Below are 144,179 nucleotides of genomic sequence, written 5' to 3' on the forward strand. Positions count from 1 at the left end.
AGTTAAAGCTTTGCCAAACTGGATGTTTTCTGCAGTGCAGATGCAGCCAATGTCTCCATACTACGTAACATTTTCTTTCAGTAGCTACACAGAACTTATTTTATAATATTGGCATTCTGTATTACGATCCCTCTTTAACTGCCCTGGCAACCACCTAAGGAATCCTGGGATTGACTTTTGATCCCTAGGAGCTCCTTGGCTGAGGGTTTCAAAGTCCTGATGCCAGGAGTCCTAAGAGTGTTGCCATGGCAGTTAAAGTGGAATCATAGCACTACAATAGTGCAAAAGGATTCCTTGTGGAAATGGGTGAAACAATAAGTTTAGGTTTCTGGCAAATGCTCACCTACTGCTTTATCACACTGGGGGGCAAACAGGATTTAAACAGGAGTTAAACAAGAGTTAAACAGGAAATGTTGTGTGATAAACATCAGGCATTACCTGTTTAACTCTTGTTTAACTCTCATTTAAATCCTGTTTGCCTCCTAGTGTTACTTTCAAGGGCTGTCAATGGAGCTTATCACATGGATATTTAAATCATCTTACCTCAATCCAGTTTAACCCCTAATTCGGGTAGCATCCTGATATTACTTCAAGGTATTTGGCACCAATTTTGCTGGCTGAATACATCCTGGGCCCATCCTCACTTCCAGGAAGGCTCCGGTGGCCATTTTTTCAAGCCGGAAAACTCCCGGATCCAAAAAGAGCCATCAGGGGCGGCTCTGGAAGCAGGGATGGACCTGGGATGTATTTGAGTGGCAAAATTGGAGTTTAAAACCTTGCGATAATTTTAAAATGCCACCCGAATTAAGGGTAAAACTGGACTGAGATAAAATGATTTAAATATCCATGCGATAAACTCCAATCAGTCAGGGGTTTGGAAAATAGAAATAGCCATTTCTAGGACTCACCAGCATAAACCAACATGACGGAAGAATAAGTGTACTGAAAAATATTTATCTTGGCCATTCAGAAAATGCTATTAAAAATAATACTACTGTGAAGAATGTTCAAGATGTATAATTTATTCTGACTAAATAGATTGAATTGATGTTCCTAGCCTATCGGGATCTGCAAACAGTCAGGGACCACAAAAGGAACATTTGGGGACATGTTTTTTTAAAGTGACTTGTCTTTTGGCTTTCATTCTGTTGCTGGTTCCACTTGTCCCACTTAGTACATTTTTGTAGGAGGACATAATGTAATAAATTTCTGCAGCCTTTTCCACAATGATCTCTGAAAGATTAACCAAAAAGATTCCCATAAACTGTTTCTGCAGCATGCTTCTCCTTTCTGAGTCCTACAAGAAGCGGCCTTCTACTTGGCTCTGAATTTTCAGCTTGGGCAAAATGCTGTTTGCCTTTTGAAAGGGGTCAGATGGAGGTGGTGGTGGGGAGACCTATCCAACCTATTCTACAGCAATTCTGCCATTATTGGCTAGCTTCTCGGACCAATTCAAGGTGCTCAAAAGTATTTCAACTTATGCAGCTTAGCACCATGTCTTGGGTCTCACTACCGCAGGGACTGAGTACATAGGGGCTTGAAGTCATATATTCAAGATATATTTAGGCCTGTCTGGTGACAGGACTAAAGACTTGAGGTAGAGGAAGAAATTATTTCTCTGCACAGTATTTGCTGGCATGTGTTGGCATAGCATTACTTAGGCCTTGGCTAACAACGGCTTTGTATTTTGGCAATAGGATCTCTTCCTGCAGGCAAAATACGCAAAAAAGGAAGACTTTGCATTGAAAGCAAAAGGTAAGCTGAGGAAGAAGTATCTCATTTAAAATGAATCATCTCTTCTTTCCTTATCTACCTGAGAAATATCCCATAGAAAGTTGCTGCTGCTACAATTTCAATTTTTGAGACATTGTCTTATCTTAGGGATTTTTCTTCAAAGCAAATTGTAATTCTTTAATTGCATCCAGTAGTTCACTAGTTTTCACTTGTTTCTTCTTCTTCTTCCACTCCTTCTTTTTTGGGGGGTGGTGTTAGGGCACTCCTTATGACATCCTTTGCAGTATCCCAAACCACCCCATCAGAAACATTATTATTAATATTGATCTGAAAGAACTGTTCTGATTCTTTCTTACATGTTGAGACTGTTTATTCTTGGTGTGATAGGGTTTGCTCAATCTCCATCTTATTTGCATAGGTTTCAATCTAAGCAAGATGGTTACTGGGTTGTGATTTATGAAAGATCTAGGTAGTATATTGGCCTTATCTAGCCTTGTAGTTAAGTCCTTAGAAACCCAAATCATGTTGATCCTGAATGGGAAATGATATCTATTGGAGAAGAATATAAATTCTTTAGTATTAGGTTCTTTCTCCTTCCAGGCATCGATTAATTGCAATTCTTCCATAAGTTGGAAAAATTCTTTACCGAGTTTGCTTTGATACACACTGTCTTAAAGATACCACTATATTTCCCCACCAGCCTTTACTTTTCACATTAAAACAGGCCAACACTGCTGTGTCTTTGAAAAATTTGAAAGTGTGACCACTCAGCAATCTGCTTCTGAGTTACTAAGTTAAGCTATTTTACAAATGCGGAAAGGGAGTAACAAACCAACTCGTATTTGGGATTATTTGAACCATGAAACTAATATCCCATTCCCACTTGCAGTTTAACCCAGTTTATAATTCGGCTTCGCTCCATGCTGTCAATCGATTCCAAAAGGTCTCTCATTCCCAGTATGAAAACGGATCTTTTCAATATGTCAGTGTAACCACTTTTTCTTGGCATGATTGTCGTCCCCATTAGTTTGTGCTGCTTGGAAATAAATGTCATTCATCACAACAGCCTGGGCTCTCTGGGTGGAGAGGAAGGAAGGGACCCAGGAGGAGGAAGGAAGGAAGGAAGGAAGGAAGGAAGGAAGGAAGGAAGGAAGGAACCCAGGAGGAGAAGGAAGGAAGGGACCCAGTCAGAGGAGGAAGGAAATAAGGGACCCGGCAAAAGGTGGAAGGAAGGAACCCAGGAGGAGGAAGAAGGGAGGGACCCGGGAGGAGGATGGGGAACACAGCATGTTTTTTTTAGTTCCAGTAATTTTTATTAATTTTACAAAAAGAAAATACATAAAAGAGAACACCTTGTAACTATTATTACCATGTAATAAAGTAGTTCAATATTTCAATATTACAAAGTATTAAACTCTCTCTTAAACATTAACTGATTCCCTAATAACTTCCTGTCTTTGTGTACCTTCTTTATACTTCATCATGACGCTAACAGCATTCTTGCTTAATCCCATGTACAACTTCTATAGAGGTGGAAAAAAACACACATACCTTAATATTCTATGTTGTAACATGTTTCAAAAATTCTCCCAACAATTATACCAATTTGCAACCTTGTTAAATAAAAAAAGGGGTACAAAGTAACTTTGTCACATCTGGTCATAAATGTATCTTTTCTGGCTATACTTATACACTTACATATATATATAAACACAGCATGTTTTTTTAAAAATAAAATTAATCGATTAATTGATAGATTGGTTTAACAGCTACTTGCCTTTGCAAGTAGTTGCAAAATCAATCTATCGATTAATTTTATTTTTTAACCCTCCCAAATGCACCCATAGGTCACACTAACAAATAAAAAGGCAGCATTGAGGTGTGTGTGAAATCTCCCAAAAACCCCTCTGCCATTTTCCCCTCCCCTCCAGAATGATGCGATTCTGATCTGTCTTTCCCACTTGTTGAACACCCTTCAGAATTGATTCTTTTCAAAAGAACTGCTTGAAAACCAGTGTCAAGAAAAATCATTGGTTGTTTTTTTTTTGCCTTGCTTTGTCACAAAAGGAATCAATCACATTGTGGCAGGAACCGGTTTCAAATGGGAACGAGGGTCATTTAAACCGATCAGCAATTTGATTCATTTTGTAGGAGGAACGCAGCCTAAGCTGCATCAATGCTTGCTAACAATTTAGCTCCTGCCAACTCCAAGTCTCTCAGTCTGTTTGGTTCTATCTGTCTCCTACTAATTCTGAAGAGGAAAATCTCTCTTATTTCATGCACTAATATCTGCAGGTGCGTCAATTGTAAAATGGAGCAGAAGCTTTAAAAGTGGCGCCAAATTGTGCATGTTCTGGGCCTGCTGGGATTATGAACGGTCTCCAGATATAGTTCTAGAGGTAGGAATTCTTATCTATTTAAAATTTATGCAGTCCATTTTTCCTGCCCATGACCAAGTTCCTTATTCTTCTTTCTCATCTCCTTTAAATTCCTTGCTGAGAAATTCAGTCCCATTGACTTCAGTTAGCAACGGAATGAATCAGGGAGCTGACTGGAGTTGCCAGTGACTGAATTTCAAAATCTGATCTAGAGAATTATGAGTTGCCCAGGTGAACATTTGATAGAGCAGTGCCAATGGTTGGCCCCATGCACTATGATGAGCCCAGACACAACTTGGGCGGGTGCTTATCTTGGCAGAGAGGTACAAGGAGAGGGCAGAGGTCCCACCTCCTCAATCAAAGAATCTGGGTTCACAACCATGTTCTCTGTGTGTGATGCAAAGAAGGAATATGAGTGTATATATGCAAAATTTACAATGTTTGCCCCAAAATGTGTGCTTTTAGAAACCCCCTTTTGTGCACATTTATTGGATTTCTATCCCGCCTTTCTCCCCAAATGGGATTACCACTAGTGCAACATGGTTTAAGTTGTTCAGACATAGCAACTGAGTCCAACACCATGGATAATGTAGTGATAACTTCCACTCTGAAATTAAGAAGAATAACTTAATAACTTAGTATTTTAGGGTGTATCCACACTGCAGAAATAAAAGTTTAACACCACTTTTATTTCCATGATTATCCTACATAATCCTGGAATTTGTAGTTCAGTGAGGCAGCACAGGTCTCTGACAGACCAGGCTGACCACCTCACCAAACTATAAATCCCAGGATGTCACAGGATGGAGCCATGATAGTTAAAGTGGTATGAAACTGCTTTATTTCTGCACTGTGGATTCGATCTCAGTCTGTATTCAGCATTTTGATTTTTAGTTTGTACTTAGCTAACTGCCAAAGTATTCACAACCTTCCCCCCCCCCCCCCCCATCTTCCTTACCAACCTGGGTCTTAAAGAATTATTGGGTTTTGCCATATCAAAGTAAGGGTTTCTGAACTCTTCAAGCAGGCTTTCTTTCTAAGTCATAGAGTATTTTGGTTTTCAGGCAGACAACCGGCCAGGCAACTGCTGGGCCATGCAAGGCTCGAAAGGGCATATAATCGTCAAGCTGGCGAGATCCATCAGGCCATCCTCTGTGGCGCTATACCACATTTCAAAGACGATGACTCCGACCAATGACATCCGGAGTGCACCACAGAACTTCTCCATCTATGTGAGTAACTCCATTATCTTTATCAGACTCCCGTTTCCTCCTCCTTTTTTATTTTTATTTTTTTGCACTGAGAAGTGATTTTATAGGTGGGTAAAATTTTAAAAAAGGTTTTAAAAGACTCCAAGCAAAATATACACATTGATGTTTGTCTAACAGCATCAGTTCTTTTTTCCTTTTAAAATAAGGCTTACAATCTATACCACCCTCCATCACTGTCTATTTTCAGGGAATCAAAAAAGATTTGGAGAAGGAGGAAGGACAATTTTTAGGGTCATTTGTCTACCGAATTAATCGTTACCAAATGCAGTTTTTCCAGTTGGAGGTAAGCTGTTTGATACAGAAAAAAGATCACATAAAATATAATAAGAGTGACAGGCATGCAGCCAATACACAGTGAAGTCTCCTGGGAGAGAGCTAGATAGTCTCTGAGTTACTGTTTGGATCCACTTTCTCATGTAGTATGGCATTATCAAAACTCTCAAAAATATAACAATTAGAATGAGTTTACATTTAACTGTCCAGACACAGTCAGATTTCCCCCCACTATGTCACAATCTTGTTTTAGAATTCATCCTTGATAGTTCTGGGGCAGGACTTCTGCCTTTCTGGAGACAGCTGAAAGCCAAGATGGCTGGGAAGAGGAGGAACAGATGTGTGCCCATTCCTCCTCTTCCCCACCCTCTGCATGCCATCTCTGGCACATGGGCCATAGGTTCGCCACCACGGCTCTAAAGTCTTCAGAAAGTCTTTTGAGGGGTAGGTTAGGGGGTGAGATATCTGTCTCTGATATAGATTGATGTGTTAGCTCAGCTGTCTGTTGGAGTGTTATGCTGTAACTGTGACCAATCTTTTTATACATGTATATAAACTCAAATATCACAAAAGCCCATAAGTCTCAGGTGTCCCAATGGGATCCAGATTTGGGTAACTTGCCCTGGAACATGCATGCTGCTTGAAGAGGTAGATTTATTAACTATATTAGTAGAACACTATTTTTAGTGTATGACATATACTGGGGTTGTAGACCTGTCCTTCCTAAAGCTATAAGATTCTCTAGGACTTTGCAGTCCAGACAAGTCACTTCCCAGCTTAGCCTCTGCTCTAGAGGGTCTCCTTGCAATTTAGAGCAGATATTTGAGGGTGCATGGGATCTGTGTGAAGGAAGGAAATCAGCTCATCTGAGATTTGGGTTTTATTTGTCAGTGCAAAAGGACCCTGGCCATGTTTGGCGGGGGGGGGGGGGGGAGACCTGCAAGAGAGAGCTAAGTCCTGCAGAAAGAGAGATGGAGACAGAGCATAATTACACTTTGGTGGAACTTTATGCTCTGCCTTCTTTTGCAGGATCTTGGCCCTGACTAATCTTTTCATCTTGCTGATTTGACTGGGGTTACAGTATGCCTGGGGAGAGAACAAACAGTAACTTACCCTTTATGTGCTCTTCTTTTTTATTTTAAGGGAGAAAATTTGGATACTTTTCAATACCTGCTCCTGAAGATATCGTCAAACTGGAGCCATGAAAAGTACACCTGCATATATCAATTTCATGTATATAATTAATGTCTTCTGATGAACAGAAACATTCACTATACAGTCATCCCTCCTAATTCGTGGTGGATCCGTTCCAGGGAAATTTCACAGATAGTCACATTCCTTCCTTCATCCATCTTCCTACTCCTTTCCATCCCGTCTCTACCTTTCCTCCTTTCCTCCTTCTTTTACACTCCCTGCCTAGATTTGCCTTGGGGACTAGCAACAAGAGGCCTTCCTTCAGATGGGTGCAGGGGCTCTCAGGGCCCGTAATTCTCTCCCTGCCGGCAAGCCGCCATGGCGATCTCCCTTCCTCCCGGGCGCACAGCCCACCCCCTCCGCCATAGCCAATGGCTGCCCACTTGCTTCCCCTCTCTCCCCCTTGTCGTAGAGCTGGATCAGATGAGCCTGCTCCAAGGCAATGGGGCTGAGATAAAAAGCAGACCCCCCCGTTCCCTCTTTCTGCCCCATCACCATGGGGCAGGATTATCTGAACCTGCTCCAAGGCAGTGGGGCTGAGAGAGAAAGCAGAGCCCCACCCTTGGTCTCTCTCTCAGTCCCATCGCCATGGGCCTGGATCAGTTGAGCCTGCTTCAAGGCAATGGGGCTGAGAGAGAAAGCAGAGCCCTGCACTTGCTTGCTCTCTCTCTCTGCCCCATCGCCATGGGGAAGGATCAACTGAGTCCGGTCTAAGGCAATGGGGCAGAGGGAGAAAGCTGTGCCCCACCCTTGCTCTCTCTCTCTCTCTCAGTGCCCCATCACCATAGGGCTGGATCAGCTGTGCCTGGTCCAAGGCAATGGGGCTGAGAGAGAAAGCTGAGCCCCACCCTTGGTCTCTCTTTCTCTCTCAGTCCCATCGCCTGCAAATGGATCCCAAGCAGCCAGGGCCTGAAAGTTTCTATCAGTTATAGACGTTTGCTGACATCTGAATTGTAAAGATAAGAAATATTGAACTTCTTGTTATCCGGAGATGGACATTCCAGGGCCATGCTAAATGCCAAAGTAATAATAATAATAATAATAATAATAATAATAATAATATGTTTTATTTATAGACCGCTATTCCGCGATGATCATAGCGGTGTACAGTAAAATCGTAATACAATACAAAATACAGTTAAAGGAGGGAGAAGTCTCGTCCTTCAGGCAGTCCAAGATGTTGCTGGGTCTGCCTGATCGCTCCCTCTGAGGCCGAGATGACAGTTAAAGAGGGAGGGGCCTCTTCCTTCAGGCAGTCCCTGAGGTTTTTGGGTCTGCCTAATCGCTCCCTCTGAGGCCGAGATGACAGTTAAAGAGGGAGGAGCCTCTTCCTTCAGGCAGTCCCCGATGTTGCTGGGTCTGCCTGATCGCTCCCTCTGAGGCCGAGATGACAGTTAAAGAGGGAGGGGCCTCTTCCTTCAGGCTGTCCCTGATGTTGCTGGGTCTGCCTGATCGCTCCCTCTGAGGCTGAGATGACAGTTGAGGAGGGAGGGGCCTCTTCCTTCAGGCAGTCCAAGATGTTGCTGGTCTGCCTGATGGCTCCCTCTGATGCCGAGATGACAGTTGAGGAGGGAGGGGCCTCTTCCTTCAGGCTGTCCCTGATGTTGCTGGGTCTGCCTGATGGCTCCCTCTGAGAGTCATTTTTATTGCTGCCTTTTGCTGGTTGGGCTGTGGATGGGGTCAATGTTAGCTGGTGGCTCCCATTTTGATGGATTGGTGAATCCATTCCAGCTTTTAGGTTGACCTTTGACTAAACTGCCTGCTTTTGGACAGCTCCTTTAAAGTATGGACTGAAAATGGAGATGGAGCCACCAGCCAACTCTGGAGAGAAGGAACATTCACATGTCCAGTCATCTATAGTAAAAACTCAGCCTTCAGAAACATCCTTACTACTCAGGTAATGGGACTTGCTCCCCCTCCCTGCCCTTTGCATCCTTTGCATGGATTGAAGATCTGATCTCTTGACCTTCTGGAGCAGAATTAGGGGATCTGCAGTTTGAACACATAGGTGTGCGTGTGTGGATTTGTTCCACCAATTGTGCCTTTTTGTTCCTGGGCAGGCACACCTCATCACTAGCCATTCATGGATTTGATTCTGTGGAATTCACCTTCTTACTCACAGAGGTCATGAAATTTTATTCCTACCATCAACCAAATAAGGGCAGTCTGACTAGAACTGAAACAAAATATATCATAACAGTAGAAGAGTTTTGGTGTTTAACATTGCTCAGGGATGAGAGAGCTATAGAAAACCTCAATTCACCAACAGGGTATCTTAGTGCCTCTGCTGGGTAGTTAATTTTGCATAAAGTTACATAACATACACCACGACAGAAACTCCTGGCTATCATGTCTAACTGGGGTCCCCTACAGACAGGCCAAAATAAAGCTGCTTCGGGTCACTTAGGAGGTATGCTGTTTAAATGATGCATGCATCCTAAGAGGCCAGAAGCCACGCCAAAGCCATACCAAAGCCACGCTCCAGTCCTAAGGACTGGACCACAGCTTTGGCACATCTTCTGGCCTCTTAGGACGCATGCATCATTTAAACAACATACCTCCAAAGTGACCTGAAGCAGCTTTATTTTGGCCTGTCTGTACGGGCCCAAAAGCTGTTATTAGGTTCATTGCCAAGAATGAGAAGATGCTTTCTGAGTTTGTTCTTGGTCCAAAGAATTCAGAAAGGTTTCTGTGGGGGTTGATGGAGTGAAGAAGGAAGGTGGTACGCAGCTGTGGCTGCAAATTAGCCAGGTATCAATAGGAAGAAGAGCTGTTTAGCCCATTGGTTGGCAGCAATAGCTCCCCAGGACATCTAGCATGATTCTTCCGTAGCCCTACCTGGAAGTCCCCCGTCTTCCCTTTTGGTTGTAAGCCAAGGCAAAAAGGGGAACATGAGGGAGAGGAATGAGAAACTGGGGCATTTGAAAAACAACAGAAAAAGTAAAACAGAGCATTAATTGGGATTCCTTGCCAAATCAGGATGGGGGAGGGTATGTGTATGTGTTTTGTTACTACATAAAGGCATTCCTTGATGGAGTGTAGGCATCATCACTATAGTACAGCTTGGAGAAAGAGTGGACTGTAGACTTCACTCAGGTCCCAAGGCTTTTTTTCTTTGGAGACCCCAGGGCTCCCAGCCCCTAAGGATGATTCTATTCAGTCCGCTTGTTCAGGTATTGATGGGCAGCTTCAAGCCCCCTGCATCCCTTCCTTTGCAATTGATTTTCCTTACATTGGACTTGACAAGCCTCCACAAAAGACTGGCCTGACCTCAGTAATTTAGAAGTCATGGCCAGCCACCATACTAAAACCCAGGTCCAGCTCTAGGTTTCTGGAGAACCTGAAAAAACAGCCATTTGGTTTGATGATCTTGGTTGGATAACATCACTGCCTGCTGCAGAGCACCAGTGGATAGCTGTAGTGGCCAGCAGGTGCAGCCATTTAAATCTGCCTTAATGTGGTGGAGTGATGTCAAGGGCATTGTGGGAAACCAGAATAACAATAGCAAGCACATTTCTATACTGCTCACTGATGTACTAAGCAGTTTACAAAGTGTGAGCTTATTGCCCCCAACAAGCTGGGTACTCATTTTAGTGACCTAAAGAAGGATGCCAGGCTGTCGACCCAGAGCCCCTGGCTGGTACTGAACTCACAACCTTGTGGTTTGTGAGTGAGTGACTGCAGGCATTTACCCACTTTTGTTTCCAATGGCAGTGCGCATGCATGCGCGCCACCATTGGGGCCAACTTCCGGGTTTGTCATGAGCATAGGCTAAAATCTACACATGGCAAATCCGTGTATAAGGAGGGCCAACTGTATATGGGGCAATATGGTCATACTGTTTATAAAGCTCCTAAAAGAAGTGCCCACACCTCTTCGTAGCCAGTGATTTTTAAACAGGTACTGAGACAAGGGCAGAGAGGGTGCGAGAGAGAGTGAATGCTTGCCTCCGTCCTGTGCATGCTTTCTCTTCTCTCATAGCCAGAGATCCTTAAACAGCTACTGAGGCAGGGACAGAGAGTACCCTCGACTTATCTACAGGTCATATCAAAATCCGAAAGGTTGGTCCCAAAACTTGCCCTCAACTCATACATGAGGTCGACTTATAGTCGAGTAAATATGGTATATCTTTTACACAACAATCAGTTTACAGCACTTTATGTATCTGTTGATATTACACAGACATATATTTGCTGAATTTCACCATTGATTATTACACTTTTTCTCTCTTGTATGACTCCTATTCCTATATCCAGTATACAGCTGTTCAAGTTCACAGGTTAGCATCAATATAACCTTAATACATACTAAGAGATGTATGTTTCATTAGAAGGTAGGTGCACACTGAGCATTCTGAATTGTTTTCATATTACAGTCGCCCCTCCGTTTTCATGGATTTAAAATCGGCACTCCTAGCATATCCATGGGGGGCAAATGGAGGGGGACTAAATGGGGTGCATGTCCATCAACATTCAAGACAAGGGTTTGAATATTGGCAAGTTTCCATTTTTGCGGGGTCTGTGTGTCTGGAAAGGATCCCCTGTGAAAATGGAGGACCAACTGTTCTTTCAGATCACAAAGATAGGGATCTCTTGCATTTATAGCCAGACTCTTCTTTCTCATCTAGATCTACTCTATCCAAGTCCTTTTTCAATGATCTTCTCTCTCTTTGCATTTAGAGAGAGGCAATGCCAAGAAGAACAAAAAAGAGAGTACATGCACAGTTCATGCCTACCACCTGCAGGAGAGGACTGACGAACGACAGTGGTTCCCAAACTCTGGCCATCCAGGGGTTTCAGACTTCAGCTCCCAGAATCTCTGGCCATTAGCTAAGAGGGCTGAGGCTTCTGTGAGTTGAAGTCCAAAAACCTGGAGGAGCGAAGTTTGGGAACCACTGGTCTACATGTAAGTGTACTATATGAATTGGTGCACATTTTTGCACATTTGCTTTGATGACTAATTGTCTTCACACATGTTCAGTCTCCCTCTTCTGTACATGTGCAGCCATCCGGATGCATGCAAAGCAGACAAATGGCCACACGTACAATAATGCAAATTGCTGCGGATTTCAGTGGATACTGTGGTAAACACTGCAAAGCATTTTTTCCACTGAGTTTAAGGAGGTTTTTTGGGGGGGAGGGGGGCTACAAAAGGTCTGAACTTCTGTGAATCATGTGTGGCTGAATCGCTTTCTATTTCTATGAACATAGTCATAGAACATAATTAGAAATTATATATGTAGCATTTGTTATGGTACCTTTGACTTAGGTCCAAAACACACTGTAGAAATAATCCAGTTTGAGACTGCTCTAACTGCCCTTGTTCAGTGCTAGGGAATTCTGGGAATTGTAGTTTATTGCGTCACCAGAGTTTTCTGGCAGACAAGGCTAAATGTCTCACAAAACCAGTTCCCAGAATTCCCTAGAATTGAGCCAGGGCCATTAAAGTGGTATCAAACTGGATTATTTATGCAGTGTGTTTTGAACCTTATTCTCTTTTTCACCAACTGTTCACCAACTGTTTTAAGAAAATAATGAAATATAATTTATTTATTTTTTAAAAATGGATTTAATTTTTAAAATATCTGATATTTTGATAATTAATTTTTATTAGCCACACAGAGTTCTGTATGTGATTAGACTATGATGATGATGATGATGATGATGATGATGATGATGATTACAGGATGAGTCTCCCTTATTCAAAATGCTTGGGACCAGAACTGTTGCGGATTTTGGATTTTTTCTGGATTTTGGAGTATTTGCATATACATAATGAGATACCTTGGAGATAAGACCAAAGTCTAAACATGAAATTCATTTATGTTTCATATACACCTTGTACAATATACCCTGAAGGTAATTTTATACACAGTATTTTAAATAATTTTGTGCATGAAACAAAGTACTGAACCATCAGAAAGCCAAAGTTTCATGATCTCAGTCACCTATGTGGACAATTTTGGATCTTGGAATATTTCAGATTTTGGAATTCTGGATCAGGGAGACTCAGCCTGTATTTGGAACCACAGATCAACAGCTTAGTAAGGATGCAATCCTATATGCAGCTGTTTGGCAGTAAGCCATGGGAGTAGCCAGCAGCTTTATGAGAGAGAAAAGGAGAACATTAGTTCACATGGATAGCCCATGGTTTGTAGGTCCCAGGGATGTCCCTTGGAATCTAAAGAGGGAAGAAAGAGAGAAATTGTTTTAAACTGTGAATAAGGCATAAATATATCTGAAGCTAAACATTCAACACTGTTATGTCACGTGTACTTGTAGCATACATCTGTGGTTGTTAGGAGGCATCAGAAAGCATGCACATGGAATGTGGAAGAAATAGCCTGGGCAGGGTGTTTGCAATTTAATTTGGAATATTTCTAAGAGCAACTCTTGAACTTGTTTTTTGATTGTGTCTCGGTTGTTGTTAATCTCTCCTCTCCATCTCCAAAGCCCTGGAATGTTTACATATGCACATAGTTTCACATGGTTGAAGTGAAAATTTGGTAAAATGTGATGTTTTAAAGAATTTGTGTGTTGTTTTTTTTAATTAAAATTTTAATTAAAAATAAATATTGAAATTTGAAAATTATTTTTTTTAAAAAAACTGGGACCTCTCTTTTCTCATCCCACTGAGAAATCCCCACATACGCCATCTCTTCAGCATTTTAAAGTGATACAGACAAATGCCACAATGCAGATGTTAGAGGAGCAGTGGTGTCAGCCCCTCTTAGGGTGTCACCTGGTGCAGTCCACACCTCCTGCACCTCCTAGTGATGCCACTGCTGTACATATGTTTCAAACACTGCTTCTGCTCCAGCCATGGCGAGGTCTTAGCAACTGAAATAGTAAAATCTTGGGAAGCTGGATCTGACTCCCGAGCAAAGCTATGGACTGTAGAAGAATGTGAGAAGGATGAAGGCAATTCTTGCAATTTAGTTCAGAAAAGATTTTTGTAAATTAGACATATAAGGATATATAAAAGTACATGGTGTGGAAAAAGTTCATAGAGAGACATTTCTCTCAATCTCTCATAGTACAAAAATCCTCTGGAATCATCCAGTGAAACTGAATAGTGAGAGATGCAGTTTGTTAAACAGAAAGCACTTCTTCACACAGTGGGCAATGAAACAATGGAATTTACTTCTACAAGACGTGATGATGACCACCAACTTTGATGTCTATAAAAGGGAATCAGGCAATGTCAGGAAGAACAAGACTTGCAATGGCTACTAGTCATAATGGTTATAAACCATCTGAAGTATCAGAGGTAGTTATAGACAGTTGCTAGTATTGAGAGGACCTCCCCTAGCTATTTTGCTGGTCATAGTGGAAAACAGGAGGAGAAACTAGATGGGCTTTTGTTCTCATCCAGACAAGCTTTTCTTATATCCATGGTCACTAATAATGCTAACTGGGGGATTTGGGGAGTTATTGTTCAAGTGATAACTTTCCCAGGCCCTGTATTGTCTCAGCAGTCCTTACAAATTTCCACATTGTGCAGACATGATTCTGAGGCTTGGAGAGAGAATACATTTGAGCTAGGGACTTTCTCTTTTACAGCTAACACCCTGAACCAGTGGTTTTCAAACTCTAATTCTCCTGGTATTTTGGGCTACAACCCCCATAAGTCCCACACAGCTTGGTTAATGGCAGGGATTCTGGGGGTGGAAGTCCAAAACTAAAGCTTAAAGATTGAAACCACTCCAGTATACAACCTCACACATTCAATAACCCGTAATGCCTCACAAGCAAGTAAGGTTTTCACCTGTTATTGACTGCTTTAAGCAAGAAGTAGGACTGGAAAATTGACAAAGCTCTCTGGAACAATATAATTCTCTGCTTTCTTTGATACAGGTCAGTGCTTATTGAACTGCCACTCACTTTGGAGGAAGGGAACGGGGAAAATAATCTTTGTGATTTATTCCTCTTGCACTCTCCAAGCTGCTCTTGAGGGCCTGGAGACCCCCTCTTACTCCAGCAAGGAACATTTGGTGGATCCTGGCATCATCCATTAACAGAAGGAGTTTTTCCTTTCATGAAATGACTGGTCTGGATCCAAATGTATGCCTCCTGCCATATTTACCATCTCTGTAAAGTGATCAGCACAGGCCATGCGAATCCTCTCTATGTTCAGCGGGCTGTCCAAGGTGAAACTGGCACTTAGCCCTCGCTCCTTCCGGGCAGCAGCCACAGCATCCCTTATAGCAAAAAATACAGAGGATGCTAGGAACACCCCAGCTTCCCCCACACCCTGTAGGAAGAGATGAGACACTTAGGGGAAAAAGAGAAAGATGTACAGCTGTACTGTTCTGGCTGAGTGGTTACCTATATATGTACAACCACTTGAGTTTAGGCCCTCAGAGATTCTGAGCAGGGATTTGAAACCGGGCTTCCCCAAGTCCAACTCTCAGACCAGTGCACCAAACTGGCTCTGAGAGTAAACTCAATTAAAATCAGGGGAGCTTACTTCTAATCTGAGCATGAAAAGAAATATTTTTGGACCACAGCTCCTCCCACTAGCATGCCTAGTGGCTATACTAGCTGGGGAATGTTGGGAGTTGTTGATAAAAAGTAAATTTTCCAATGCCTCTTCTGAGTAGACACATATGATTGCATTGTTAGTTTTCCGAGCGTCTTAAGTTATGTGCTTTTCCCACCACATTATTTTCATTTGCAGCATACCAATCAAAGAAGTGGGATTTTACTTTGTGCAGCAATTTATCTCCAGTATGAAAGCATTCTTACTGAGCTTTTTGTATGAAATGCAGGTCAAAAGGAATTTTATAGACTCTATAATTGAAATTCAGAGGCATTTTTAGATAAAAACAGGTGGGGTAAATGGAGGGACCTTGAAGTTGCCAAATTCAGTTTAAAATCTATTTGGCCCTTAAGGCAGAATTTTCTCTATCACTTCAGCCTTCACCAATATGCTTCCCTCAAGGCAGTTTTGCTACAACTTCCACCAGTTCCATCCTGCGATTGATGATCAGTCATGCTGAGAGTTGTAGTCTAAAACATCTGGAGGGCCAGGTTTTGAAAAACTGCATTAGACATTTGCAAGGGAATCAATAGTCACTTTGTGTTAACTGGGTGTGTATACTCCTGTTTCAGAAACAGGTCTGACAGAGGATCTAATCCCAGGCCAACTTCTCTTTATAAGTTCTTAAATAAATAAATGAAACAAAGCATTCTATGCAATCCTATTAAATATGAATAATGCTTGTGCAATAATAGAGTTTGCTAGATTGCAGACAGCATGTCCAGGCAAGGAAAACATCCACTTGAGATCTTTAGAAATTAATGGAACATGGAAAATGAAAAGAGGAACTACAGTTTATCCATTGCTGTCTTTATAGAGTGGCCTTAAGGAGTTTCCACTATTTGTTTCAAGACACAGTTCTGATTTTATTAGAATTTCAAACTTTAATTTAAATGAGAAATGTTTCTAACTTCAAAACTCTGCTTCATCACAAGTGCTTTAGAAGTGCCCTGTGTAAATTCTCTGTAACGGTAATATATTGAATGGAAGGAATATTCAAGAATGTTGCATTATCCATAGAATCCATTTCTTTACCTTGGAGGAGTAGATTGCAATTGGGTTTCTGGAGTTTGGCAGCAAGTAGACTCTAAACTGTTCTGGAACGTCGCAGACAGCGGGAATTTTATATGTGTCTGGACCCAATGTGTACTGTTGTCCTTCGGGAGAAAACTTTATTTCTTCCATTGTATAAAGTCCAAGTCCCTGAATAAAGCCACCTTCAATCTGAGGGAATAAAATATATCTAAGTCCTCTGTCTCATATATTTCTGCTAGCAACTAAAGCCTTTATAGTTACAACTTAGGCTGCTGCCCCATATATATTTGAGAGTATGTTTCATTGATCATGTCTAACTTGTGGTAAGCCAGGGCTCTAGAAGAATCATGGCTTAGCATGGATGAGCCAGTGCACTGGCTCCTATTTTCTGGTTTCTCCCATTTGCACTTAAGTGGTTAAAAACTGGATTTTGATCTATGGCTTGCAGCTTCTGATATCAAAATGCAACAGTGGCTGATGGCTGACTCTTAGTTCTTTATCTATCTTGTCTGAAGAGAAAAATGCCAGAGAAACAACTTCTGCAGTGTTTGCATGTAACAGGAAACAAACCATGGAGTAAAGGTATTTGACTTGTTTGGTCATTCCAACTGCAAGCAGGAATGATTGGGCAACAGATTTGCTCAGTCAGATGAATCCCATGTTGCCAGTATGTGCAAACCTGGCCACTGAGTTAATTGGCAGCATAAACATACATAGGTAGGCTTACCATACTTTCTTGAGACAAAAATGGGAAATTGGGATGGCAAAAACAGGACGGGGTTAAGTTGTATTCCATATTCATGAAAAAGTAAGATAACAAAAGTTTGATTACATAAACAAATTGAGCTAACAATTTTTCTTCAGTAACAGAACTCATACAAAAACTTAGCTAGATGCAGAGGGATATTGTATTTCACTACAATTGTCCCATGAATATTTCTCTATGAAGTAATCTTATGCAGAAAATTTTGATCTTTGAACTCCTTATCATACAACTTCTCACACTCCACGACACAATATATATTTTTGACAACAACAATTTCAAACATTTTCAAACCATTTTTGCAACTTAACATGGCATTTTTCTTGAAAACAGGACAAAGTAGACATCTATATCAAAATGACAGGATGTTCTGGAAATATAAAAAAAAGACACAGTCCCATTTAAAATGGTATGTATGGCGGGTTACAGACCGCCCATTTGGGGCGGTCTGCACCTGCCCCTTCCCCGCAGCCTGAAAAGGGGTGTCCCTGGGGCTTCGAGCTCCAAGGACACCCCGCGGCAGCGGGAAGGAGGAGAAACTTTGGTCCGCTGGGCGCAGCCGTCTGAAGGCTGCGCCCAGGGGACCAAACCAGGAAGGAGCTCCGTTTCGGAGCTCCTTCCTGCTCCGTGCTCAGGGCGCACTATGCGCCCTGGCGCGGAGTGAGGACGTCACGTCCGCGCCGCCCCCTATAGAGGCGGCGCGGCCATGACGTCCTCATGGCGGCCCCCATGTAGATGGGCCGCCGCCATTTTGTACGGACTCAGTCCGTACTAGGGTTAGGAGGGTGCGGAAGCACCGCACCTTCCTAACCCTAGTATGGACTGACTCCGTACTTTAGTGCCCGTCTGTAATGGGCCTATGTCAGCCTATACACAGAGTTGTATTATGAAACTTATCCTATTTCTGCCACTGTATAGTGTTAAGCTTGGTTTTGTAATGAAATACTGTCTTTTAATTTGCATTTTATACTTTACTTTATAAACCTGGCTTTGAAATTACTGCCTCTTTAGCTGTTATTCATAGTCTACTTTTAACTTGTGAGAATCCATTGCCACTGAAGGCAGGGCAGATGTGATAAAATATTGACATTAGAAGACCCCCCTCACATCATCCCTGCTTTGAATCCCCTTCTTAGCCATTCTAACAAGGCCTAGGATATGTTAAACAAATAATATTTCACTGCAGTTTACTGTTTAATTGTCCAAATCCTGTTACTAAATCTACTTGCTTCTGAAACACTATTTGTTCCTGAAAAGTCCAAAAGCCAGCCAAACATCCTACCTCATACATAAAATGGAGTTAAGAAATTCCACTTTGGGACCAGATTAAGCCATTTGGGAGTAAGTAGTGAATAAGATGCAAGTGGGGCTTACCTCTTTGATCTTTCAAGTAGACTCTGAGCCATGTGCTTGAATGAGTACAATGCGTATGTCCAAAACTCATGGTACATACCTGGCCTATATCAATAGCTGGATTGATGCTGAAACTGGCATCCATGACAATGTCTGTGCGGATGTTCTGTTGCAGAAATAGACTGTCATCAGCACATTTATATTATCATCAGTTAAGTAAAACAATACTGTTGTTTATTTATTTGTTGCATTTGTATCTTGCCTTTTCTTCACTGAACCAGATCCCTCCGCGTAAGGCGATTTTCGCCTATGCTCAAGCCCCATTGGAAACAATTGAATGGGACGCGCTGCCCCTTCCGCCCCGCGTGCGCCCCGCGGCTTGAGTGCATATGCTCAAGCCGCGTAAAGCGCGCCCGCGTATGACGCGGGTGCGCTGAACTCTGAATAAAAGAGTAATTCACACACAGAGAGCAAGATCAAGTAGCCTATGAATGGAGAGATGGAAGGGTTCCCATTTTACCTTATGGTCACCTGTCAGACAGTCAATCTCAACCTCAGAACAAGCAGCACCAAAAACAAAGTATGGATATGGATGGCCTTCTCCTTTCTCCCAGTCCATGTTGGTGGGATAGCCTCTGCAGAGAGAAAAAAAAGGAAGAGCAATCAGATATTGGAGTTCCACTTTGCCATAATGTTCCCAGAAATAATCTAAACAGTCTACATTACTTCTCAAAGGATAATGGGGACCATCTAGTGACTCAACACATGGTTTCCTGTCCCATACCATTACATGGTTCATTACAGATGTGAATTTTGACTTATTCCATCTGCCCATGGAAGAACAGATACTTTTTCCACCTGGTGGGTGAGATTCTGCATATTATGCTCATTTTTTTTACTTCTGTTTGTATTTTAGGACCTTTTGCTGAAAATATTTTGTGCAAATAAGTTTTTGTCCACAGTCAAAATTTTTGCAAACTCCCAAAATACATGCTTGCAAGCATGCATACCTAAAAAATCAATTTACTGTTTTTCTGGTCAAGAACAAGAATATTTGGGAGTATTATTTACAACCTTACTAATATAATAATAATGTGGCATCAAAAGTGCAGCATCCAAGACTTGCCATTTCTTTTAAATCACAAAATCCCAGTCCACCATTTGTGATACCCCCAAAGCCAACAGTGTGGCAAATAAGAATAAATTCCTTACTTGAAGTAGCCAGTAGCTGTGAGACTGATGCTTTCTTCATAAGCTTCCTTAATCTACAAGAGGTACATTGTTTCAATGACATTTCTAGCATGTTTAAAACTGTAGCCATAAATTTTTACATAAACTAAAAAAAATAAAAATGGGTAGCTTTAAAGTTAAGCCTTCTATCTCTGCATGACCTAAATAGGTTATCATTCATCTCCAGACACACATTGATGAACAGTAGCTTCTTTTCCTCTCTATTTGGACCAATAAATGAAAGCACCTCCCAGATAAAGGTGAGCATCTCTTCTCACTATGCTGACAGCTAGAAAGCATTTAGGTGGCCCATGTGGTCCTACAGCCTGTCTCCATTTAAAATCTATTGGTGTTTCCAAATGAGCCTTTTACTTTGTAATTCTCTTGTCCCATGGAACAGTTCAGGAGCATTGTTTTGTATTTGTAAACTCCCTGTACTTTCTGGCAGCTTCTTCTGTCTTTTTTCTTGCATCAATAATCCATTAAGGAGGAAAATATGGAATAGCTACACAATGCCTTTTTGAAAATCTGGCTCTAAGAGTCCTTTATTCTAGAAACATTATGTCAGGTGCCTCAGAAACGAGACTTACAAAAGAAGCCTGTGTTTATCTTACAATGGCCAACCATTAAAAGAAAGATATACAAACCTATCATGACAAGTACAGCTATTTTTCACCACTTGGGGAGCATCTCTTCCAAAAATGTGCTGAGAGCATTCTCAAGAAGGGCCAGCTCCTAATGATGATAGTGAGTTAAGCCCATCAGGAGCAGGTTTTTGATAGCATGAAAAGGCAGGACAGTTGGCTCTTTGCACTTGCAGCTGTGACTTTTGCAGCTTTGATTATTCACAGATTTGATCAATATGTTCTCTCTAGGAATCTCTAAGTCCTCCAGCACAACTCTATTGTCATCTTTGCCTAAAATGCATGCTAGAGGACCTAGAGATTTCTATAGAGACCACTTGTCTAGGCATTTGTAGATCCTCCAGAGCTTTTGGAACATCTTGATCACAGGAGTGCCCTGGAGGACTTAGAGCTTCCTAGAGAGGTGTTTTCTCAGGTTAAAAAAAAGTGTTTTTCCACTTTCAAAGAGGTCCTATGCCGCTAACCCTAGTGAATGTGGAGGTCTACTCTCCATTCTTAATTGTTAATTTATTACCATTGTGTTTTTACTGCCAGGCAGGCAATACATGCAACATGGCAATATTTGTTGCTGCTAATTCTCACCCACCCCTTTCTAAAAAAATCCAAATTATATTTTTCCAGTCATACATACAATGTTTCAAGTTATTTCTCTTCCTTTACTTCAGCATTTTAAAGTATTTTATTTCTACCTAATTGAGTCAGTTAGAGGGTACACAATATAGGATAGTACATGTGAGGCAACTATATGAAGTCCACCCAAAGTCTTGTGGGAGGAGGGCCAATCATGAGAGTTCCAGGCTCCCACAAGATTACAGACCTTGTAAGAGCTCCCTCAGGAATTGAGGTGGCTTTTCTATAAGTCTGGTTCATCTGCTTCTGTTGCCTTGGCCTGTACAGCTGAGAGCATGGCATGGCTGCCCTCCCAACAGCATACCTTCCAACTGTCCCAAGAATTTTCAAAGTGCAAACTAGTTTGTACTCAATTAACTCAGCAGGAGAGGAGAGGAGAAGGAATTTTGCCCTTCCCAGTGGGCTCAGGCAAAAGCAAACTGTTGCAGCATCTCCTGGCTTGTCTATTCATCCTCATAATTGCATTTGCCATCTTGACCATGCTCTGATGTTGCTTGGCTACATGTGTCCCAGTTTCATCTATGATATGCTGTAGGATATGCAACAGACAGATCCTCATCAGCATATGGTATGTACATTTTGCTGTGTACAAAATGCTTGGGGGTTGTTCTGTTGTGAGTGCAGCTGGTGTGAGATCTTCCTGCTCTCAGTGGATTAAAAAAAATATGTGATTTTGGGCTGCTCTGCCCAAAAGACAAGAATATATGCAACATAGTTGGGTTCAGGCCTAGTAATTTGTATTGATCTCCCATTATTCTTGTTGGCTCTGATTACTGAAGCCTGCTGTTTTAGCCCTAGAGCATTAGAGGGATTTAAAAATAAAACACTTAAATTTGTCAGAAGTAGGGGCTGGATCTTGGAACAAGATGGTAGAAGAAGGAGGAATTATATGCTGCCAACATCGGTTTATTTTTCTCCTATTCAACCGCTCACCCCATCCCACTTCTGCAGTCCCTTTAATTCTGTCTCTCTCTCTCTCTTTATTAAAAAAAGCATATCCAGAAGGGGAAGTTGGAAGGAGTAACAAGTAGGGACATAAAACAGTGGGACAAACTGGCAGTTTGCTCACTACTAAAATTTATGTTATAAACCTAAAGTTAAATAGCACCAGACAGTGCCACACAGAGGGATAGGGAATTCCTGTTTATGTAAATTTAAGAGCTACTATCACTCTTTTGTTGCAAAGTTAGCTTTGCTGCCTGTGCTGATCTTGATACCCTGCGTAGACTAGAAGCAATGAGACAAGGATTTGGTTTTGAATAGATGACATCAATAGAATCATAATAGAGCTTTTAAAATACAGTATAGTGCTTACCCAGTTCTCCCATTTTCCATCTGGATTTTTTTTTATTATTGGCTCTAGGCGCTTCCGGAGTATTTGGCAAGCATTCTGTGGAAATAGGTGGCAAAGAAAAGAAGGTCCTATTACTAATCAATAAACAGTGGTGGAGCAATGCAAACCAGCTAGTGGGACCCCCTATTTAAAAAAAAAATGAAACAAAAGCATATGTTTTCAGCAGGAGCACATAAAGCTGCCCTATACCAATTCAGCCTATTTCTCCATCTGTTGAAACACTGTGTGTTCTCATTGGACTTGGCTTTCAAGGGTTTCTATCAAAAGGTCCCTCCTGTAAGTTTCTACCTGCTCCTTTCAACTGGAGATTTAAAGGACTGACATCTAAATTCTTCTGCATACAAAATATGACTTATTTCAATAAATGATGATCCTGAATCTTATATCTGGGAAGGTCTTAAATGAAAATAGGATTATCATCCATCCACCTGTCTGCCTTCATGGATAGATGGATGCATACACATGCTTACTTTTCCCTTAGTAGATAAGATCATGAGCATTTTTGCACATTTTTCAGTGCCAGGTTTTGTTTTCCTTTTTGCATTTTCAGGAAAGAGTTTTTGTGTGTATGAAATATTTGTGTAAAAACCCAAAGCAAACAAACACTGTTTTTTGCACAAAAAGATTTTGTGCAGAAGACAATGTATTTTGCCCCCAAGACATCTATGAACAAAGCTCTTCTGCAATTTTTCCACAAAAAGTCCTGTAATGCAAATAATTTTGCAGGATTTGAACGTGTTTTTCAACAGGGTGTTTCAAAGTGTTGAGCTATCCTTTTTAATCAAGGATGAGAAAATATGCAAGTATTTTTTACATATCCATTACCCCCTCACCAACCTGTTCAATGGATAGGGACAGAGTTCCTGACCTTAAAAGGTGTAATCACTCAGATCAATGTGATAAGCTAACCCACTTAAATCTCATCACATTTTAGTGGAAGCTGAAACAATAATCAAATAAACATTCAAACCTGGACTGCTTTCCCATTGAGTTCTGTGCTGACTGATGCTGCGGTGAAGACTGCATTGGGTATTGTAACTGTAGTTCTTTCATAATTGTGTATATACGACAAGGGGATCTTTAATTCGTGGCTGACAACCTTTTTTGTTTGGAAAACACAAATATCATTAATTCAACCAGGAGTTACAATAGAGCCACAAATAGAGGGAAAAGTTGTTATTACAGTTAAGAGACAAAGCCTAAAACACTAGACATAATCCATATCTTGTTGTGCAGGTGCAAATAGACACTTGTACTGATTAAACTGTACTTATTCTATAACTAAGCAAGTATGACCTTTTTGAGGGGGACTTAGGTTACCTGTAACATCTTGGTGTTAATTCCTTGTCCCAGTTCACAGCCACCATGAGACACCAGCACTGATCCATCTAGATAGATATTAACCAGAGCAAAGGCCTATAGAAAAACAGGAATTGTGAAAGCTTAGTCTTCATCAATTAAATTATATCTTAGTAGAATGTGATACAGAAATTCCTATGTGATGGTATCTATCCGCTTTTTAAAAATAATAAATGTAGGAAGAGGGGAAATATTTTGGATGGGGATCATGCAGTTAGAGGAGAGGAAGGAGTAACTTTTTCTGTCTGTACCATTTCTATGGGTGAAATCAACCCTCCCTCACATAGCAAATTGCTTTTTGCCTCCATCTGTTGCTCCTATTTTCAAGACTATTTTGCTTTACATTTTAGAAGTGCAGGTTTCAAAGGCTTGCCTGGTGGTAATATGTGGCATACACTCCAACAGAAAACAACATGGGAATGATTGCGATCCCTTTCTTCTTCCAATAGTTCTGTTTATTAAATTCTTCTGCTGCTTGTCGCCTGTTGTAATAATCCGATTTCTCCAGGCATTCTTCCCAACATGCAACCAGATTTTGGGGATCAACCTCTTCTTTGTAGGGAGTTTTAGTCACTTTTTTGTACATATTCATCTCTCTGACCTTCAGTGGAAACACATAACAGCCAGAAAAATCAGCAGTAGGGAACATGTTATAAACCATCCTGGGCATAAAATGCTGTTTGAAAACACTGAAATTCTGGACCATGCCAACAACTATCAGGTCAGAATGCACAGGGAAGCCATTGAAATCCATAAACACATGGACACTTTCAAAAGGAAAGAAGAAACTCTTAAAGTGAACAAAGGCCGCTTCGCCGTGGCCTGGAAAGGGGTGTCCTTGGGGCTTCAAGCCCCAAGGACACCCCGACAGCAGTGGAGAACTAGAGAAAGGGACCACTCGGCCCCTTTCTCCTTGTGTCTCTGGCGTGGCCGTGTAAAGGCTGCGCCAGTGACACAAAACCCAGAAGGAGCTCCAAAATGGAGCTCCTTCTGGTGCCACAGAAAGGGCGTCACAGGTGCCCTTCCGCAGCACCAGGATGTCATGTCTGTGCCGCTTCGTTTGGAGGCGGCACAGCTATGACTTCTTAATGGTGGCACCCATGTAGAATGGGCACCACCATTTTGTACGTACCCTGAAAGAGACGCCCCTGGGCAACCCTAGTACGTACGGAGTACGTACTAGGGTGCCCATCTGTAAAGGGCCAAAATTTGGTTACCAGTTCTGAAAAACAACAAAATCAAGACTCATCAAATGCAAATTAAAGCCACCCAGGGTGAGGGGGATTCCCAGCAGACAATGGGTCATTAGGTAAATGGACACTCTGTAGGCCTTGCCATTCAACAACAGAACAATACATAGATGAATATGCAAATCACCTCCTCTTAACCAACAGTATATATACCCCATTTTCTTCCATGCCAGCATTCTCTGAAGATGCCAGCCACAGATGCTGGCGAAACGTCAGGAATAAACTCTTCTAGAACACAGTTTATAGCCCGAAAAACCCACAAAAAATATAACATATTGTTTGTTGTTCCAAGCAGTTAATAAGCTATCTAAATCTTGATGTACATTGCTATATTACACACTAACTACCAGTATCTTTCCCTTTTTTGCCTGTTTATTATATGTTTGCTGTTGTTGTGTGCCTTCATGTTGCTTCCAGCTTACGGCAACCCTAAAATGAACTTATCACAGGCAAAATTCAAAGATACAGCCATGTTAGATTGTAGAATCAGTATGTAGAGAGGTCTTGTAGCACCTTTGAGACTAAGGAGTTTAGCGCACAGCAAAAAAAAGACCTGGCTCACCTTTGCCAGTTTGAATCCTAATTGAAGCTGCATCTGGATATTATCATTCTCAAAATGCAGCCTGGCTAACCCCTGGCTAGAAGCTGCACTCAGCCAGACTCTTTTCAAAACCGGGAAGCTCCCAGCCTTGCAAATTGAGTGGCTGAGCATGACTTTTAGCCAGAAGTTACCTGGGCTGCACCCGGCCAGTGGCATCAGCAGCATTTTTTTTAAATTTTTTTGAAAAACTTTATTAAATTCATTTGAAATACACCATTCATCAAACATCCACCACTATAAACCATACTATAACCCCTACCCACCCCTACCCACCCCAACCACCCAGCACCCCCCCCGAACAACTACCCATCCAAACCAAACAAACAACAATAGAATAAAAAATCAAAATAATAATAATAATAATAATAATAAAAATAAAAAACCACAACAACCATAATAACGACCAATCAAACCTGATACAATAGCTTCTAAGTTAGATTAGATACTCTATTACTTATCCCACTCATTACCTTCATTCTTCCCTAACTTCATTCACCCTGTTGACTTCCTTCCTCTATGTTTAGTGAGTTCCTTATGCATCTCTATTTCCCATCACATGCCATTTATAATAACACATGTTATATTGTATCTATATTAAGTTCTTCATTACGAAAACAACGCTTATTCAGCGTATGACTACCTCTCCTTATCAACAAATCAGTTCTTACGTTTCATACATACTTAATTCTCAATTAGATCATCTCCCCATTGCTTCCTCATATAGTCCAACACCAATTTCCATTCTTCATTGACTTTCGTTGTTACGTTCCCCATCTTTTCATCTCTTAATAACTGCATCATTTTATCCATTTCTATTATTTCCATTAATTTCATTAACCATGGTTCTATCTTCGGGGCCTCCTTCGATTTCCAAGCCTGTGCTATTACTATTCTTGCCATTGATGTCATATAAAATAATATTTTCCCATATTTTATTTCCATATCTTTCTCAAATATACTCAATAGAAAGCTCTCTGGTCTTAAATCCAATTTAATATATAAAATTTCTTCAATCAAACCTCTGATTTGTTTCCAAAATTTCTTTATGATTTTGCAATTCCACCAACAGTGTATAAAAGTGCCTACAGTCTCCCCACATTTCCAGCATTTATTGTTTTTATTTTTATAAATTGTAGCCAATCGCTCTGGCGTCAAATACCATCTGTAAAACATTTTGTACCAATTTTCCTTTACATTTTGTGAAGCTGTATATTTTAATCCCCTTGTCCAAATAAATTCCCACTGGTCAAATTGTATATTATGTCCAATGTATTTAGCCCATTTAACCATAGTATCCTTCACCCTTTCACTCTCCATTTCTAATTCTAGGAGTTTTCCATAAATTTTCCCAATTAATTTCTCCTGGTCCTCAGTTAACAATTTTTCCAAATCCGTCCTATTTTCTTCCTCTCCGAATTCTTTTAAATCATCCTTTGTCCTTTCATATATACGCCTGTACGCAAACCAGCCTGGGTCGAATCCTATTTGTTCTAACTCATCTTGTGACTTTATTTTTATTCTACCCTGTTCTATTTTTGTTAATTCCCTATACTTAAACCAATCTTCTCTTCTTATCATTTCTTTTCTGTATATAGCCTCATGTGGGGACAACCACATAGGGAATTTATTTATTATATTTCTTTTGTATTTATTCCATACTTTCAGTAGATTCCTTCTTATACAATGATTATTTATTACCTGGTTAACTTTTTCTTTGTTATAGACCAAGAAGGCATGAATCCCATAACTTAAGCCTTCTCCCTCCAATTCCAATAATCTTTTCTCACTCAAGTTTATCCAGTCCCTTATCCAAATAAGACTACAAGCATCCGCATAGAGATGTAGATTTGGTAATGCCAGACCTCCTCTTTCTCTTGCATCTTGTAATAGTTTTAATCTTATTCTCGGTCTTTTGTTTTGCCAAATAAACCTCGAAATATCTTTTTCCCAAGTTTTAAAAGGTTTAGTTGAATTTACTATAGGGATCATTTGAAACAGAAAAAGGAGTCTCGGAAACACTGACATCTTTATCGCCGCAATTCTTCCCAAAAAAGATAATTGTAGTTTTTCCCAATTCACCAAATCTTTCTTCACCTCCGCCCAAAGTTTTACATAATTATTTTCAAACAATTCATTTGTTTTTTTTTAAATCCAAATACCCAAATATTTTACTTTTTTATTTATTTTAATCTCTGATTTTTCTTGTACCTCCTTCTCCTCTTCCTTAGTCAAATTTTTTGTTATCAATGCCGATTTATTTTTATTAATTTTACATCCCGTATAATCACCAAATTCTTCAATTATTTTCATTACCTTTGTTATGTTGTTTAGTGGGTCTTCCAGATTTATTACCACATCGTCTGCAAATGCTCGTATCTTATAATGATATTGTTTTATTTTCACTCCTTGTATTGTTTCCGAATTTTTAATTTTATTTATTAGAGTGTCCATTATCAATATGAATAGAAGAGGGGATAAAGGGCAACCTTGCCTAGTCCCTCTTTCAATATAAACTGGTTCCGTTAATTCTCCATTTACATTAATTTTTGCTTTCTGATTCATATAAATTTGTGATATCCATTTTCTATATTTTAGTCCAATATTTATATTCTCCATAATTTCCAACAATGCTATCCAATCCACTGTATCAAAGGCCTTTTCCATATCTACAAATAACAATCCCAATTTTTTTATCATTATGTCTTTCATAATATTCCAATATATTTAATACATATCTCATATTGTTTTTCATATATCTTTTTGGAAGAAAGCCACATTGATCCTGATCTATTAATTGCTCCAAACATTTCTTAAGTCTTTGGGCCATAATAGTTGCAAAAATTTTGTAATCCAAATTTAATAGTGATATCGGTCTATAATTAGAAGCCTCTAATATGTCTTTGCCCTCTTTAGGTATTAATATTATCTCTGATTCCCTCCATGTCTCCGGCATTTTCCCATTAACAATTTCATTCATTACCAGTCTTAAAGGTTCTTTTAGTTCCTCCTTAAATAATTTGTAAAATTCAATCGGGAAACCATCCGGTCCCGGGGCTTTACCGTTTTTGTTTCTTCCTATCGCCCACTCCACTTCTTCTTTTGTTACTTCGGCATCTAATTCAGCTTTCTGTATTTCACTGATTTGAAACAATTTCCTTTCCCCCATAAAATCTTTAAAAGTATAATCATGATCTTGTTTCTTTGTGTACAGTTTATTATAAAATTCTCTAAAATGTTCCCTTATTTCCTCTTGCTTATTTATCAACTCACCCTCCCTTCTTATTTTCGTAATTAATCTCATATCTTTTCTTTTCTTCATTCTTATTGCTAGCCATTTCCCTGGCTTATTTGCATGCTCAAAGTGTTGCTGTTTGGCTTTTTTCAATTCCTTACCTAACTCCTCCATCATTTCCATCTTGATTTGTTCTTGTAGAATTTTACTTTCAATCAATAATCTTGAGTCCCCTGGCTATACTAGTTTGAATAAGGATGGATTTATAGTTGTATAATAGTACATGGGTTTTTAAGCTGTTGTATCCTGTATTGTGATGTATTTTATTTTGTTGTAAACCGCCGTGATCATTGGAACGGCGGTATATAAATAAAATTTCATTTCATTTCATTTCATTTTCATTCAGTAACTTTTCCTTTTCCTTCAATTTCCTATTCAACTGATCTACTTTTTTGGCCTTCTCTTTCTTTTTAATTGAATTTTGTTGAATTAAAAAGCCCCTAATTACTGCTTTTGCCGCTTCCCAAACCACATCAATCCTCGTTCCTTTATCTAAATTCTCCTTAAAGTAATTCTCTATAACTATTTTTGTCTTTTTTACTACCTCACAGTCTCTTAATATATCCACATTCATTCTCCATTTAAAACTATTTTTTCCTTTTACAGCCTCTTCCAGCTTCAGCATTTGTGGGTTATGGTCTGATAAATGTCTTGGTAGTATCTCCATTTCCTTTAGTAACTTTACTAATGGGCGTGTAACTAATATTAAGTCTATCCTGGCCATCGAATTATGTCTGGAGGAAAAATGAGTAAACTCTCTAGCGTTGCCGTACAACTGTCTCCATGAATCTACTAAACTTAAATTTCCCATCAATTTAAAGAAGGATTTTGGTAATTTCCCTTGTTTCTCTTTTATCCCCTTATTTGAGTTTCTATCCATCTCCGGTTTAATCACACCATTACAGTCTCCTAGTATCATTACTTCTTCATAATTTAAATCAAATATTATATTTTGCAAATCTTCAAAAAACTTTGCTTTTTTTCCCTGAGGAGTATAAAGTCCTATTATTAGTATCTTTTTCCCAATCATATTAATTTCGACCCCTAGAATATAGCCTTTGTTATCATTATAGACTTCTTTAGGTTCCCATTTCTCTTTAACATATATTACCGTTCCCTTTTTCCTTTTTTTGTTTGCTGAAATAAAGCTTTTCCCTAATTTTTTATTTTCAATATATTTACCTTCACCTTGTTTAATGTGCGTTTCTTGCAGACATATTATGTCACATCTTTGTTTTGTTAGGAAGTGGAATGTTGTTTTTCTTTTATGGGGTGAGTTCAGTCCATTTATGTTCCAACTTAGTATCTTCATTTTTTACTCCTACAAAATTTATTTATTCAAAAAAATTATTTATTCCACCACTATATGAGGAAGCAATCAGAAATAAAAATTTCCAACCATACAATACAATATATATAAAAAGAAAAAGAAGAAAAAACCCACAGAGGAAAAACCCACAGAAGGCGAGGAACACCCTCTATTCACTTAATTCTAATCTTCTAGTCAGTTGTCCCTCCTCCCCCTGCTCGCTCTAAATTATCACTCTCCCCAGGCTTGCACACATCATCTTTCTTTCTTTGATCTTTCTCCTGCTCCTTTGCGTTCATCCCTCTGGTTCTCACTCCATATCTTTCACCTGAATGTCCTTGATCTTTTAGTTTCTCAATTTCTTTACGATTTCTCTTCCAAAAATCTGCTGCTCTTTCCACAGTATCAATTCTGTACCTTTTCTGTTTCCATGTCAGAGTTAACCCCTCCGCTTCATCCCATCTAAAGAGGATACCATAAATTTTTAGTTGATCCGTTAAGAAGTTGTACTCTTTTCTTGATTTGAGCACATTCGTTGGGATATCTTTAAAAATTTGGATTAGACGTCCATCGATAATTAGTTCTTTTTTAAAACTTTGTTGGATTATCAAATCTTTTGTCTGCTTCCGCACACAATACACAACTATATCCCTCGGCAGGCTCTTTTGTCTGGCCAATTTAGAATTAATGCGATATAAAGTGTCTATTTCCCACGGGAATTGCTCCACCGGTTCTTCCACAAATTCAGCTATTGCGGGGATCAGGGATTTGTATAAATTTTCTCCTTCTTGCTCAGGCACTCCTCTAAGTTTAATACAATTCTGTCTTAATTTAGTCTCCAGTCTAGTTATTGTTTGTTTGTCAATTCTTCTTTCTTCCTCCAATTTGTTAATCTTTGATTCCACCTGCATAGCATTATTCTCCAAATGGGTCACAGTGCTTTCCAAATTGTCCACTTTATTAGTTATCTTCTCCAAATCCTTATTTATTTTCACCAAAGATCCTTTTATCTCTCCCATTTCTTTTTGAATTTCAGATCTAATTTCCAACTTTAAATCCTCTCTTAGTCGTGCATTGTCCTCTTTAAGTTCTTCCTTCATCCGTCTTATCTCATCCAACATCGTCAGCTCACCATATTCATTAGGTTTCAATGTCGTATCCACTGATTTTTTTTGGGGAGGGGAGGTGTGGGAATAGATGATACTTTCTTGTATACAGACATTTCCTTCGATACACTTGGCCAAATAAAAAATAATTCCGTAGATATGCACCCAAACATACAATTGTTATGACCATACAACTGTTGTCCCTTTTTCCTATACCAAATTCAGTACCACTTCAAACTTTTCAAGATTTCTCCTTTTGTCACATCCACATTCACCCTAAATCGGATCTGCCTCTCCTATTCTTCCCTACAGTTTTTCCACTTCCTATTGTTATACCCTTTATATCCAATCAGCTATTCTCCCCAGTATACAATTTACAGGTCTATATCTGATCTACTCTTTATTCTATATTGGCTAGTTGAGCTTACTTTTAATCACCAGCAGGTGGCACTCTTACCCTGTCCTTGTTCAAGCTTCAACTACAGTATTCTGTATTTATGAGTATATATCTCTTCCTTATCTATCCAGATAATACTATCTGGTTTCAGTTATTTCTCCAGACAGCCAGGTGTTCTCAAGGGCAACTACTACCCTCTTCAATTTGTTCTTTCTTAACCCACAATTTCTCTAAAACTTATATTTACTTCTAACGAGAGGTTACAGAAACAGGAAACAGCCCAAGGTATTCCAGATTCCAATAACAATCAGTAGAGGAATGGTCAAGTAACAAACTTTCTTATTTCCCCAGTAACCACTTTAAATATATCTAATATGTAACAAGTATATTACAGAGCAGACCTTAAAATCAATGGATCCCCCCTGTAAGTTGGAAGCACAATGTTCTTCTCCTTTGCCCTCTTCAGTAATAGTTCTATAGCGTCCTTTACTTCCTTAAGTTAGATTATTGTTGTTGTTAAGACTTTCTTTTTATTTAGTCCTTTAAGGGCAACCCCACGCTGGTTCCTTTATACAGGTTCCTACACCAGTCTGATATTAACACAAACCAGTGCTGTGGATGAACTTATAAAGAGTTCAATTACTTTTCCCCAAAGCCACAAAGAAACGGAGAGACTTTAATATATTTAGTCCAGTCTAATCTTTCGTGGGTCTTGCTTCTGTAAGAACAAAGTTACTCTCTTTTTTTTCCCCCTCCCCTTTATAATGTTCCTTCTATGACAATCCGGTTATTCTTCTGTTTATTATCCAACTTGGAAGAAGCAGGTAATTAAGATCACTTCAAAGGAAAAGAGTACTATTTCTTCCTTTAACGGACCTCCCTCCCGGGGGTTTTGCAAGCCGTTCCCAAGCGCAACAGGGAGCTGGGTTTCTTTACTCCTTTAAAGATGCACACACATTGGTGGCAGCAAAATACAAAAGCCGCAGTGAAGAAATATGCAGAGATTATCTTTAGAGGAATGCGTTCTTCTTAGATTTTATAACTGCAGCTCGTAATAAGAAAGTGGTAGGCTCGCTTATGCCTCAAAGGCTTCCGCCAGCTTCAAGCTCAGCCGCGCACCTCCGGGCTCCTTGCCGCTCCGATTCACTGCCTCTCCTCCGTTTGCTTCATCTTTCAGGCTGCTTCTGAATCGGGCTCTGGGGAGTACCCAGCGGGTGCAAAGTGGGCGCCTCTGGTTCCCCCTTATCGAGGGGGATACTTCGACTCCGTCTGATGTCCCTCGTGGAGCCTGGTTGCTGGCGGTTGTCGCCCCAAGGGAGAGCCTCTCTTAGATGCGACCACCGCGATCCTCCATACCACCGGAAGTCGGCATCAGCAGCATTTTGAGTATGATACTATCCAGATGCAGCCGAAATTCGGATTCAAACCGACAAAGGTGAGTCAGGTTTTTTTTTGCTGTGCACTAAACTCCTAACTCAAAGAAAGAAGTCAGCAGCATGAGCTTTCATAGACTACAGTCTGCTTCCTCAGATGCATCATGAGGTTTTGAAACAGAGACTGGATGGAGATTCTTCTTTGGAGATTTTAAACAGAGGCTGGGATGGCCATCGGTTGGGAGTGCTTGGATTGTGTATTCCTGCCTGGCAGGGAGTTTGATGGGATGGCCCTTTGGGTTTCTTCCAACTTTATGATTCTATGATAAGCATATTTCAGTTTTGCAGGCAGTTACCTGGCCCCCTCCTTAACAATCCACTTCGTACATAGGGAAGTCTACAGTGGAATCATAGTGTTGCAATTGTGTAATGTGAAAGGGCTGTTAGAGCTATTCACCCAGTTCAAAGGATCTATAAGAGGGGTCTCTGCTCCCTGTCTATAAAAGTCTCATCTATTCATTTTTCTAAGTTCAGGTAGGTAAATGTATTTGCTTTTAATGGGCAAGCTGCCATTTGCAATTTCAGAACTTTTCTAGAATCAGACTGTTTCACAGAAAGAAAATAAAAATTTCCAAAATTCACTAAAGCTTATCCTCAACTCGCAAACATTTTGGGGGAAAAATCAATACAAGCGTGTTCAACCAATGTCACTTCAGAGCTTTCTACTATGCAAAAACCATAGCATTTCCAAAGGACCATCTTTGGTCCCACAGTGATGGCATTTCTGACTCTCTGTCATCTCCTTTCTCCCACAAATGAATTGGCCCTGGATGCCCTTGGGCCAGAGAAAGTTAGCCAAACTTTGGTTCCATTGAAACCAACTTTTTAATTAAGAAAGTTTAGTTTAAATATGCCCTCATAGGCAACTATGAAATATAGGATGTAAATGCCTGTGACCCAAGGTTTCACCACCTGAGGGAGCATGTGTATAGTCTTTGAAAACAGAAGATAGGTTTCTTTCTAGAGAAAGATCCTAGTTACAGATATCTTGTCACTCAAAGCCAAAAATACTGGCTGAATCTGCACTGCAGAAATAATTCAGTTCAGGAAATCATTAGCTATGAGGTAACCTGGACTTTATATCCAATCTTGGCATATACTTGTCATGAGTTTGTCAATCTGTGAGATTGTCAGAACTGACATATTGAGAACAAACTAAACTATAAAGTTACCCACTGCATTGGAGCTTGAAATAATGAGCCCCTCACCAACTCTCTCCCTTCCAAGCCTTTTCATTTTATAATTCCAGTTAGGCAACAAACTGATAGTAAAGCCAAGGGGCAAATTTGTATGAGAAAATGTTTGTAGGCAAGACTTCAGCACCCTCAGGCCACCAATTGGAGGTTCTCATATTTGTTTAATTTTCCAAACATAAGTTTGAGAACTTGGATTTGCCAAGATAAGGGACTGTTCTCCTCTGGAACATCATTAGAGGCCCCCAATTTTCTTGCCCTTCCTTTATTTACCTTGTCATGTGGCAAGCCAAGCTGATCTGCCACAGCCACTATCCATGTCTCTGCACAAAGGCCTGCCTGCGGGAATCCAAATCCTCGAAATGCTGTATTTGACCGCAGATTAGTCTTGCAGGCCCGCCCACGACTTCGAAAGTTTTGGATATCATATGCATTACTACATTTTAGCACAACGTATTCAATAACCTAAAGCATAGGGATAAACAATGAGCTTGTTAACCATTCTGTGCATTATTGAATCTACAAAGCAAAATTCGAAAGCAAACACTGCAGAAATAATGCAGTTTGATACTGTTTTAACTGCCATGGCTCAATGCTATGAAATCCTGGGGTTTGTACTTTGTTGTGGCACCAGAGCTCTCTGACAGAGAAGGCTAAATAGCTCACAAAACTACAAATCCCAGAATCGCTTTCATATTTAGCCCAGGTTATATGTTTCTCCTCAAACAGAATGGCAGCTAGGAGCATTCAAAACTCACACCCCTTCATGGGCTGCATGCCAGATGTTATATGGAGTTTAATGTCTGAACTGGGCCTTGATTTTACTGATTCTACTGATTACAGAATAAGGACTGGGAACCTCCAGGTGTTAACAGCCAAACTAGTCATGGAGAATGATGGGAGATGCTCTCCAGCAACATCTGGAAGGAAACAGGATTTCCATCCCAGCCCTAAGGAAACAAAAATATTTACACTGAGGTTAAGTGTACTCAGTTTACATGACCTACTAATAAAGCAAACTGGAAGAAAATGGAAAAAAAACCCCAGTATGGAATACCACTATGAAATATTATGCCAATATGAAAAATGTATGTCTATTCCCGATCCTCCTATAATTCTACAAGAGTATAGCTAGTGACCCTGGGTAGTGTCAACCTGACAGAGAAGGAGAGAAGAGAATGCAGTAAGTGGATGATAGTGAGCAAAACTGCAAGACCCTATGACTGTATAAACAAATAATGGCTTTTGCTATAAACCTGGAGCCCAATTAGATATTTAAACTTAAAAATCTGAAGTATGATTGATGCTACAGAAAAGGATAGAAGATACCAAGAGAACGGGCCATTGCCACTGAACCCAACCCAACCCATCATCCATGAATGGAAACATGCCAGTTACCTATCATCACTTTCTCAGCCCTTCTGGCTCACTGTAGCTATACTAATCCAACAATGAATTCTCCTGTGCATATGCCTGAAATTCTTGTGGGCTACTACCAGCCAATGCAGATACCATTGAACTAGGAGGACCGGTTGTCAGCCATGGTACATGTTATTTCCCTCTGTTCCAAAATGTTATTTTAAGGGAAAGATAGTGAATATATGGCCCTCTAGATGATCCTAGACTGCAACTCCCAGCATCCCTTTCCACTGGTTCTGCAGGCTAGGGTTGCTAAGAGTTACAATTCAACAATAACTGGAGAGACACACTTTCCACATCCATGACTAAAGGGACTGCACATATATTACATCTAATTAAATGCATACCCACCAAAACCTGTCAAAATGCTATGAATTGCACAGTAGGTTTTAAAAAATGTATCCAAGCGACACATGGGAACAATTTAAAGCAATTTAAAATGTAGAAATTACTCTTCTGTAATTTATTAGGAGTTTACTTACCAATTCAGATTCGTCTAGTGTACACCCACCATTTATGAAGAACTCCAAGTCAACAGCTTTAATTTTACCATCATTCATGAATCCCACCTAGAAACGCAATAGCATATTGTACTCATGAGACACATTAAGTTTATCTTCTGTCCTCTGAATTATATGGGAATTTGTTATGTGAGCTATAAAACAAGGACTTTACTACATTTTAACCCCTCTTTATCACTTTTATTACATGTTTTAAAAAATTAACAATGGAATGCTGCTACATATTAATGAAAAATATTTTTTCATGGCATTCCTTGCCCAAGGGCACATTACACCAATTTGTCACAAAGTACGTAACAATATGTATTCCACTTACATGGTCCATCACTCTAACTAATGAATGATACCATATAATAACAACAATAACAAAAATGTGTATTTTGTAAAGGATAAAAAGAAAGAGAAACAAAGAGGAACTTGCTGTTACATCTGATCAGGATAAGTATAATGGATATCTCTGTGTGTGACAATCCTTTTGGCGCTATCCTTAATGGCCCTAGACACTTACCATATGTGGGAGACGGCCATCTTACAGGCATCTCCTTGCCAAACTCATAAGGGCTTTAAACAATAAAACCAGCACATTTGGGTGGCCCATATATAGGTTAGGTGCAATACTAATATAACTGATAAATCACTAGCATAATAAGACTGAATTGCCCAGTACTAGCTAGCAAATTTATAGTCCTATGTAATGTAACTTCTAGCAATATTTTCTTCCTATTGTGCCAGGGATTGGCATCATATTGGTGCCCACTAGTTTCAATTCTTGCTTTCTCTCCAGCAAATCATCCATAGAATGGTAGCTGCTGGTGCACAAATTGACACTGATCCAGGGACCACCACTCTGAATATAACTGAAGTACACAGTTCGTGTACTTTCCTCTAATGTGTTGCCTCTAATGTTTAATCCCCTCCTCCACATCCTTAAGAAGCAGACCCCCCCCCCCCCCAATCCATCTGCCATGGTCCAGGGCTCAGAGGGAAAGAAGAACTGCTGGACCTGATCCCCTTCCCCACCACCATTCCCTTCTCCTTTTGTGCTATGTCTTTTTAGATTGTAAGCCTGAGGGCAGGGAACCATCTTATTTAAAATAATAATTGTAATCCGCTTTGATAGCGGTTGAAGGCTTTCATGGCCAGCATCCATGTTTTTTTGTGGGTTTTTCGGGCTATGTGGCCATGTTCTAGAAGAGTTTCTTCCTGACATTTTGCCAGCATCTGTGGCTGGCATCTTCAGAGAATGCTTGCAGACAATGAGCATTATCAAGCAGACACGAATCCTCCTTTGCAGACCCTCCCACCCTGATGCCTGTCTTTAGCAACAGAACAATACATGCAAACCACTCCTGCCTCTCCAGGTCACACAATATATATACACCCGAGTCCTTTCCAGACAAGCATTCTCCGAGGTTGCCAGCCACAGATGCTGGCGAAACATCAGGAAGAAACTCTTCTAGAACATGGCCACATAGCTTGAAAAACCCACAAAAACCATGCTTTGATAGCCTTTAGGGCTAAAGAGCGCCGTATAAATACCATAATAAATGAATAACAATAAATTATTCAAATAACAACCCTGTGAAGTAGGTCAAGCTGATACAGTGTGACAGGTACAAGGCTGCCTAGTGAATTTCATGGTGCAGTGGGAATTTTATCTTGGATCTCATAAACCTTCATTAACATTCTAACTACTATACCACATACATTTCCTGTTCTGAACTACTCAAACGTTTGAATTATTTCAAGATATTTAAGTATTTTGGATATTTTGACTACTGTTTTAGACAACTGACACTGATAAACTTTTTTTAAGTGTTATGTCAGGGGTTGGGGAGAGATAAAAGCAGTAGTGTATACTCTAAATTGACAAGTTTGGCCAGGTTATCTTTTCATCCAGGCATGGTTGAATCTCTGAGCTAGATGCTTCCTATATTGGGAAAATGTCTGGTGACTGCTATCCATCTTGTAAAGTTTGTTATGCATGCTGCTGACTACATCATAATTATTTTGGAACAGAATAATCTTTTCCAGAAAGAATACAAAGAAAGAGAAATGTCAGTGGTTTTACATAGTGGATACGGACAGGTTGCTTACCTGTAACAGTATTTCTTCGAGTGGTCATCTGTAAATACATACAAATGGGTTTCACTGCGCCTGCGCAGTGCTGTTCGGAAACTTCTGGAATCACTGGGCAAAGTTTACTTTGCAACATATAGAAACTTTTTGGCGGTAACTCCGCCCACCCGTTATAAGGCCCCTGCCTTCCCGCTCTTTCCCCCAGTTCCGCAATTTTTCCGCCAAGCAGGCGATGGAGAGAGCCAATGAGAGCAGGACACTGAGGGGACGGACGGGTGGGATTTGTATGTATTCGCAGATGACCACTCGAAGAAATACTGTTACAGGTAAGCAACCTGTCCTTCTTCTTCGTGGTCTCTGCGAATCATACAAATGGGTTAGACTGACAAGCTTAGGTATGCGGCGGAGGGAGTGTCCTGAAACCAAAGCTATGGTAAACCAAGGGTATATTTATTAAACAATAAACACCTTGAACCATAAAGGAAGTCAGTCTCTTTGTTACTGCACGAACCAAACATAGCAACAACATTGCTAAACCTGAGAAAGGGAGATAAGGTCGTGCAAGACCATCCCATTGAATTTGTGCAAATCAACATTGAACAGAATGTAACTCAAAGGCATTATATACATGAATGCTGACACACAACCATCAGTAGTGCAATCAATGCAACCCTGAAACCAACACAGCCCTCCCGAAAGCTGCGTCTCGGATGGCCCTGGTGTCCAGCCTATAGTGCTTTATAAAAGTCAATGGCTGGGACCAGACAGCAGCCTTACAGACATCCTCCAAGGGGATCCCCGACAGGAATGCAGAGGATGTCGACATTGACCTTGTGGAATGGGACCGAACCCTGCCCGGGAGAGGTTTGCCCAAAAGTTCATAGCAGAGGTGGATGGTACCAGCCACCCATTTAGAAAACCTCTGCGCAGACACAGGCAACCCCTTCTTCGGCTCCGAGTAGCATTGGAAAAGTCTCTCGGACCGACTGGAGGCAGCAGTTCTGTCCAAATAAAACGCCAATGCCCTCCTGACATCAAGAGAGTGCAGGCGTCACTCCGCATCCGACGTCGGGTTGGATGCGAAGGTAGGCAGTACAATGTCCTGGCACATGTGGAAAGCAGACACTACCTTCGGCAAGAAAGTAATGTCTGTCTGGAGGACCACCTTGTCCTTGTGGAACCTCAAGAATGGTTGGTCCCTCCGCAAGGCACAGAGTTCGCCCGCACGGCGGGCAGAGGTGATGGCCACAAGAAAAGCGGTTTTCCAAGTCAGTAGTCTCAAGTCCGCCGTGGCCATCGGTTCAAAGGGCTTGGCTTGGAGCACGGACAGTACCGCCTCCAAACTCCAAGCCGGAGTCGGTACCGACACAGGAGGATACAGGTTGGCACAACCCCTGAGGAACCCCTTCACCAAGGGGTCCTTGAAGAAGGAAACCCTCCCCCCGAACTGATATTTGGCACAAATGGCAGACAAATAGCACTTGATGGATGCGAGAGATAGCCCCTCATCCAAAAGTGCCATCAAAAACTCCAGCACCACTGGAGTGGACACTTGAGCAGGAGACAAGCCCTTTTGGTCCAGGAACAGGCCAAATTTCCTCCACTTGGAAGCATAGGACCGCTGGGTGGAAGGTTTCCTTGCAGCCAGGATCACCGTCCTCACCACCTCTGGCAGGGAAGTCAGGGCTGTATCCTCCAGGCTACCAGCGGCAGGCTCTCGATGTCCGGGTGGAGAATCCTCCCGTCCTGGATCGACAGCAGGTCCGGACGAGGATCGAGGCGGAGAAAGCATCTCCTGGAAAGGTGAAGAAGGGATGCAAGCCAGGGCTGTCTCGGCCACCACGGGGTGATCAGGATCGCATGCGAGCGGTCCGTTGTCATCTTGGACACTACCCTGATGATGAGAGGGAACGGAGGGAACGCGTAGAGAAGCTCCCCCGTCCAGAGGAAGGAGAATGCGTCTCCGAGGGATCCCTCCATCGACTTCCTGGAGCAGAACTGGGGACAGTGGGTGTTCCACCTGGTCGCGAAGAGGTCGATCCGGGGGGTTCCCCACCGGTCGAAGAGGTCGCTGACCGTCTCGGGATGGAGCCTCCACTCGTGGCACACCGACGGGGATCTGCTGAGGCGGTCTGCCAGGTCGTTGTTCTCTCCCGGAAGGTGAATCGCCTGGAGGAGGATTTGTCTTTGGATGCACCAGTCCCAGATGCGGAGCGTCAGGTCGAGCAGGGTCTTGGATCTGGTGCCTCCTTGCTTGTTGATGTAATACATCACGGTGGTGTTGTCCGTCCTCAGGAGGACCACCTTGCCTGTGACGGCGAACCCGAACGCCCTTAATGCCTTCTCCACTGCCAGCATCTCCAGGGCGTTGATGTGGAGGAGCTTGTCTTGGGCAGACCACTTGTCCTTGACGACCAAGTCGAGCAGGTGGGCGCCCCAGCCCTCCAGGGATGCATCGGTTGTGAGAGTCAGCTGCGACTGGGGCTGATGGAAGGGCATCCCGGTGCCGACGTTGTGGAAGTCCAACCACCATCTCAGGGAAGCCGCTACCGGTCTCGGTACCGTGAGCCACTTTGACGGGGGGTCCTCCATCGGAGAGAGGGCGGAGAGGAACCAGGATTGCAACGGTCGGAGACGAAGCCTTGCCCAAGGCGTGACAAACGTCGTCGATGCCATGTGGCCCAGAGCGACTTGGACATCTCTGGCCCTCACCTTTCTGTAGGAGATGCAAGGTCTGAGCGACGCCGTCAAGGCCTGGAAACGGTCTGGAGGGAGAAAGGCGGAGCATCTCTCGGAGTTGAGAATGGCCCCGATGAACTTGACCTGTCTGGTTGGTATGAAGTGGGATTTTTCCCTGTTGACAACCAGTCCGAGGGAGTCCAAGAGGTGCAGGGCGAATGAGACTGCCTCCTGCAGTTCGAGTTGTGACTCGGCGGCAAACAGCCAGTTGTCCAGATAAGGGAAGACCATGAAGCCCTTCTGATGAAGGTATGCCACCACCGGTGCCATGCACTTTGTGAAGACCCGAGGAGCCGTGGCCAAGCCGAAGGGAAGGACGTTGTAGCGGTACAAGGTGGAGCCGACCGCGAAGGCGAGGAATCTCCGGTGGGACTCCCGGATCCCAACATGGAAATAGGCGTCCTTCAGGTCGACGGTCGCGAACCACAGGCCCTGGCGGAGCAGAGGCAGAATGGAAGCCAAGGTTACCATCCGAAAGCGACGGTATTCAAGGAACAAGTTCAATTGCCTCAAGTCCAGGATGGGTCTGATGCCCCCGTCCGCTTTCGGTACCGTAAAGTACCTAGAGAAGAAGGCTCTGGGACATTGGTTGGGTGGTAAAGGGGAGATGGCCCCTTTTCCAAGCAAGGTGCGCACTTCGTCGAGAAGGGTGTCCGAGGGGGGAGTGGACATGAAGGCTCCAGTTGGAGGGAGCTCTTGGAACTCGAGGGCATATCCCCTACGGACGATGTTGAGAACCCACGAGTCCGATGTTATTGAGGCCCAGGTGTTAGCGAAGGGCCTCAAAATGTCCAGAAAGAAGGGGGGTGAGAGGGAGGCGAAGTGCGCTGCGTCCCTTCAGGCTCTCTTCTTCCCCTGGTCGGTGTCCTGCCGACGGGACTTGCGGTACCGAGGCGGGAAGTTACGGCGGCCAGAGGAGGAGGAAGACTGCGAGGGGTAGCGACGTCTCTGGGAGCCCTGCTGTTGGGACTGTCGATCCCGAGGGAAGGTCCCCTGTGACTGACCTTGCGGCTGCCACGGGCGCTGACGCCTTCGAAATGGAGAAGCAGGTGCAGAGGACATGCCATGCTTCTTAGCTGCCGCCTTCATCCTGAACTTCCTGTTCAGGCGGTCGTCGGTCTCCGCATGGAAGAGTCCGGTCCCGTCGAGTGGCATGTCCTCGATGGCCGCCCTGACGGTCGGGTTGAGATCCGAGGCCCTCAACCAGGCGTGTCGCCTGAGTGCCATGGAAGCAGACATGGCCCTCCCTGCGCAGTCAGCCATATTTCTGGAAGTGGTGATGAGCCAACTTCCAATGGAGTGAGTCTCGTCCCTGACCTCAACCAGCTGCCTCTGGACGTCATCCGGGATGTCCGGGATGAGAGGGGAGATACGTTCCATGAGGGTTTGAACGTATGCCCCCATGCAGGCGGTGTAATTGCTGGCCTTTACCGCAAGGGCCGCTGCCGAGTAGGCCTTCTTGGCCAGGCCATCCACCTTCTTCGCCTCCCGGTCGACGGGGGAGGTAGCCTGTTTCGGCACGAAGCTGTGTTGAGCTCCCTCAACAATAGCCGAATTGGGCCTGGGGTGGTCAGCCAACCAGGGACAGCTCGCCGGGGGGACTCTGTAGAGAGACTCCACCTTGCGGGACGAGGCAGACAGGTTGGCCGGAGAGTCCCAAGACCTTTGAACTATGGTCTGGAGAGATGGCAGCAGAGGAAGGCAGGGTGGTGTGGGCACCCGTCCGTGAACCCGGCGTTCCACCGGATCCTGAGCATCATCGTCCGGGAAAGAAAGCTCGATGTCGAGGGCCCTGGCCATCTTCACGACGTGCTCACTAAAGGAACGGACGTCGTCCGATGGGGAAGAAGGTTCAGGATTGTGCATCCTCTGGGGCGACGCTGACACCGAGAGGACATCTTCTTCCTCGGATGGCACCTCGGACGGGGGCACGGGTTCGTCGTCGGAGTCCAAGTCAGAGGAGAGGACATCAACCGCTGTGACTTGGGACTTCGGATGGAGCGAGATGGGATCAGCCGAAGAGCATGGGCGCCGTCGAGGTGGGGATGGAGGCCTCTCGAACACGGAGACGGCCGGAACCGATCTGGCCGAGGTGCCCTCCTGTGGGTCAGCTGGACGAGGGTTCAGTCTAGTGAACTCCCTGAGTGCCACTTCCTTCGTGACCGACATGAAGTACCGGCCCGACTGGGTGTCAAGGAACAGATCCGGTGCCTCTTGAACACGGGGCGGCTGCCCGTCGTCTTCGTCCTCGGAATGGGGAAGCGACAGTGCTCCAGAAGGAAGGACAGGAGCGGTATCGTCGGTCCCGTGGACGAAGTCCATGGTGGGCTGAGGGGGAGGCGTGTCCGGTACCGGAGACCGCTGTACCTCAGGCGCAGTTTGCTCTGGAACAAGAGGAGCTGCCGGAGTGGAAGCGCGGGCCTTCTTAGAAGGAGAGCGCCTCTTGTCCTTCGCCTTAGACAAGTCGGTCCCGGCCTGCTCCCTGGAAGGCTTCCCTGGACTTCCTAGAGCCCGAGTCACGGCCCACCTTGTCATGATGCCTCTTCTTACCCGATCTCGGGGTCTCCTCCAACGGAAAGAAGGGATTTTCCGGAAGGTCCAGGAGGACGGCAGTCGCTCCAGATGAAGAGGGCCCTGGGGACCGTGTCTTGTCCGAGGACGGGACATGGGTCGCTTCCGCAACCGAAGCCGACTCCCTCGGCTTGGAGGCGTGACGAGCTGCCTTGGATGCCTTAGAGGATGAAGGCAAGGCGAGTTGGACCTCCGTCCCGGTCCCTTTGCTCGCGTGCGAACCGTCCGGTTTCCTCGCAGATTTAGGCGCCGGCTCGGTACCCCCAGTCCCCGATGTTTTATGGGGGCGCTTGGAGGGTTTGTCGGTGGCACTGGGCAGTTTGGAGCCACGGGCCACATCGGAGGTGGTGGGAGGGACTGTCCCGGCCGGGACACACACCACGCTGGAAACGGTGGTCTTGGCGGATATCACGCTGGATACGCTGGCCCTGGAAGATGAAGCCGGGGGCGCGGAGGGCGGGACAGATGGAGCACGAGAACCTCCCTCTTGTACCTTGCCCAGGGCGATTGCCGAGGTGAGCCGGGACTCACGGTTCTTCCGGGCCTGGGAAGAAAGGGACCTGCAGAGCGAGCAGGACTTGGTGTCGTGGTCCTTGCCGAGGCAGAGAAGACAAGAAGAGTGCGGGTCCTGGACGGGCACCTTGCCCCCGCAGATGTCACACTTTTTAAAAGGTGCAGGCATCTTGAAAGGACGACACAGCCGAGGGAGAATCCGAGAACGAAGTCAACAGTCCGAAGTTCGAAGTTACCAGGGGCGGGAGACAAAGAATGGTCAAGAATACAGTCCGAGGTCAAAACGAAAGTGATTCCAAGCAAGCAAGAGCAAGCGAAAGTTCCCTGAAGCAGCTAGCGCGGCGGAAAAAAGGAACTGGGGAAAAGAGCAGGAAGGCAGGGGCCTTATAACGGGTGGGCGGAGTTACCGCCAAAAAGTTTCTATATGTTGCAAAGTAAACTTTGCCCAGTGATTCCAGAAGTTTCCGAACAGCACTGCGCAGGCGCAGTGAAACCCATTTGTATGATTCGCAGAGACCACGAAGAAGAAATGCATATTCTAGCTCCAAATAGGCCTACACAAGGGGGTCTTTCATGTAACGGAGACAGACTTTATTGGAATCAGTAGTTCTTACTTTATATTTGCCCCAAAGAGGATGTCGACCACCAGTTATTAGCATGTCATCAGAACGCTCCAGGATAAAACGGACAGGAGAGCCAGTTCTAAATCAAAACAAAGCCTTACATTATGTTCAAGATAAGCTGCTAGAAAAACAAAGTGTCGCTGCCAACTAAATGTCTTTGAGTTACAAAATATGCATGCTGTCTCCCAAGTTGTATGTGACAGGGCCAAACATATAATGCCTCAGGTGAAGAACAAAATGGTTCCCACTTCCATTCTGTGTCCAAAGGCCACGGTGTGGCCACTAAATCATTTGTTAACAATAGTGATGGATGGACATCTTTCCTCACACCTCAGGCTGCCAGCTAGCTGGGAGAAGGGTAATAAGGCAGGTGATATGGTCCAAAATTCTCTTGTCCATATCTTGCTACTATATCCACCCTGTGTCTGTCACAGGGTTCTTGTCCTAGTTCTTATACCAGTTTCTGGTCATGTAATATATCCCACTCATCCACCTACCTATATGATAGCCATCACATTTCCACCAAACTAAAGGAGAAGACCAGAAGACCATGATGTGGGTAAATACAACCATTAAACCAGAGCACACTAATTATGACCAGAGTTATATATGGTCTTTGAACATTCTGAATTACTTGTCATGTCCGTTTTTCAGATCTGGAATATATCAGTCCATCCAGTGGCAGCACTGGGAAATTTGTAGTGGGTGGAGGAAAAGACATAGTGAATCTCTCTTTATTGCTTTTGGAAAAAACATTGAACTTATAAGAGGTTATTGCATTAGTTTCACTGCTAGGATAGACCCAGGATATAACTTTCTTAAGGCAGATCTTATGGCATTCACTCATCACCAGGCAGTATGCAGCCCGTATGCAACCTGGGCTTCCCTGGGCTTGTCCAATATCTTTTCAAGAACGCAAAAATCCTGTTTGTGAAAAGCTGCAAGAGAAGCCTGGGTTGCATACGGATTGCATACTGCCTGGCGATGGGTAAATGCGATCAGGTCTGCCTTAAGAAAGTTACAACCCAGGTCTATCCTGGCAGTGAATCTAATGGGCTAATCTCCATTGTCCAAAAAGCTATGCTGAAACCTCTATTCCAAGTTAGTATTGATGTTATGTGTAACCATCACTTAGTATTTTTCCAAGTTAGTGTAAAGAAGTGCAAGTTCTTGTGATATAGCTCCTTGGGTTTTGTCAGGTTTCGCTAGTTGTTATAGCTGCCAAGTCTGGTAGCTTCATTCTTTTGGGGGGCTCTTTCTAGCAATTTCTTGGATCTGTACTTGGAATAAATGAAACTAGCTGTGCTCCTAAATTGACTTCAAACACTCCAGTGAAATCTGCATTGTCAAACTCTGCTATGTGTCCTTACGTTCTGTCCTACCTAGGTTGGCAGTGCTAATGCATGATGTCAAAGAACTGGGAATTTACATCAGGGTGGGAGAAGTACCAAACTCTAATTTCATTGTGTAGCAAAAAATATGCAACAGTAGTGGTGGGGAATTTCTGAGTGCATACTGCCTCTGAGTGCAGTATGGAAAGAAAAAGTTCCAAATCTGAAAGGATTATCAAGGAGCCTCAATTGTAAGCAGAAATTCCAGGGTTTGGTGATGTTACATCCTAAACTAACAGTTGCTTTTCCTCATGCAGAGCTGCTGGAAGCTAGAGGAGATACTGTACAAGAGGTTTTATATCCCAACTCTTTATTTTAGGTGGTTTCAGGAAGATCATAAAGAAAGACAGCACATACTTGTGTGCAGCTACTGCTGCAGCTGCTGCAAAAAATGAAGGTTTTGTTATTTTGCCTCCAAAAGCTCCTCCCACTCGTCTTGTGTGGCACATGATCCTGTTGGCCTGGACATCCAATACTGAAGCCACCAATTCCTAGAAGAAGAAGGAAGAGGAGGAGGAGAAAGGATTCTTTTTTTAAAAATTATACACACATGAGATCTCCCTTAAAAAACAAAAACAAATGGTCTATACTGAATTCTGTACTTTCTTTTCTCCCAAGGAATTGCAGAATTTATCAAGTCTTTGGTGTTTTGGTGTCCAGGGAGAGGGACAATTTAAGAGGTCTTTCTTCATCTTCAGTCAGTGAGGTTTGCAACTCATTAATGAACTATAATCTTCGCATACCATCTCTCAAAAAAGATTAAACAAGGATTCCATGTAGACTGTACAAGGCTTGATGGTACAGAAATGTCAGCCTGGGCACATGATTATGTACCATGTCCCTACTCTGCTCTTCTCAAACTGGATGCCATCTCAGGTTACTGTCATGGCCAGCCTTACCAATAGGCAGAGCGAAGCAACCACCACACGCAGCAATTTTATGTGGGGGAAGGGTCATGATAAAATGCAGCAAATGGTTCATTATTAATATTTTCTTGTTGTATTTTAATGCCCGGAAAGAGAAGTGCTTGTGGGATTTTCTGCTTCATGTGTCGCTATAACATGTCCAGCCTTGGGCATAATATACACTTTGGCTTTGGGGCAGGAATGCACATATTTGTTGTTGTATAACAGATACAGTTGTTATACAGCTGTCTACATGCCTATAACAGATATACAGCTACAACAGATACAGCTGATATAACAGAGGATTAGCTACACATCTTGTATGTGACTGTTTGGTTTTCCCACACTGTCACCTCTGGTCAAAGAGATTTTGCTAGATTCTGAAATGCCACAGAACTTGGAAAATCTGTTCAGCAGAAGTGATGGTGGGATGGCTGTTCTTTGGGGAACAGCATGATGTCTCCCAGAATCAATCTGTTTACTGGGGGAGGAGGGAATTATTATCTCAATTTCAGTCTCACAGCCTAGTGAATGTAAATAGAGAAAGGGTATGTGTCTTAATTTACCCTGCAAGAAATGAAGGATAATATGTCAAACATAGGCCAGCTAGAAACTGAATAGTAGTTGCCTTTTATTTTTCCATATCCTCCTGGGCACTTTTACACTACATAATTACAGCAGTATGATTCCACTTCAGCTGCCATAGCTGTTTCTTGTGGAATCTTGGGATTAGTAGTTTATGGAGAGGCACTTAGAATCTCCAGCCAGAGAATTCTTCTCTGGTGCCCCTGACCAAACTACAAACCCAAGGAGCATTGCATGGGAGGCAGTCATGGCAGAGTGGAATCATGTGCTAGAATTGTGTAAAGCAGAATCACAGTGCTACAAATGTGGACTGCAGTCCCTTTCATCAGATGCATGATGAAGACTATGGGGTGAAGCAAACCACCCCATAAGAGTGGCTCCATGCTGCCCCTGGGATTGGGCCCACAGCAACTGCACGCTGCAGGCCCGATCTGGCACTCCTTTTTAAAGCGGCTTAAAGCCACCCTTGCCACCGCAGTGGTGACTTTTCACCAATTCCTTGGTGCAGCATGTCTAAACACTGTGCTGAAGAAGGGACGTGACGCCACCCACTATGCAGTCCTTGGATTCTATCAGAAGTAAATAGATATTGCAAAGGTTGGGGATAATGGGTTAAGAGAAATAAGAGTTGTGGGCTGAAAATATTTAGTTTAGCTATAGACTGGATAGGCTGGGGGGGGCAGATACTGATACTTTATTATTTGTTGCAAGAGGCCTGGAGTGTCAGTATAGTAGAAGGTGGTGTTAGAAACTGTTAGTTAAGTATAAAAGGGGGGGGAGCAAGGGGAATTTGTAGATGGAAAAGGAGGGAAAGGTCTGTTGGAGGTGGAGTTACTGGAGATTTTATATATTGAAATTGCTGGAGATGGACAGTCTCAGCTTAGAAGCTGAATGAGTCACAAGTGCTGTCTTGGAAATCATCAATAAAGTGCTGTTTGTTTTGCATAAAACCTGACTGGTTGATTGATCCAAGAGCTGACTAATCGTTCTGACAGGTGGGCGGTGTGACATCTGCATTGGAGAGGAGTCAGGGCATCTGACATGCAGTTGCCACAGTCCCACTCCAGCCCAATGCTGGCATTTAATGCCAGTCTGTTTAGTCTCTGTGTCTTTGAATATTTCATCTTTAATAGCCTACCCTTTTCAGATTCTCATAAGTTTGATGTTGCTATGTAAATTGAACTTCTGATATTGTGTTTTAATGTGTGTGTTTTTATTTAAATGTTTTGTATCTATTTTTACATTTTGTACATCAATTGATTACAATTAATATTGTTGTCACTATATTATTCATTTTGACAACATCCAGTTTTAAGGTGTGTGTGTGTGTGTATATATATATATTCCATGACTCCTGATGAAACCATAGCACAACTTTACCTTGTTGGGGGTCAAAGACGGGTAACCTCACCTGCACATTTGTAGCATCCTGTGTAGACACATATACATCCATTTCCTTATCCTCTTTTCTTGGAATAACAAACACACTATTAGTTTCCAGGTAAAAATGTTCTTGACCTCCAACATGAATTTCACCTGTTTTAAAATAATGCATATGATAACACTGCATTTATTTCATCCCAATGCCCTAATGGGAAGGTGTTTAAAGGAACAGAAACCATATATAGGGTATGGAGGGACAACCAAGATAATCCAAAGCAAAAGAAAATATGAAGAGATACAGAGATATTTTTGCAGACAAAAGAAGGATTTACAAAGCTAGGTCTTTTGTCTGAGCTGAAACAATATCCAATGCTAAACCTTTCACTTCAGATAACCTTATTGGTCCATATGGAGAAACTAACCAGTGATATATTTCAGTGACATGTGAATCAGCTGACTGAATCCACCTTGCAGAAGGATTGCTCTCCTGTCATTAAAACCCCATCCAGGGCTGACAGTGATTTACCTTCAATGATTTTGTCAACTGTCTGAAAAGCCTTTTCAACGTTTCCTTTTTCTATTTTCCTTATGTCTGTCAGGAATGAGTTATGCTCAATTGCCTCCTGAAAGAGAAGGGGAAATTAATGTTCAGTCCCAGAAGAATATAAAAAACAAGACTGCTGTCACTGTTGTTAGTTTTTAAAATGTGCTGGTGTTCTTTCCTGGTACATCTGCTCTGAGCTCACTACAGCTACGGTTGTCTTGTGCTTAATATGAATGGGACAACATGCTCGTTTGCCTGTCGATTCTCTAAAATGTATAAGGCGCAAGCAGAACTTTTCTAAGGTCTTCACCAGATGGGGAAAACCAGGGGTTTAAACAGCAATTATCCCATGAAAATTGTGCAACTGCAATTAACATTTTCACACAACACCGCAATTAAAGTGCCATTATCCTGGGAATAAACAGGCAATAAACGGCAACAAATTATTCATGGGGGCTTTCAAAGTGGATTAGGCACATTTATTGAAGTCATAGCTGCCAACAATAGAAGCTACATGGAACCAGGTGCTCAGAAGGCCAGCAGCATTGGAGGCCTGTTGCCTTCATGCCTGATTGGTGGGCTTCCTAGGAGTACCTGCCTGGCCACTGTTAGTAACACCTTTCTAGGCTAGATGGACCCTTGCTCTGATCTTGAAGGGTTCATCTTATTTCCCCACTAGTTAAGACAGAACATAAGAGACACACCCTCAGTCTTCAAAAACAGAGGCTAATTTTTACCTGAATTGTCAGAATCAGTTCCAGATCTTGATACTCTATTTTCACTTTGCTTCTGGCATTCTTTGCACATTCATAGGTCTCTGCAACTATACCACAGATAATGTGTCCAATGTAGATTACCTACATAAGAACCAACCAACATGAAACTGAGTGGCTTTGGGGTGGTAATGGCATAGTTTTGAGCCACCCCAATAAACATGGTCTTAAGTCTAGTGGTTTTCGAACTGTGCTCCAGAAACTCTGAGCTTACTTGAAGGTCTTCTTGGAATGCTTCTGATACATTCTGCAGCGAAGAGATCAGTATAGGTTGGACAAATTTCCCTGAAAAACAGCTTACCTCCTACCAGTTATGGCGGCTATGGTTGAAATGTTGAAAGATAGGAAATGCATCACATACAAAGGTAAGAGATACATGATCCACATCTCCCAGGGAGCTCATTTGCATAATATTTGTATAGATTAGTTATACATAAAGATGCTAGTTTATAAGTCATTACTATAATTTAGAAAATATGACTGGATAATGTATCTGCTGTTCAGGTGCTCACTGTTTCAAAGCCTCTTCTGGTTCTTCCTTCTTTCTCTTTAATGAGACTTGGACTGGAAAGTCCTTCAACCAGAGGAAATCTCCTTTGTAATACAAAGGGACATGGTGAAAATCTACTCTCATGCAGTGTTGATTGGAACCCTTAATATTTCTCATCAAAGACCTTTAGTGATGGAAACAGCTACAAGTGATTATTTTCACTTATCTAGAACTGGTTGAGAACCAATGTGGTGTAGTGGTTTGAGTTTTGATCTAGCACTCTGGGAGACTGGGGTTCGACTCTCCACTCAGCCGTGGAAACCCACTGAGTGACACTGAGCAGGTCACACTCTCTCAGACTCAGAGGAAGGCAAGGGAAAACCCACTCTGAACAAATCTTGCCCAGAAAACCCCACCTTAGAGTCACCATAAGTCAGAAATGACTTGAAGTCATACAGCAACACAGAACTGGTTAGCTTGTTCCTCCAAAGCAATTGAGTTCTGATGATTTAACTGCAATTATTTAAGCAGATAATCATAAAAACATCTTTGGCAGAGGGAAAAAATAGATTTAGGACACAATTCTAGATCTGCTTATTTGAATTCAATGAGGGATTTTTCCAAGCAAGACAAAAAGCCCAAATCAAGATGTACCTCATCTTCAGCAAACACTTTCTCTTTTCCATTGCCATTTTCCCCTGGAATATCATTAGCTGTTACTACAGCAACTACGCCTGGCTCTTCCAATGCCTTTGATACATCAATGGATCTGAAAAAGTAAAGGATACACACACACACACACACACACACACACAAACACACACACACACACACACACACACACACAAACACACACACACAAAATGTATGTTCCAGTTTTGGTCATAACCAAAGATAATGGAAAGATGAATCTGTGAATGTATGCACCTGTTCATGATTTAAAAGAGGAATATTTAATGAGCACAATCTTTCCCTCTAGATCATGGATGGGAAGGATTAGTTGAGATACTACACATGCCCTTGCAGTTATAAACAGGTCATTAGAAAAGCATGTATATTAAATTCAAAACGTGTACATCCAATAATCTTTTTGTATCTTACTCTACCAGAATATGGAAAACACCTTATCAGGGATGGGATTTCAACCCAAGAAGAAGGTGCCTCATGCAATGTAGTAATATAACATTATTCCTCTGCCACTAAATGATTCAGATTCCTAATCGTCATCAAAATGGACAAACTGTCAATTAAGACATTTAAGCCAATACATGTTTAAAAACAACTAAATAAAATAAATATATCTGAGCAATTCTGCAGCCTGTCATAGTCCAGTTAATAGTCTCTGTGTATGTTTAAAATTTTAAAAATGAAACTTTATTTTCAAACTATTTATATTGTTTTTTTTAACTTAATATGACTAGAAAGGTTAAACACGGTACTAGACACCAAGAGCATAACTAAGAAAGCACATCCCACCCTTTGAAATAACAATGTTGTGTTCATGCTGCACAATTATATCAGTTTGATACCACTTTGACTGTTATACCCGCATTCCATAAAATCTTGTATGGGTAGTTTGGTGAGAGATACTGAGAATTCTCTTCTGTTGGGACTCCCACAAAGTCCATCACTACAGCTCCCTAAAGGAGAATTCAAAGCACCTCATGAAGATGCAAAATAAAAATCCCAGGATTTCTTAGGACAGCACTGTGATAGTTAAAATGGCATCATAGTGCTATAAGTATGCAATGTTAATATACCCTAGCCACGGCAAGCTATCTGAATATGATGGAAACTTTACCAGGGATGGTACCAAGAAGGAGATACTATCCTGATGCTATATAAAATTGTTTCCCCTGCTATTTAATGAATTATCTTTGAAATCTTTATCCAAATATATAAACTGCCAGTTCAACAATTTAGCCATCTCAAAGTGGAGACATTGTGCAACTTTGTGCATTCTATTAAAAGGCTGCAGGCTGATTAAAAATATCACAACTCTGAATTTTTATTTTCTAAATATTTTGCTTGCTTTCTGTTAACATAATATGAGTAAAATGTTTAAAACCACTGTAAAATATTACATACTGAGACAGCACAAATATAAATAAGCAGGCTGGTCTCGCCCTTCAAAATAACATGGGGTATATTTATACTGCATAATTATTGCAGTCTGATGCCATTTTAACTGCCAAGGCTCTTGTGGGTATCACTCTACTTGTCCCACAGACAATGCCACGAAATGTGAGGACTTTCTAGAGGTGCTTGTGGTTCCTGCGTAAGACTCCTAGCACTGGACACCATTATTCTTGAACCACTGCTGCTATCACAGAAATCATGTGTCTCATCTGAGGAAGTAGACTGCAGTCTATGAAAACAAATGTTGCCAACTTCTTTCTTTAGTTAGTCTCAAAGGTACTACAAGATCTACATACTGATTCTACAGTCTAACACAGTTATATCCTTGAATTCTATACCACGTGTCTCAGTTAACTACTTCAATAATACAACTGTAGCATTCCCAGAGAGGACCAAACGTGGTGTAATGGCTTGAGTGTTGGATAAGGTCCGCACCCTCCTTGGTGAAGCCACTGTGACTTGCCAAGGCCACCCAGTGGGTTTCCATGGTCAAGAACCCTGGTTTCCATAGTTGTAGCCAAAAGTTCAAACCACTACACCATGTACTGTTACTTATTTAACACATCTAAATCCTAATTGACTAATCATCTCACTGATTTTCTGACTATCTTCTCTTAATCCTTGCTGAATCTAACTAGCAGTCCTGAGTCTAATTAATTCCTGCTCTTAACTGACTCATATCTTTCTTCATACCCTTCACTGTTACCTATCAGAATAACTGTCATTAAGTCTAATGATACTTAACTCTTCTCTTCAATCATTGTCCTACCCACTGGCCTTTTTAACATCCCTTCAAACAGTCAGACAATCGCCAGTCATCTGCAAGACACTAGGCTCTCTCCGCTCCCCACAGATCACTTACATTATTACATATACTATACATCACACACATAATCATATATAATTCCTCTAATAAAGACAAGAGTTTTTTTTTTTTTTTTTACAAAAGTCCGTAACATCATAGCTCCATCCTACGGAATCCTGCATGTGCCATTTGATGAGATGTACTTCCAATTGTCTCCTACTGAACACCTCTGAACTCCATCACTAGAACTTACTAGCAGAAAATGTGAAGTACTTCACCACCAAACTATAGATCCTAGGACTCCATCGGCTGGAGCTATGAAAGTAGTGTCAAGCGGCTGTAATTGTAAAGTGTGAATAATTCTAGTCCTGCTGTCCTATGCAATACAAACAGGCAAGAGTTACTTGGCTGCTAAGAACAGAAGCCTAGTAGCAGATGCACTGAACAAGTCACCCAGTGCCCTTCACGTCCTTTACACCTACATCACCAGTTCACCACAAGCAAAGAAGCCACAGAACTGAAATAATATGTTCTAAATCTCTTAAAATATGTTTTCTCATGAAACCATTTTAAAAAACTTACAGTATCTTTGCATGAGCTCGGGTGCTGGTTACCACAGCCATAAAGAGCTGGCCATCAGCTGGAGCAATATCATCAACATACACAGCTTCACCAGTAGCATGTTTAATACCAGACTGGTGCATGATGGGACGCCCAACTGGGTCCTCAAGAGGCTGATGATGATCTACATCCTGTCACACATTAGGAAGTATTAGTTTACAGACTGTCCATGCAATTTCCATTTTCATAGGCACAATTGATGCTGACACAAGGTACGGTCTTTTCAGTAATAATACCAAAGTCCTCTGGCATTTGATTACCACCTTATGAATATTCTGATACATCTTAAAAATCACTCTATTTCACTTGGAATTGGTATTAGAAGGATATTGACTGGAATGCTATACTGCAATTATGGATTCGTAACCAGATCTGTAACTGATTCGTATTCACAAAGTCTACATATTCATGATTGTGGCACTATTGCAACAGTTGTAAAAAATCCCCCAATCCTGCTTCATTGTGCATCAGCCACTGCAAGTGATGAAGATCTGTTCTCCGGTCAATCAAGGTATAGCAGACTGACATTTCCACTCCCCTCCCACCAGCAATCTCCAGTGCAAGGAGGAATTGCAGTAGGTATCTATCTGATTGTTGCACCAGAAATTGCTGGTTGGAGGCCCTGATCAATAGGAGAACTGAGCTCCATCTCTCCAGTGGCTGATGCTCAGTAAAGTGAGATTGGGGGAAGCTGGGCTAGGAGAAACTGCTGAGCTAAATATATTTAACAACATATGCAAATAAAATGAATAAAACCAAACAACAGAAAGGATTTGAAATCCAGGGAAACATTGGCCAATATTTAAATTAGCTATTCAATTAACTACTGTATATACTCATGAATAAGTCTAGAAATTTTAATCCAAGAATTGAACCAAAAAACCTGGGTCAATTTATTCATGGGTCAATGTATTTAAGTAAAGGTAAAGGCTTTCCCCTTTGACAAGTTTGTCAACTGCAGGGGGTGGCGCTCATCTCCGTTATTAATCCGAAGAGTCAGCATTGTCAAAGATGATCCTGTGGTTATGTGGCCAGCATAGAATCATACATGTTTATCACACTATACCCTTAAAGTGCCACAATTCCAGTTCTCTGCCTGAGAATTCTAAATACCCCTCCTTAAAACTGCCAATCCCAGAATGCAACAGGAGGCAGCTAGAGGAGTCAAACTGGAATTGTGGCACTTTAAGGGTATAGTGTGATAAACATCATAGAGTTGGAAGAGACCCCAAGGGTCCATCCAGGTTAACCCCCTGGCATGCAGGAACTCACAATCAAAGCACCCCCAACAGATCACCATCCAGCCTCTGCTTAAAGATCTCAAAATGGAACGCTGTTACCTTCCCACCAAAATGGTACCTATTTATCTACATGCACTTTTACATGCTTTTGAACTGCTAGGTTGGCAGAAGCTGAGACTAGTGATGGGAGCTCATTCTGTCACAAGGTGCTTGGGTCTTGAACTGTTGATCTGCTGATCTTGCTATCGCCAGAGTCAGCATGTTAACCACTGAGCCACCACAGAAATACGTACATACATACATATATATACGTATATACACATAAGTAAGTACTGTACTTTAACTCATACACACACACACACACACACACACAGGCGACCCATCTCATTCTCTGAGTAGAGTAGCAAAAGGTGAGAGCTTAATCTGTCCTGAAAGCATCTAAAAGAAGCACCTCTACTCCCCTCTGCTCTCTGATCTGTCCAGCCTTTAGTGTGAGCACAAACAGTTATGCTTGCCAAAATTTTGTAAGTTCTTTGGCATTGTTTCCCTTAACTTCATCCTTTACATCCTTTCTTATATGCTCCTAAGGTTTACCCTTGACTTGTCCTTGGATTGTATGAGACAAATGTGTTTTGTCCTTTTAAAATAATAAACAATTGCTCTCTTAATGTCTAATGTGTGCCATCTTTTTTCTTCTGTGTGATGAGTTTGGACAGAAATATGGTAGGTAAAGCACATTTTACGATGCACCCCCTCTTGGACATTTAGGTATAAATGAAGGATCTATTATCAAAACTAATCTATCCTGTTATATATTTTATGTAAGTTTGGATTTATGGATAATGCTGACAACTCTAATACTTGCATCACTTGAAGTAATCGCCACAAGGAACATTGCCTTGTAAGTCAACCTGTGCAGTGTTGCCTCTGTGAATGGCTCAAACTGAAGTTTGGTTAATCTGTTGAACCCTAAATTCAAATCACAGGTTGAGTATCTATGTTGAGTTGGGACAGATTTTAGTGTTGCTTCCTTTTGGAATTTCTTTATGTGTGGGTGACCTGACAAGGGCGAATCTTCAAATTCTAAGGCTTTTGAAAGTGCAGCCACTTGCCACTTTAATGTGTTAGGACTCAACTCTTTTTCTAGACCAGTGGTTCTCAAGTTTCCTAATGCCGCGGCCCTTTAGTATAGTTCCTCATGTTGTGGTGACCCCCAACTGATAGAGGAGCGGTTTCTCAGTTCCTAAGACCACCGGAAATATGTGTTTTCCAATGGTCTTAGGCGACCCCTGTGAAAGGGTTGTTCAAATCCCAAAGGGGTCGCGACCTACAGGTTGAGAACTGCTGCTCTAGACCATCCTGCAGAAACTGTAGAACATGTTTGTTATATTTGTGATTTGTTTACCTTTACATCAGTTTCTAAAAATCTTTCCACCTCCTTCAGATCTATCGAGGCCATCCAGTCCCCTACTTCTAAGTTGTCCTTTATTGTTTGTAGCATTTTGAATCTGCAATATCTTGCAAATTCATTGAGATACTTCAGATTCAGAATGGGATGGTAAGGTCTATTTACCTTTGGCACCATAATGAATGTTGACTATACTCCCAAGTAATGCTGGCAATGTGGGACTTTTTCTATTGCTCCTATTTGCATTAAATTATAAATTTCTGTCATTACTGCTGTTTGGTTTTGTTTTGATACTGGTGAGTTTACATAATGAGTTCATTAGATTGATCTTACATGCCATCCTATGAATTGGTTAATACAAGCCTTACTGGATATTTAGAAAAGGACTGGTTTTGATTCACAAAGGCTACTATGGTGTAACGATGGAATTTCATTAATTATCATTAGGCTTCACAATCTTTTTCTTGCCACTGTACTAGCTTACTAAGAGAAGAATGACTTACCATGATTTAACAGTACTGGTATTCCTGCCAATTCTGAGAAATGACATCATTCTTACTTGTGGACAAACTGTTATGAAAATAACTTCACTGACCTGGTATATCTGCACACCTTGGGGTGGCTTCTCATGGAACTCGCCTAAGGCACTCATATATTCCTTTGGCACATCAGGATACTTGGATGGGTACTGTAAGAAGATAATTTAACAACTCATTGTCTATTCTACCAACATTTACAGCCATCCCTCTGCATTCGCAGACTTAACATTTGCGGTTTTGATTATTCATGAATGTTAAGCCCACGTGGTGTGCAGTCCTCCTCCTCCCCCCTTTGGGTTTTTATCTACCGGGGCGGGTGAAGCCCAGGAGGGAAGGAACAGCCAGGAAGAGTGGGTGCTTGTGCCTATTTCACCCACCCTTCTGTGCCTTTCCTCCACCTCTTCCACCTTGGAAATGCTGGGAGGAAGGCCTTCCTCTTGCCATTTCTAAGGTGGGAGGAGTGACGGAAAGGAACGCTCATGTTCCCCTGCCCCTCCCACCCTGGAAATGGCTGCCACGGGGAGGGGAGGGTTATTCATGACTTTTCCACATTTGCGGGGGGGGGGGGTCTTGGTTTATATATTATATCAAAATTTAATATACCAACATTTTCAAAATTGAATTTTGTAGGGAACAGTTGCATGTCTCAAACCAGAATAGCTTCATTCATGTGTAAACAACGAATTACAGCTTAGCATTATGAGAAAGAGTCTAAGCCCTCTATCCCTGCTGCCTGCCTTACATCTTCTCCCTCTCCTCCCCTTCTCAGTGTGGTGTGAGGAGACCAGAAAGTTTCCCCATGTTGCTTAGGAAAGAATGGCTGCTTTAAGCAAGGCCATTTGCCTGTAAAAAGGTGCAAAAAATAGTGTTAAAATGCATGAATTGAAACTGTGATCTGTCACAAGTGATCTGTTATAGGGTAGGAAAAGTGGAGAGCTGGCTGTGATTTGTTATAGAGTGCTATACTTGTTTTTTTGTCTATTATATCTGCCACGTGAACATGCACCATGGAAGGTACCATCTTCCTTACCATCATCTTTAAACCTTGTAGTACTTCCAGGTAGAACCTGAAGAAGAAGCTGACAAGCAGAGAGCGCCGGTATTCCACTTTTCCACCTGGTGCTGAAGGAGACAGGACAATTTCTTCAAGAATTAGCCTGCAAGCTTCATCGAGGAATTGCTCATTCCAGTTTCTGGGGAGACACATGATATTATCAAAGACATTTATTTTAGCAACATAGATAAGGGCAAAGTGGATAGGATAGGAATCAAAGTTACTAGGTGCACATAAAGGGATGAGACCATCTGGCTTGAGGATATCACTTTGTTGAAGACAGGCTCCATCAATCCCCCATGGAACCACTGTCTCCCTTGCACAGACTGAATCAACAGCTGTTGAAATAGTTCCAGCATTCCTCAACACTGGCTATCCTGTCTGGCCACAGGATTCCCAGCCGAGTTGTAGAGGATTCTCTCTCTGAAAGCAGCACTAGCCACCCAGATGTGGCTGCAGCTAACACAGGAATATCTGGACCTTGTTCTTATTAGTGACCAACCTGAGAATCTCCCAAAGAGGGCTGTCCAGGGTATTAGTTCTCAGCTTGGCCTTGCCAGAACCCAGACATTGCTTTATCTTGGTTTGCCTAATTTAACCCAGCTTTGCCTTCCTGAAACCCAGCTTTGCCATACCTTCCTATGAGCGTCAGGCAGGAATTCCTCGCACTCACAGTTGTATCACCAATGCCCCCATAAAAAATAGCTAGGTCTTCAATGACATCAGTGCCTGGCTGGAAAAGGACTTTCATAGCAGAATTTGTCACCGAGAAAGCGTTTTTCCGACGATCAGCCTGTCGGAAGGCTGAGACAAATTCATCCTGTCAGAGGAAAGAAGGAGAAAACTTGTTATTTCAACCTCCATATTAGGACTGTTTTGTTGATTTCCTTTCTTTCTAAAAACAGGTCAGCCTTAAGGCTACAGCACTTTAAAAACCTAGAAGTGCTTTGTATGTACCTGAAGGGACAGTCTTTTTGAGATCAACGCTTACAGAATGGGATGAAAGCAAAACAGCTAGAACCTTATCGCATCAGTGCCTGAAACGTTTCTATTCTGTTCTCAAAACGTTTCAAGAGGTAACGTTATGGGAACGGATATTATCGCATTCGAAAATGTAAAGCGTTCCGAGAACGCAACGGGAACACAATTTACCACATTTGTCCTTATAGGAAGCGTGATAAGTATGAGAACGTTTCAATATTCACGCATGCGTATTTATTTTGGAGGACCTTGTAATGATGACGTAATCACTCTACTGTTCCTTTTCACCCGGAACTGAATCGGGTGACCTTTTGTGGGGTGTAAAGATGGCGTCTAAGGAAGTGTTTTTGGCGCTACTGTGCAGTATTATAAAGATTGATGAAGAGCAAAGACAGAGGAGAAGAAGTCACACTGCAAAAACTCTATTTCTCTTGAAGCGACGAAAAGCTGCTTTAAGAAAATTGTTAATTTTAGCTGGCGGTGGAAATGTAAATATTACCGCTTATCTCGCATGGATGTCCACCTGGCCACCTAAACATTGGGAGTAACTTCATGACAATAAGGGCTGTCATACTCCCATGAAGTGTGGTGGACTCTTCTTAGAGTTCTTCCCACAGAGACTGGATGGCCATGTGTCAGGGTTGCTTTGATTGTGATTTCCTGCATGGCATGGTGTTGGACTGGATGGCCCTTGTGGACTCTTCCTACTCCACGATGCTAGAAAATGCTTCATTATGGATGTGAAGAAAGAATTAAAAAGACACAAAATATAACGTCCCCATACAATTTTGTTGTAACCGGCCTCTGCTGGCTCATGTTTTTTCAACCTTACATTATTATATTCCCTCCTCGACATGCAAAAAACTCCATTTTTAAAATGAAAGCATAGTATTCTGATCCATGTCATCAGGGAATACCGTGGTCATGACCATCCATTAACACACAATTCATCTTGAGGATTGTTGTGATAAATTTAGTTAATTTCACTTTCCTAACAAAAAGCTCCATGTCAGGATCTTTTTAACTACTAAGATAAGGTTACATATTATGGATGACATGAAAATCTAAGAAAGGTGCAAGATAAGAAGTCAACAATCATCAACACTTTACGTATTTTACGCACCACGTACAACATACCAGTAATACAGCTTTTGATCGTATTGGACCTATTTGCTGCAGTACTAAGTTTTGGCCCATTGTTACTGAAATGATACCTCAACCACATTGTTTTATTTATTATCTCGTCCATCATGTATTGTGACAACTAATCATTAATGCAAAAAAGCTACTACAATCATCTTTATGACCATACATAAAGATGACATACAGTCTATTATTGTCCATGAGTACCACATGCACAGAAGGAAAGGATTTCCCAGAAAAAAATTGTTTTCAAACACTGCCTTGATATTTTATATACACATATAGACAAACACACACACACACACACACACACACACACACACACACACACACAAATATGTAATATATAAATAATATATATATTACACACACACACATATATATATATATATTATATATATAATATATTACACACACACACACACACACACATATGTAATATAGATATAATATATAAATATACATATATATTGCCAGTTATCTATATATACAAACATTGATATAATTTAATAATCTATATAGATGTCATGTATATATATGTGTGTGTGTATATGTGTGTGTGTGTGTGTGTGTGTGTGTGTATATATATATATAAAAACATGTTTTCTATTTATTACATATTTCACATATGTTTCTTATATATATATATGTTGTATATACGTATGTATGTATATGTATATATATAGAGATAGAGACAGAGCGAGCGAGAGAGAGTTTTCCATATACATATATATAATACCATAATTATACACACATCTATCTACACATAGCCCTCACAAATGGTGGGGCTTGATTTTTTTTCTCTATTTATTTTACTTGATGAGTCCCAGGGAGAGCAAGAAAACCGATGCTCTAGGAATGGGGAAGAATGCAGGGAGGGAAGTCGATTCAGCCAATCAAAACAAGGCAGATCATGAGAACCGTTCTTACATTTCTTGGACCGTTTTAAAAACGTTTCCACAAGCTTGGATCACTTTCTCATCCGTTCCCTCCGAGGAACACATATGGAACGCTTTGAGGGGTATGTAGAACGCGATGGGAACCCGATGGGGACATAAACGTGCGGTAAAGTTGAAAGTGTTCTGTTCCAATCGGGTTCCAAAAACATTCTCGGAACGCGATGCGATAATCTTCCTAGTCTCTCATAGATCCGACAGGGCTCTGTCCTGGGTCCAGTGCTATTCAACATCTTTATTAATGACTTGGATGACAGAATTGAGGGCATACTTATCAAATTTGCAGATGACACCAAATTAGGAGGAATAGCTAATTCCCCAGAGGACAGGATCAAGATTCAAAATGACCTGAACAGACTAGAAAACTGGGCCAAAGCTAACAAAATGAATTTCAACACAGAGAAATGTAAGGTACGGCATTTAGGGCGGAAAAATGAAAAGCACAGATGTAGGATGGGTGACATCTGGTTGAATGAAACTACGTGTGAAAGTGATCTGAGAGTCCAAGTAAACCACAAATTGAACATGAGTCAACAGTGTGATACGGCAGCTAACAAGGCCAATGCAATTTTAGGCTGCATCAATAGAAGTATAGTATCTAGATCAAGTGAAGTAATAGCGCCATTCTATTTTGCTCTGGTCAGGCCCCACCTGGAATATTGTGTCCAGTTCTGGGCACCACAATTTAAAAAGGATGTTGAGAAACTGGAGTGTGTCCAAAGGAGGGTGACTAAAATGGTGAAGGGCCTGGAAACCATGTCCTATGAGGAATGACTTAGGGAGCTGGGGATGTTTAGCCTGGAGAAGGTTAAGAGGTGATATGATAGCCCTGTTTAAATACTTGAAGGGATGTCATATTGAGGAGAGAACTGACTTGTTTTCTGCTGCTCCAGAGACTAGAACGCAGAACAATGGATGCAAGCTACAGGAAAAAGAGATTCCACCTCAACATTAGGAGGAACTTCCTGACACTAAGGGCTGTTCGATAGTGGAACACACTCCCTCGGAGTGTAGTGGAGTCTCCTTCCTTAGAGGTCTTCAAACAGAGGCTGGATGGACATCTGTCGGGGAGGCTTTGATTTAGATTTCCTGCATGGCAGGGGGTTGGACTGGATGGCCTTTGCCATCTCTTTCAACTCTATGATTCTCATGCCTTCTAGTGGCTAATATTAAGACCGGTTCCTTGGTAAGCAAGACCTGAAAGAGGACAGGACTCCTTGCTTTTCAGTAGAGGATGTAGCAGGCATGACAGATATTGTGGCAGATGCAGCATTTCAACAGATGCAACAGGCATGACAAACTACCTCCTGCTGAAATTCCCTCTTCTACACAATTATCAAAAGTATAGGATAGTTTATCTCTTTTGTATCTGACACCCTATGTCTTCACAACCCTCTGGTGAGAAGCAAGGAATAAGAGGTAGAGCTGTATATGATTTGAAACCAGATGAGAGCCAGAAAAAGCCCAAGGAATTTTGTTGCTTTCTTTGATGACAAAAGAACAAAGTGTGGAACAGTCAATGAAACCCACAGAAGAAACTGGAGACATGCCTGAAGCTGCTTACAAGAAGCATACAGTATTTGATTAGTCTTGAAGCCCAGTGCCTTTCATCTTGTGTATATTTCCAAAGTATCCTCAGGGGCAGTAGATTTTATGATTTTTTTACATCCCCTCAGGAAGGCCTTGGAAGTATGGATAGGTTAAAACACATTGGCTTATTTTTAACTACTACAATTGCCAGCTTCAGATATGTCTCCAGTTTCTTTTGTGGCCTTATGTGATGTCCCCATCTCTTCTGGGATACTTTGACAAAAAGGTAGGCATAGGCTCTTTTATTTTTATTTTTGTTCTCTTTATTTTCTATGCATTCAGTGTAGTGGAGTATTGACAAAGTACTTTGCTGCAAAATATTATGTCTGCTTGTACTAGTTTTGTATTTTTGTGGTGGAGTTTGCTGCAAATCATTTGGGAGGGGGGCTGTATATAAATGTAATAAACAAGCAAAGGTACAGATAAATACAACGAGCTGCAATGTCCCCATCACCCCTACCTTCAACTCCCTTCAAGTTATTATCTATCTCCAAACAATGTATATGTGATTTCTCCCACATACCCTGTGAATTATCACTTCATGCTTGGAAATTTATATTGTCTATCTGCATGGCCTGCATGGTCGGATTTCTTGTTAGCAATTTTGAGATAAGAGTTTTTGCACAACACATCATACCATAACAGGGAAAGCATATTGTGCAGGGGATAGGGAGCAAAGGAGAAGAGGAACACACACACACGTACACACACACGTACACACTTACCTCTTTTGAGAATGGAATAAAAACAGAGATTATGACCTCTGCTGGGGAAAGATCTGCCTCTGGCACTCTTGTGAAGAAGTCATGATTCAGTGGGATCTGTCGTGTTCCATCTGATAGGAAAAATGATGTGCTTAGGGCATGTGGTTGGTGCAGACCTAGATCTTTATGGCCACCATCAAAGAGACAAAGATAGCAGAAGACCTTCCCATACATCTCTGGGAAGGCCTCACTGGACTCTTCAAAGACCAGACGGACAGGACAGAAAGACTGGAATTAGCCAGCTGTGACCTCTGCTCCCACAAGAGCCAAGGCTGTTTCTTCACAGGGCTTTTCAAGTTTAAATTTGCTTGCTTATTGGAGTGGAAATTCCTTTGTCTTTTCGCATTGACAACTACAATGGAATTTGATTTGCTTATTGTTTACTGCACTTTCTTTAGTTTGGGCAATGTTAACATAGATTTAATTTATTAAAACGTCCTGCATTGCATCTCCGTAACAGAGAGAGGGAACATAAACTGTTATGTTTTTTTTCCTTTCTCTCCCCTCTATAACTGTAAGAGCATAACAGAAGGAAGGAAAGTAAAGAAGCTCCAATTTGTAGTTTGTTCTATTTCTAAGGCATAGGAATGTAATTTTTAGTATCCCTGAGTGCATATGATTTTGCTTCCAAATCATGCACTCAGGTACACTTGAATTGCTTTCACTTCGCAGCCAGATTCTGAGTTAAGTGTATCCACCCTTCAGTTTGTACTGTTGTTGTATGTCTTCAAGTTTTTTTCAACCTACGGTGACCCTAAGGCAAACCTAGCACCAGATTTTCTTTGCAATATTTGTTCAGAGAGGTTTTTGCCTTTGCATCTTTTTGAGGTTAAGATAGTAAGGCTAACCAGTAGGTTTCCGTAGCTGAGTAGGAAAATTTGACCCCTGGTCTCCAGAGTTGTAGTCCAGCACTCAAACCACTACATCACCCTTGCTGTCAGTTTGTACTACTGACATGTTTAAATCCAAAGTTTCATCTTTCAGTTCAAGAAAGTTGAAACATTCAGAATATCATCAGCTGTCCATGTGGAAGAGCATGCATAGAACAGGATGCTGCATGATAGGTGATGTTAGGACACGAGAAGGAACTCACAAACCGGCACTCCTGTAAGGATTTCTTTGGCTCCAATTCAGGGATTCTACCCCTGTGAAGAAGTGGTATATGCACCCATTACTGAATGAACAGTTAGCTCTGACATTACTGATCACAGTTTTCAGCAGAGGGCAGCTTCAGAATCAGCACCTGACATCCTTTGGAAGTTTCTGGAGACCCAGAAATCAAACAAGGCTTATGGGAACCCTGGAAAGCACAGATGCAAATCTATCTGAACCCCTACTGGTAGTGGGCAAGTAGTCATTTTAATTCCTTACCATCCTCCTGCTGTCAATACTTTAGAGAATTGTGAGAAATTAAAATGAGTTAGCAAGAATTTTCAATTGTTTAACTGTTGTTGTGTGCCTTCAAGCCATTTCCAATTTATGATGACCCTAAGGTGACTGTGTTATGGGATTTTCTTGACAAGATTTGTTCAGATGCAGTTTGTCATTGCCTTCCTCTGAGGCTGAGAGCCTGTGACTTCTTCAAGGTCACCCAGTGGGTTTCATGGCTGAACTGGGAATTGAGCCCTGGTCTCCAGAGTCATAGTCCAACACTCAAGCCACTACACCATGTAATTGTTTATATTAAACAACTATTAGAAATCCACAATTGGGAGATACTGATACTGTATTATTAGCAATATCTCCCAATGGTGGACTTCTAATAGGCATCAGTTTGCCTGCTGTGAAAACAGAATTATGAGTCTGATAGGCCTTTTGTCTGACCTGGCATGATTCCTTTTTATGAACAATTCATGGGATTGCCATAAATTGACAAGTGACGTGAAGGCACTCACACATACACAATCTGATAATCTTCATTTGCAGTCATTATGATATCTGTCCATCCAGTACAGAAATACAACAGTGGAGGAGCACTGCCATTTACCTGCTGATGCTAGGTTGAGAATAGCTTCCCCAGCTGCCAGAACAGGGTTTACATCCCAGGCTGATCCTCTGCTTACAATGTGTCCTCCTAAAGACTGATAAAGATATTTATTTGTATCCCTCCTGAAAAATTAACAAACTGGTTTAAAACTCGGTGGTATTTCTAGATTTTCAAATTAGTGCATATCTTATCAAATAAACATCACAGATTTGTTCAATAACTGACGTTTGTATGACCTATACCTTGGCATGAATGAGCAATAAATAAAAACAAATTTAGCAATTCTCTAACCCAGATTCTTCTCTGTTCAGAAAATGTCTTATTGTCATGACTTTTTCCTGCATATTTTTGACTTTCTGGCCTATAATCATTCTGCTTCAAAGAGAGTTATTTATAGGTTGGGTAGGGGAAGGGCAGGAGGATCTGATATGTGTGTTTCATACATGTCCTTATCTATGTCTTTCATTTCTTCTCTGTAGATTGCCAGAATAATATCAGGAGCTCAACCCAAGAAAGTTAAGCATTTTACAAAGAGTTCCTGGTTCTTCTCCTTCTTTTTTCTTTCTTTGCTAGAGCCAGCATAATATAGTGGTTTGAGTATTGGACTATGACTTTGGAGAATAAGGTTCAATTCCCAGTTCAACCATTAAATACATTGGATGACCTCAGGCAAGTCACTTACTCTCGTCCTCAGGGGAAGGCATTGGCAAACCTTCTCTGAACAAATCTTGCCAAGAAAAACCCATGATAGATTTGCCTTTAGGGCTGGCATAAGTCAGAAAGAACTTGAAGGCATACAACACACACATACACAAAAGAAAAACAGCCCTGGAAGGCTGAAATCAGAGAGTGATGTGTACGGAGGAGAGATTTCACTTCTTGCTGCTTTTCTGCTAAAAATCATACTTGTGACTCCTTAACTGACTTTCTCCCTAAAGTGGAAAATATGTAACATGTGACAAGTTCAATAGAATATAAACATTCTGATATTTTACTGTAACTTGGCATGCATGAGACATCTATGTACCTTCCTCAAACAAAAAAAGTTATAAGAACTCTGATTGTCATAGCCCCAACTACTGGATTGGGAAGTTCCTGATTGGGACTAACAGATGGGTTTAGATGCACAAGCATCCTCCTCGCTATGTCCAGGCCTCTACTTGGAATGAACATCATGTGACCAGTTGTTTTACTGCATTGATTGGGAGAAGATCATGGAAGCATGTGATAAGACAAAGTAAGACTCTTGTAGACAATTGTCTTTTTGCTTTTCCCCATGATTCTACCGTCATTGTCGCACATTGTTCTTTAGTAATCCATCTGACAGTTCTAGAGCTGGAAAAAGACAGCCCACAGGTAGATACTTACTACCTGTCAAAACAGGTGTCATGATGAACAAATCATCTGAGTGAATCCTCTTAGCATACATGGCTAGTCCAGAGAATCTGGAATGGAAGGAAGACATTATGGAGGCAACCTGCACCTTGGCAAAAATAATAGCATGGAATACCTACAGCCAAATTCCTGATCTGTTCTCCAGCAAAAGTTCTCAGCTGCTTCAAGAGAGTTCGATATATCTTTGTCTTCTCCACTGGGAGTTCTGGGATAAGGCTTAATAGGATGTCTCTCAGCTTCGCCATGTCGGTGGCTGCACCAATTACGATGCCTGGAACCAAATGATTTTCAGTAGACAAAAAGCATGCTTGATATTTTTAGTAGTCAGATTATGCAAAATATACAATTGGTTAGAATAGGTCCATGATGGTGAACCTATGGCATGCACGCCAGAGATAGCACGTGAAGTCTTTTTTTGTGGCATGTGGAAGGTGGGGAAGAGAAGGAACAGGTGCATGCCTGTTCCTCCTCCTTCCCAGCCATCCTGGGTCTTCAGCTGCCTTCGGAAGTCCCCCTCCTTGGAAGTCCTCCCTCTGGCACCAGGTAACACCCGGTGCCAGAAGGCCTTTTAGTTTGGGCACTCGGTCCCTAAAAGGTTTTCCATCACTGGAATAGGTACTTGTTATGAGAAGGAGGAAGTAATGGACTAACAGCACAGTCTTACATAAGCCAACTGAATATGCCCAGCTGAGTTCAATGTAACTTATTATAAAATAAATGTGTACAGAATTAGCCTAAGATAAAAGCCAAAAATAATACCAAAAATAAAAAATAAATTAAATAAATGTTTTAAAATTCCCAAAATTCCAAAAGCAAAGCTTGATTTTGCCCCTTTCTATAAGGGACACCATTTTATTATGCCACTATATATAATGGACTTGAGCATCCATAGATTTTGGTATCCATGGGGGATCCTGGAACCAAAACTCAGTGGATAGCAAGGTTCCAGTGTGTGTGTGTGTGTGTGTGTGTGTGTGTGTGTGTGTGAGCCAGCATAGTGTAGTGGTTTGACTGTTGGACTAGGACTCTGGAGACCACGGTCCAAATCCACACTTGGCTATGGAAACCCACCGGGCGACCTTGGACAAGTTATGTTCTCTCAGCCTCAGAGAAAGGCAGAGGCAAATCCCTGTGAATAAATCTTGCCAAGAAAACCCCATGATGGGGCCACCCTGGGGTCACCCAGGCACTCAGTAACAATATTGATATATATCTGTTGGTGCAATATCTATGGGTTCCATAGAGCTGTTTTATCATTTTAGTTCATTCTTCAGCACAGTGAATTGTCAGGTGAAGAATTAAAATACAGATCCCAAATAGTGTCCAAGGGTACAATTAAGACATACCATTGTCTCCCACATCAGCAACATGAAGTTCTGGAATCCTGACAGGGTGAAGGAGAATGGGATGGTAAACACCCACAAGTTTCATGTCAAGTCCTAATGGGGCAAAATTAGAATGAAATGTCAGAAAAAGCGAAAGACAACAGAAGCATCATCTTCAAACTGACCAGCTGTAAAATGGGACTGGAATGATTTCATGTTAAAAAGCAGGCAAGTAAGGGTCTTCCAACTCTATGATTCTATAATAAAGGGTGTGTATAAGGTCCTAAATGTCCTAAAGGCACCAGAGTCTGTATGATCTTGGACGCTAAGCAGGGTCAGTCTTGATTAGTACTTGGATGAGAGACTACCAATAAAAACCAGGTCATGTGCCGTATATTTCAGAGGAAGGAACTGGCAAAACCACCTCTGAGTATTCCTTGCCTAAGAAAACCCAATGAAATTCAGGCAAAGGTATGTATGTGTGTGTGTGTAAAACCATTTCCCCATCTCCAGTACAATACCTGTGCTTTCCAGCTAAGCAACCTGTGTTTAAAAGTACAAGTCTACTATTATCACATCATTTGATTTTTTTTTAAAAAAAACCCCAGCAAAATAGCAAAAGTTTCACTACCACTTTCCACAACCGCCCTTCACTGTTGTCTGTATTGATATGGTACAACTCATTCTAACAGCTGACATGTCCTTGAGCATTGCCTTCCCAAGAAGCAGCTTTCTTTGCTGCCTCATTCTGAGTAGTCTTGTCCTTGGGCAAGTCACATCTCATCAAAGTTAGCCTGAAATGATTTTTGTGATTAGTGGATAGCTCAATGCAGAACCTTATCGCATGTCAAAAGCAAGCTGAGACACAGTGAGGGAGAAGTGGGTTTCTGCTCACCTTTTTGTATGTCTTTGAAGCACTTTCATTCTCTTCATGAGAGAGAAAGCAAAATGTTCAGGGAAAATTCGCTTTTACGACCATCTTCCTCTGGAAGTGCTACAACATCATGAAGAGAGGTAAGCAGAAGCCTGCTTCTCTCTTGCTGTGTCTCAGCTTGCTTTGGGTATGTAATAAGGCTTATAGCAATAGCAATAGCAACTTCATTTATATACTGCTTCACACTGAACTAAGCAGTCTCTAAGTGGTTTACAACTGTAAGCTAATTGCCCCCAACAAGCTGGGTATTAATTTTAGCAACCTCAGAAGGATGCAAGCCTGAGTCGAGTTTGAGGCCTGGCTGGTACTGAATTCACACCCTTACGGTTTGTGAGTGAGTGGCTGCATATAGGCATTTAACTACTGCACAACCAGGGCTCCTCTATAGCATGGACAATGGGTATATACAGCCAATAGCTATTTCTGCACAACAGCTGGCCCTGAACATTTTGCTACTCTGGAGCGATTATGATACTGCTGAGTCTTCTATCTCAGGCATCAAGACTGACTGCACTGTTAGATGAAGCTTTAATACTGACGGTCTAACATTGCACCAGTTGGCGGCAGCAGGCCACCAATCTCTCTCTCTCTTTTCTCCTCGCCTAAATATTTTAATGGCTTCCACATGGAGCTCTATTTTCTCACCTACAGATGTGTTCCCTACCACAAGAGGTGCATTTGGGTAGGTAGCTTTCAGATTAAGAAGTTCTTCTAGGGACACAGGAGAAATCCAGGTCGTCCTTTCTCCGTGGAAAACCAGAGTTCTTCCCTTGTTCTCTTCAGCCATTCTCTGTGTGGTAAAACAACAAATGATACATCATATAATGTCAATGTCACATAACAAATGGTTGAAGGAGATTCTGGTTCTCATTACAAAATTAATTGTTATACCTCAGAGCTACTTAATATCTTTTGAAAAAGGATCTCACTATGGTTGGTAAGAAACGTAAATATATGCACACAGCCATAATGGCTTAGATACTATCTTTACTGGGATAAAATCTATATAATGCCTTCCTTTTAAAAATAAAAGATATAATAAATAACTAGCAGTGCCTCTGCAGTGAGTTTAGAGCCTGGGGAGGATATATTTTGAGCCTGCCTGCACAAAATATATACTTGCCAGCATACCATCTTTACTAAGGACTGAAACAACATGCAGGCGTCTGAGTATCATCTCCAATTGTATTTTTCTCTTGTTTGGTTTGTAACATCTTGCCTGATGAAGAAGCCCTTGGAGCTTCAATATAGTGTGTATTTCAGTTGGCCAATAAAGGTATCACTGATGGATTTTTGTTTGTAGTAGTAGTAGTAATTAAATAAGAAAATTCAAAGGCAGGCTTACTGCTGAACATAAAGCAAACCACATTTGTTGATGTAACAACAAACTGAAGTGTTTGTTGATACAACATTCTTGATAGTTCCAGCTATAATCTCCCCAATAAAGTGGGGATGACAACAACAATAACAATAAACAACAAAATTGCCAGCCTCTTATAGCATCATTTGCAACAGACATGGGTGAAAGACTAATGACCTACCATGAGTTCAGGAGGAAATATATAATCCTGGGTTGGATCTCTGGGTTGGAATTCTTCTGGCTTGCATAAGCCTGAGCACATCTAAGGGTTTAAAAAACACAAATATTCAATATTAATATGAAAAGTGGACCTTGAGCCACAGAAAAAATGTGGATTTGAAAGGATTTTTCAAAGATAACTTTTAAAATAATCTTTGTAAAATTATTAGCCATGATGGTTGTCAGTGAGATTTTTTTTTTTTTGGCCAGAAAACAAGTCCAAAGGCATTGACTATATAAAGGAGGGGTAGAAAATTTACAGCTTTCACAGTCTCTTACTATTGGTTATTCTAGCTAGAGTTTCTGGGAGTTGAAATCTGGAAGATGCTTCACTTTCTTGAAAATTATTCATCCTACTGGGCAAAAAACATTCCACCAATCATGCTAGAAAAAGCAACAAAACAATTTAACAAAAGCAATTTATTAGGTATGAAATGTAAGTCTGAGAGATGGGACTCGGGGGCCATTCAGACTTTTTTTAGTGCGACTATGCAAATAATCTCACTCACACATTCGGGTTTTGTTGTTCACACTATTTTTTTTATTGGAACTGCATCTATGCCAATTATGTTACTCACATATATCAGCACTGCAAATAAAGATGGATTTGAAGATGCAGATGTATTTGAAACACATTCAGGGCATGCAGATTTTTATCCTGATTTATCCCAGGTCTATTTGCATCAGTTATAGCCAAGAATGCAAATATTTTAGAAAAACTCAGAAAAAAAACCCCTGTGATCAATTATCCTGGGTTAAGTGGGTTTTCTGGCAGCCCCCCCCCCCCCCCCCCGGGGACTTAATCGGATGCATTCAAAATGCATCAGAACAACAAAGATTCAACTCTGATTCTACCAGGATTATTTTCACTGTTTGATAACCCTTCATAAAGAATCTGATCCCATAACAGGATGTTATATCATGCCAGGATGTTGCTGTTGTAATGCATTCAGAAATCTCTAAAGAAAGCAGTGACAAAATAAAAAGGTTTCTCAAGCGTTTTAAGAGAACAGAGAAGGCATATTAAGCCATTTATTCCTTTTTTAGATAGATCTTCCAGAAGCCATGAGAAAGTTGCTAGAAAGCAACAAGCAATGGGAGAATCAGAATTTCTTTTAAACTGATTGTATGGAATAATTCCTGCTAACTTTTCTGAATGTATTTTGGACACATTTTATCCTTCATTTCTCAGAAGGAAATCAATATCTGTATTAAGCTGCAAACAACCAATGCTCTTTATCAAGTTCTTAGTCAAGATGTTCTATGCCATGATTAACTACCAAATTTAGGAAATGTGTGAAATGATTAATGCAATTTTTAGGAAGATTGATTCTTCTGTAATGCTGTATTAAGGTGTGGTGAATATATATTATTTCTGTAGAAGACACCCAGCCACTCAGCTAAAACATTCTTGTGCTCCACAACTGTCAGACAACTAACCCATGGGTTACAAATATTACCACACTAAAAAAAGTCTTTGTCAGAACATGCCTAATTCCAAAATATAATTTTGGAAGGCAAAATAATTAACTAGTGCAAATGTTTTCATCCAGCTATTGCAATACAGCTTGTTGTTGTCTGCCTTCAAGTCGTTTCTGACATATGGTGATCCCAAGGTGATCCTATTACTGAATTTCCCAGGCAAGATTTGTTCAGAGGGGGTTTGTCTTTGCCTCCCTCTGAGCCTGAGAGGGGTAACTTGCCCAAGGTCACCCAATGGGTTTCCATGGCTAAGTGGGGATTTGAACCCTGGTTTCTAGAGTTGTAGTCCAAAACTCAAACCTCTACACCATGCTGGCTCCTGATATATATCCCCTTGATTTATGAGGGTGTAGATAGCCAGTATGGTGTTGTGGTTTGAGCATAGGACTAGGGCTCTGGAGATTGAATTCCTCGCTCAGCCATGAAAATGCACTGGGTGACCCTGGGCAAGTTACACTCTCTCAGCCCCAGAAAATCCCGTGATAGGTTCACCTTAGGGTTGCCATATGCCAGAAATGATTTGATGGCACATAAAAATAACAAAACTATATATTATGAGAGATGTACAATTTGGAAGACAGAAAGTTGTCTTACACCGACATCTTGGAAAGGTTACCCAGTAGCCAAGCAATCTATACATGGAAAGTTAATGTTTCTACTTATTTTTCCATCTGATCCAGCAATGCCTACTCTGACCAGCAGTGGTGCTCCAGAATTCAGGCCAAAACTTTCCACACTGGGCCTTTACAGACCGGCCTTTCGGGGGGGCAGAGTCAGGGCGCAACATCCTGATGATGCACGCCTGACTCCACCCCCCAGGGCACCCTGCTGCATCGAAGGGGCACCATACAGCCAGGTTGGGGCTGCAGTGTGAGGTTGCTGTGGACGAGATCCGGCACGAAAAGGGGAGGTCTGTACAGCCCCATTATCTCCTACCTGAGCTCCTTTTTAAACTGGAGATTTCAGGGACTGAACTGGGGACTGTCTCCATGCCAAGTGTTTGCTTTGCCTCTGAGCTACATTCCTTCCCTTCATGGAGGGGCACACAGTGCCTACTTCTCCACTTGTCTTCTTCTGATATTGTTCTCCATATCTAGACAATGGTCCCCAAACTGTGCCCTTTAAGAGATTTTGGACTTCAGCTCCCAGAAGCCTCATCCATGTTGGCCAATAGTCTGGGATTCTAGGAGCTGAATTCAAAATCCCTTAAAGAGCACAGTTTGGGGACCACTAAGTTAGAATGTGACATGACATCACCATGACAAGTCTGCTTGCAGTGTCCAATGATGGGAGGCTGAGATGGGGCAGTACCCAGTTGACATGCCAGTACAGCATGCTTCTGTTCATCTGGATGGGCAACCATAGTTCTCTTTATGTTATTGGACTGGAGCTCCCGTCACCCTTCAGTGTATTGTGTGTATTTTAAAATTTGTATGCAGAGAGCCCATGTACTCCTGTCTGGCCTACAATGTGTTTGTGTTCCACTTTTCCACACAGCTGAAATGCAAGATTTTTTTTTAATGGAAACTTTAAAAATATACATGTTACACTGGACACATTCACTTAATGTACAGATTCCAAAATGCACATTGCATTTAGTCTGTGCGCAGTCTGGGTTGTGTGAACTGATGGAAGTTCACATACAATGTCCCCCAGGGCCAGATTCGTTCCACATCCCACTTTTAAAAATTTCCTTCAGCAAAGCATAAGAAGTTGGATCTGCAGCAAGCCAGATCTCCTCTTCAAAAAGATGAGGAAATTGATCAGCACAAGTGAAAAGTTCAAGCTTCTTTGGCATGAAAATTACAAATGTTTGTTCCTGAGAAATCCAGAATTTTTTGATACCCTGAAGCTTACCTGGTTTTCCTTTTTAGAAGACGATGATGAATCTTCTTCATCAGAACCAGCGCTTTCTGTCTCCTCCCTTTCTTCTTTGTCCATGCAACACTTCCCACTCCCTGCCAATGGGCAACACTCCTAAACATGGAATTAATTCCATTATAATGTAATCGTTACAGCTTCCAACAAATGGATTAGGGTTTAGGGCTGCACTTCTAAGCATACCTACTTGTGGAGTAAGCTTTCCTGAATACAGCAGAGTTTACTTCTGAGTGTGTGTGCATAGGACTGCACACTTAAAATACCTGCTTGAATATTCTCTCATTCTCTCTTATTATTTTGAATTATTTAAATTTCTGTTTTTCAAAAGAGTATATGACAGTTTAATTCAGCTACAAAATCCATTTTTTCCTCATTATTCACCATTTCCTCATATAGTTGGCCCTCCATATCCACAGATTCTGCATCCACGGACTCAACCATCCACAGCTTGAAAATATTTTTTTAAAATTCCAAAAAGCAAACTTTGATTATACCATTTTATATAAAAGATACCATTCTAATATATCATTTTATGGAATGGGACTTGAGCCCTCACTGACGTTGGTATTCACAGATTTGGGAGTCCTGGAACCAATCCCCAGTAGATACAAATCACCCACTGTAAAGTAGCTGAAACAATAATATGGTTTTATAACTACAATCAGTGTGTAATTTGAAGGCACCCAACAACAATTATGCTTACCCTCTAAAACATAATGATTATTTCTTCAGTTTTCCCACAGCACTCCAACAGAGAGAGCCCATGTCCAGAGAAGTCAATGGCTTCTAAGTTCTCTGCTTCACCACAATTGTCCTTTGTATGAATGGTGATTTATTATCATCTTTTGACCAGGGAATACCATCTCTGCTTTTGGTCTGAGAGGAGATAAAACCTCCTAGACTGAGGGTTTTATCACACGAGGCATGTAAATCACAATTAAAACAGGATAATAGTGCCTTCATTTGGGGCTTATCACTTCCTCTCGTTGTAGCACAGATTGTGGGGTGGGGGGAGGTTAGTTCTTTATACAAGGTAATGAAATTAATGGGCACTTTCAGAAATTTTTTTTATTCATTATTAATTTATCCATTGTTGTTCTTACCGGAGAGAAAGCACTGAAGCTATCTATTATAGGTCTGTATCCTGTACAACGACATAAATTCCCTAGAAGAAAAGAGCAAGCACAAAGATAAATGTATTTAAGGCCCGGAACAGATGGGCAAAATGTGGTGTGGCAGCGGCGGTACTAGGGTTAGGGAGCGTGCACCATGCAGATGCTCCCTAACCCTAGAATGTACTGGCAGCGTCAAAATGGCAAAGTCCTATCTACACAGGCGCCACCATTTTGATGCGACAGACACTTAGTGTCTGCACATCATGGCGCACTTGTGACATCACAAATGTGACAGAGAAAGAACCTGCTTTTTGCGGGTTCTTTTTTTGCCAGAGGGAAACCGCACGGTTTATCCGCTGCGGCTTCCCGCCAGCAGAAAAGGAGGCACTAGCAGACTGACCTTTTTGGGCAGTCTGTATCCTGCCGATGATAGCATTCCCAATCATCTGAATTAGAAACACCAGTTCTGGGCTATTGACCCCTCCATGCACTCTTCAGTGATAAAATGGATTCACAGTCAGATCTCCTTTCTTCTTAGGAAGTGCCACCCCTTCTTACAACAGCCATCACCTGAAGATATCACTATCATCCTATCATTGTTCAATTATGGATGGCTCCACCATGTCATTCTGTTCATATGTCTGATTCTGGGCTAGGTACCGGAAGAGGAAGACACATGCTTAATCTTAGGACATTCCAATAAACTAGATATGAAAATCAGAAGTGCTCTGGTCTGTCCACACATGATCTAAAAACAGAAATGACATTAAGATGCCCTTTCTCAATCTCTCTCTTTCTCTCCAGAGAAAATTGTTTTGGAGAACAGGTCTAGCCCACGGTCCACTGGCTTGCCATATGTGGGTCACGCCCACACTATACAATTATAGCATTATCATTCTACTTTAACTGCTATAATCCCATCCTACAGAACCCCAGGGTTCACACTTTGATGAGGTACTAGAGCTCTCTGGCTGAAAATTCTAAATGTCCTTTCCTAAACTGCAAATCCCAAGTGTACATAGGACAGAACCATGGCAGTTAAAGGGGAATAATAGTGCTATAGCTGCATAGGGAGAATGGGCCCTGGTCTTGACTCCAGGCCTCATTATAACTACAGAGCATCTGCAGTGCCCAAAAGCTCCAAGTGGCTCAAGCAGCAGCAGTTGACCAAACTATGAGTTCTATGAACTCTCCTGAATGCTAGACAACAAACATGCATGCTTGTATAAAAACAACAGGCCTGGATTTTGTTGCTAATCCTAATTAAAGTAGACCTATTGAATCAGTGGGGTTTACCTATGTTTTGACTTACTGTTCAACAATTCTTTGAATGGGTCTACTCTAAATGTATCACCTTTCTATGTTTTTAATTGTACTGTACTTTTAATATTGTGAGTCACTCTGGGTCCCAGTTCTGGGAAAGAACAGGATACAAATAAATATAATAATAATAATAATAATAATAATAATAATAATAATAATAATATTCTGGCTGGGACTAAACAACAGGATTCCAGCCATAGTTTGTTTTATGTGCATATCCTATTTGACAAACAGCTTCCAAATAACGAAAGGGAGAAAGCCAGCTTACCATCTAGAGATGCAGCTATCTGCTCCATGCTGGGTTGAGGATGATTTCTTAATAAAGAATACATGGACATCACCATTCCAGGAGTGCAGAAACCACATTGGGAGCCATGACACTTTGCAAGTCTTTGCTAGAAAGAAAATGCTTTAGCTAAAAGGATGGTTCCAAAGAGAAACACTTGCCTTCTGGGTGTTATTCAAGTTGTCCTCCCCCCTGCAATACACACACTTCCTGCCATTTTATTACTTCTGTTGCTGCTCTTTTGCTGTTCTTCTTATAACATCTGTGATATTGCTATTTTCATTGCATGTTTTAGGGCTTTATAACTGATCCCCTGCTGCTCCTTTATTACAGTTATGAAAATCAGTAAAAAGGTAACAACAACAACAACAACAACAACAAAAGGACAGGGATCTTCTGGATATAGTTGGTGCCCAAATTAGCAGTGGTCAAAATTGTTACAGGGGGCAGGAAAAGATTTGCAGCTCCAGTGAGGAAACTTCAGTGCTGCAGGTGTTTGGGACAACTCCTACCATCCTTCACCATTGACCACGCCAAGTCAGGTTGATGGGAGTTGAAGGCCAAAACATGTGGAGGGTCTATGTTTAGTTTAGAGAATTGTGAACTGTAACTTTGGTCTGGTTGTATTGCAACACTATCTTTGCTCCTGTTAGTGAATTGTCCAGCTCACCACCAACCTGTTGTAAGCATGCCTAAATCTGAAGAATTTAGACCTGTTGAAAGAGGAGGGGGAGGTCTACACATATCTTTGGTACTTACAGGACCAACTATCACCCACATTTATTTTCCTGTTCTTATAGCAACAGCCTTAGGGCAGAAAAGCAGGAAACATGTTCACCATTATCATTATCTCTTGCACACTATAACAGCCTTGGCTGTATCCTACAGAACCCTAGGATTTGTAGTGTAGTGAAGAACTACAGCTTTCTGACTGATAATTCTAAAAATCACATGAAACTACAAACCCCAGGATTCCACAGGATGCAGGCATGGCAGTTAAAGTGCTATAATTTTGAAGTGTGAAAGAGACCTTTATTTCCATAATCCAAAACCCACAAAACAGCAATATGTTTATTGGGCCAACTAAAAAGCATCTTACACACGTGGGAACTGGGAAGTGGGAAACAAAAATCCAGCTAATGAGCTTTACCTATACAGCACCTGAAGGTTTTCCCAGATGCAACAGTAGAGAAGCTTCTTGAGAAGTTCAGTGTTCTCTGCTTAAGAAAGGGGAAGGTAGCCTCAGAGAGGACAAAAAAAAAGCCTGGATTTCAAGGGAATTTCTTTTTTGTGTTGTGAATGGAATTGAAATTTTACTACCTGGATTTTGTGGCTCTTTCATTCATTCCCAGTTTCCACATGGCCAAAGAGGAAAGTGCCCTCTGCCTGCATTGATGTCCCTTCAAACCTTCTTAATTGACAACAAAATCAACATTTTAAGACAAAATGTAAGCCTGTGACTCTATCATCATTTTTTCTTCTATATGATTTTTAAACACCTTTGCCTAATAAAGAAACCAGTGGAGCTTTGAAAGCTGACATCCTGTAGTGGATTGGTCCTCTATTAACTCCGGTAGGCAGGAAGCAGACTTTGAGGGAGCCACCACCAGGGAAGCAACTCCTAAAGCTCTCAGTCAAAGTTATAGCAGAGAATGAAATAATAACTGATATAAAACTCACACAATAAGTAAATTATAGAAGGTGCCAAGACAGGAAAGCAAGAAAAGCTAACCATGCCCTCTCTACCCACACCAATTCACAGAGGAAATACAGCCCCTCAGTTCTGGATGGAGAAAAAGTTTCCCCTTCACCTCTGAAAACAAACATCTCACCGGTTAAGTGCAATTTTTTTTGTTTCTAGAGATGGCAGAGTGGATGAACTGATGATGGGTGGGTGAACTGAGGATGATCATTTAGGTTGTGATCATATAGTAAACTTAGGGCTCATTCACATTAGCATTTTGCACCAGGGAGATCTGGGGAGATCCGGATAAATGCAATACCAAATCTGACCGAATCTGACTGAACTGAAGTTCCTACTAGGTTTAACCCAATCAAATCTGTCTGGCACAATTTAGCCCTCTTGAAGTTCACACTGACCAAAAAAACGATTCAAAATGGATCCTCCATATCGATCGTATTCTATCATGTTCTGGTTTTTTTGTTCTGTCAATCAAATGATGTGTATCTATGTCATTCCACTTCCATTGTCATTGTTGTTGACATTGCTTTGGATCCACTGTCACCATTTCTGATGCCTACTCCATGTGGTCTTCCAGCCCCATCATGGATCCTTTGCTTCGGGTCCTTTTCCATGCCGTCTGGACACAGTTTAAAGACGTCCTCCACCATATATGTGTGTGTGTGTGCCCCAAAAGACCACCCATTCCCTGCTAACACATCGGTTATGGAACACAAACAATCAGAAAAGGGAAACAGCTAAGTAATATGTTAGCGGGAGGTGAGGTATAAAGAGTATTCAACAGAATACTCAGCCATGAAAATGCAAAGGTTTGCAAATTCTGTTAAAAAAACCTCTAATACAAAAAAAACCCAAGCAGTAATTTAAAGGCCCCAGTCGCGGGAAATTTGCCAGCAACTAGCACAAGCACAAATAATGGCATTTGCCACTCACTACTGCAATGGCATGGGCATGTTTTGCCCCTCTGCCCACCCTATGCCCATTAATTCCCTCCCTTCAGGATGCCCCAAATTGGAATTGGAGGCAAATTCCCATTGGTGGCACCCTAATAAAACCCATTTTTTAAAAAAAGAGACAGGGTAAAACCTGGTATCGGAAAACCTATGTTAAGGGGGATTTGACACTGGCCCTTCCCTAATCGGGTTGGAAAAATCCGATTCAAGTGTGAATGATCCACATTTAAACTGGTTTGCAAACTGATTCAAGTGTGAATGACCCCCTTTTAAACTTGTTTGCAACCCAGGTTATAACGCAGTGTGAATGACCGCAGAGTTACTATAGGCTGCAGTATGCATCTCCCAAAAGAGACATCTGCTGAGGTGAAGATATCCAAAGAGTAGTCACATACACTGTGGACAGAGCAGCCCATGTGACAGCTCTACAAATGCCTAAGAGAAGTAAATTAGTGGCAAGCACAACCAAAACTGTAGCACTGAGTGTGGAATGAGCAACAACCATCCCTGGGAGCAGGGCCCAGTGGCTGAATAGCATGTTTAATACAGGCTCTGATCACCAGAGTGGAAAGCACTTTCCTATCTATCGTGGAGGCTTGAAAGAATATGAGCAGGTGATCAGATAGCTGAAACTGTTGAATTTGTTTGATATATTTTTTCCAAGAACCTCCAGAATGTGCCAGGAGTTTTCTAGTTCCTTTAACAGATGTGGGCAAAATGACTTCTTGTGCTTTGTGAAAAGCTGAGTTAACCTTAGCTACAAAGCTGAGATCCAGTTGTAATACTACTGAGTTCTGATAGAGAACACACAGTTCCTTATGTACTGAGAGTGCTCCCAGTTTGGATACTCTTCTGGCTGAAGTGATGACTGTAAAGAAAATAACTTTCCAAGTGACAAATGACACCTCCCACAGCAGTTCAAAGGAAGGCTTAGTCAAGGTAGAGAGAAACTTGTAGAGGTCACAAGTTGGGTACCTATGAATCATTAGAGGTTTTATTAGAGCAGTTACCCTCAGAAAAATGCCTGATGTATAGGTGTGATGTAGGTTTCTTAAACTGTCTTAAAGGGAGGGAATGACTGCAATTTGTATTTTAAACATATTTGGTCAAAGGCCATTGTCCAATCTGTCCTGTAAAAAAAAAAACAACAAGCTGTTAACTGATGCTGACTCATAGGTCAGACCTTTCCTTCTGCAGCACCTCACAAATGCTCAAAATGTATATTAATAGATTCTTCTAGTGGATGGGAGAATGAATGATTGTGTCAACCACCCTTTGAGAAAGACCATCTTTCAACAATATGCCCCATTTAACCTCTATGTGTCGAGGTTGAGCCATTCTGAGTGATGATGAAAAACCTGGCCCTGCTTCAGAAGATTCTGCTGTATTGGTAATCTGACTGGGTAATCTGATTTGAAGTCAGAATTTCTGACAACCAGGCCCTCCTTGGCTAGTGAGGTACCATAAGGGTCACCTGTACCCTTTCACTTCTTACTTTTCCTAAGACTTTTGAGATCAGTTCTGTTGATGGGAAGGCATAAAGGAGACCCAAGGTCCACTCTGCATTCAACAACATCTATTCTTTCTGCTCCCTGAGTCTATAACCTTGAGAAGATCCTGCTTATATGATTGCCAACTGGCAAGGTGAATAGGCCCACTAGTAGTATCTCAAACTGATTCATGATCACTTGAAATACTTTAGATGAAGATGTCACTCTGCTGGATCTACATCCGTCCTGTTCAGCCAGTCCACCTTTGATGTGATCTGCCTTTAGAAAGAAAAGATGCACCTTGTCCCATCTTAGTAGAGATCTTGCTTCTGCCATGAGCAACCTGGAGCAGGTCCTCCCCTTTGCAATTTACGTGCTCTTTTGCAGTTATTACATGATGCTTTTGTTGTCATTTCAGACCAGAACTGACCTGTTTTGGAATTGCTGGTAAAATGCTAAGAGAACTAATTTTATTGCCTTCAACTCTAGTCAGTTTATATTTTGGGACAGATCTTGTTGATCCCACTTCCCTGGGCATAGCATGAATTGCATGCTGCTCTCTGCCCTCTCAGGCTGGCATCCATTGCAACTTAAACATCAGGAAGATTTTAAATTGGTTTCCCCATTCAGAAGAACTGAAGACAGCTGCTATTGAAGAGACACTCAGTCCTGCCTGAGAACATAAAGGGTTTCCTTGTGCTGTCTACTTTTGATATGTCAGAAGGAGCTACTGTTGCCTTCTGGCATGGAAGTGCACCTATATCACACAGTCTGTTGAGGCAATAATCAGAATCCAAGGCTTGGAAGAGCCATACCTGCCTGATGGGCTTCTGAATTGATCTTACACTTTCTTTGGTCAATAATACTCTCTCCAAAGGAGTGTTGATAATAGACCCAAATTGGTGTATGTGCTGAGATGGAACATAGCACCTCCAGAATTGTCTTAAGTCTTCATTCTGAATGTGCATTTCCTCACAAACTGATTGACCTACTTCTGGCCCAAAATAGCACATCATAATTTGTTCGTTGTGAGAACAATGAAAAATATAGTGTGAGAGCCTTTCAATCTTTGCAAAGAAGTACTGTTTTGATGGCTCCAATCAGATGTTTTATAGCTTCTAGCATCAGTTGATGTTTCTATGTATTTCTTGATTTTGGAAAGGAAATGAAAAAATTGTGAGGATGGTAAAGAAAATCTATCAAACAGCATTAATTCAGAGCTGATAGTACCCACTGATCAGTTGTGCTGTCCTCCCAAACCTGGAAGAATGACTGCAATCTTCCTCCCCACTTTAATGTTGAATAGTCAGGACTAAGGCAATTTTCTGTCCTGCTTGCTAGAAGAGTATTGCTGCTGTTGTTATTGCTATTGTGGGGCCTGCCGAATCACTGGGACTGGGATCACTGCCAGGTTTGGTATCTACATTCAGACCACTGCTGTCTGCCAAATCTGTCTTTAAGGAGAAAGGAGTTGTAATTACATCTGTATGAACGAAAGGAAAACTCCTATCCTCTTTTTTCTGTGAAGTTGTTATCTTACCTTTGTTTCTACCAACGCAAGGCAGATAGATTTTCTTTACCAGCAATTCCCACAAAAGTTTGCCACCACTAAAGGGTGCAAATGTCAGGTTTTGCTTATGAGCATTTTCATGCCAATTCTTAAGTCATACCCGGCGCCTGACAGGCACAGAAGCTGCCTGCAATCTAGAACTACATTGAATTACATCTACGCTGGCATCAGCAGAAAAGGCAGCTACCTTTAGCAGTTTGTTTATGCCTTGACGCAACTTAAGGTTATCCTGTGGCATTTCCTTCATAAACCTTTAGCCTACACAAAGGTTGTCCTAGAAAAAATGAAATTGCTGAGGCAGCTTTAATCACCAGCGATTAAGCCTCATATGTTCGTTCTCTTAAGATCTGAATCTGCTCTCCTCTCCTCAGAGTTCTTTACAGTTTCCTCTCCATCTATCTGCCAGAGGAGGTGAGACCAAGCCCCCCTCACACTGCTCATCCAAGGAACACGTCCTAATCTCTTTTTTGACTGGTGAAATTTTGAAGCCAATTCTCTGCCCTTGCTTTTAATGTCCTTACATCATTGGCTTTTGTGCTAGCTGAGTTGGAAGCCGTGGAAAAATGCTTTGGGTAAAATCGCCTGTGCTCTGACTGCAGAATAACAGACTTTTATATCTGGAAGGAGGTTGGGGAGCATGAAGGCAATTCGTTCCATATTGGTAATGCTCATACATATCCTTGCAATCACTCTCTGAGTAGATTGAGATGGTAGGGTGGTGGCGGCAAGTGCTAACCCTGGCAGAAAGCTGTTTACTGTGCTTCTGAGGTAGCCAGGGTCTCTTTAGTGATCAGCACCAGGAGCTATTCACAGAACTCCAGGTGAAGCGCTTGACTAGGCACCATGGAAGGAGAGTCAGGAATACTACTCACCCCCTATGATGAAGCCTCCTCTATCATGTCCCAAGGCCCAATTCAGGCCCCCAAACTGCAATGCTTGGTGCTTCAGTCCCAGATAGAGGGCTCTTCATCCTCAGACCATGCCAAATCCCCCTTGCATTTTGTACACTGATGAGATCTTGGAAACTGCAAACCCCATGGAAATGGAGGGTGAAAGTGAGTCCCCTGACATCCTGGGGCTGTCTTCAATACTACTGGGTTCTGCAATAGCTTGTCCATGAGAAAAAAACTGGTGGATGACCTCCTAGTAAGTTTCTAACATACTAAGACAAAGGATAGCACCAGAAGGAAAGAAGTACAGATTAATCTTTTTTCCCCTTGGATGATGATGATATGTAATAATTTATTTCTTACCCATCTCTCCCCCTGGCGAGCAGCTAAGAAGAAGAAAAAAAGGAAGAAAAAGGGGTGATCCTATTATGAAAGTGTGCAAGTTACAACCTATTCAGAGCACAGGCAGGAACCAGACTGAGAGCATTGGGGGTTGCTCCTCCTGTGGAGTCTCATTCAATGTCCGTTTCTTACCTACCAGAGTGAAAAGGAGGCTTAATCCACTACAAAATGTTTCCTCCTCCACTGCTGGAAAATGCCAGGCTTTAAATTCGAAACCTTGGAATTCATGAACTTTGGCCACATGTTTAATTTGTTCCATAATCTCATATCTTACCTGAATAGGGTGCAGCTTGGTTTTTGTGGTTCCCACTCCTTCTACTGTGGTTACTGCAGCACCATGCAATGAACATAGTGGAAGGAGGCAAGAGTTGGATGGATAGTGTCTTTGGAAGGTTAAGGGGAATTCTGAGGCTTAACTAGCACTGAGTCCAAGCTGTGGCATCTCTGCCAGGGCCAGCTTGGGCTGCCGATGATCTCATGGCCAGGCTGCAGAAATTATGCAGTTTGATACTGCTTTAACTGCCATGGCTCAATGCCATGTAATTCTGGGACTTGTAGTTTTGTGAGATGGTTAGGCTTCTCTTTCAGAGACTTCTAGTGGCACGACAAACTACAAATCCCAGGATTCCATAGCAACTGAGTGATGGCATTAAATTGAATTATTTTTGCAGTGCAGATGCAGCCAAAGTTTCTGAATTAAAGGCCAGCCATGACCCAGTCCCTTTTTCTGTAGTATAGGCATCTCTCCATTTTGTACCAAATAAATCAGAAAAACTATAATGGAAAGACCAGTACTAGCCCCATTTGCTAAAGAAAAAAAAAAAGATGCTGGCTGGGTGGTGGGTGGGAAGCACCATTATTTCCCCCCTGATCTTAAAGTTTTGGGTTGGACTATGACTGCTCCAATTCCTATAGCCACCATGGCTATTAGCCATCCTGGCTGGAGATTTTGCATGGTATAGTTTTGTCAAGCTTTTGGAGGCACACAACAACAACAAAAATTTCCACTCATGGTAGCAACATCATTGGGGGCACGGTCCTTGATGCTCTGAAAAGACACTTGAAATCCTACATCACCTTTTAGCCACTCTTTCTTCATGGCCTTTGATTATCCCATTCTCTCCCACCCTCCACTCATCCATAAAGCTTCCTCATCCATAAAGCTTCCATTTAATGAACAGTTTTGTGTGTGAGAGTGCCCTCTTTTCTCATCCTCTGCCTGAGAGAAAGTTCTCAGTATTCTTATCAAATGATAACTCCCAGGATTCTTTACAAGGGAGAGGAGCCATTTCAAGTAGCTGGACTTAAAAATACATTAAGTTGTGGCATAGATTTTTGGAGGTGTCTTCCCCTTTTCTGAAGGATACCGTATCTTTCTGCAGTCTGGGTTATATGTAGAAATCATCACTGTGCAGGCCCCACAGCCTCCAATTCCACAGCCATACTTAGTTCCCGTGAGACGAACTAAACACCACATTAAGGAAAACCAAATGTTACTTAGGGAGGAGGAGTGAAGATAGGAGGAACAAATATCAACAGTCTAAGATATGCAGACGGCACCATAATACTAGCAGTATATTAGCACCATACTACTAGCACCATACTACTACTCATAGACTGGGAATAGATACTAAGAAAAGTTAAAGAAGAAAGTGAAAAGACAGGCTTATTGCTTAAATCAGTTTCTAAGTGACTCAACAGCAGTACAGTGCCAGAAGAGCCATAAACGTCATACAATAAGATCCAGGCAAAACCAGGACAATAAAACAATGCTCTTATAGTATAACAGTGTCATGTGATACGCTCCTTGTACTTGGAATCAAGGAGAAGGCTGTCATACAATGCAAAAGAACATTGAAGGATACGCCTCTTTCTTAGGTAATTAAGCAGCAACTCTTCAGGATCAGCATACTTCTCTATCACCTGCATAAGGAATGAAACAAGAATCCAAAATGACATAATGTATCTTGACAAAAAGGATTAGCTATGATTTTGATGGTAGGAATTAACATCACACGCATATTTTCTTAAGTTTCTCTTATTCAGGCACAACATTGCATCCATATAACTGCATACAAAATATCTCAGGAGCAGGGACTTAAGTAATCAGTTAGTGTAGAATTACACCTGGAAGTTACTAGGTGTTCAGACATTCTGTCAGCAGTGTCAAAGAAGAGGGCATGTAAAGCTCACCACAGGATGCTTCTGCACAGAATGGCAATGTTCAGCATTCCATACAGATGTGCCCTCTTCTAAAATACCACATCCCACCCTCCCCACCTATCCCTGCCACATAGTTAGCATCTCCTGCCCACTGAGCATGTTCAATTTGCATTGGCCTGTTTTTTCTTTATTGTAGCATGTAAAATCTTACATAAGTCACATATTATTCAATCAGCATCAAACTCAACTACATTGAGTACATTGGCCTGTTTTTATGGGGATTTGTCTGCTCTGTTCATTCTCCCCTATACTTGTTTGTTGTTCTGCAAAATTTAAGATTCGCATGAGCATGCTGACATGGTAGCGCAGTGGTTAAATGCCAGTCCTGTAGCCACAAGGTTGCGAGTTTGATCCCATGGCTTCAAGGTTGACTCAGCCTTCCATCCTTTCGTAGGTCAGTAAAATGAGTACCCAGGTTGTTGGGGGCAACTGGCTTACAGATTGTAAACCGCTTAGAGAGTTCTGAGTTCACTGATAAGTGGTGTAGCAATGTAAATACTAATGCTAATCTTTCTCTCATGTGTGATCAACAGGGCTGGGATTCCTACATAAGGAATATCAATGAACCTGTAAGCAGGGTGAGTAACATCTAGGGACCCAGTGGACATTTTTCAGGATGTTCCAGAGATTGCACTAGCCCCTCCATAGGACCTGGAAGGGACCAGAAAGTCCCTTCCAGTTTAACCTGATTTTCTACTACAACCTGGGGGCTATCCGCACCAGTGAAAGAATTCGAACTTGCCTCAAAGGTTTGGGGAAACTTCTTGAGGACTTCTGGGAACAGCATGAGTGGGGAGCAGAGTCTAATTTCTGACTATACAGATGTGTAATTGCTTTGCCACATTGCTGGCATGGTATCACTACAGGTCTTCCACCCCCAATTTCATGGATGTCCTTTCACCAATTAAATCAACATATGCATCTCAGTTGAGAGGTGGTTAGCCTGGGCCTTTTCATGCAGGAACTACTTGTGGTGTATGTTGGCCATGGCACGGGATGATGCTAGTCTTAGGCCAAAAAAGAGTATAAAGAAGAAACATCAACACTACTGCCCTCTGGATATGCCAGTCAATGGAGGATGCTGCTGTACACAATACATGGATGCAACCACATGCTAGTGGGGAGAGGCTGTGCACTCTAATTCAAACTAATGGGTTGGTTTATTATTATTTTTTATATATACCCCACCCCCGGACTCAAGGCAGCTTAAAACAAGATTAATTTAAAAGGTATGGTTAAAACCGCAAGAAGTTAAAATCTGAAAAATGTAACTGAACATATTCTGTTATTTAAACACAACTGGATTAAGAGCAATTTAAAAAACACATCAATTATCAAAATGAACAGCATGCACCTGAAGCAAGCAAGAAATTGCCTCTAAAACTGCCTGAATAAAAACATTTTTGCCAGAAGGGCAAACGGGAATTTGAGGTAAAGTCGAAGGCTTTCATGGCTGGCATCCATAGTTTTTTGTGGGTTTTTCGGGCTATGTGGCCATGTTCTAGAAGAGTTTCTTTCTGACAAATGCTGGCGAAACGTCAGAAAGAAACTCTGCTAGAACATGGCCACATAGCCTGAAAAACCCACAAAAAAGAATTTGAGGTAGTTTAGCTTAGTGCTCCCAGAGTGAAAATAGGAGATGGCTCCTGTATCTTTAATGGTTGTATAGGAAAGGGGATTTCAACAGATATTGCTTGTTAATTTGATTGATCTGTTGAAGCCAAGAGGTTCTTTACTTCTGCCTTAAGAAAATTCTTGTTGTGTGCCTCCATGGGTTTCTTGACAAGATTTGTTCAGAGAGGGTTTGCCTTTACCCTTCTCTGAGTCCAAGAGAGTGTGACTTGCCCAAGATCACCCAGTAGGTTTCCATGGCTGAGTGGGGATTGAAACCCTAAAGCCTTATTGTAGTACAAAAGAAAGCTGAGAGTCAGCGACAGAGAAGTGTCTTTCTCCTTGCCTCTTTGTATGCTGTCATAGCATTCCATTCTCTTTCCAGAGTGAGACAGTTGTAAAAGCATGCCTTCTGCCAAATGGATTTTTCCCTTGGGAAGAGAACAGTGCTTTGAGAGCATGCTGAGAAGCAAGAAGAAAGTCACTTCTCTCTTGCTGTCTCTTGGCTTTCTTTTGCCATGCGATGTTCCTAGTTTCCAGAATCATAATCCAATGCTCAAACCACTCTACATGCTGGCTCTTTTCAGAAAATGTACTAAATGGTTTTATAAGCTCTTCATGTCAGAAGCAGAAGTTGTAAATCTATGTGTGTACACATGTTTATCTCTCACCACTTAGATCATTTGCAGTACTGGACAATTTGTCTTTAATGAGAACAGGTCTTCCAAAGATATCTCCCCAACCCCTTCTTAATCTTTGAGGGAAAGATTAGATCATTGCCCTTCATTTCATTTAACATTGGATTACAATGCAAGCTAAAACTTGGCTGTGTTGTGTTTCATAATCTCTGAAATGTCATCCAGAACAATAATGGGTAAGACACACGGCACCACCTTTAACTGAGGGCTTCCAAGTTTGAACCTGAGAACAACTGGTTGGCTGATCTGGATATTTACCCACTCACCTGGATTAAATTAGATGGGACAGGTTTGGCGTGTGCATGGTCACACCTCTCGTACTAGCAGCATTTGAATGGGGTATAGTTGGTGGAGAGTGGAGTAGTAGTGAGGGGAAGTCATGCTCAGGCCTTCCTCTCAGAGCTGTTTTTTAAGAGGCCTCTCAGATCTTTTCCTAATTGTATACTTTATAGGTGGTTTTTGCAATGGGCTGCCAATGCATAGGCATCAAAGACTCCCTTTCATTTTTAAAAACCTTTCCCCCCCTCGTGACTCAAAACTTTGATATTCCTGATTCCTGGGATGACCTACTGTCTGAACAAAGAAATTCCCTTTTCAAAATTCTGAATTTACAGTTATTGAAGTCTGTAGTAGAAATACTGATTGAGGGAATGACCTCTTACTGCTAGTGGTTCATTACCAGAAGGATTTTTGTTTTTGCTTGGAGAGGGAATTTAAATTTGCTGATTGAAGCATGATTCATAATGTGTTTTGCTGTTAGGTTTACATTTCAGCTTCAATTCCTTTGTGTTTCCCTGCCCCACCTCAACAAAAGCGTCTCTTCATAAAGATTTTGGCCTCATCCCCGCTACAGTTTAAACCGGATCTTGATTCAGTATGAACTGGTTTAAATGAGCATGGTCCCCACTTAATCCAAATTGCTTCAGCAATTCGGAAAGGGGGGGGGCATGCTTTTGACCCATTTAACCCATGTCAAAAAGACGTTGTTTTTTCCCCCAGTTCTTTTGGGCTGAATCGATTTATTCTGAAATGAATTGATTCAGCCCAAGTGGGAACCATGTGGATTTGAATTTGCCCCAGTAGTCCCCGACTTCCCCAGCCTTTTCTCCCTGGCCCCCCTCTTGCCTCCTTGGATCATGGATTTGGTTCAGAAACTGACTTACAGGTAAGTGGGAATGAGGCCTTTGTACAGTACATTTCTTTAACTAGTAAAACTTTATTTGTAATTAATTGTTCTCTCTTAAATTTTCATTTTATCATCACACTCTTAGTCAACTCTGACTGAAGTTTTCTTGGAACCCTGTTTTATTATAGAAACATCTGAAAATGTTTGAATGCAATTTTTAGTTTGTCTTGAGAAATGTGCTTACAGATTTGCTTTTGCTGCTCTGCCTCTTGATTTTAAATTATTCTGTGTTATTCATACCCAAAAATACAAGACTAGATTTTTATTAGAATCTATACCTACTGCGACAGATTTGTAAAACAAGAAGAGCAAGCAAGTCTATGGATGAATCAGTAAATTGAAAGATTCCTAAACTGTTAGATCTTGAGGTCCTGGGTGTCTGTACAAATTTCTAATCCTACATATTTTGATGTGCTTTTGTATTTTCATGCAATAAAGTAAAACATTATAATAAAAAAATACTGATATGCAAAACTGGAATCCTCTCATGAGTTTTGTGTTGTTTTGCCTCAAAACCCAGTTTGTAATTACAGCTCTCGCTATGTAAAGACAGACCCAGTTAGGGTTCTTAATAAAGATCTGTCTACTGCACCAGTCCAAAAAATAATAATAATGGTTTTGGTGATGTTATATAGGAATCACAATTCCAACTCAAGACTTTGGTTTTTAACACAAAGCAGTACAAAATTAGATTTTTTTTGGCAATGTGAGTTTTGAATGAGTATGACAATATTGCAGTTTGAGGTGTTCATTACGAGCCATGACCGGCTATGTCACCACTCACTTGGGGATGATAGTACAAAACTGGTCTTTTGATTAAAACAGTTAAAAACCTTTACAGAAGTTTGGCATATATTTTGCGGGACTACTAAATTTTGGGATCCACACTTTACAGAGCTTATGCCAGTTGCTAGGAAATCCGGGAAAAGCTGTGTGTTTTCATCTCTATGCCCCACCTTTCACAATTTGTTTGAAGTATTTGTAAATACCACATTTTCCTTGTTTTTGTCATCTAATAGGGGGAAAAACACAGGGAACTAAATACCAGTCTGAGAAAGAATATAAGTGTTATCCTGCATGCATTAGCTCTCTCTTTTTTAACCAGAGAGATTAAGGAGAAAGTTGTTTTTCTACATTTCATGGAGACTTTTTAGTTAACACCTTCTTGACTTTAAGTGGTTAAGCGGCACTTTATTTGTTGATGGTCATAGCAAGCTCCTACTATACTAATGATTTTTTAAAATTTAGTGACTTTACAACATTAAAAAAAAATTACATCAGACAAAGTTATTCACTGAGTTCATGTCAAACCATAATCGATCTGATTGTTGGTTACTTCGTCCTTGTTGGTTTTAACAGGACCTGGGTATTCAAGAATATATAGAGGTCTTTGCACAGATTAGCCTAAGTATAAATAATGAACAACAGGTTTTCTTTGATTCTAAAATATTACAGCTGATCAGTGATGCATCTACAAAAAGTAGCAAATGGTAATAAAACATATGCTGCAATGTCAAAGAACTCAGGAAAAATATTCACAGTTATTGTTGTGATGTCCCTTCAAGTAATTTCAAATTTATGGCAACCCTAAGGTGAATGTATCATGGGGTTTTCTTGGTGAGATTTATTCAGGTAGATTTACCTTTACCTCCTCTGAGGCTGAGAGAGTGTGACATGCACATGGTCATCCGGTTGGTTTCCATGGCCAAGTGGGGATTAATACCCTGGTTTCCAGAATTGTATTCTAATGCCCAGATTACTACACCACTCTGGGTCTCTTGTGCAAAGTTACCCGGTTTGCAAAATCAGGAATAACCTTTATAGTATATCTACCTTTCCACAATGACATAGTGGTTTGAGGACTGGACCATGGCTCTGAAGAGCAGGGTTCAGTTCCTTCTTCAGCCATGAAACCCACTGAGTAACCTTGGGTAAGTTGCACACTCTTGGGATCAGGAGAAAGCAATGGCAAACTTGCTCTGAACAAATCTTGCCAAGAAAAAAAAAACATGATAGGTTTTCCTTAAGGTCACTGCAAGTCCGAAATGACTCGAAGGCACACAACAACAGCAACAACAATAACAACAAAGCTTTCCTGGTATGTATAGAAAGCTCCCTTTTCTTCTTCCTTTTTTTTAAAAAAAGAACACACCAAACTACTGAAGAAAATAAATCCTTACCTTTTTTCCATTTATAAAAAATATAAGCTCATCGGATTGCTGGGGGTAAGCCATTCTGCCTTTGAAAAATACACAAGCTGTCAAAGGAAAGCCAGCAAAGAACCAGGAAAGTTATAGCTGCTTCCAGCACCAGATCAATGCCTCAGTCTGTCTTTCCCAGAAGTGAATAAGAAATAAGAAAGGTGGGGAGGAGGAGCCAGGTTAGAAACACTTGGAACATCTCTGTGCAAGGTAGACTTGACTTGACTTGATTTGGCTGAGAGAACTGGAGCTTGTTTGGAGACAGCAAAAGTTCCTAAACTTACCGTTAATGTAGGGTGTTGATCACACAGGTAATTTCCCATTCAAGAATTGGGTGTCATACCAGGCCTTCCCAACTCTTCTTTCAGGGCTGAATGCTGACACACACATTACTACTATATCATTTATTGGTGGTAAATAATGCAACAAATGGTGTACAGCAAAGAAATATTCTTTTACTGCTGGAGTCCAGCATCCCCTCACAACCAGGAGTAGAACTGAGCCCCAAATTAATTGTACCCAGATTTCCTCTGGCTGATGATCAAATTCAGCCCTCATCACGTGTTTATGGAGGATCTGGGCTGGGGTGCTGCCCCCTTCCCAAATTGAATCCAATGGAAGATAAAATCTCAAGAGTTATATAGTACAGAAGCAAAAAATACAATAAAATAAAACATTAAAGTGCAAAAGTGTGACTCATCTCTGCTCCCCAATAAGTGTGAGAGCAGTACAAGCAGGTTAGTAACAGAGGAATATTCACTCCCTCAACCTGTTCTCAGCCTTTATATTTTAAAGCCTCAAACTGCCCAACAAGTGCAGAAACAGGTTTGCTAATATAAATGGACTTTCTAATGCCACTGGACAGCTGTTAACATTCAGCAATGATTCAAAGAAGGACTCCAAAACCCATCTTCCTGCTGGCAGAACCCCTGCTCACTACAGGGCCATGTATGTAACATGACACACACTCAAGAGCATTTATTTGAGGAGGGGGAGAAATCTTGGGTTGAGAGGGGAGATCAGTTTTTGCAGTTGCAACAACGGCAGGGAAGTGATCCTCATCATCCATACAGAGAGGACGTTTTGGACTCTCAGACATGTTATGTTGCACACTTCTTGCAGGACTAGACCTACAAGGTAGGCATTTTGCAATGTTGTAAGTTGTCCCGGTTGTGTTGTGCAGAGGAGCAGGGTAAAATATTATTATTATTACTACTACTACTACTACTGCTACTACAATGCAATCACTTGAAGAGTTGTAAACAATAATGTCTCAGTTTCAGGGCTTTAACATGTAGAGCTTTATTTTAACAGATAAAAACCACTGAAAGTATAATACATGTATTACATTTACGTTAGTTCCTTCCCCAAAGCTACTCAAAACAAAGGTTCCACCTTGTGTGAATGTGTGTTTTCTGCCACTGGGTGTTTGGGTATTGTGGTACACCTTTGAGTCTGCACCCACAAACAATCCTAGTGACATAAGGAACATTGAAATTCTTGTTGGAGTGAGGAAAAAGCCCCAGATGATTGGAAGTTTTAAAACCTACCAGGAGGAGGGTTAGCAATAGGCGACACTTAAATATGTTGTGGGCAACTTGGGGCCTTCCAGTTACTCTTGGACTGAAGAGAAGTTGCTTTCATAACCGGGGTGGTGGTGGTGATGGCTTGGTCCTGCCACTCATGCTGTGGAGCCCACATGTACAACTGAAGAAAAATCTACATTCTTGAAAGCTCTTTTGCCAGAGGTGCCTTATAGATAATGGAATAAGATATCTAAGCAGACTTTGGTTCCCACAGGAGTTTATGTACAAGGTGGAAAAGCTATCATCGTTCCATATCTAATCCTCATCCTGAACTGTTTTGTGCTGTAACCCTCCCTCCCCACTGGCCATTAACATGCCAAATGCCTTTGGGCAGGGTAAAGGAAAAGGGAGAGAAAAAGAGCCAATTACAGTATATACTCCTGCATAAGTCTAGAAATTTAGGTTAAAAATTGACCCAAAATCCTGAGTCAATTTATCCACATGTCAATGTAAATACTGTACTTTAACTCTTATATAAAAAAGGAAACACGTCCCTGGTGAAAAGCAAGAATATAATCTGTCCTGGAAGCATGGACACCCCTTTGCTCTCTCATCCAACTAGCCTCTAGAGTGAGCAGTTACGCCTGCTTGAATTTTGTAAGTTCCTTGGCTATTGTTTTTCTTTGCTTCATCATTTAGATCTTTTGTTACCTGCCCCTAAGTTTTACCCTTGACTTATCTTTGACTTGTACAACATTTGCTTGTGGAAAGTCACTGGTCCATGGACCACTGTTTTGAGTTGCGCAGCTCTAAATTACAAGGGAAAACCTGAGTAGCACAAAGCAATCTAATCAACAGAGTCATCTTTCTTCCTCAGTTCATTCTTCTGTCCAGCAGCCCACAGCAGGCAAGTCCAGGACAAACAGGACAGTTGCATCTCTTCCTACCTGTTGGTTAAAAATGTTAATGCACTTGCAACATTAAGTTATATACAGTACTTATTGTAGTGATGTTTAGCCTTTAGAGGACTTGAAGAATTAATTATGCAAAGAAATGAATAATTGATTCATATTCACACAGACACACCCCGCTAAATTCTGTTGTGTGCTTCACATTCTGCAGCAGCCAAAGAAGTGGAAGCAGGAGCCAGGAAATCTTAATGATGTTAAGATATGGGGCAAGTTATACTAGATGTTGCGGAGTGAGAAACTCAACACATACAGTAATTCTGCTGTATTCAAATCAATTAAGGAATGTGAGTGACAACACAAACTGATATTAAAATACAGTGGCGATTGCTGATCTAAAGATAAGCATACTGAGATATTAAGAGCCACTTTGTAAGCAGAATTTTGCTGAAGAGTGCTGAACTTGCACAAACAAGCATTATTACTGAGGAGTTTAATCTTTATGTAGAGCAAAAGGATAATACTATCATATCCTCCATTTAGTTATTTAAGAATACTGTATGTACAGCATGTAGTTTTAAATGTGAAGTATCTGTTAACCTTTTTTTCATTAAGTTTGCTTAACAGATGCAGAGAATCTAGCAACCATCTTGATTTACAAGAGTTCTAGTAATTTCCATTCCTGAGTACAACTGTGTCTTCTGCCTCCTTCCAATAAATTCTCCATCATTTCATCACTCATAAACGTGACTGGAAATTCATTTCATACAACAAGGCTAATGAAACGTGTTGCGAAGCTTCTGAAAATAAAACCATTGTCACACAGCCAAAGTACAGTAAAGCGCGAGCCAAGTGATTCACCTTTGGTACAGGTATATCGGAGAAGATATAAAAGAGAAGGTGTGAAACACAGCTTATTACTGGCACACCCATAAGCTTTTCGAATTTCAGTCTATAATACATCAAAGTTGTGTTGGCAAGGCACATAATCAAACAGTAGACCGCATCCCTGCTAATTTAGCAGAAATTAAATATCTCACATGAAGAATTTTTCCAGTTATTGTCTGATGTCATAGAAATAGCACAGAAATTAAATATCTCACATGAAGAATTTTTCCAGTTATTGTCTGATGTCATAGAAATAGCACAGGAATCCTTGTTTTTGGTTTTATTATCCTAAGAAATAGCAGCTAGCAGCTTTATTTATAGACCATTTCATACCACACTAAGCAGTCTTTAAGTGCTTTACAAAGTGTAAGCTAATTGCCCCCAACAAGCTGGGTATTCATTTTAGTGACCTATGGAAGGATGCCAGGCTGAGTCGACCCTGAGCCCCTGGCCTGTACTGAACTCACAATCTTGTGGTTTATGAGTGTGTGGCCGCAGTACTGGCATTTAGCCACTGTACCACCAGGGCTCCTGATATCTTAATGCACACACTGCCAAAGCTGCAGAACATAATGCATATTAAAAACATGTAAGGGGCACAGTTAAAAAAATGTTGAGAAAGAGAACAAGCCACATCCTGTAGGTTTTGTCAGTCCATAATGACAACAGACCACTGTCCCAGAACAGATTCTTGAGCTATCAGGTACCATTATACAATATGAAGTTTGATCAAATCCTAAATAAAGCCCAAAGCAAAAGCAACTGATGGTGTATTTGTTATTTATTTCATCATAGCACATCACAGTCAAAGGAAATAAGAGTGCATCTTAATCAATATGAAACTCACAATTCATGAAATCACAGTGCCTAGAATCAAGTGGCAAGAAAAAGCTGCCTACAGCAGCTAATCCAAGGAGGTGAGGCCAGAGAAACACCCAGCATTGTGACACCTAAATTTATCCTAAACCAAGTGGAAGAAATTGTTTTGGAGGCAGGCCAACCTTCTGATACTCCAAAGAGTGCCAGTTTCTACAAGCCACCTTTGCTTTTTTTTTTTTTTGCCTAATTTGTGTGGGAAAGATGTGGAGGTAACGATGATACACTCACTTAAAGTAGCATCTGACTCTATTTGTAGTCCCCTTTGTAAGAAAGGCGAGAGGAGCAGTGGAAACAGATCTCCAGCTGTGAAGGTGCCCAGTTCTTTCCCTATCTCCCATCCATCCTGCCTGCTTTTGGGGGTGGGGGAGTAGGCTTTAAGGAAGGAAGTGTCCTGGGGATCTCCATAAGCGAGACTGGGCTGGGCTTTCCAATCTAGAAGACATTGCTTGGGGTGAGGAAATGAAAATGTGTTGTGATGTGTTTAGTGCTTGCCACTTAGTACTTTCTTTTGTATCTTGTTGTGCCCTGAAGAATCTGAAGAAAATGACTACAAGAGGAAGAAATATGGCTAAGGGTGAGGGAAAAGGTGAGAGGGGAATGTTGGAAATGTTGCAGTGATAAGGAAGTTGGGTACAACTAGAAATCTAGGGAGGAAGGTATCTGATTTTAAAATATATATATATATTGTACACAACCAGATCATTATATGTCTTTAATTGCTGTAGCTGTTTAGTACAAAATAATTTGAATGGGCTAGGAAATGTATATGCTAACTAATATAAAGCCGACAATGTTTGTTTCCCATGAGAAAAAAAGTACTGAATTGAAATGAACTGAGTTTCTTAATTAGTCAATGACTGTCTTTGGCAGATGGCATGTTCTCCATGTTTCTGGTTTGAATTCAAAGGGAGATGGCCCATGAAGCAGCGGATTTGTCCTTTGGGATCTAGAAGAATGAAAAAAAAGTCAAAGGACTGAGTAACTTGGAAGAGGCTGACTGATAGATTGTAAGCCTGAGGGCAGGGAACCATCTGACTAAAAGATTGTATGTACAGCGCTGTGTAAATTTACAGCGCTTTATAAATAAAGGTTAATAATACCAATAATAATAAATCATCTTCAGTTTCTTTGAGACAGACTCAATAACTTCCTGAAGGCAAAGACAAGCAATTGCAACATGCAAGAGATTTAGAACATCATCAAGGAAAGGAGAATACAAGACAGACAATGCTGATGCATGCAGTCTGTGGCAGCTGGTGGCTTCCTTGGCAATGGGGCAATATGTACTCTGGGTTCAAATCTGTACTTTAAATCATTTATGCAAAATGCTGAACCTCATTCCCCAAACAGAATCAGTACCTCAGGAGGCTCCTTTAGACTAAAACCCAGAGCAGATTCACCACCCTACTGACATGGAAGCCACCAGCTTCCTATAGGCTCAGACCCTGATTGCCTTTTTGCCTTTAGGTGCAACATTGTTTATCAAATGAAAAACTTGTGGGCTCTCTAAATAAGGTTTAAATCACCCAGAGTGCAAATTATCTTGCCTGGAGTCTTGGGCAGCTGAGGGACATCACTTCCCCTTGATCAGTTTTCTCAAGTATTTTGTGTATCCATGTGCACTACAGAAAATGTTACAGGCACCCCAACTCCCACCCAAACAGGAGTCTTTCTGAGATCCTTGTATTTTCTTAAAGAAATTGGATCCTACCAGAATTGTGGCCTTGGCTTCAGAAATCTTTGAATTTAAACAGAATTCATGTGTTAGATTCAAGAGCTCAGTTGCTACAGTATCTGTTTACTTCCCACAAAGTATAGTTTTCTTAGATCTGGAATCAATTCACATCATTTTAAATTAGAAGCTATGTCAGCTATTATGGCTCAGTTATAAACCTAAGCTTAAAACTGATGGGAATTTTGGAAGACATCAGCATTTGAGAATGTGGCTTAAACCTAAGTTGTTAATGGCCTCTAAAGATGTTAATGGTTCAGAGGAACTAAAATCTCTGGGTCCTTAACCCACAGAAATACTGAAGCAGAAGCCAAATTTCATTTCATGAAACCTACATAGAATACCCCCTGTGTCAGAAGATTTTAAACCCTCTCCCTCCAGATTTAATTGCATAAGATTGGCCTCCTCTCACTGGGCAAGGCATCTGAAACACATTTTTGACAGAAACATTTTTTTTTTACCATTTCTGTAAAATGATCAGCACAGGCCATCCGAATTCGTTCAGGAGTCAGGGGACTGTTCAGCTCAAAATCCTCAGATAATGCTCTTTCCTTCCTCACAGCAGCCACTGCATCCCATATTGCAAAAAACACAGAGCACCCCAAGAAAACTGCTGATTCACCAAGCCCCTGTCAGGAACAAACACAGGGACAGTGGAAATCTTTTGGGTTTTAAAGCATGTAAACAAAAGTGGAGCATATTTTAACAAGGTTGGTAGTAGGGTTGTAGACAATGGAGATTATCACACCTGGGCCAATTCAGCAATAACTGCAGTAATGAAAGCTACCGAAACAGTCATGCAATCGTGCAATTATTGTGACATTACTATATAATATCACAATCGTGTTTCTCACACATCCATGAATGAATCATTAGTATACTGGAAATGATTGATTTGCACATGCACTGTTTCAGCACTATGGTGCATGTCTTGAAATCATGTTTCTGTCCCGCACAGATTAAAAAACAACAAAATAAAATGTATTAGTTCACCACATTGTTTTAAGCCAGTATAAACAAAACTGTGCCCTATACCTCAAAAGACTGAGGGAAAGACTCAAAAATAAAGAGGCTTTTAAAAAACAGTGAAATGATATGAGGAAGAAAAATGTCTAGAAGATGAGTAGAAAACAGTATAAGCAATAACAAAGGAGGGAGATATGAAAGGAGCTCTTCTCTGGGCTCTGATGCTAGGATGTGAACTGATGAACCAAGATGGTGGCTGCATGAAAACTCTTTGATTTGATGACACCAGCTATCTTTTCTGACTGTTCTGGGTAGTAATAGGATGAAAACTACTTTTTTTGGATTCCTTCTCTCACCAATCCAGAGAATAAGTGTTCTGTTGGTGTTAATGCCCACCTCACTACTCAACAGTTTCCTTTCCTGATCTTGCTTAGTTTGTCTTGGCAGTGGTTGTTATGTTTCCACAACTGTCAGATTACCAGTTCTGGACTAGTATATAGTAGTCTCATGTACAGCAGTTATTAATTGTACACAGCCTGAGCCACAGGTTAGGAAACTGCTTGTAGAATGGTCAACCTGTTCCTAGGGAGAGCTAGTATGGCAACAGTGAGGTTGCTGCACAACTAAACTGAAAATCCCAGAAACTATAATCATGTGGGTGAAGGGATGTATGAGAATTTTGTTCAGCACAAAATTCACAAAAAGGATGGGGGGAAAACTTTGAGATTTTTTTAAAAAAATCATATGAATCATAAGTAGGAGAAATCAAAATGGAGAGATTCATCCCATCCGTAATCTCAATCCATGTACAGTACATCTAAATGCTGTTTAGTTTTAATGGCACTTATGCATAAACCACTTTGGGATGCCTTACAGCTCTACAGTAAGAAGATATGCAGACTTTGAAACACTGTGAATTGATTAGTTTAATCCTGCTCGTTCACCCACCCACCCTGATAAATCTGAGGGGTTTACTACAATAATTTTTTTCACCAGAACTTTGAAAAGTTACTCTTTAGGACTGCAACTTCCAAAATTCACCACAAACTTGGCTACTGACTATGTTGGTTGCAGAATTCTGGGAGTCTTGGTCCAAAATGTAACCTTTTCAAGTTCTGTTTCTCAATAACGTTTTAACAAAACTAACAAAACTAAAGGGGAGCTGCACTTTGGTTTTGACATTCTTACCTTTGATGAATAGATTGCTGTTGTCTTTTGGGAAGGTGACAGCAAGGAGACACTAAACTGTTCTGGGATGTCACAAACCGCTGGGATTTTATACTGATCTGGCCCTCGTGTATAGAGGACTCCTTCAGGTGAGTATTTGAGTTCCTCTTTTGTGTAAAGCCCAAGACCCTGAACAAAGGCACCTTCAATCTGGCAACAGAAAGAATTTACAGTGAGATTTCCAGATAGTTTAACTGGGCAGCACTGTCAATGAACAAAAGAGGGACACTACCTTCTCTGAAACCAATGACAGTTTTTAATGTAGTTCTTTTATGGTTAGCATTAAACATTCAAAACATAACATTAAAAGTTAAAAAAATTAGAGTGCTATACTACAGAACTGCAAAACACCTGTATATTTTGCATATATATTGTGCTCAAACATCATTTATACATGGTTTACTAGGCCGAGTTTATTGAGGTACACAGAAGGACAATGGAAAGGGTTGTTGAGTGTGTGTGTGTGTGTTTGTATGTGTGAGTACACACACACATATAATATAACTTCAAACATTCTATAACATGATGAAAGAATATTTGGCTAAATTGGTTTAGTGAGGGATTATTAATCCTATAATCTATTAATTGCATAATCACCAATAAAAAGTACCATCCAGGATGCTAAAAATAAGCACAGTACCAAAACCTTACAATATAGAATAGGTAATATGAAACTATTGTCTAAGATGGTGAAACTAAGGGGCAATCTAGACCACCCCAAAGGGACAGACTGCAGGAGATCAGTTTCCCTCTGGAGGGACACTGCAGCAGGCAAACTGCGTGGCGTCCCTCCAGACCAAAAAGAACCCGGAAAACCTGGGTACTTTTTGATGCGCCGGGACGACGTCATCAGTGCGTCAGTGCACACTAATGACACATCCAAGATATAAGCGTGGTGCCCAGTGGTGCAGACCAGTGTTGCGCTTGCATCACACACGCCTGCCTGCCATGTATGGATGACACCACATAAAGATGATTTTCCCACGGCATCGTTATAGTTCCTTTATCGTCCCAAAGTGTAGTGGAATCGTCTTAACAGATAGATGATTCCAAAAGATTTTCACATGAGGCTGTTAGTGTTCTTAAATCGTTGCTAAATCATTCTTAAATCGTTGCTGTGTCCAGTGTGTGAATATAACTGTTTTGAAATCGTTTTGTAATCATTTATTGCTGAATTCTGATATATCAACGATTTAAGAACACTAACAGCCTCATGTGAAAATCTTTTGGAATCGTCTATCTGTTAAGACGATTCCACTACACTTTGGGATGATAAAGGAACGATATAACAATGCCGTGTGAAAATCTTCAAAGATGGCATCATCCATACGTATTAGGGTTCCAGAGCGAGTGGTTGCCGTGTGCTCTGGAAGCTTAATTTCGACACCGGCATGGTGCTTTTGGGCCTAAGAGAATGAAGACAAAGAACAGAAATATTTGTGAAAACATGGCATTAAATCTAGCATCATGAGCAAGAGATTTGGGAGATGTTATTTCAGAGTACAAACCAATCTATTGTGCAGGCTTAACTACAGTTTAATCACAGAAACAAGTATGAGAAGCAATGCTTAAGGACATACCTGACCTATATCCACTGCAGGATTGATACTGCATCCAATGTCCATAACAATATCTGTTCTGATGTTCTGTCAATGAAGTGCAAATTGCATGACTGTATTAAATTAGAGGGAATTGAAGCAAAGGAACATTAATAATCTATTTTTGATCCATATATTTTATGGACATACTTCTTACTGATCCCTTTGGTCTATCTGGCTCTGTGCCAGCTTAAGAAACAGTGAACTAGATCTTATTTCCTCACTTAGAATAATGATTCACTAATTTCTCACTTATATGTTGCTTAAATTATCCTTAGCCACAACTTCACACCCTGGACCAGCCGAAGAGCAAATGGCACCCCTCCCCACCTAAGCTGAGGTTTGATGCAAGAAAAAGAGCCTCCCCTCTCTAATACAGGCAGTTCCTAGAGCATGTTACCCAACAGTAGTAGTGAAGGTCCTGACCTGGCTTGATTCATGGGCCATTAAAGCCCATCCCATCCATAAAAATATTATAATGAAGTAAATGTCTAACAATTTTTTGCTCTTTCAGGACACCCAAAGTCTGCTGCCAGCACTAGTGCACCAGTGGAAGGCAGAGGGGGGAATGGCTTCCCATATGAACCCAGTTTATCTGATTTGTGCACCATTATTTTGCAACCACTTCTGATGTGCATCAAGGACATTTCAACCCAACCAACATTTCACATGGAGTAGAGGCCCCTCTCCATCTCTTGCTAGGACGCTCAACAGTTTGCTATAATTAAACCGCATCTGGTTCTGCAGCTGCAGAGAAAAGCTAGGAACTAAGAAAGATGTAAATGGCTGAGTGCTGTAAAAGGAGTGTAAAATGGTTGCAGCCACTCAAGCCCATCTGGTATAGCAACATTTCAAAGACTGTTGAGGTAGTACTTGGAAGAAAACACTAAACTCAATTGTCATAACAAGCTATTTGCACCTTGCTCTTCTTTCACAATCAGTGGAAGATTTCTACCCCATTTTTAATGCTCTGTACCTTGTAGAAGCCAAGAGGATTTATCTGTATCCAGAGCAAACAGATGGTAGCCTGCACACTATAGAATTCAGAGCACATGATAGTCTTGAACAAGTCATACAGAATTAGCAGTACTTGCTTTCTACTCCTCTTAAGAGTTGCCATATACCAGTTACCTTGTGATCTCCTGTCAGGCAGTCTATTTCAACTTCCGTGCAGGCAGCTCCATAAACAAAATATTCAAATGGATGGCCTTCCCCTTTCTCCCAGTCTATGTTTGCCTCATAACCTCTGGAAGAAGCAAGACAAAGTACATGTGTTAAAAATACAGAATGCTAGTTTCTGTGAGAACGACAATAAATAGGCAAAGAAAACAAAAACTCTAAAAGAATGTTTGAACATCACTTGGTACAAAAACATAGTAAATATATTTTGTTATTGTAAATATATTGTAAATATATTTTGTTATTTTATTGTGGTAGCGATATAGATCAGTGGGCTTAACATAAATTGGAATCAACCCACTGATCTATCTAATGGGCAAAAGAACAACAAGGGTTGCTCTCTCCCAATGTTTTAACAACAGTGAATAAAATTGCTATTGTACTTGCTATTGCTATTGGCTAATTTTGTGCTAGTTGCTTAACTCCTAGCCTCATTGCCCCTTACCTGTAAAATGAGAGTATTAATTGTTTGCTGTGGACCAAGGTTTTGTGCAGATCTATTAGCCACACTGAGATTGTTTTGTGTTGGAAAACTTGATCTACTATGACTTAAATGTTGATCTGGATTTGTGTATTCCATGGGTCTGTCATGGGATGCAATATCTAATTAACTCTACTGGCATGTATACCCCAGCACTATTTTGCACCTGGTTTTGATAGGTGTAACTTGGAGTCCCAAGGTGGCAGTGAGGGGAGTGAGAACACAAAGTAGATCCCACAAACTTGAAGTGTGCCCAGACTTGCATCATGATATTTATGAACAACATGACAGCTCTATGGGTCAGACCAATTATTCTTTAAGGTTAACATTCCACTGCCAGCAATGAACAGGTAAATGTGTCAGGGAAGCCCACAAAGGAAAAAGCTTTTCCCCATTGCTTTTCTTCAGTAGTTGCTGTTCTGGTCAAGAATGCTTCAGTTCCATCTGGCTATCTGGTTCAATTCCCCGCTCAGCCATGGAAACCCACTGGGTGAGCTTAGGCAAGTTACACACTCTCAGCCCCAGAAAACACCTTTAATAGGTTTGCCTTAGAGTTGCCATAAGTCAGAAATGACAAGAAGGCACACAGCAAGAACAGCAGCAGCAGCAGCAGCAGCATTTCTATGTGAGAGAACGGTGTGCTAACCTTTGGATTGAAAAGAGTTCCACAACAGTGACATATGTGACATCCTTCTCATTTTATAATCTTCCTCAATGAAATTTAATTTGGCACTGCTATTAACAAAAACCTGGCCAGTGTGCCTTAGAAGCCTCTTTGAACAGTGCAGGAGATGCTATAGGAAAGAACTACAAAAAGCTTGAATCCCCCTTCCTTTACTCCAGTGGGATGCTCTTCTATATTTGAGTCCTTTGTGTGATGGGAAAGAGTCTTTCTGTTTACCGTAGGAGCACTCTACATCCATTTTCCCCACCACAATATGCCCTTTATTCTTCATGTTTAAAATTGATAAGCACATATAATCATTCAAAACATACATTATCTAAGAATATTTATTATCTAGCTCAGTTAACATGTTCTGTCATGTGCAGCAATAATTCTTTCTGGGTCTTCACTTCGTAATGTTAATCTGTCATACCTGAAGTAACCTGTAGCAGACAGACTAATACTCTGCTCGAAAGCTTCTTTAGCCTATAAAAAAGTGCGTATGGTAAGGTTAATTCCTTCTAAAAATCATATTATATAACAATGCTAATACCTGTATGACTGTGCAAAAATTAAAGAAATAATTTTGCCTCTAGCACATATCTATATCTCATTCCACAGAAATGCAAAAAAGGAACGACAAACTTCTAGCTGGGTCTTTTTGTGCAGTATAAATTCCCAGAACAATCCTATTCATGTTTACTCAGAGGTAAGACCCACAGAAAGAAGGGGAAAAGAAAAGAAAAGAAAAGAGAAATTCTAGGAGAAAAATGCCACATGATTAAATGTCAACTGTCACATGTAATGTCTGGCCATGAGAAAGAAGCCTCAGGTGAAAGACTCAGCTATTCTGAAGGGTGTTTCCACAGATGCCAAATTACTGATTGTTGCAATTAACACACAAATTGCTAGTAAGTTTCCAAGAAATAGTAAAGTTTTCCATTCATTTTCTTAAAAGCTACACATTTGTGTAGCATATCTCAGAGCAGAGTTCATGATTAGTCCACAAGTTACAGTAAACAGAATAACTTCCTGATTTTGGCAAATCTCACAATTAGATAGGGAGCTAATATATTTGGGATCTGCCATCTTATTTTTAGCACCCATTTCAGGTTTTTCACCAATAAAAATGTCTGAATGACTGATTTTTAAAAAATAAAAATTGGAAACAACTAATCAAGGTATTTGTGAAGGCAAGGCTGCTGCCAACTGTACATTGAGAACTGACTCTTCTATCTGTAGCTCATGCTACTGGATGAAATGGAACACTAGATACCTCCTCCACATTTTGTGGCTGTCTATCAGAAGTGTCTTACTTACTCTTGCACTATCAAGAGGCAGTATATCGCTGTACACAGATAAACTGATAGAAACAAGATTGTGTTTGTATGTGTGTGTATGTTTGCACGTGCACATCAAAGGAAACAATATATATGTTCAGTACTGTATGGGAGACAGATATGGCATTTGCTGCCTGCTGAGGAATGGAAGGCCTATCAGGCAGCCAGTTGTTGGAAATGCTAGGATAAGTTGCTAAAATTTGGGCGTGACATACCTTTTTTTTCAGGCCAGGAGGTGATGAGACCCATCCCCCCAGCTAATATCCAAAGACAAATATGCTTGCCATATATTTGTCTCACCATATTTGACTTTGGCCATCACTATATTTTGTGGCAGAGAGTTATGTACATTCTACCGAGGTAAAAATACAAAATGGCTGTGACAGGCAACAGGGTTTCATGTTCCAGAAAGGAAGCAATGAATGGAGGAAGTACATAATGCTACTACATCCTGGTCCTCACTGCTTTGTGATAGCCAAGCAATTGGGAGGGTTACATCTGCACAGGGACATTACTGGATTGCTTAGTACAATTAGGGCAAGGAGAGGACTCAGTGGTACAGTTTGGTGACTTTCATGGAAAGCTGAAGCTATTGTCTAAAAGTTCAGATCATACTGATAGGCATAATGGGGAGAGGTAGATTGAAGTAGCCTTTTAAACTTCCCAGAAAACTCAATTTATAATACATATTTTAAATAAGTTAAGTGACACCAGTATACATATGCTACTTTGATTAAACTGAACACATGGAGACCAGCCTCCACACTCTCCCTCTATGTCTGAAAGGAGCTGTGGAAAGGAGCACATGGAGAAAATTAAGATCATAGTTCCATAATTAGATGGAAAGAAAGCAATACCTTTCATATCACTGGAAACCAAACATATTGCATACATCCAGGTATACAAACAGCTAATATAAGCTAAAATAATAAGTCCCTAGTACCATTTAAGTTTCAGTTGCCATTATTGTTAACCATTCATTTTAAAGTCAGGTGGTCACTTACCCATTCCTTCCAGGTGCCCTTAGGGTTCTGACTAATTATGGGTTCCAGATGTTTCAGAAGGGTCTGGCATGCATCCTGATGAAATTAGGAAAAACACAAGAGAGAAGAAAAGGAAAATCTCTGTGTAAAATACTGGAAAGATTCTTCTACTTCGGTTATACTGCTGGGCTATTAACAACATTACTGAAATCAAGTATATGGCTGTGTCAGTCTGTAGAATCAGTATGTCGAAAGATCTTGCAGCACCTTTGAGACTAATTGAAAGAAAGCACACTGCCAACTTCTTTCTTTCAACTAGTCTCAAAGGTGCTAAGATCCTTCTCCATACTGATTACTGAAATCAGTACATACTAATCCACGACACTGGTCAGAATTGGGAAAAGTAATTTTTTTGTACTACAAATCCCATTGGCCATGCTGATGGGAAACAGTTTTAATTTAAAAAAAATGTTTTTCCAAAATCTGTTACCTTAGCAGACTATCTAGACTTCCTATCAATTGAACAGTAGTCCTGAAACACCCCTTTGTCTTAAGTTCCCAATTCTCAACCCAAAATGAGAAGGACTATTAATTAAACCTCACTAAAGCGTCTTCCTCTATTCTACACAAGGCCTATTAAATTTATGCTCCTAGAATGAGACCTACATAGTTTTTCAAAAACTCTCAATTTTATATCTTCTCACCTAAACACAATTAACACAATTGCTCAACATATCAACTCAGATATATTAGATCAAGAGAAAATATATCTCAATGATTCTGCTTTTATATTTTCTGTATTTTCTATTGTATATATTTTATTCTATATTTTATATTTTCTAATCTTAAAAACACTTATCTAAAAGTAAAGGCCCACTTTCGCCAGTTTCAAAACTGAGTTGAAGACTATATTGTTCAGGAAAGCGTTCCCAGTCATTGTGTGATGGTTTTTCTATCTATTATCTCATATTTGACTTGATATTTGATGTTTTTTAACTTGTTGCCTGCTTATTTTATCTAATTCTATCTTGTATTATTATCTATTGTTTTATATGTATTTTGTTATTATCCTGTAGGATGTACATCTTTGGCAGGTTTCATTTTTATATATTTTATTGATTTATGTACAGCGCTGTGTAAATCTACAGCGCTATATAAATGAATAATAATAATAATAATAATAATAATAATAATAACTGAAATCACAAAGGATTTCTCCCCAAACCTCTATTCGTGAAGTCAAGGGTGTTTCAATGTGAAACCCTTATACTGTATATCATTTTCTATGCTTCGCTTTCAGAAGAAAGGTACAGTAATCACCCCTGTCCAACAGAAGCCACCCCTTTGTGAATACATTGCAATAGGCTAGGACCTAGCGACCCTGTCTAGAGCTAGAATATTGTATCACACTTTACCTTCACTGCCATTCCATTGACATCAGTTCCCTGAGAGCCTACTGAACCGCATGCATTAGGAACAGTTGTTGTACTTGTTTCACAGAAGTGAATATTTGACATTGGCATTTTTAATTCTCTGCTAGCAACCTAGGATGAGAAACAAATACTTATTTATGTGTTGGATTTATATCCCACTTTTCTCCCAAAATGGGATTCAAGGTGGCCGACAATAATTTTAAAAGGATACAAGTAAAACATTACAGGTAATTACAAAAGTTAAAAAACATTAAATAATACTAATATTAAAACATAACAATTAAAAATACAACATAGTTATACAGTCATGCTTTCTTTTAAGTACAGCAACTTGAATTTTCATCAGAGGAAGAATGTTAACATCCCAAATGTCTGCTTGTAGAAGTAGCATTCAGAAACTCATTCAACAGTTGCTGTTGCTTAGGATCCTTCCACTTTCAAGAACTGAATCAGAGGTTAGTCACATTAGAAGGGATGCTGTTGACTCTGGAGAAATGGAGCTCAGTTTTAGTCCCTTTACAATGGGCACCATACATGACTATACAAAAGTTAAGCCTGTTCCCTCCAGTACATATCATGAGTTGATGTGTACTAAGAGATCTTTTGCATCTTAAACAGGGTAAAAGTTAAATACAGAACAAATCCAGCTGAGGCTTTTAAGACTCCAGTGCTCTGCCTCATTTATTTAATTTGGTGCCTGTGTGTGAGACAATGATATTGTCATCTTGTAAGAAAACCTGATGTGAAAAAGAATAGTAGCACAGTCCTTTTTAATTGCTAATATGAGGACCACTGCCTCTGGAAAAGACCATACACCAGGAGTTGCCAGGAGGGGTTCCTTCTTTTGCAGTGCTATGGAGTGCGTAGGCTGTTAAAATAAGTAAAATGCTAAAACAGGCCATCATTTTTTTGGGTGAGTATAAAATGTGCTCTCACTGCCTCTATGATTCTAAGAAATCTAATTTAAGAAGAAGAAAAAAGTGGAATTAAGGAGATATGCTCTAAGAGCACTTTAAAATGTAGCTCCCTGTCTACGGATGACTAATAATAGTTTGTGGTTCAATTGAAAAAGATTTCTATATCACCCTTATTTGCCATCTTAGATCCTTAAAATAAGCTTAAGATTTTAAGTAAGTAAATAAATAAAATAAATCTTATTGGGCTAAATCAAACTGAGTCCCAACTAGAGTAGAGCCACTGAATGAATGGGACTTACTAAATTAGCATTTATGTAACTTCCATTGTTTCCACAGGCTTACTCTACTTGGGAGAAACAATTATATTTAAAGCATTAATATGAGTTCACACATACAATAATGGGCACATGACTCCTAGTACCTGGATCATTTTGGTGTGCAGTCCTTGTCCCATTTCTACACCTCCATATGTCAGGAGCAGAGACCCATCTGTATATAAATGAACCAGAGCAGCAGCCTAGAAAACAGCAATAACAATGAGACTTTGACTGTGTGCTGCAAATGAACAGAAGTATTTCTGGACAAATGACTTTTATAAACCTAGAATTAGATTTGGTTTCTTTAAATAAATAAATAAAAACCAAGTATTATAAAACAAGACTGCTGGGCTGGGATAGGTTTAATGCACCACAGCAGTATAGCCTAGGACTGGCCCTAGCACTAGGAAGAGTGAGAAAGCTACCTCAGGCAGTGTACTCCAGGGCATGAGGATAAAGTTATGTGTACCATGTGGCCTTCCCTGGCTGTACCCCTTATACTAGCCTGCTGCCCTCCTGTTGTAGAGTCTGTCAATGTTCAACATCAACAATGATGAACTAAGCTTAAACTGTGGATCTGTACAGCTCTTGCACAAGGAACTGGGAAGTGGGAAGGAGGATCCTCACCTTCACCTCAAGCCCCCCCAGCATAGTGTTAGCACTCAATTTTTCTAACACAACATGAATGTCACTGCTATGATACGAAGGCATAGCCATATTAGTTTGGAAAATGAGAATGCAAAGGGATCTTGCAGCACCTTTGAGACTCACTGTAAGAAGTTGGGAACATGAGCTTTCATAGACTTGAGCCCATTTCCTCAGATGCATAATTCCGAGGAAGCAGGCTCAAGTCTACAAAAGCTCATGCTATCAACTTCTGTCTTTCAGTCAGTCTCAAAGGTCCCTTTGCATACTGGTATGAAAGTCATTTTATAGAAAACATTAAGAAAAAGCAGAGTCAGGATTGTCTTGAGGGGAACGATAGCACCTGGTAGAAATCTTTATGTCCACTCAAAGATCAGCCCTAAACTGTCCACTTCATTTTTAAAAATATTTACTTATTAAATTATATTATTTATATCCCATTCTATATCACAAGATCTCAGGGTGATTTAAAATAAAATTTAATTTGTTTGAACAATGTAAAAAATTGAAACAGTTAAAAAGGGTCAAATGTTCTAAAAGCATATTACATCCAACATGCCAAAGTAATTTAAGACCATGTATGCACACAACGATATGATGTTATGCCTGTAAAAGAGGTGACAAAAATAAATGCTTTTCCATTGGCATTAATGGAGCAGCACTGCTGACATCTTCCTCTAAACCGCACCAGCTTCTAGAGTCACAACAGAGGATAGGATTCTGTAATTCTGCTGTCAATCACAACATCACCCACCAGGAATACAGAAAACAACATTGAGGGCCACCTGTTTGCCACCTTGCAAGTGAAAACAATTTTCGTGCATCAAGGCAGTTGGCTTCAGGGGAATCTTCTGCTCTGTCCCCTTCACTAGAGAACTATGGGACACATAACAGAGAGCTATAGGAAGAAAACATTCTGCAAAAACGTTATCAGCTCAGAGGAGAAACAAAACAAAACCAACAGCACAAAGAAGGAAAGGCAGGAGTCTAACAGCAAGCTGATTTGCAGTAAGCCTCACCAGAAATCTCAGCTCCATGTTTGCAAAAGGAGGAGAAGGAAAGGATCCGATACAGGTTAGTGGTGTTCTACAACATTTATTATAATTATTAAAAGATGTAGTATATTTAATAGAATTATCAGAATAAATTTCATTTAAGATTAATTTAATCTGAATATGGTTCTGTTGTAGCTGTTTAGCTTTGGTCACCTGGTTCCTGTCTACCTCTCTGTTGTGGTGGTAATCATGATGCTGTCCAGATGCTGTGAGACTGCAGCTCCCAGCAGTAACCAGAGTAGCCAGTGGTGAGGAATACTAGGAGATGCAGTCTAGAGGGCAACATAATTTCCACTCCTGGTCTTTATTATTGCATGTGTAGTTTTTTTGATATGACCTTTTGGTTCTGAACAGAAATAAACATGATTGGCTATGTCCATGCACAATCCACACAAGGGATGTTCCTCAGTCATCAGAACAAGCAACAAGCTATGTGAGGTTGCCACCTTTTTGTTCTAGTCTGTACATTTCAACTTGTTGTGGGACAGATGTAGAGACATATGCAGCACAAGTAAGCAGTGATATACAAACTGGTATATGTGATCAGTACATCTGCAGACATTTCCAAACTGACCTGACCAAGGAAACGTGTGCAAAACCCAACTGGGTACTTCAAGGGAATAATGGCAATGCCTTTTTTCTTCCAATAATTTTTCCTGTTGAATTCATCCACAGTTTGTTTTCGGGTGTGATATGCAGACTTTTCCATGCACTCATTCCAGCACCTGTGAAGGTTCTCCGGATGGAGCTCTTGTTTATAAGATGTGAGTTCATTTTCTTTGTACATGTTTATTTCCCTGATCTGGAATAAAAAGAGTTAGACTAAACATAGTTTCACATCTGCAGTGGTTTTTTTAAACAAAATAATAAAAATACAAAATGTATCATGATTTCTAAATTATATTGCATAATGTAATTAACATACAAATCACAACCTAATAATAAAATGCACAAAACAGTGGTTAATTATCAGATATGAATACAGTCTACACATTAAAACTAGTTTTTGCAAAATTTCATTTGTGAAGCAGATGAACATTTTTTATTTGGCAATAAATGAATAAAAATAAATTGTCCTTATGGTTATCCCTGCTTGAGGTTCTCATTTGCAATGAGTGTTGAGAGCATGTTGACATAAAAGGGGATCCACATTACTTCCACCTATTTCTGTGGTCTCCAGAGCTCCCCCAGTGCCACAGCCCTTACTGTATTTTTTGTTCCAAATATAGAGAATCACATACCTCTAAGCCTCAAAGAGCAGTTACTCTATTCTAAAGCAAAACATGAAACCTTTGCTTCACTGGAAATGCCATTTTAAAAGTTAAAAAACAACAAACCTGAAGTGTGCTTCTAGTTGCCTCCATTAAAAACAAAACCTCTCCATATATTTGTGATGAATGAGGGCTGTATGGAGTCCCAAAGTCCCATGGAGTCTCAAAGATGGTTGCTGAACCAATGAAGTTGCTCTATTTACATAATGTTAAATTCTTCATCATTTTTTCTAAGATTGAAATTTGACAGAATCATAGAGTTCGAAGACAGAGGGCCTACTGATGATATCTTACTCCTATATGATATGTTTTGGTTTTCTATGAAGTTGTAATTTATTTATTACTTATGTATCCTATCTTTCCATAAAATATGCCCTGAGCCTAGCATAAAGCAAGGTCTGCATAGGAATTTACAGATGCATGGAGAAATAATATAACAAAATAGTTTTAGATGAAGATGCTAACACACACACACACACATACATTATATATTGGGCACCTAAAATGGTGAAGGGTCTGGAATCCATGTCCTATGAGTTAGGGATGTTTAGCCTGCAGAAGAGAAGGTTAAGAGGTGATATGATAGCCCTGTTTAAATATCTGAAGGGATGTCACATTGAGGAACGAGCAAGCTTGTTTTCTGCTGCTCCGGCAAGTAGGACCCGGAATAATGGAGGCAAGCTCCAGGAAAAGAGATTCCACCTCAACATTAGGAAGAACTTCCTACATCCCAAACTGTTTAAATATCATTACAAACACTTTGAATTCAGAACAGAAACATAATAGCAGAGGCCAAAAACACACTGCAGGAATGATCCAGTTTGACACCACTTTAACTGCCCTGGCTCAATGTGAGGGAATTCTGGGAACTGTAGCTTGTGGTGGTACGAGAGCTCTCTGAGAAAGGAGGCTAAATGACTCATAAACTACAGTTCCCAGAATTCCCTAACATTGAGCCAAGTGATGTCAAATTAGATTATTTCTGCAATGTGTTTTGGCCCTCAGTTTTCTTCATAGAGTAGAGTGCATTGTTGTTGTTATTGCCTTCAAATAGTTAAGTAGTCTAATCAGGAGGTTACCATTCCATGGATTACTGTTGTAGATTTCTCATGGTATATCCTAGTTATTAAGGGACAGAGCCTTCCCACCTGGTGGGATTCCTATGGCCCTCCCTTTTCTAACCAATTAACTACCAACTAGTTGACATTCAATACAATACTCCCAAAGAATAGGCAGTTGTTAAATTGTTAATGGTAATGTAGCCAATACTGGAAGAAATATCAAATACTGCCCTATTTCTCCATAAGATAGTTTGAATTAAAAGCCTCAGATCACATTCCTCTGAGGACAATGCTAATCTCTTACAAGACTTTGAGAATAAAGTAGGTTTGTTTTCTGCTGTTCCAGAGAACAGGTCCCGGAACAATGGATTCAATCTAAAGGAAAAGAGATTCCACCTAAACATTAAGAGGAACGCCCTGACATTAAGAGCTGTTTGACAGTGAAGGACACTCCCTTGGAGTGTAATGGCATCTCCTTCTTTGGAGGTCTTTAAACAGAGGCTGGATGGCTATCTATTGGAAGTGCTTTGATTATGAGTTTCTGCATGGCAGAATGGGGTTGGACTGGATGGCCTTTTTGGTCTCTTCCAACTCTATGATTCTATGATTTCCCAGATTATGTTTCAGGAAAAGTAAGAATCCTCAAGTTTGTGACAACTTTCTGACCAGGCTATTCTTAATCTTGGGTCTCCAAAAGCTGGCCCCTTTCCTCATGAGACTATCTCCACAGGCTTCTTCCTCCAGGCAGTGCACAAGACTTCACTCTGGACCTCATATCCATCTTTCATGCTCCCACACCATGTCCAAGAAATCCCTTTGCAACAATGTATATATATTTTTAATTAACTCCTATAATTTTCAGAATCATGCCTCCCTCTGCTCCCCCACAATACCTGCTCTGGTGATAAACCACATCTGGCTGCAACACGTGTTATCCAGCTCTCTGTAACCAATCCTGCTTGTGGGAAACCAAAGCCTCGGAAAGCAGTGTTGGATGGCATGTTTGTCTTGCAGGCACGGGCAGAAGACCAGACATTTGGTATCTTGTAAGCATTCTCCATTTTTAGCAGCATTGACTCTGTAACCTTCATTATGGAAGCATAAAAAGCTAACTTCAGAACAATCCATCTTCTAATCACAGAAATAATTCCACACTTCTGTCTCAAGCAACTTCATTTATTCTAATGTTGTTTTTATCACATGTACGATGAGAAATGGGATAGACAGTACTGTACTACTACTATTAAACATTTTGCTACAGTAAGATTCACAAAAATGAAAATAGGGAGGAAGCAAAGAAAAGGAGTGAACAGAAAGAAATGTGCAGGGGTATCAAAGAGTCAAGACTGGAATTAAGACCTTGATTCTGTGTATCAGAATCAATGGAAGTAAATTCTGAGTCTGCAAAAAAATAATATTATTTTGGATGACAAGTCCCAGAATTGCCAACTACCTTATACTGCTAGACAAATTTTAAGACTTGTAGGCCAAATTTATTTTTTCCAAGTGTTGACTTTAAGTCTAATGGCTTTTATATTAATGCTTTAATCAAAATTCTAATGTGTGGAATGAGTAGCAAGACTGTGTCAATTGAACTAGTTATACCTCCAGTGTCAGTAAATGCTTCACTCTATATTCAGATGAATATGTGAATGGGGACCCTGTGGGCAGAGATGCATCCATAAGACCCATGTAACTGCTTCAGATCCATTTCATGTAACTAGTGCTCATTTTGGGAAATGCATGTTGTCAAAATCTCCAAGTTCATTAATATTCATCTGTATCAGACCAGCATAACACAAATATATACCAGTGTATTTATGTTCGACCCTACAGTTGCACAACCTTCTGTACAACAGGCTTTGAGCTTAGTATTACTCAAAAGTTCAAATAGCTCCTCATCCACCAAGCAAAAAGAGCTAACTCTCTCTTTCTCTCTGTGGTATAATTGGCAGTACATCTGAGAGACTGATTACTTGAACAACTATTTTTACATAATAATAGTGTCCACACAACATATGTATATTACACAGCTTTTTGGCAAGTTGGTTTTACTATTGCCAGGTTGGTTTTACTACTCCCCAGTCATCATGGCCACTGTGTTCATGAGGAGGTTTCTTTTGCTTGCTTTTCCCCATCATGTAACTTGAAAACACTCACCAGTACTGAATCATCAACGGTACATCCTCCATTAATGTATGCATCAAAATATATGGCCAATATTTTGCCATTATTCATGAAGCCAACCTGAAACACAAGTCACTTTTGAGTACTTTTTATAAAGCTAACATTTTAACCTGATTTATAAATTGCAGTATATGTAGAATGCAGAGGATATGCATCTTGCAAACCACAACAATATGTAATGTTAAAAACCAATAACAAAAGAAAAGGAAGATCGTATGGGTTCAGAATATATTTTATAGACCTTGAATTAAGACTGGGGGCGGGGGGAGTGCATAACTTTGAAAAGGGCTGCCCTAATGATTTCCCTTCAAACCAGAAATAACACCCCACACAGGAATCTGGATGCTCACTCTCAGTGTGCCATTAGGCTCTTGTGTTGTACTGTTTGGGAGAATTATGAAATAAATGAGAAATTGGTTTCTGGTCAGAACAAAACGTTCAGTGACAAGAGCTGAGAAGATGTTTGGGCTATCATTTCATACTTACTTTCCACCCAGAAGGCTAACAGCCACATCAGAAATGGGCAATTTCAGGGGCAGTGACACAATGACTCTCACCCTACAGTCCATTGGATCTATGCCTTACCATTGCCACACTATTACATTCTAGTGGTTTAGAAACAAAAAGAGCAATTTTTCCTTTAAGGAAAAAAAATGCAAACCTGGTGAATCTGTTTCACCACTGCTTTCTCTTAAAGGGAAACAGTTTTAATAATAAAAAAAATGAAGAGGAGGAGGTAGAAGAGGTTGCCATGTTGCTCTGTTTCACTTATGAAAGGATCACTTTCTTTTTTAAAAAATGGCAAGAAAATATAAGGTTTCCTTCTCCTCCTCATCAAAATCAACATCAACAAAATCCTTTCTATATAACAAGAAGATTCTTTGGAAGGAAGCAAGAAAATAAATTGCTACCACCACCACCACCACTTGCTATAGGGTGACTGGAAGAAAACAAGGCAATGACTTATTGCCACTATTGATACAATTACTACCTAGGCAAACTTATTTTAAATGCCTCCATTTATCTTCTTTAAATCTGTATTTATTTGTAAATCCTGTGGATTAAAAAAACAAAATTACTTAAAAGAGGTCTCAGGAAGCCACAAATAGTTTTCAGTTGATTACTTCTTTTTGGCTAAGATCAGATGTGTGTAGTTGATCACTTCCAGGATAAATGAAATATTGAATAAGCACATTTAGAAACTGCTCAGAGCAACCAAGGGCTGCGTAGCAGTACTTCTACTGACACTTTATTGATTGAAATCTATTGATTTTAACCAGAGTTTGAATTTATTCTGTGGGAATCAGTGGGACTTCAAAATACTCAACTTTTGTAGTCCCATACCCCTTAACTCATGACTGCCTTACTAATCTAGTACGTGAGGTAACTGTTGTTAAAAATTGTTTGGCATTAATTATGATAACAGCAGTTTGGGCAGCAACAACTGGATATCAGAGCATCAGTCTTAATGGTTGAATTAATACGCACAACACCATTTCAAACTCTCAGAAGAACATGTGTATGTGATTGTAGGCTTGTGATCCAGCAACAATCACATGGAAGGGTGAACTGGATAACCTGCTGCTCCATGTCAAGGCATATAAATACAGTCTCATCTTTGGTCTATCAACTCAAACAATAATAATATTTGTATGCTATATTATTACAAGAAAAATTCTGAAAAGAGACCATTAAAAATACAAAAGCCATATCACATATATACAAAATTGTGACAGAACTGCGGCTGTATAAGGTGTTTCCTACTAAGTAAATACTGAAAAAGGCTACAGCATAATTCAATGCTATAGTGTGGAGTTCTCTGATCAGCCATGCCACAAAGCAGTAATACTTTCTTACAGGATTCTGAATTCCATTCTCCCTTCCCCAGTTTTCTTCCTCTCTCACTTCCAAGAGGTCAGCCAGGATTCTGTGGCTACTGAGCATGGGTTATACTTGGTATCCCTTTCCTCATCCTCACATTACAATTTTTCTTCCTTTTTTTGTTTTGTTTCAATACTTTTCTGCAACCCGTGCATATACTGTAAGGCAAGGAATGGTAACAGGATTCATCTTTCTTTTCATGCATTCTTTCACATCTCTGCAATGAGCCTATGCTTGAATATATGCAGTCACCTCTAGAGTTCCTACTTGCATGGAAAGGTGCATCTTTGAATAAGAATGTAGCAAAGAGTGACACAGAATACACACAGAATGTAGTATGTGAGTTCACAGAATATATGCATAACACAAATACCATTATATGACACATGAGGAACACTAATAATGTCAGAAGTGAGTTTATATAAAAAAGACAAATTTAGAAATTTAATTTAGTTTAACTTTTGAGACACTGCATTGCATGGGTGTCACTCAGTTGTTGTATGCCTTCAAGCTCCTTCTGACTTATGGAGACCATCAGCCAAACTTATCATAGGTTTTCTGACAGTAAGTGTGTGTGGCTAACCCAAAGTTACCCAGTGGGTTTCCATGGCCAAGTGGGGAATTGAACCCTGATCTCCAGATTTGTAATCTAACACTTAAAACACTACACCATGTTGGCTCCTCCAGTTGATATCACATTCATGTACTTTTGTATCTGAGCTCACTAACTGAAGCAGGAATCATTTGGGACATGTTGCTTACTTTGTATTTGCCAGTGACAGGGTGCCGACCTCCAGTGGTTAACATGTCAGTGCCTCTGTCTAAAATGCAGCGAACTGCATGGCCTGTTCTAAAGCAAAGAGAAGCAACAAGAAAAGGTTAGGTACATAAAGGGTTTTCTTGGAATAACTAAAGAAATTTTGTGAAGTCGAAGGCTTTCATGGCCGGCATCCATAGTTTTTTGTGGGTTTTTCGGGCTATGTGACCATGTTCTTTCTATAAGAGTTTCTTCCTGATGTTTCGCCAGCATCTGTGGCTGGCATAAAAACTATAGTGAGGAAATGCTCTATAGACCTGTCCAGGCACTTTTTGAAAATGTACATTTGATTCAAAATACTTTAAGTTCACCAGAGTTGGGGTGTCGTGTCCAGATGATGCACACCTTGACTCCACCCCAGAGTGCCATGATGCCATGCACCGCTCCACACGGCATCATGATGCACCTACAGCGCTGCGTCCAAATGACGCAGCCGTGAAGGAGCACCATATAGCCACACTGCTGTGGCTAAGGTGCCCTCAAAGGCTGGATCGGGGGGTGCATGAGGTTGCTGCGACCCTGATCCAGTGCAAAAAGGGGTGGCATCCCACTGCCCCTTTGGGGCAGTCTGTAGAGCCCCAAATTCCTTAAGTTTAAAACCAGTGGCATTGTGAAAGGAACTGGAATGAGACTGAAGAAAGGAGCAGAAAGAGAAATATACAAAGAAGATGGGATGTTTGGCAATGTGGGTCTTTGAACTTTACTTGAGTATTTTCCTTCATCTATGCAAAGACATAGTCATGTTAGTCTGGAAAATCACTATGCAAAGGGATCTTGTAGCACCTTTAAGACTAACTGAAAGAAAGAAGCTCTTGCATCAATGAAAGCTTTTTTCCTCTCCATTATATTCTGAAATGATGTTGCTGAAATTTAGGGCTTATACAGATTGGGAGAAAGGGGTGGACAGAGGCCGCCCCTTTCTCCCATGGATTGTGGCCACATCAACCAAACGGCGCAGCAACAATGTGCTTGGAAAAAGGAGCCGCGAAATGCAGCTCATTTCTCCGTTGCTGCTGAGGCACCATAAGCACCCTGGAATGGTGCTGTGATGTCCCTTGTGCGCTGCGCCATTTGGATGCAGTGCACAAGCCACGTCATCATTGCATGTGCCATGTAAACAGCAGCGTGCCAAGATGGTGCCTGCGGCACGTGGTACAACTCAAAAGATTGTGGACCCTAAGTTCTCCCGAGTTCTGCTTTTGGCCCCAGGCCGGTGCAAAACCTAAGGCATAATATTTGCACAGCAGAGCACTGGTTTAGACTAACAGGGAGGGAGTAGGGAAAGTGGGATCACACAGTTATTCTGTCATGAGCTATCTCCACGAGTATCTATATGAGCCCTCCCCAACATGATGGCCTCCAGATGTATTGGATTACAATTCACATCATCTTCAGCCTGCATAGCTGTTGTCCATTCTTCCTCAGCATGACTGGGACTATAATTTGACAGGCTGGCCTCAAGAGAGAAACAGCTGGTCTCACGCAGCATGGCAAATATTACACCACTTCTTCTAAATTTATCAAGCAGTTTAACACTACATCTTCCTGTATTATTCCATCTGATAACATTTTAAATCTCAAAACATAGATTTCTAGTTTACTGAACTGTTGACTGGGTTGCAATCAATGTATCTGAAATGGGAACGGATATTTCAGCTGCCTAATTCACTGTTTTTCCCCCTCAACCTCTCCCTCTTACTCCACAGCTGCCTCAGGGAGCATCCTGAACATCATATATCCACTTACTTGTTGGCTGCTACTGCTGTAATGCATGCCAGTAGACTGGCTTTCATCAATTTTCCACCAAAAGCCCCTCCAATCCTTTTCACATGGCACATGATCCTATTGTCTGGTACTCCTAAACAGGAGGCTACCATTTCCTGCATAAAAACCAAATAATGAATTACACTATTACAACTCAAAGTGCATACATCTTTCCATTATTTTTATTATTATGTATTACAATGACATAATACATAGATTTTAGCAAGGGGAAAATCCCTTTCAGAATCCACAGACCAATAGAAATCTTTTACAGGGCTAATGTTACACCTCCACTGCTCCAATTTTTACAATGACTGAACATAAAAAGATCCATATTGGCTTGTGAAAAAATGGCTTGCTAGGCAAGGTATGATCCTTTTCTAGTTCACAGCTTATTCTCTTGACCACTATCTTTTGTTGCCAAATAGCCATATCTACAAGACAGTAATGCTTAATAAAGCCGAATAAAGATATTTAGTCTCCTCTCATCACCATCAGCAGCCCATAACATTTTTAAAAAAGGTTTATGATGTTGAAAGGTATTCAGGTTTAGCCTTTTGCAGATCTTCTGGGGGAAAGATATGGCCAAGTGTGATGGGCACCACCAAGAAAATACACCCCCTCCAATAATGTTATAATTTGGTACTCTCAGATTTTTCCCATGCAAGAGATTGTGACAAATCAGCCATCTAATTTTGTGGTGATTTCTTAGTTACCTCAGCCACCTCAAGTAATCTGAGAAGCCCCGGATTATGATGGCAGAACCATTCTGCTGTTTCATTTGCAGGAGACAATACCTTTACTAGATCAATTAATAGACATACAATCCTCTCCCTTTCTGCAGCCTGTTGGTTGCCAGCCTAAACATTACTAACCCAATATGGATTTTGATACTCTTCTCAACAGCCAACATGGCTACTTCTCATTTTAGAGTGATGAGGTGAACTTTAGGAATGTTAGAGTTATTGAACTTTTGGGCTATTAAAACACAGAGAAAGAGCTATACATTATTCAAAATGCAATGAAAATGCCCTCCTAACCTGAACATGTGCTGGGTGCTGGGATGACACATAAACATCCATTTCTTTATCCTCTCCTTTTGGAACAGCAAGAACACTCTGAGTTTCCATGTAAAAGTGCTCCTGTCCCCCAATATGGATCTCACCTGTTTTCAAAGAGAGGATATATCAGCATGACTTTTTTCCAAAGTGAGGAGCCATGGTTGGAGCAAAACATATGAACTATTCAGGGACATGTATGATAATGTTACATTTGGCTCTTTCATAGTAACACAGACACTATGGAGAAAAGCATACAGCTGGGCCATAACAAGTGTGGAAAAGAGGGAAATAATCAGAATCTCACTAAATTTCTCTACAAGCCTACCCTCCCAATTCCTTCTAAGATTATCTTTCCCCTATTGACTCTGACATATTGATATTCATGATTTTAACATTATTACTGTATGTTTTTAACTATGCTTTTGGATTTAATTCGTTTTAATGTGTATTTTTAATATGTGAATTGTGGTACTGTTTTTACTGACTGTCTTTACTGACACTTGTACACCGCTTTGATCCTGGGAAAAGCAGTTAATAAATAAACAATTTATTTAAACAATTTATTAAATGATGTAGATCCAGTTTGCATGTAGCAATAAGACATGGTTTATCACAGGGATATGGGGAACATCTGGCCCTCCAGATGTTGAAGGACTGTAACTTCCATAATCTCTTGTCAAAGGACATTATCACTGTCATCAAGTACAAAAGGAGATGCAGCCAGACATCTGGAGGGCCACAAATTGCCCAACCTGAATTTAGTGCTATGCAGGCACACTATGCGAGCCTCAGAGAAGATGTAGGCAAAGACTCATGCTCCCCACTCTCCACTCTCTTCCTCCCACACAGCCAGAAGGTGTAATCCAACACAATTCTATTCCATTTCCCCCAATTCTTGGCCTGTGGTTATGTAAGCATTTTACAGTAAAATAAATCCCAAACAGTCACTTTTCCAGATACTGGGGGAAACAAGGGCAACACAAAAACTCCCGCACCCTGGCGTCATGCTGCCCACAAGGTGCAACTTTCCCAGTGGTGGAGATGGAAGGATCTACATGCTCAGTTTTCACAGGAAAAAAAATTGAATCAGTAATCTGCAACTTACCCTCAAGAATGTGGTCAACAATTTTAAATGCTTCATCCACATTTCCTTGTACCAGTTTTCTTTGTGGGTCAAAGAATGAATTGTGCTTGATTGCCTCCTGTAGTGTGAGAACATACCAATAAGTACTTTAACACCCCACGGTCACTTCCTTTAAAAACAAAAGAACTAAATTAACTGCCATTTGGAGAAACTTATGACATTTAAAGTAGTATTAAATTATGTTATAAATGCATAACATAGCTATGATAATTTAAACCCAGTGTCAGAGTAAAATCAGAAAGTTGATTTCAATGCAACTTCAGTAAAACTCAGTCCACAAAATTATGAGAATTGGTGACTGACTGAGGAACTGTTAACATTTTGCTTGTGCTGAAACAGCTACAGGTGAACCTCTATATTAGTCAAAATAGCAATAAGGAGCAGGCCATTCTTCACCTCTATAGTCAGGATCACAGGCTCTTGGGGTTCATACTCTATGTTTACTTTTGCAGCTGCTCGTTTAGCATGAATATCTGAATCTGCAACCACTGCACAGACCATCTGGCCCACACAAGTCACCTGAAAAATTTGGGAAAAGAATGGTATGAATATGCACTTAAGCATCTTCCACAGAAAAATGATGAAACTCTTTCTCACTACGTAAATACCTACATACAGATATTCTTTTTCTTGACCCCTTTCATATGCACACTCACACATGCTGTGATTTTTCTACGAAGGTTTCCTGCTACAGCACAAATCTGCAAATTGAGTCAATGGGCCCTTCCAGACTGGTCTGGAAGAGTGAGTTTCTGTCCTGTGATATAGCTCCTTGGGTTTTGCTGGTCATTGTTCGTTCTGCATGTACATGTTCAATTATCTGTAGGGTAAGTCTGTAGTGATTTGTTGGATCTACACTCCAGCTCCTCCAAAGATTTTATAAAACTAGGACTTAACTTTCTGAGATGGTCCTATGATCTGAAGGGCAAATTTTGTCCTCTGTATTTTAATTTTTTTCTATGGTTTATTTTGTTGACTTGCTGATTTACTATAATGCAAATCAATAAAAAAATACAGGAGTGAAGAATACTTTTTTGTTCCAATATATCATGGGATTTAAAAGAAGCCAAGTTAAGTGTAGGAATACAGTGTTTCAGCTGATGTTGGGAATTGCCAGAAAACAGAAATGTTGTTTGAATGCTTAAAAAACAACAACCCTTCAACAGCAACAAAAACAGCAACAAGTACTACAACCTCCTGACATGTTTGTTTTGCTTGGAGGAGCCCAATATCAGTTCCATGTCAATGTACAACTGACATGTGATCAATACATGATACTCTGTTGTCATGTTGGCTGCACTCTAGTATGCAAACAATATTGTGGGACATACATAGCTGGCTGGTGTGATTTCTACCAGTTAGTGTTCGTAGTTCTGCTTTTTGTTCAGCAATAACTTTATAAATGTGAAATATAGACTGTTCCTGGTAGCAATCATCTCTTTCACTAGCCAAACATGGGTCTGGTTGCATCTCTCTATATATCTCAGGATTTAAAGGGTGATATCCCATTAAAACAGAACAGATTGGAGCAACCAGCATCTCAAAAACTCATGCAGTCTCCACATACTGTAGTTTCTGCTGGGCCATATAATTTCTGCCAGCAATAAAATCATATGCCAAGATACGTAAAATCTCAGAATGGTCCCATTATTTTGGTACCTAAGAGCCTGAATAGACGGGTGAAAAAAAAAACTGAATGGGGTGAGGCCTTCTGCAGGTAGATTTATTAATCTTATGGGAAATCAATGAAATATAAATGCCACCTGCAGTCTGTATTACAACTATTTAGTAGGAGTTGCCAACTGCATGTTTTTCTTCCATAATTTTGACTCCTTGTTAAAAACAAAAACAAAAAAACTCTACCAAACATATATTGGGAATGATTTGGACACTGTGAAATTCTGGTAGCTATCATTCCTGTGCATGAGGCTATCTTTTTTAACTGTCATCTCGGCCTCAGAGGGAGCGATCAGGCAGACCCAGCAACATCGAGGACTGCCTGAAGGAAGAGGCTCCTCCCTCTTTAACTGTCATCTTGGCCTCAGAGGGAGCGATTAGGCAGACCCAGCAACATCGGGGACTGCCTGAAGGAAGAGGCTCCTCCCTCTTTAACTGTCATCTCGGCCTCAGAGGGAGCGATCAGGCAGACCCAGCAACATCAGGGACAGCCTGAAGGAAGAGGCCCCTCCCTCTTTAACTGTCATCTCGGCCTCAGAGGGAGTGATCAGGCAGACCCAGCAACATCGGGGACTGCCTGAAGGAAGAGGCTCCTCCCTCTTTAACTGTCATCTCGGCCTCAGAGGGAGCGATCAGGCAGACCCAGCAACATCAGGGACAGCCTGAAGGAAGAGGCCCCTCCCTCTTTAACTGTCATCTCGGCCTCAGAGGGAGCGATCAGGCAGACCCAGCAACATCGGGGACTGCCTGAAGGAAGAGGCTCCTCCCTCTTTAACTGTCATCTCGGCCTCAGAGGGAGCGATTAGGCAGACCCAAAAACCTCAAGGACTGCCTGAAGGAAGAGGCCCCTCCTTCTTTAACTGTCATCTCGGCCTCAGAGGGAGCGATCAGGCAGACCCAGCAACATCAGGGACTGCCTGAAGGTTGAGACTTCTCCCTCCTTTAACTGTCACCTTATATTTGTTTTGTATTCATTTTTTACTGTACACCGCTATGATCATTGCGGAATAGCGGTCTATAAATAAAACTTATTATTATTATTATTATTATTATTATTATTATTTCTATATTTTTTCACTGACATGTTAAGCTATCTCTCTTGGAATTTGTAATTTTTATGATTTCTCCCATTTGTAATATATGAAATATTTAATAAAAATATAAACTGGCATTCTGTTCAATATTTACAAGATCATGAACTGGCTTATGATCTCATACCTTTTCAGATTCATGCTTACAGTCACTAATGGCCAAATGTGACCCTCAAAACCTACCTCTTAAACCAGGCAGCACTCCATCTGAAGCAGGGGTAGGCAACCTACGGCCCGTGGGCCGGATCCGGCCCGACGAGGCCTTGGGACCGGCCCCAGCCTGGTCCTGCTGCCAAATGCCACCGGGGCCTTTGGCCTCTCGCGCGGGGGGGGCAATTGTCTGTAGAAGCCTCAGAAACATGCATTTATATTAACATTTTTTTAAAAATCAGTAATTTTTTTCACATGTCCTCCATTAGAAAATGTTGTCCTACATTTGTCCCAGTTTATTTATTTATTTATTTAAAAATATTTATTTATTTATTTATTGGGTTCCCCCCCCCCCCCAGTTGTCTGATGGACAGCAGCCCGGCCCCCGGCTCAAAAAGGTTGCCTACCCCTGATCTGAAGGGTTTCCTAGACTCTGCAGATCGGGTTGCTGGAAAATGTTGAGTACAGCACTCTCCCAGGTATGGAGCACATGAAGATGTGCAGCTGGAGAGATCCTTTAAGATCCTACCTAGCTCAGAGTTAGGTTGTCTCTTCAGTTGGGGTGCCACCTGGCTTAAGATGTACGGTAAGTGTTGGGAATGTGGCATTGTCAGAAGCAGCTAGCACAATGCAATTCCATCATCCTAGATATAGCTGATGATGCAAGTTCTCGGCCATAGGTGCTATTGTTCTTTTAAAGGACATTCCTTTTTTTTAAATTAAAACAATTTTTAAAAATTAAGATAAAATGCTAAGTGAGGAGGAGGAGAAAGGGATGGTTTATAATGAAAAGTAAAATAAAATCTGTCCAAATCACTGAACACCTAAAATCTCCAGCGTGTATACTCATTCTGTAAAATTAAGTATTTTCCTATTCAGACTAATCACAGAAATACAAAAGTTAAAAAATAAACAAAAAAACCATCTGTCACAACAAAGCTTACCTTTTCCCTAGCAAATATAATATCTGGGACATCATAATAATAAAACTCATTTTGGCCTGGTATATCCTGAACAGAGATGATATCAACTACACCTGGCATCTTGAGGGCTTCAGAAGCATCAATTGATCTGGGAGGAAAATATAAATAAACTTTCACACAGAGATTCAAAAGTGCAAAAATTAATATTAACATGTTACTGGGATGGGGAGAATAACAGAGGTTATATTAAAACGAAGATGAGTCAAGACTGGATGAACATTTGGTTGTTCTACTAAATCTACGTCCTAGAAAATGAAACACCACTGAATTCCACACTACTATATTCTCAGTAAAATTCATGACTTTTGACAGTAATTAGATGCTTCTGCAACATTGATTATGATTGAACTGTCTGAAGCAGGAGTGGGGATCTTATGGCTCTTCGTTTGAAGGTTTACTCAAATTCCTATCTACCTCAGCCAGTACAGCCATTTATCAGAGGGGATGGGAGTTGTAGTCCAGCAACACCAGGAGGACTGTAATTTGCCTGATAAATAATTAAAACATGACTCCTTTCAGTCTAGAAATGATGTAATACTCTGTAGTTACAACTCAGAATAAGTGAACTGTTCTGTCAAACTACATTCAACTCAGATATATGTATATTTATTTCAAAATATTCCCTGTTCCTAGCTAACAACAGTAGTTAAATAAGATATACTGATACTGAAGTACAATTATAAAGTAGGTATCTAAGACTATAAAGGAGGTTCCTTTGCTATGCCCCAGTCATCTGTCTGGGAAGGTTTCTTACCCAGTTTCACTTAAAAAGAAGTAACCTCCAGTGATAGGGGAAGTTTCTTGGAGGGAGTCTCAAGGTCTTTATTTTTTATTTATTTATTATTATTTTTGATATGGACTGTTTCTGATTTGAATGCAAGTATTACTAGCCTGGAATACTCTGAAATCACAAACTTGACCTCTTTGACAACTGACCTCTTGACAATTCCAAAAATCTCCTCAGCTACCATAGTCAGTTTTAAGAAGGAGATTCGTTTCCTACAACCACACTTTCTGCATCATTCAGCTTGAAAATACTCACTAGATCAGGGTTTCTGGCAGTTGTAGTCAAAAGAAGTAACTTTCTGTTTGTGTTTCACCCTTGCCACCACCAGCAAAACTTTCAAAGTTACCTAGATTTCCCCCCACTGTACAGCTTATACATACACAATTTTTGCGTGGGCTTTAGCACTGGTTACTAGAGCCAAGAAGAGTTCTCCATCCACAGCACGAATGTCATCACAATAAATAGCTTCCCCTGTGGCATGTTTAATACCAGCCTGGTGCATAATTGGATGTCCAACTGGATCTTGGGCAAACTGCCCTGGCTTCACATCCTTTTCAGTTAAAGGGTAACAACACATAAAAACAAAAACAAAATAAAGTCAAGATGTCCCCCTGGATTTAGTCATATATATATATATATATATATATATATATATGTTTCTGCTACATTCTTACAACTAAAATAATTTTAGTTTCCATTCTCCCACCCAGCCAGCTGCATGGCGATTACAATGCCTCCCTGAAAACACTATACTATCCTGAACACACCTGATTTTATCTGGTTTTTGAGGCTAACCAAGACTCATTATTATAACTATCAGTGGTACAGGTTAAATCTCCTTTATCTGGAATTCTGAAATCCAAAATACTCCAAAAACCAAATCATTTTCCCTGGGTGGCTGAGATAGTGAAATCTTTGCTTTCTGAAGGTCCAGTGTGCACAAACTTTGTTTCATGCACAAAATTATTTAAAATGTTGTATAAAATTAATTTCAATGTATGTGTATAAGGTATATATGAAACACAAATGAATTTTGTGTTTAGACTTGTGCCCCACCCTCTAAGATATCTTGTTATGCACATACATGGAAATACAGATATTCCAAAATCCAAAAATATCTGAAATCCAAAAATCTTGTAGTCCCAGGCATTTCAGATAAAGGAGACTCAACCTGTAGGATCTGTTATGGGATGTGGGTGTAATTTTCTTGGCCTCTGGCTCCTTGGAAGGAGCCTTGGAAAAGGACTTGGGGATTGGGCTTACAGCTATGATATATACCAGGGGTAGGCAACCTGCGGCCTGCGGGCTGGATGTGGCCCGGCGAGGCCTTGGGACCGGCCCCAGCCCGGTCCTGCCACCGATTGCCGCTGGGGCCTTTGGCATCTCATGCAAGGGGCATGGTGAGGCAATTGTCTATAGAAGCCTCAGAAACATGCATTTATCTTAACATTTTTTAAAAAATCAGCAAATTTTTCGTGTGTCCTCCATTTTTTATTTAAAAGTGTCCTCCATTTGAAAATTTTGTCCGACATTTGTCCCAGCTTATTTATTTATTTAATTTTTTCGACAAATTATTTAATTATTTATTTTTTGGCTTCGGCCCCCCAGTTGTCTGAGGGACAGCAACCCGGCCCCCGGCTCAAAAGGGTTGCCTACCCCTGATATATACCTTTGAAATGAACTCCCAGCATTGCTGTTTTCCAGCAACAACAACCTTGTTCTATATACACTAACCTCAGTAATGGCTCACAGGAACTCTTTGCTGCTGAATATTTATACATATAATAGCAACACTTCATATTTTTCACGCCACTAATCTATTACCCTGGCTGAGTGGACAAACCCAAGATGCCTCAATAAATCATATACTAAGCTTAGTATAACTTCTGGGCCATGGTAGTTTCATATGATATTATAACATTCAGAGAGGTCTAAGCCTGATCTTTCAGAACCCACTCAAAACCACAGTTTTAAAATAAAACCTTCTGTGAAAAAGAAACCTACTAAATTCATGCTACTGACCTGGTATTTTTGCATGCTCTGAGGCATTTTGGTATGGAAATGTTCAAGGGCACTTGCATAATTTTCAGGGATACTGGGACACTGATTAGGATACTGAAAGAAAATTATTTTAGTCACTTAAAAAAAGAAATAATTTGAATTAATGAATATTCAATCATACATCTTTTTTTAAAGGCTACATACAAATAAATACAATAGCTCCTCTGTGCCCAAAAAGAGTATCCCATTATAAGAACATAGAAGGAGTCATACTGGATGAGACCCAAGGCCTGGCTTTTCCAACATTCTGTTGTCTATTGTAGCTGGCCAGAGTTTGCAGGTAATATACAAACTGACTAGAGACCTCTTTCATGTCTTGCTCAGCACCTGTTTTTAAGAGACACACTGGAGATATGGTGACTCTGGTAGCCATTGCACACGCCAGAACAGTAGGGCTTTCTCCACTGTTGTTACAATATTAGCCTCTGCCAATGAGGAGCTATCTCCTCATACCTTTTCAACATACAATAGTGTGGCCAGAATCCAGATGAGGTGGTATTCTGTTGCAAAACTGTTGTACAAGTGGTTGTGCTTTCTCAAAGTTGTTAAATACAGTCCTTAGTGCACCAATCCATTCCATAAACACAGGCACAGCCCTCCCTCTCACTTAACTTTGTGGCTGTGGAGCTAATCGACTGCTACAGAACGGGTGAGCTCAAGGCTGTAGTGTTCACTCAAGTACCATTTGTGCAAGTATATGCCAGCGTAGCTACACTGGCATATAATCTGACTATACTCAGAACCAGTGCGGAAGAGCCCTGCCACTGTATCTAATTAAAAAAAACTTTATTTGTACATTATCTCACTGATAAACACTATTCCAAGCTAGATCCCCTAGCCATTGTACATATTTTTATTTTCAGCACTTCTAAATAGATTTAACATCAGAGCCTTTAAAAATTATTCACATACTCTGAGCATTCTACTCCACTCAGTCAGGCTATATAACTGCCCCATCTTTAAAGTGTATGTATGAATAGGTTTAGCTTTCATTCCAGTTCTCTTGTCAAGCAGCACCAAGACTATCTGCATGGGACAAATAAAGCATCATCCCCTTGAAAGGGAGTCCGGAGAATGCACAGACCAAACCCAAGTCTGGCATGAACAGACTGGTTGATATGTGGCCCACTGAGCACTAAATCTGGGGTATACCCTTCTTGGAATGCATTTTAAACCTCTGTTTGCTCTGGATCTTCCCAGAATATGCAGAGCCTTATATTCCAATACCGGATGGTTATTCAAAACATGTCCTGCTGGGTTGCTTGCTGCAGCAGTGGCAACAATGGGTCATTCGCTCTGAGGTCAGAATGAGGCACCCAGCTGGGAACCTTATTTTGATCTCAGGAGCAAGTGACTCACCACCATTACTGCCACAGTGGACAGCACAGCAGATGCATATGCAAAATGCTGCCTGGTGTTAGAATGAAGGGGCTAAGGTAATGGGTGGGGCAGCTCTGAGGTCACAGTACTTCAGACAGGACCCAATAAACTCATCCCAGTCATGCAGGCTGCTCATGGAGGGAAACTAAGTGAAGTCAGGGAAATGGGCATTTTGCATCATGAAATCAACATCCCAGAATTTATTTTATTTATTATTTATTTCAAGGATTTATGTCGCACCTTTCTCCCACAATGGGATTCAAGGGAGATGGTGAAACCTTAGAGGTGTTTTACTTATCCTCTTACTGATAGTCTTCTGTCATCAAGTAAAAACTAATTATTTTTCCAGAGGGCCTTTGTACACGCCTGAGTGGAGTTTTGAGTTGTTGTGTTGTTTTCAATTTTTCATAAAGCCGCCCCACCCCCACCCCACCCCCACCCCCCACCGGCCTCGTCTGTTTTATTATTTCTTTTGTCCAATCCACACTGTAGAAATAATCTAGTCTGACACCACTTTAACTGTCCTGGCTCAATGCTAGGAAATTCTAGGAACTGTAGTTTTGAGAGACATTGAGCCTTCTCTGTCAGAAAGCACTGGTGCCACATTACACTACATTTTCTAGTATTCCCTAGCACTGAACCAGGGCAGCTAAAGCAGTCTCAAACTGGATTACTTTTGCAAGGTGGTTTGGACCTTTATTTCTAAATATACATTCCACTCCAGGTGCCATTTTACAAGACAGTGCTAAATGAATAAACATCCAACCACAAACTCCAGTAATGAAGTGGTCTTAAATCTAAGCACATTGGCTTTAAACCATTCACAGATCAGGCTGCTTTTACTGACAACAAAAAATAAATATATACAAATCAGAGCAAACCATTACCATTATCTGCAGTGACTGTAGCACCTCCAGATAGAATTTGAAGATGAAACTAACAATGAGTGTTCTTCTGAACTCTACTTTGCCACCTGAAGCTGAGCTTGGGAGAATAATTTCTTTCAGCACCATTCTGCAAGCATCAGCCAGCATCTGCTCATCCCAAGGTCTTGCAAAATAATAAAGGAAATATACTCATTAGAAAAGAGAAAGCATTAGTGGTTTAAATACATCTTACCATAGATTTTTAAAGAGAGGAACACAGCACAAACTTGTCATTTTAATCCTAGAACAGTTACTCTGGTTTAGAAATTAGATCCTAATATGAAAGTGTGGAATGTGTAGCATTCACGTTGGACAGCAGCTCCCACCAACCTAGATAACCAAGCCACTGGCTAAGGATAATAGGAGTTACAGTCCAGCAATATAAGGAGAGCCAGATGTTGCCCATCCTGATCCATATATAACAATATAACACAACAAAAACAGTTTGACTTTTTAAATGCAATATTCATATTGCAAGAAACTGGTCTTACAAGTCATTGAGAAAATGCTTCCTTTTTCAACTCAGTTTGATATGTTGAGGGACAATCAGCTTGCTATGTTTTTCAGCATCTCACTTCTATGTGAGCTAATATGATTTCAATTATTTAGTTTAATGAGCAACACTGCTTCTAAGACTTGTATATGTCTCCTATAGTACTGTTTAAAATGATAAGAATCCCAGTTTAACTTTTTGAAAAATGAGAATGTATCTAGCCCTGACAGTTACTGTGACAATTTGGGGAGGGGGCAATGGTGGGCTAGATAACAAGTAGCAGGGAGTCAATTCAAAAAGGTTTTTGTTTAGCTCGCCTAATTTCTAATGCTTATGCCATGTTCTCAAGGGCTGTCTTCCATTTTGATAATATAAGAGCATGCGTTCAGAATAAGGATGTTTCATAGTAGGCATTACCTTTTCATTAAACTTTGACAATTACATTTTTAATCCCTCCCTCCCCCAATCACCAACAAGTCATGTTCTAATTTAGTTCTCTACTCTATGCAGCTTGTTCAATTCTCTTGGTTGGTGTGATATCCAAGAGCAAAACAAAAATAGTACTGACTCTCTGTTGCAGTTTTTCTTAATCATCAGTGAATTCTAATGAGCAATAAAGTCTGAATTATTTGCAAAGTCTTTCTAATGTAAACAGCAATTTGGTCATGTAATCTGTGTCTCAAACATTTATCCAATAATATGTTTCTTTTAAACTGATTATGAGATAGAAGTGTTAAATTGGGATAAAAGGCATGCTATTTATTAAGATGAAATGCATATAACCTTTTTTATTTTGTAATTAGCTCTTCTACTGTTCTTCAACCAAAGCACAAAATTTGATAAAACTGATGTTTTATTTGCTCTGATATCCAAGAATTCTTTAACACATGACCATTCTCATAATCTGAGCAGCAATCTCATCATGACTGGTCAAGAGGCAAAATTCATAATTATTACTGCCTCGCCTGAAACAAATCTCAAGTGGTGGTTTGGAGATGATTCAGCACTCAGGTTTCTTCTTCCAGACATTCAATGCATGGCAAATGTTACCAATCTCTTGGTTGTGCTTAAAATTCTTGTGCTTAAAATATCTAATGAACTGTGTAACCATGAAATAAAGTACATTTGTGAGTATGAAAATTGCCAGCTCACCCAAATTGCTATTTTCAGTACAACACCAAGCCAGAAAAGTGAAAAACTATTGTCTGGATAAGCTTTTGCTCCAAACCAGAGACAGACAAAAGGGTGCGCTCCCAAGGTAGTCTTCTGCAGCCCAACTGATCTGTGGAGCATACCCAATGCTTTCTCATAATTATATCTTTAGGGGAGAAGGGTATTTCCCACTCCCAAAACCTCAACCAGTGGAGAGTTGGAACATAAACAAGCTGGGAAAGGACAAGACCTGCCTTCATAATGGAAAGATTTCAATTAGAAAGTAGACATTCAGTCACTTCTGATTTAAATTTTTCAATTTGGGGGTTGCGTTGGGGACCTGTTGCTGCCCATGGCCTCCAGACACTCCAAACTTGCCTACCTTGGTCTAAAGACTACCGTTCTTAAGAAATCGTATCGTACCTTCCAATGAGTGCCTGGCATGTTTGTTTCGCAGCAAGAGTAGTAGGACCAATGCCTCCATAGAAGATGTTGAAATCCTTAATGATGTTGGAGCCTTCTTCAAAAAGGACCCTCATCCCTGCACACACAATAGGCAAAGCGTTTTCCCGTCGCTGGGCCTGTCGAAATGCTGATACAAACTCGCCCTGTGGGGTTGGAGAAAGATGGAGAGAGGACAGAAATAGCTGGGCCCTGACATTCCCCAAACCATCTTTTATTCAAAACACAACACAGGTTTTGGGTTTTATAGCTATATCCATTTAAAAAAAACATTTCTGCTTTCATTTTTCAAAACAATAACTTGTAAAATAACATATATATATATATATATATATATATGCGCAAATCACAACAATATGAAATATACATACAGACTAATTTGTGTGTGTGTGGTGATACTGCACTGCAATAAAGTCAATATTTCTGCAAACATGTTTGGTGAACTTTTCTACCTTCTCTGAGACTTAGGTCTCTTTCACACTACACAGTTCTAGCATTTTGATACCATTGTAAATGTCATGGCTCCATCTGATGGAATCCTGGCATTTCTAGTTTCTAGTTTTGTCAGGTATTTAAAATTCTCAGCCAAAGACCACTAGTGCCTAAGTACAAATCCCAGGATTTCACAGGGTTCAGCCATGACAATTAAACTGATATAAATGTGCTAGAATTGTGGCGTGTGAAACAGACATTATCTATGTAATTATTAATAACAAAGTTATATCCTGTATCCTAAAAGGCAAGTCTTATAGTACAGGTGTTGCTAAATCATTCCAATTTATGTATGATATGCCAAATTTGCAAAACTGAGTCTTTCCTTTGTAAAATGCCCCTGGTCATACCTATCAACACTTTATGAATAAGCATGCCTACAGGGACCTTGGAATTTTTTTTAAGGTGGGTGAATCCTCAGCATTGGCAGGAAGGCTATTATTAATTTTGACTACCTTCAGGCATGTTTTTAACAAAGCAATGAAAACATACTATGTTTAACTAAAACAATCATCACCATCCAACTAGAGCTGGTAACAATCTAAATACCTTAAAAGCAATTTCAAAATGATGATAGAATCATAGAATCATAGAGTTTGATTCCTGATAATTCCTGGGGGGCTCAGCCACATAGAAGCTTTGGTGATCTACATTCACCTGATCATTTCAGGGGGGCTAAAGTCTGCTAGCCTAGTCTTGGTGGAGCACCTTCTTTTTCTCATTCCAGGGTGTATGCATGCCTGTACTAAATACAAGATTACAAGAAGGGACAACTATCAACATAGGAATTCAAAGACATAGTAGTGTTGGTCTGAAAAATCAGTATGCAAAGAGATCATGCAGCACCTTTGAGACAAACCAAAAGACAGAAGTTGATAGCACAATCTTTTGTAGACTTGAGCCTACTTTCTCAGATGTATTTGGTGGCGCTTTCCAATGATCAGGGATGTGAGAGTTGTAAATGTTCTACCATCTGGTTGCATACAGATCCCACACCTCTGCTTTAATGGTTTAATGAATGCATTTTGTATGAGCCCTAGACAAACCCAAATATTCTAAAAATATTTACAGATGCCAGATTATGAAAGTGGCAGGCTATCATTCTAATTAATTTTTAAATATTACCCTTTCTACAAGGAAGTGGGATAAAAAGGTTTACCTTCCTAGAATATGGAATGTGAATCGACATTAGGATCTCATCTGGTTCAAGGGTGTTATTTCCAAGTCCATCAGCGAAAAGGTCACTCAAAGGTATGTGTCGTAGTTTCCCTAATGAAGAAAATTAATGTCCATTGTCCATATAAATAAAAAACAAATGCTGGGCTCTTTAGAGACAGTCCACTGTGATATTTGGATTAGAGCCTTTCACATCGGGATTGAAAATGTAAACAACACTTGTACATTTACAACATTTAAGAGATGATGACAGAGCTAATTACTACATTATTCAAAAGAAGTAAAGATGTTTTTGGAGTCTCATGGACCTCCCTTCATTTAATATATCTCAGAATGAAAGAACATTGAAATAGATAACCAATAGTCAACTTTGCCAATAAGATATACAGACACCAGAAATAGGTTTCAGATATAGACAGTTGTATTCAATTCAAAAAGATATGCTTGAATTGCATATGTAACACCACAGTTATGGAGATTATCAGATGGGGGAAAAGCCAGGAGTAAAAGGCATATTCCTGGCAAAGTAGTGCAATTGTGCTGAAGATTTTCAGATGATAATAATAATAATAATAATAATAATAAGTTTTATTTATAGACCGCTATTCCGCAATGATCATAGCGGTGTACAGTAAAAATTGCAATACAATACAAAAAATTGCAAGGCCTCTCTCCCCCTCAAGATGGTGGTCGGGAGGAGGGCTCTTAGTCTTTCCAGGCCAGGCCTCGTCTCTCCCCCTCAAGGTGGTGGTCAGGGGGAGGGCTCTTAGTCTGATGTTGTGCTTATTCAGAACTTAACCCATGAAGAACCAGCAATGCTCTAGCAACAAAACATTCACGGGACTTCAGCACAATTCCGCTACTTTGCTGGGTGTATGCCTCCTCCTCCAATTTCCCCCCATCTGATAATCTCCTATGTTATGATGAAAAGTCTGAATTTTCACCTGTCGTGTGCTTGTGGACACATCTTGTGGACACATCTTCTAGTCATGGGTCTACCAAGCCAGATCCAAACCACAGGTGGGGTGGGAGCACTCTTTCATCACATACTGTAATCCTAGTGAACCAACTAACCCTCCAAAGCTACTGTAAACTACTGTTGGCATCAATAACATTTCTCCAGTGAGAACTAGTTTTATCTTGCATAGATAACAAGTAAATGGGACGACTTAATTCTCTAGATCAGAAGTAGCCTTTTTGAACCTGAGTAATTCCTATAAGTTCCTCACCAAGAATGGGATTCTAGTTAAAAGAGTAAGATTTGCAGAGAAAATATCAGTCCTAAACTGTTCTACCAGAGAACTGAGCTCAGTGGGGCTTGTTTCTGATTATACATGAGTATGATTCCCTAGCTCATGCTCTCTGTTCATACAAAGAAGGAAGAACTATCCTTAAGGGCCACATATATACAAAAGTACTGCTGGGTCCTGAGTACCCTCAAAGGCTACATTTGGTTTTTTAAGGATCTCTAGCCAGTTGCAAATAAATTAATAATAACATCTGGAAGGTCTGAATCACAGCTAGCTGCACTAAATGGCATTGGGGAATGGCTTTGATCTTACCTTGTGATGCCACACTGAGAATACAGTTGCCAACTGCTAGAATAGGATTGATGTCAGATGTTGAACTTCTGCTTATGATATTTCCTCCAAAAGACTAACAAAAGGGAAGGGGAAATGATGCAATTAGAAGATAACAAAGGGTAACGGATTAATAATTAACATTATATTAAGTAATATTTACTCAGTAAACACATGATCTGTCACTGATAAAGTTATTTCTGACTTATGGTGACCCTAAGACAACCTTATCACAAGGTTTTCTTGGCAAGATTTGTTCATAGGTGATTTCCCTTGCCTTCTTCTGAGGCTGAGAGAGTGTGACTTGTACAACGTACCCCAGCAGTTTCCATGGCTGAGCACAGATTTGAATCCTGGCCTCCCAGTATCCTAGTCCAACATTCAAGCCACTACACCATGCTGTCCCTCCTAAACCAACATATCCCTTCTCCAATATAGTGGGAAATAATTCAGAGTCTGTAGCACTGTAAGGGATCTGCAGAAAACAGAGGGTTGTTAGAAGAAGAAGACCTGCTTTTGCTTGGGAAGAGCATGGTCTGGATCCTGCTTCTTGGTTACTATGAATTGTAATACATTGGATGCATGTTCTGGATAACATAAAAATAAAGGATTTTAGACTGACACTGCAGTAGTATTTTTAAAAAGCAGTACCAAAACCTAAAAGAACTTTTGCAGGTGGATTGTTTCAACTAAGGAAGCCACATCCACAAGTTTTCAAGACATGAGTAACACTATTAATAACAAGGTCTTTTGAAGGTCTGTGACTCAGGAGATTATCACACAGGGATAAAAAACAGGAGAGAAATGGAATGCTCCAGTCATTACTGGGCAACTGAGCAAATGTTTTGATATGATGCTGCACTCATCCCATACTTCTCTTGTTAATAACCTGTAATGCTCTTATAACTTCTTATTAATGGGGAAACTGCATGAATAGTTTGCCGATAGTGCTTCATTTGTGCTATTGCAAAGGTACAGAAGCCACTAACGTTTTATTTGCACTATTGCAGAGAAAATCCGGGACCTTTTCCCAGACTGCATTTCATACAGGTATTTCATTCTTATTGCTACGATTGTTTTTGGAAGTGGATTTCTCTCTTATTTTGAGGTGTAGGGCACAATTTTGTTTCAAATGGATAAATATAATATTGTGAAATATATCAAGTTTATTTTGTTCTGTTGGTGACAGAACCATAATTTTCAGACATGCGCAGTAGCACCAAAATGATGCATGAGTGAAACCTTCAATAAAGATATACAATGACGGGATACAGACTGCCCAAAAGGGTGGTCTGTCGCTGCCCTACTTTGCTGTGAGAGGGAGCTGCAGTGGACTAACTGCGCGGCTCCCTCACACAGCAAAAAGAACCCACAAAAAGTGGGTTCTTTTTGTGGCGCCATTGTGACGCTGCAACGTGCCAATGGCGCACTTGTCGTGTCATAAAGGCGCCAGGACGTGCAGATGCTATGCGTCTGTCACATCAAAATTGCGGTGCCCGTATGTACTGGGCGCTGCCATTTTGATGCCCCCGTCATGTGCTAGGGGTGAGGCCGGTATGAATGGCCAACCCCTAGCACGTGACAGGAGCAGCGAAAAAGGCCCATTTAAATCAGGCCAATGATACAAGAATGTATATGGAACAGAACTGCATTTCTCTCCTATTACCGCGCAATTGCGCAACTTTGTGAAAAGATAGATAACTGTAGCGCTCTTGTTCTGTTACCTTCCAATTGTAATGGAATTGGCCCTTCTGTGATAAAGTTCTCAGGGTCACCATAAGTTGACTTGATGGAAAACAACAGCAAATAACATGAAAGGACTATCACAAAATATTCATGGTATGAAATCTGGAAACTACTTCTGGATTGCTGGGATAAAGTGTATACTATCTGTTTTTAAATTTTACATAAAGTATTAGGACTTAATGTTAAAAATAATGATAGCTATACAGAAATGTCAATGGGAGGAAAGAAAAACAAGGTGACTTGCAGAGCCAAGAGTCATGATTAACTGTTTGGGATTTCCTCATCTCCCCACCCCCAACCAAAATGGCTGGAGGGCTGGGGCCTACAAAAAGGGCTGTCCTTTTCCCATTTCTGTAACAAATTAATAAATGCATTATAACACCAGTGCACTTTTCCACATGCTTCTGATGAAGTATGCTGCAGTTCACAACGGCCTATGTCACAATAAATTTGCTAGACTATAACAGTACATTTCAAGCTGTCTGCTGTTGGGTACAGCAATTATTTCCACCTCCAGTGTGCCAGGAACTGGTACCATATTTGGGCCCATTGGCTACAACTGTTTCTTTCTTTCCCAGAAACTCTTCAGTGATTAGTGACTGATGACTTGTTGACTGACTCTGGTCCAGGGACCATATGCTCTTAAATTGTCCCAAAACCTTTTGTTATTTTTGTGACAACAAATTATCCCTTTGCAATATTGTGCTTCAGAACAAAACATACAGCCACATTCCGGATCTGCTGACCACCCAGGGTTTTTAACTGTTGCAAGAGTGCACTGAATATCCTGGTTTTCTCTGCTGTAAGTTTTGAAATAGCTTTTGTCAGAATATCTTTCACCACAGTCAGACTACAGGCAGCTCCTAGGATTAGACCTGAAAAGAGCAAAATATGGAGATCATTTTACAGACAGGTTTCATTCATATTCATTTCTTTAAATTAGTAATAAACCAGCATGAGAGGGAATAGATTTGCTATATTTATTTGTTAAAACAGGGATGGAGAAAGTGCAGCACACATGTTGTATGCTGATCTCAATCCCTTTTTAGCAGCCCCTGAAACACCTCAAAATATCGTCAGAAATTTACAAAAATACTGGGTTGTTTTTCACCCTCAAATAGTTTAAAAACATACAAAACACGCTGTCTTATTCCCATCCTTCCACTCTTAACACCTCCCCAAAAGGCAACTCTTCTCCAACAGGCCAAAAACAAAACTGGAAGTGACATCACTACACTTCCAAGTTTGTTTTGGCACATCAGTCACTTGCCATGGATAGGGTGTGTGTCAAATAGGTTTCCCCCCCCCCAAAAAAAAGTTTCCTTCTGTTAAAAGTATGAGGTACGTACAGCATTAATGTGTCATTTTCAAGGCATCTTTAAAAATGACCCTTTTATCTGTGGAGGAACACTTGAAATAATTTTCAGATCTCAGTGAATCCCTACATAAAAATTATATCTACATCTCAGTTTTAAAAAAACAGTCATAGGAGTTTATCACATGTGAGGAATTTCTCTTAATTTCAAATGAAAAGAAAGTGGGGCCAGAATGCATTTACATGAATTTGCTAGTTCAGCGAATTTACGTGAATGTGAATTGCGTTCGAACTGGCTTCCCATTGCCCAAAAATAGCATGCCATTGCCTGAAATTGCGTGTGGTAGTCTATCACGCAATAACGTGAAACCCCATGATTGCGCTCGGATTGCCATTGGATTATACTTCCAATTTCCCTTGTCTGAAAATGTCCATAGTCTTTCAAGTGACCCCTAGTTACTTCTCCTGGAACCCTAGAGTTCCAGGGAACCTTAGTAGACAAACCAAGGTTTTTCTGCTTTATATACAGTATACTGCTTTATAAAGTATATAGATATAAACCTGTGTTGCAAAATAATTTTTCTGGGGAAGCCATGATAATGGCATTATTTGGTGAAATGGCAGCTTATCACCCACAGCAACTGTAAATGTGCTCATAATTCAGTAGTAAAACTGATTTAATATTTTTAAATTTTACTTTAAAATTTAGGGCCTGTCTTTAAATTAGGGAGCTAGAGATTCCTGGAATGCAGCTCCTACCATTTCTTGCCATTAGCTATGCTGGCAAGACCTGATGGCAACTGCAGTCCAAAAGATTTGGAGCACATATGTTCCTCAGCCCTTCTTCAAGAATATAAAGTCATTAGTGGAGAAACAGGTATTTATGTAGCAATAATAACAAACTATTGGTAGTTACAATATTAAATCAATGGTATTCTCAAAAGAATCCTAAACACAACCACTTAGAAATGTGCTGCCTGAGTTTTAAGTAAATATGATTAGATTGAATTTAGTATCATTAATGTATATGTCACATACAGGTATCATACTTTTGGTATGGAGGCAGGAAGCAGAAGGAAGTCTTTCAAAACAAGGTTATTTTTTGAGGGGAGGAGCAAATTAAAGGTGAAGATTGGCATACAGTGTTAACATTGGTCAAAGAGGGATCTTTGCACAAGATGTGGTCCCAGCTGCACATATGAACACTGATTTGACAACCAGTCATGCTCTTCTGTTTATGCTTCTTGAGTCCTGTCTGTATGGGACAAAAAACCCTGTGACATCCTGGCATTGTCCTGTTCAGACAAAACATTTCCTTAAACTGGTTCTGGTGTAAGATGTCTAGAGTATGTCTGGCACGTTTCACACCAGAACTGGGAATAACACCATTAAAATCATTATAAAAACATACCAATTACTCCAGATTATTATTATTATTATTATTATTATTATTATTATTATTATTATATCCTGCCTTGTTCCCAGTATAGGGACTCAAGGTGGCGATCTTCTGGGAAGATTCAGAGCCCTCTGTTCTTGCACTGTGGTGTCTGTCTGTACGAGCATCCCACTGAGCTGCCTGATGCATCTATCACTGCTGCAGGTCACTCACTTCTGAAGTCAAGTCACACAGCCATGTAATTGAGGCTGGGCACCTCATTTTGACCTCAGAAGCAAACAACCCATGGTGGTGGACACACTGGGCAGCTCAGTGAGATGCCCATACAGACAGCCATTGCAGCACTGGAATGGAAGGCCAGGTAATGGGAACAAGTCAGGGCACCTGCACAACCAGGATACTCTGGGCTGTCCCTGTGCTGACAGGACTTTGGTCAATCTTGTTTGGGATATTTGTAACATTTTTAAAGCATATATACACTCATCCATAATCATTCAATTTTTTAAAAAAGCTTTTACACATTAAAAGGGGGGCTTGGGGGACTGTGCTGATCATATAATGTCACAACTTAATAGGTGCTGTTCACAGACTTTTTCTCAGGTTTTGGATTAATATATGCTGGAAATGTGCAGAAACCCACGTCTCAGAGCTCAACCTAAAACTAAAAGGTATTGTTCTAATAATCACAGAGAGCACCCTTGAACCCAGTGCTCTTTACATGATGTCTCTGTCACACGGGTAAAATGCCAAAAGGGTGAAATAAAGTTTACTGACCATCTTCTGTGTGCTTCACCACATGGAGGTCCAATATTCTGGTGGGTGAGATGATAATTGGATGAAATACACCTTTAAATTTCATATCAGGTCCTAAGAGGAACAAGGTATCATTGAGATTGAAGGATAAAGGAATGAGTACTTAATCACCATTTAAACAATTCTTTGAAAATATTTTCTGCTTATTAAAATTTATGCTTTTCCAACTCACAGACTAAGCTTACAATATTCAAAAGCTAGGACCAGTGTATTAAAAAGCTGAGAAACTCAAAGGTAATACAAATGCAGTTTTAAAGAACAAACTGGCATTATATTAAAACATATCGTAATATACAAGACCAAGCAGATATGTCTTCAGTTGCTGGCAAAAACTATACACAGAAAGAAATTATTCGTGCCCAAGTAAGAGATCCCCTGGCACAATATTCTGAACAGGAGGAATCACAAGTGAACATCTTTTGCAGATATAAGTGTTCCAAATGATGGGCTGGCCAAAAAACCTTTTGGTTCCTGATGCAAAGCAGCAAATGGTGCATACAATCACTCCACACAAATCAAAAGTGCTTCATGCCCAAAGTCAACAAAGGTTGAACATACATTGCAGAAAGTAATGCAGTTTGACACTACTTTAACTCTCGTGGCTCAATGCTATGGAATTCTGGGAATTGTAATTTTATGAGACATTTACATTTCTCTGTCAAAGAGCTCTGTTGCTATAACAAACTACAAATCCCAGGATTCCATAAGATGGAGCCATGGCAGTTAAAATGTTGTCAAACTGCATTATTTCTGCAGTGTGGATGCAGCCCAAGTTATTCTGGCATCTAGGCCAGAAAATCTCACAATCACCTCCTACCCTGGTAATAAAATAACAAATTTAATTTATAGGAATTTGTTACCCTTTCATGACATCCAGCTGCTCCCTGAGGTCTATCTGACCCTGCCAAATGGTAGAGCAGGCTTTGATGAAGGGACACAAAACATGGCTTCATTTTCTGACCTCAAGGTATGCAGTGGAACACTGGTGGTACTGTAACAAATTCTGCTGACATTCTATATACAAAATGTGAATGTTGCTGTCCTGCTTGTGAAACCCCGACACATAATCAGAGCATCCAGAAATGATTTACTTTAAACTGATGACTTGCTTGCAATAGAGCATGGCAAGGTAGTATTTCTGTTGTGCGTGAGAAATAATACTCTACATACCTACACAAGTATTCCCTACTACAAGAGGTGCTTGTGGATATTTGGCTTTCAATTCCAAAAGCTCGTTTAGATTTACAGGAGAAATCCATGTTGTTCTTTCCCCATGAAAAGTAAGTGTTTGCCTTGTCTCATTTTCAGCCATTTTCTGAAAGGAAAACAAACTATATTCAGCATTCAGGCTATCGGTGCATTTAGTTATTTCTGTTACTCAGGCTATATGGCTGCATCTGCACTGCAGAATTAATGTAGTTTGACAACACTTTAACTGCATGAAATAGCTGAATGCTATGGAATTCTGGGATTTGTACTTCTGTGGGATAGTTGGCCTTCGCTGTCAGAGAACTCTAGTGCCACAACAAACTACAAATAACAGAATTCCATAAAGTAGAGCCATAACAATTAAAGCAGTGTCAAACTGCATTAATTCTGCAGTGTGGCTGAGGCTTATGTCTTGACATAAATAAGTATCGTTCGTACTATGTTCTACATGGCTTCTCTGTCATGACATGTAACTCCCAGGAGGGACAGCCCAATGTATTTTGCTGTCTGAGGAGAAAAAAACAAGGTAGGGTCACCAATTCCATGTACAGTATCTGAGGACAGCAGGCTAGTTCAGGGGGTATTGGGCAAGGTGCAGTACACATAGCTCTTTTTCCTATCCCTGTGGCACCATTTGCTCACCACACCACCAGTTAATGCTTACTCAGACAAATATTGCAGCAAAGCAGTGGCAAGATTAATATGTGTCTCTGTCACATCAGTGCAGCAACTCACATGTCACACCTGCTGGATTACGTGGCAGAAGGAATTATCTTGATTATCTTCTGGAATCCAGATAATGCATTGTGCCAATGGTTGTACTAGTTCTAGGGTCATGCATTGGTGACAAGGGAAGGCAGGCAAAATCAAGTTTGTTATGCTAGTATAGTGTACCTACAAGATCCTGACCTTGTATTCTATATACAGTTTCAGAGATTATTAAAGCACCAGAACATATATGCAGACTTAATGAGACTAAATGTATGTTTTCCATCAAAAGTGCCTTTGGAAAA

General features: G+C 40.6%; 2 protein-coding genes across 7 annotated transcripts in view; both read right to left on the minus strand.

The window, feature by feature from the left end:
• Positions 1-12,719: 12,719 nt before the first annotated feature.
• On the minus strand, positions 12,720-85,851 carry LOC149313611 (aldehyde oxidase 4-like). Its single transcript, XM_089523237.1, has 33 exons — positions 85,799-85,851; positions 84,706-84,814; positions 77,407-77,533; positions 75,804-75,865; positions 74,677-74,796; positions 71,300-71,380; positions 70,404-70,548; positions 68,846-68,938; positions 67,619-67,770; positions 66,105-66,198; positions 64,079-64,188; positions 59,319-59,503; positions 58,660-58,822; positions 57,686-57,778; positions 54,403-54,572; positions 51,531-51,645; positions 50,351-50,470; positions 49,596-49,692; positions 49,098-49,222; positions 46,554-46,687; positions 44,797-44,884; positions 36,242-36,328; positions 34,614-34,805; positions 24,133-24,360; positions 23,721-23,816; positions 23,371-23,499; positions 22,362-22,436; positions 19,755-19,807; positions 19,063-19,177; positions 18,643-18,708; positions 16,427-16,615; positions 14,936-15,103; positions 12,720-13,030 (listed from the first exon to the last, which is right to left on the minus strand). Exons 1-33 carry the CDS (start codon positions 85,834-85,836, stop codon positions 12,977-12,979), a joined length of 3,873 nt encoding a protein of 1,290 aa, XP_089379363.1. The 5' UTR covers positions 85,837-85,851; the 3' UTR covers positions 12,720-12,976.
• Positions 85,852-96,435: 10,584 nt separating this feature from the next.
• The window catches only part of LOC149313612 (aldehyde oxidase 1-like), a 64,861-nt gene continuing 17,117 nt past the window's right edge, over positions 96,436-144,179 (minus strand). For 3 of the 6 annotated variants that reach the window (XM_089519447.1, XM_089519448.1, XM_089519449.1), the window contains 27 exons: positions 143,128-143,272; positions 141,919-142,011; positions 139,154-139,305; positions 136,667-136,760; positions 135,088-135,197; positions 133,398-133,582; positions 131,291-131,453; positions 128,985-129,077; positions 127,343-127,512; positions 126,137-126,263; positions 122,671-122,793; positions 122,236-122,332; positions 121,110-121,234; positions 120,052-120,185; positions 118,251-118,338; positions 115,581-115,667; positions 114,314-114,505; positions 111,663-111,890; positions 109,493-109,588; positions 108,137-108,265; positions 106,743-106,817; positions 104,832-104,884; positions 103,206-103,320; positions 102,057-102,122; positions 100,438-100,626; positions 98,745-98,912; positions 96,436-97,497 (listed from right to left, as the gene is read on the minus strand). In XM_089519447.1, the coding sequence (XP_089375573.1) occupies positions 97,453-97,497; positions 98,745-98,912; positions 100,438-100,626; positions 102,057-102,122; positions 103,206-103,320; positions 104,832-104,884; positions 106,743-106,817; positions 108,137-108,265; positions 109,493-109,588; positions 111,663-111,890; positions 114,314-114,505; positions 115,581-115,667; positions 118,251-118,338; positions 120,052-120,185; positions 121,110-121,234; positions 122,236-122,332; positions 122,671-122,793; positions 126,137-126,263; positions 127,343-127,512; positions 128,985-129,077; positions 131,291-131,453; positions 133,398-133,582; positions 135,088-135,197; positions 136,667-136,760; positions 139,154-139,305; positions 141,919-142,011; positions 143,128-143,272 (3,342 nt within the window). In that variant the 3' untranslated portion in view covers positions 96,436-97,452. Of the gene's footprint in view, positions 97,498-98,744; positions 98,913-100,437; positions 100,627-102,056; positions 102,149-103,205; positions 103,321-104,831; positions 104,885-106,742; positions 106,818-108,136; positions 108,266-109,492; positions 109,589-111,662; positions 111,891-114,313; positions 114,506-115,580; positions 115,668-118,250; positions 118,339-120,051; positions 120,186-121,109; positions 121,235-122,235; positions 122,333-122,670; positions 122,794-126,136; positions 126,264-127,342; positions 127,513-128,984; positions 129,078-131,290; positions 131,454-133,397; positions 133,583-135,087; positions 135,198-136,666; positions 136,761-139,153; positions 139,306-141,918; positions 142,012-143,127; positions 143,273-143,901; positions 143,996-144,179 lie in introns of those variants that run through there. The other 3 variants (XM_089519453.1, XM_089519451.1, XM_089519452.1) reach the window with 3 other exon arrangements.

The sequence above is a fragment of the Sceloporus occidentalis genome, unplaced genomic scaffold (assembly GCF_023333645.1).
Source record: "Sceloporus occidentalis isolate IW3139 unplaced genomic scaffold, rSceOcc1.0.p SCAF_4, whole genome shotgun sequence".
NCBI lineage: Eukaryota > Metazoa > Chordata > Lepidosauria > Squamata > Phrynosomatidae > Sceloporus > Sceloporus occidentalis.

Excerpts from the sequence above, each read along its gene's own strand:
- LOC149313611 (XM_089523237.1), bottom strand. The coding sequence starts at position 85,836 with ATGATTTCTACATATAACCCAGACTGCAGAAAGATACG. Across the intron at positions 54,573-57,685 it reads AAGGTGTGCAGATATACCAG|GATGTAGATCATCATCAGCC; the intron begins GTCAGTGAAGTT and ends AATGTGTGACAG. Across the intron at positions 23,500-23,720 it reads TTAACACCAAGATGTTACAG|GTTGTCAGCCACGAATTAAA; the intron begins GTAACCTAAGTC and ends CAAACAAAAAAG.